Source organism: Enoplosus armatus, chromosome 24 (genome assembly GCF_043641665.1).
Source record: "Enoplosus armatus isolate fEnoArm2 chromosome 24, fEnoArm2.hap1, whole genome shotgun sequence".
Lineage (NCBI taxonomy): Eukaryota > Metazoa > Chordata > Actinopteri > Centrarchiformes > Enoplosidae > Enoplosus > Enoplosus armatus.
In genome coordinates this window covers 1,173,323-1,311,429 of record NC_092203.1, presented here as the reverse complement: position 1 = coordinate 1,311,429, position 138,107 = coordinate 1,173,323, and the positions used below count along the sequence as shown (strand labels likewise).

The window sequence follows — 138,107 nt, the reverse complement described above, 5'->3', positions numbered from 1 at the left end:
TGGGATGGAAACACGGGACATTTTTATGGACACGTGGGGGGGGGGGGGGAATAGGATCGGACAAACGCCATACAGGGGTGTTACAGTGATAAAAGTATGCGACAGCACAGAGACGCAAGGAAAGGGAAAGGTTCCCTTTGTGTTCCTTGTATGTTTGGGAACAGACGGCATCAACGTTTGAGCCACAAAACACACGATTTCTCCTTTTTTGTTTGTTTTTTCAAAGTATTCCAGTAATTGCAGGCTGACTGGATTATCCCTCAGACACACCCCCACACACACACACACACACACACACACACACACCAAGTGGACTATCTAATCTCATCCAGCCCTAAAACTGGAGATGGTTTAGCTTCATTCCCGACGGGTGTGAGATAGAAAGAAATAGTGCAACTTTGAGGGACTATTTTGAGCGGCGGGTTAATCCACAGTTGGTGCTCTAATGGGTGTTTGTTGCAGCGGGACGTGTGCGTGTGGACTGAGTCAAAATAGTGTGTGTGTGTGTGTGTGTTTGTGGTAATGAAGGAACACGTCACCCAGTGCAACGGTGTGGCTCATTGATGTGTTTTTAATGGTGTTCTATGGCGCAGAGGTTATATCAGGCTTTGGATGCACACATAAACCATGTTAATAGGATACATTCATTATTGGTTTTATGGGATTTTTGGACCCCACGAAAAAGTATGGAATACCACCAGATGTATCCTTTAAGTAAGGATGGCAAGGTGCAGTTGTCCTTGTACCAGAGTCTTATTAAAATTTGACTTTTTTTTTCTTTCTTTCCTTTTTTTTTTGACTGAACCGTTATTTTGCAACATAACATTCAATGTTGTTTTTACCATTTACCAGACGCATGAAATATTTACTGGAGTTCTCTGGCTCACTGTGAAACGTGAAGCAGAGTTTTCATTTTTCACCAAAACACCCAAAACAAGGTTGTGTCGAGAAAACACACAGTTCTTCAAACAAAGAGTCGATTTCATCTCCCCTCTAGAAGATCCTTTCCAAAAATGGGATTTGAATATGTTTAGTCAGTCACATTGAAAGCTAATGTCACCTTTTTTTTTTTTGTTTGTTTTATTTTCAAAACCCACGCTCACCGTTACTTCTGTCGTCTTCCCAGGCCAACAACAAACCTGAGCTGGAAGCCGCCATGTTCCTGGACTGGATGCGCCTGGAGCCTCAGTCAATGGTGTGGCTACCCGTCCTGCACCGCGTGGCCGCCGCCGAGACCGCCAAGCACCAGGCCAAGTGTAACATCTGCAAGGAGTGTCCCATCATAGGATTCAGGTCGGAGTCATGCCGTCGCAGCAGTGTGTGTGACAGTGCAAATGTGCCTTAAAGATGTCGCGGTTTTTATAGGTGATGTGTTCCGCACGTCATCCATCTCTCGAGCGGCACATCTGAACCTCTAATCAGAAGAAATGAGCACAATTGGAGCCATTTTGCCATAGAGCATTATATTCTTCATCTCATTACATAGAGGGCAATAAAACACAAAATGAATGTCATTCTCAATCAAGCTCAAATGAGAGCGAGTGAGAATTATGCTCTTGTGCGGTGCAGCACTGAACCTTCAAGTGTCTAACTGCACACTGAGATCTTTGGCTTCTGGGCTTTTAATATATCACTGTCTAGTCTAAAGCATATACCAGCAGCCCATTGGCTATATATATATATATATATATATATGTTCTTTTAAATATCTTCATAGGTCGCCATAATCTGTTTTAATAATATAATTATAAGAGAGATAAGACACTGCTTTTTTTCTTTCTTTTTTTTTATTATAGCGATAATCCAGAAGAGCTTTTCATTTTTAAAGCAGAGTGAGCGTCCTCGTCCCTGTAGTGCTCTTCATTATTTAAACAGTAGGAGGAGAGGAGTGGGACTTTCCATATATTGTTTCATGCGTTGCTCACTGGCCCCCTGGTTGGGCCCCCTGGTTGGGCCCCCTGGTTGGCTCCAGACACCCGGGCCTGGCTGTCTGGATGGCAGTGTCGCTGGGCCCACCACTTTGCTCCAGAATGAGATATCTCAGCGACGACTGAATGGATTGCCACGTCATTTTCGTGGGTCCTCCAAGTTGTCAGTTATCTGGTGAAATATGTGCTCGACTGGCAAAACATTTCGCACAGACCTTCGTCGTTCCCAGACAATTTATCCTCATCACTTTGGTGCCGTCATCACTAATTTGCCAATTAGCAAGCGTTAGCACGCTAAACTAAAATGGTAAGGGGAACATTACACCTGCTCTCAACGTCAGCACGTTAGCGTTGCCGTTTGTGAGCACGTTCACGCGCAGATGTTAGCAGTTAGCTCAAAAGCACCGCCGTGTCCGTGGCACGGCTGTGGACTCTCGTTTAGACCCACCTCACGCCGCCTGGCATGCAACGAACTCGCAAGATCAGCGTTCAAGATGTGTTTGAGCCACGTCATTTCACATCAGACGTTCCCTCTTCACGTCTGTCGCAGTATGGCTCTGCGATGGCACAGCATTGGCAGCTGTAATAACATTTCTAATTGTTTCAGGTCCCCCTCGTGCCTCGTACCAATCTTCTCTTTTTGTGAGTGAAGCGATTTTACAAACAAGTTTGTGCGGATCAGAGCGCGGCGGCTGAATCTGACACTCGTACGCGTTTGTTTTCATTGCGAGCATGTGCGCTCCGTACGCCAAAAGGCCCTTTTGTTGGAGGTTATTATTCCAGTAAAAAAACAAAAACACACATCAGCTTCACCCATTTGATCAGCGAGATGGCTCCGGCTGTGAAATCGCCTCGTGAACCTATTTGTCGTCTTAATCTAATTCAACAGCAGCAGCGGGGCAGTAAAACAGGCCACTTGCACACATGAATGATTGATGATATAATTCTAATGACAGAACTGCAGTCGTATTTGTAACCTTAAAACCACTGGTGAAGCCCAGGAGGGGTTTTTTTTAATTTTATTTTATTAAAGTAAAGGTTGGGACCTGTACAGGGTGGTGTTTCTGCTCTGTTGTTGGTGGGCCCCTTCATGACAAGAGCGGTGATAAATTTTAATGAAGAGGCCCAGGACCAGAGAATAAATATCTCATTTAGGTACTGTGCTGGAGGAATTTCAACTACTCCTACCCTGGAGGAAAACGGAGCCGTAAATTTCCCTCTTCCATTGATTCACTCCCTTTCTTTTTCTATTTCTGCTTCTCCTCCATCCTCCCTTTTGTCTCTTCGCACCCCCACCTTTTGTCCTCTTCCTTCGTCCTCTCGACCTCCCTCCTTCGCTCTCCCTTTCTCTCCCGCAGATATCGGAGTCTGAAACATTTCAACTATGACATTTGCCAAAGCTGCTTCTTCTCCGGCCGCGTCGCCAAGGGACATAAGATGCAGTACCCCATGGTCGAGTACTGCACTCCGGTATGAATATATATGTATTACTGCTCTGCAATGTGTAAATGAAATGTAAATGAAAACGGTGAGGATGTGAATTTTAAGGTGCCAGACTCGCACGCAAATCATTTCCTTCCTCCGGTTCGGAAGTGTAAAGCATCTGAGCAGTCTGTCCGAAGGCTCGCCCCAGTGAATTGAGTATTTCACAGAATGGAGAGCGTGGACGCACTTCTGTGCAGTAAACCCAGCTTCGGGGCAAAAACCGAGAGCTGCCGTGCACCAGGAAGGGAATACGACAGAAAACACTCCGACATAATGAGCATTCCACAGCCAAATCCCACTGCAAACAGTTGAGAAGCAGGCCCGTCCACTGAAGCTGTGTGCATGTTGTCTGACATCTCGTGTAAATAAAGGGTTAACCCGTGCTCTCTTCAGCACAGGCCCGGGGCTAAAAGAAAGACGCCGGAGCCCTGGCTGAGAGTCATAAATCTGCTGCCTCGCTCTTGTAACTGTAACGACACACTAAGACTTGACAATGAGGGCAGCACCTTCGCTCACTCGATGTGTGAATGACGGCAAAAAAAGGGGCTTGAAATAAATGAGCGCTGCGTTCTTAAAGTTGTGTGTGTGTGTGTGTGTTTTTGTGCCCCACTCCCATGGTGTGAACAAAGCCACCTTTGTGTCCCGTCTCTCCGCAGACTACATCAGGGGAGGATGTCAGGGACTTTGCCAAGGTGCTGAAGAACAAGTTCAGGACCAAGCGCTACTTCGCCAAACACCCGCGCATGGGCTACCTGCCCGTCCAGACCATCCTGGAGGGAGACAACATGGAAACGTGAGTCTCACACACACACACACACACAGAGGGGCAAACAGGAAGAGAAGCTAGGTGAGAGACACTCCCACTCATGGGACCCGAATTAGAGAACACTTGGATTGCACACACACATTTAATGTAAACCCATGCATACACACACACACACTAACGCATGTGTTTCTTGTAAGGGGTGTTTGCTGCCTACTCAGCAAGTATACAGCTTGTCTGTCCATGTCAAGTGTGTGTGTTTGATGCGTCTTATTGCTGAGGGTGGTAGTTAGAGGTAGAGGTGACTGTTTTGTTACATAAATTTACGATTTTGAAACATGAATAGAAGGTTGATCCCACTAAAGTGTAAAAACAACCTTTCTTTTAAGCACAAGTTCAATATGAAGCCGACGCCAGCGGCTGCTTAGCTTAGCTTAGCACAAAGTCGGGCTCTGTTCCATGGTGATACCAGTTCCTCTAATGCACACTAATTAGCATGTTATATCATGTTTGTTAAAACCATTACGAAACACAATAACAACTAAGTGTAAAGACAACAATTTGCTGTTCTACCAGGGGTGGTCATGACTGTTTCTTGGTCAGCCAATCAGAATGAGGTATTGCAGCTGTATATGACAGCAGAGAGAAGTGGGGGGGGGGGGGGGGGGGGGGTCGCTGCGGGGATTGGCTTGGACCCCTTCAACTTTTGCTAATAGCCCTCAAGCGTTAATTATGGATGACACCCCAGAAAACACAAACGCCGCCTGTGAACCAGTGCTAAAGGATGCTAATGCTACAGTCGACGGTGACGGTGAACTGCTGTGGGCATGCTCTCATGCTACGAGGAAACACGGCGGTGATGTTGCCGCGAGAGCAACGTTAACACGTCGCTGGAGTGCGACTCGGAAAAGAGAAGAGGACAAGATTTGAACCATAATACTGTGGTTTCGGAGGCCTGAGGGTTGTTTGTTTTGTGTGTGTGTGAGTGGCCGTGCACTTATAACTCATATTTTATCACGCTCTCTTGCTTGTGTCAATCTGATCTCGCGCCCCCTTTTCTCCCTCCTCCCCCTCCTCCCCACCCCACCCCCCCGCTGCCTTCCATACTACAGCTCCCATCATACCTTGCTGTGCAGTGTCCTCCCACTTCCTGTGTCATCATCTCACATTTTTTTGTCTTGCAGTCCTGTCACTCTGATCAACTTCTGGCCCGTAGACCATGCGTGAGTACCTGGCTCACACACACACACACACACACACACTCTCTCACACACACACACACACACTGGACCTGCACATGCACTTCCTGCCAGTCTCATGTTCAAATATGATCTCAAACAGACATGCAAACGTACATGATTTCATTTTCTTCTTTTAATCATATGCACAAATTCTTTCTCACACACACACACACACACACCTCCACTCATTTCTCATTGTGTAGCCATTTTGCTTGTAGCCGTCGTGGGTTGACATCTCACAGTTTCTTGCTGCTGCCTGACCCCCCCCCCCCCCCACACACACACACACACACATCACCCTGCAGATCTGTGATTCAGGATGAGTCACTCCCCTGATTCTGATTCTTACCCAGGCCAGTCAACACCTAAAATGATTCATTAGTAACCTTATTGAGACGGTCTTCACGCTTTATGTGCGGCGTCGAGACTTGCCGAGCCCAGTGGACGCTTCTGTGAGTCTTCGGGCGCTGAGACTGGAAAAAGTGCGCCGATGGTTTCCCACTTCTCTTTCTGGTGTCACGTGTCAGTTCTGAGTGGTACGGCGTTATTGGACATTAGTATGCTGCTGCTGCTGCTGTTCTGCAGGCTTACGGCACTTATACATGTCACGTCACTCTTGTTCCACCGGCGTAAATTGCTTTTCACCTTCATATACACTGATTGTTATTGAAAGAAACTGCTGCGGTATCAGTTTGCCCGATACACAGCGTATCAATGCTGCTCCACTGATGTACACAAACCACTTTACCCATTAGCAACTAGCATTATGTAGCATTTTTAGCCACATTTTTAATATGATCACCGGCTGGACCTGCTACCTGAGCCACCACCGGACTGCCTGCAAGGACTGGTTTTCTTCCAGTATGGCATTGTAGCATTATACTCAGCCTAACTGTCACAGAATGTTTTCTTGTTGGTGATGAAAACAGCACTTTCAATTATTCCCGTAGATCAGTCTTTGTAATATATCAAGGAATTCTTTTTGGAATTAGTCCCTATGACATTGCAATCGTTCCGAGGACATTATTGTTATTATATCGGCAACCTGCAGCACGTGATGTGCACCGCGGGACACGATAGGTGCCGTAAGCCCGTGTAACCAGTAACCAACAGGGGCACACGAGTCAGAATCAGCACATGCCGAAAGATGCGAGCGTCACGTTTTGATGCAGTTTAAACACTAATTAAGAAACAGCTATTTTAAGCCATTATTCCAATCTGTTATTCTGATTTTTGCCATATCACGTTCCGTAAGTAGTGTTTAGTCACCATGGCAACTGTAATAATAATGACGATGTTGTACCATAGTGCTATATAGTAATTTTAAGGGATAATTTCATATTTTTTGGATTATCCTGACAAGTTTCATTATTTGCTCGCCTTCACTTCGCGATGAAGACTCTTCTGTTTGGGCTCTTTAACAGATAAAACGTCCGAACGTCAAGGTGCCCTTGTGGAAGGGGAAGTTTTCTCCGGATTTTAAAGGAGTCAAAGCGCTAATTTGTCGGGGACTAAAACGCCGCAGGAAAAGTTGTTGGGATCCGCAGAGACCCCTGGTTAATGATGTCAAAACACTGATCTTTCCCTCGGCAGACGAGGTGCGACATCTCAGAACCGGCGCGTCCGTTTTTTTTTGTTGTTTTTTTGAAGCGAAGGCAGGTGCGGGTTCCGAGCCGGGGAGCTTATTTACAGAGCATTTCACACCGCCACACATCTGTGTCCCGCGTACTGCCGCTCCCCCTCATAGCCCTCCTGTGGATTCATGTGGCTTGTGCATGTGTGCGTTTGGGATTAATGATTCCCTCCTGGTTGGATTCATTTTTCTTTTTCTTTCTTCTCTCTCTCTCTCTGTCTGTCGCAGGCCCGGATCGTCCCCTCAGCTCTCGCATGACGACACACACACTCGGATCGAGCACTACGCCAACCGGTAACACACTATCTGTATTCAGCAGCAGCCCCCTCGCAGCGTAGACTCACGGTGTTGCGAACGGGACGCGGTGAGGTGAACCTTCCTCGTGCTCCACTTTTTTTTCCCGCATTCCCCCGTTGCCACCCTCGGCCCCTACGAGCGCTGCAGATAATGGCCCCTCCAGAGAGTTTTCCCAGACGCCAGAAACATTTTGATTGATGTGAATTGGAATAATGCATTTTGGAGAAAAATGCTCCAGCACAGCACACTTCCTGCATTGGGATGTCTGTCTTCCCCCGACTGTGTTCGTGCAGCCGCTAGCTCACAGGGGATCGGTTGCCCTAATTCTTTGCTGACGCAGTTCTGGGGGAACTTTCGGTCAACAGTCTCATGTTCACTCCACTTGATAAATCTATAAGCTGATCGTTAAAGAGCTTTGTGCTGTTTTAAACGCCGTTACTCACAAATTAGAGGTGTAGTCTGATTATTCTCATGTAGTGAAAGCCCCCCTACACACCCACCCACCCTTGTTTGAAATTCACAGCAGACTGACGTTAAAATAAACTCCTGTGTAAGTGACAGATGGACGTGGAGCAACTGTTCGCAACCCAGTGAGTCTATTTCAGGAATGTGGTCTCATTAATCTTATCAGATGCTAACACTGAAGATGTGAACCTACCTGACGCCACACACAGTCAGCCCAAAGATTGCCTGTTTTTGCTTGCGTTGCTGGCATGTGGATTAACACAGATGCCGATTGCTGTCATATATCTTCTGTATTTCACGGACGATGGGTTAAAGGTACAGGAAACTTCATTTGGGAATTGCGTATCGTGCGAGGTTACACCAAACGGAAAAATCGCAATTATTTATTCGGACTTTTCCGGTATGGCCGTTCTGATCAGAGGGATCCATAAACGCCATAAACGGTATGTTTTTGAGGCAGACGAGCCGCCAACAGCCAGAAGTGAGAATACATCAGCGCAGCACTCGCAATACTAGCTTAGCTTAGCTTCATGTTGCTAATAAACTGGCAACGGAGTGTATGAATCAAAGCCCGCCGGCGGTAGGTATCCAGTTTAGTGACTGTCAATCACACGTAAAGGCGGCAGGTGAGAACTGTGACAAACCCCTAGCAAAGCATTTAAAAGCCAGAGATAAGCTATTTAGTCACCTTTTCACAATTTTGAGTTTCCTGTACCTTTTTTTTTTAGCGGCTAAAACGCCTCATTCCAGATCAATATTCCAGATATTTCTGGCCGTATATATGTCTGTTTCTGCACGATTGTTGATTATTAAGAGATGGAGAGCGGGGATACCTTGACAAACTACATCAGAGTGTCTTTTGTATCTCGAGGCATCTTTTCTTGAACATGTTATCACTGCCGGGGGGGGGTTAAGACATGGAAGAAAAACGTACATCTAACTCTGAGATGTCAAGATATCCCTTTGCACACAGTAGGAACTGAATCTGTACACATGCTGAGGTGATGCATTGACTTTTTTGGTGAATAAGCGCTCTGCAGTGAGAGGCCAGTGTATGCATATGCTAACGCACCTGAGATGTTGCTTGTAGCATCCAGGGCGCCGGCATGTGCGCTCGAACAAAAAAAAAAAAAAAAAACCTCATCAATACTGGACTCGGAAGCGAGAGGAAAAAGCCCATCGATATTGTTGTCGGCGCCACACTGAGCCAATCAGAGCTTATTCACCAAAACATTTCGCCGCTCCTCTCGGGTTTGCCGTGACCCTAACCGCACCCAGAAACCCACCGCTGAGGGACAAGAAGCAGTCAAATCAATCAAACGATGAGTCAATCAAGCAGTCGATCAATCGGCCATTGAATCAGTCAGTCGAGCGCTGTTTGGCATTCCTCAGCGGAGTCTCAGCCACAGGCTGAGTCTTTGATCCCTGCCGGAGAGTGTTTGACACCACTCATTGTTGCCTCGGGCTAACACACACATATACAAACACACACACACACACACACATGCTGAGTTGTTGTTTTTTTGAGCGCTGATAAAACACCCAAAATCTCTCTACTTTCTCTAATCCAACCGCCAGGAAAGTGATCTAGTGGAGATAGCGACGGAGCAATTTAAATCTTTGGCTTTTTGGCTCCCGGCCGTTTTATCAGGGTATGATCTGTTGGAGAATGCACGGTCTTGTTTACAAGGCCTGTCTTAATAGCCAGACACTGGTTTCTTCACAGATAATACCAAAGTTTGTTTGTTGTTGTTTTTTCCTTTTTAAAGGATCAGTTCAACCATATTACAAAAAAACCCAAAAACATTTCCTCACTTACCTCTACTGCTGTCTAGCCATGTATATAGCTGTTTATCTCCCCGGGCCTCCACCGAAAAACAATGAAGGTGAATGGGGGGGGGGGGGGGCCTTGTGGTCACACCAGATAAATAGCCTAAATTAGCAAACATATGGCTTTTAAATGAGCTGAATCAACTGAGTCAACGTTAGATTTTATTTCGATGCGACAATAGATAGCTACAGCACGTAACCCGTAAATAAGGAGATACGACAATGTTAATTAGTGAGCTTTGGAGGCGTTGGTAGGCGTATTTCTCAGGTTTGGACAGATCCAGGCTAGCTGTTTCCCCCTGTTCCCTCTTTATATGCTAAGCTAGCTCTGCTGGCTGGCTCTAGCTTCATATTTGGCAGACAGTCATGACAGCAAATTTTATGCACTTACTCTCATGTCTGTTTGTAGAGCCAGGGAGTGCTTAGCTTAGCATTAAGATGGTTAGCGTGACTCACTCACTGTGGAAAACACATATTTTTCAGCTTTGGGCAGGGCCAGGCTAGCCGTTCCCCCCCCCCTGTTTCCAGTCTTTATGCTAGGCTAAGCTAATCAGCTCCTGGCTTTAGCTCCACAGACAATGCACAGATGAGTGAGTATCTGTTTTATAGCATATGTTTAGCACATCGTAGTCATAATATTTTAGACGACTCCTCTTCCCACATTACATACAGTGTAACATACAACACATACAGCTTTCAAGGCAATACAAGCCAACATCACATGGGGGGGGCGGGTCTAGCATTTCAGCTGTTAAGGGTAAAATGATAACAACACATGCCAAAACAGAGGAACTCCCAACAGTCTCAGCGACCATTATGTGCTTCACCAAATTCTCCATTATTCCCGCTGCTGTTTGCACACATTTCGCGTAACTTGGAGACACGAGGCCCCCCCCCCCCCCCCCCCCAGACACGCAGCAACATTTTCTACCATTCATTCTGTGAATACCAGCTTCTCCACGGAGTTGGAACTTAGAAAGTTAGATAACCCACGACGGGACACATGAAGCCTTAAGTTGAGTGTTTTCATATCAATCTGCACATTGGTTTACACTTAAACCACAACCACATCAGCAAAATATCTGAATTCTTTGAGGTGGAGGTGGACCCCCACCCCCCACCCCGGAATCTGCTAATTGCTCGACCTTTTGGTTTTGGAGACTGACTGCTCTGTTTCTTCCCCCTCCGCAGGTTAGCGGAAATGGAGAATCGTAATGGCTCTTATCTGAATGACAGTATCTCACCCAATGAGAGCATGTGAGAACCGCTTTTTGTTTGTTTGTTTGTTTGTTTGTTTTGCCAACCTCCTCACTCACTGATTGGCTCTCGTGTGTGTTTATGTATGTGTGTGTGTGTGTGTGTGAGTGAACCGGCTCTGTCTCCTTTGTTTCCATTGGCTGGTTGTGATATATGTCAACGACTATGTTTACATGCGTCAACATTCTTTTTGTTCTCTTATTATGGTGTTATTCTTATTTGCATCAGCATATCCCACGTGTGTGTGTGTGTGTGTGTATATATATATATATATACTGTATATATCTCACATATTGTATTCATATTGTCCTCTGGGATAAGATCCCTGTCTTAAATCCTGCTGTATGTACAGTAGCACAATGGAGCGTGGTCGTTTTAAACAGGAAGTTTCGCACGGGACACAGAGAGAGAGAGAGAGGAGCGGAAGCTGGTCTTAATCCGAATCATTCAAATCAAAACCATCGTCTCGGAACTACAGAGGCCTTACGGTCTGGCCACAGCAGAAAGTGGCGAAACCCCCCCCCCCCCCCCCCCCCGCGCTCCGTCGTGAAATATTTCCAGGCGCTCGTGGATGCTGCTCGCTCCCAGCTGGTGAACTACTGTAGCCCGGCGAGCTACCCGTTAACATGCCAGCAAGCTGGGAACGTGTGCCGTTTACTCCCCGCTGGCATTTTGTTCTCAGGATTGCACGTCACTCGAAACGCCCACATCCTTCAAACTCCACGCCTCCACTTAACGCTTAATACCGATCTCCTGTTACAAATGAAAAGACTCAACCCCCGATGGCATCACTTCTAGCAATATTTATTACTGCGTTACATCAGTGTTAAACCACACACACACACACATACAAAAAAAATCATTTAAAACATCATTTACAACTTTTAAATGACGTATTTCCAACAAGCCACGAAGAATAGTCTCAAAAAAATGTCCATTTTTGGCATGTTTTATATCTTATGTTCAAGTCTGTGTGCGTATATAAGCCTGTAATTAACGTTGCAAAGTTAAAGAACACATCAACGTGGCTTTCCAGATGCAGCTTTGTTGACGAAAACGAGCAGAGAGCACCTACGGGAGGAGAGCAGCTCCGCACTCCTCGAGTCAGCGGGCCGTCTTAAAGGGGATGGGCTGTTTTCAAACAGCTCACATCTGCAGCTCCTTTGGTATTCAAGGCTAGCGCGGTGAATGCAGCAGCATCTGAATACCTGGCCTAATTAGAATCCTCCCGAACGCCGCGGGCCGCCCGCGCGGCCGGTCAGGGGGTTGGCGGAGCGCGGCCAATCGAATCGCTCCGAACTCCAGCGTTGCAAACAAGAGTTCAGAGCGGATGTGATGGAAAGGCGACAGCTCTGGCCCTCTCTCTGTCCCTGCTGTGTTTTGCATTCTCCTTCTTCTGTGGTGCAGTCCTGTTCCACTGCTGCTCTTTCACTCACTTGCTGATTTCCTTTTTCTCCATTTTCCTCTGTGTATGTGTGTGTGTGTGTGTGTGTGTGTGTGTGTGCGCGCATTCGCAGCGATGACGAGCACATGTTGATCCAGCACTACTGCCAATCTCTGAACCAAGGCTCTCCTCTCAGCCAGCCCCGCAGCCCAGCCCAGATCCTCGTCTCCATGGAAACGGAGGAGAAGGGAGAGCTGGAGAGGGTCCTCAATGACCTGGAGCTAGAGAACAGGTCAGTGAACGCACCCCTCTTTCTATTATTTGCTGCTTTTCTAATGGAAAATTAGAAAAGAAATAGATGTCGTGTCTATGTGTGCATGAGATGATGAGTATGTGGAACATAATGGGGAGGGGAGGGGGCCCGAAGGGTCTCGTTCACGAGTGTGTTTCATATTTCACATGTGTATCCGAGCTAGCAGCGGTCGATTAAATCCTCTGCCGCCCGCAGGAAGCTACAATCCGAGTACGACCGCCTGAAGAAGGCCCACGACAGGAAGGGCCTGTCGCCGCTGCCGTCGCCCCCGGAGATGCTCCCGGTGTCGCCGCAGAGCGCGCGCGACGCCGAGCTCATCGCCGAGGCCAAACTGCTGCGGCAGCACAAAGGGCGCCTGGAGGCCCGGATGCAGATACTGGAGGACCACAACAAACAGCTGGAGTCCCAACTGCACAGGCTGAGACAGCTGCTGGAGCAGGTACACACCGGCAGGAGCACAAACTACTGTACATGTGCTGAGTAGATCAACTGCGTCAGCAGTCACCACAATATAGAATAGGAGAAAGTGAGTCCCCCGTCGGTGGAGGGCCGCTGTTGACGGAGAAGATGTTTGACGGAGCGGACGCATGATTTCATTGCTTCTAGTTAAATACTTGTCTCTCTGAGTTAAAAATGGATTTCCGTTGTGCTGCTAACTGAGGGCACTCTCCCATGGCATCATCAGATAGGACACCCCTCTCCATTTTGCTCAAATCAGTTCACCGAATTCACAAATCTTCAAGAAAATCCGGTCATCGAAGGGGCACACGGGGGGGCCTTTAGGCACGCAGCTCAGGTCCGCCTGTGAGTTTAGTAACTCCGCTGCTTCCAGTCCCTCACCAGACTGTGTGCACAATTATTACAAATCTGCTGTGAAGGCAGTGAACCCTCATGTGGTGTAGTGACCAGCAGCTTCCTCCACACTGTCTGACTGCCAGTAACAGCTGACACAGAGGACCAGGCCAACTCCTTGGTCCCGCACACACTTCACTTCCCTTTTGACTCCTCTAATTAAGCTGTGCGGCTGCCAATTTGTTGTGTGTCTAATATGTGTGTGTGTGTGTGTGTGTGTGTGTGTAAGACGGATTCCAAGGTGAACGGCACAGCTCTGTCCTCTCCCTCCACCTCCTCTCAGCGCTCCGACTCCTCCCTCCCTCTGCTCCGCGTGGCCGCCAGCCAGACTACTGACACAATGGGTAAGAGCGCCCCCCCCCCCCCACACACACATTCCAATTAAATCCTTTAATTTGCATCCACCCTTTTTAAAAGCATAAAGGATATAAATAGAGATGTAAGCAGATATGTCTAATTTGGTGTTGGACGCTTCTACAGCAGATGCAGTGTTTAATCAGATTGTGTGTGTGTGTGTGTGTTCAAACACATGAACAATGTGACTGGGCATTATTGTAGCAGCTAGAATTCTGTAAATAGAAAAAAACCCGTCCGTGTCCTTCCTCCTTCCCCAGGTGACGATGAGCTGTCCAGCCCTTCCCAAGATGCATCTGGGCTGGAGGAAGTGATGGAACAGCTCAACAATTCTTTCCCTCACAGCCAGGGTATGGAGCACCAGCGATAAACACCACCAGCTGAAAGAGCAGTATGACACCCGATTTGAAATTCAACACAGAACCCCATAGAGAAAAGAGACGAAAAACCACTGATCGAAACAGTCCATAAAGAAATGCACAGGAAAAAAAATATAACTTTGAATAACTCTTAATAATGAAACTGTGCACGGTGGAACATCAGTAATGCTGGGAGGTTTCCCCCACATCTCAACCTCAGAAGGCTAAAATACAAACTCCCTGCTGTTGGCTCCAATACGAACCTTTTAATGTTTGTCCTCCGCCAGCAACTTCATCGAGCGAAAATAAGAAATAACACTGTGGACGCTGGTCCAATTGACGACTGGGATAAACAAATACAATACAAAAAAATACACTGAATGACCTGATGACTGGCGTAAAGTAAGGAAATCATTTCCCAAAAAAAAGGTTTTATACCGATTGATTTTGGGAGCAAAGATCAGTGTTCTACTTTTTGTTATGAGGAGGGGTTTTTTTTGTCCAATCAAATGCTCACACTGAACCTTCACACACAACGTCTTTTTTTTCCCTCTCTGTTACCGACACGAGGCTGACTATTTTCCTCTTTCTTCCTTCCTTTTCTTCCTTTCCTCTTTTTCTCTCGTGAGCCAGGAGGGAGAAGGGGACACCCATGAGAGGTTAGTGGCTCAACTTTCTCCCACCCCCACCTTCCCATCTCATTTCCCCACCTACTATTACAAAAAGGAGTATTTCCGCCGCATGCAAAGCACCATGTTTTGTACCAGCTTTTTGGGACCTGCCATCGCAATTTGCGTTTCAACCAGAGCCGGTGTAGCAAGTAGAACTGTGCACAAAACATGCAGCAGAGAGAGTGGGGGAACAACGAATATCTGTCCTTCCTTTCCCTTTTTCTGTCCTCTGTCACTCTCTGCTGCTCTGCTCGTCACAGCAGGGAGTAGAGTCGGTGCCGTAACTGTAGCCTGGGATGTGTGTGTGTGTGTGTGTGTGTGTGTGTGTGTGTGTGTGTGTGTGTGTACATAGTGCATCTTTGTGTGCATGTAGATTCGGGACAAGGTCAGTTCACAAGCACCATTTCACGTGATAAGAAACTGTTAAGTTGTCAACATTTTGTTGTTTCTGAGGCCTGAAAAGTGAAGCCAATGTGGAAGTGCCTTAAACCTGCATGCTTTCTAAAGGCCAGCAGGGGGCGACTCCACTAGTCAGATTGTGTAGAAGTCTATAAGAAAGTGACCCTACTTCCCACTTGATTTATTACCTCAGAGTTTATAGTCTCAGTCGCTAGTTTCGAGTCCTCTTTAATACGGCATGATGGTCCCATTTAGAGTCAAATAGACGTCAAAGCAGGGTATGCTTTAGGTGCGGGGCTATCCAATCAGGATAGGGGCTTGAGTCCTCGAGTTGTACTGAAAGACGCTCTAGGAGTCGGCTGTTAATGTTTCGCGGTAAGTACATTTACAAGCTAACTTTGTCAGCAGCGACTTCGCGCGGGGTTGCCAGGTGCAGTCTGGTTGCCGGTGTAGGTAGGCGCGCGCAGTGTCCTCGGGTTCTCAGATCCCCAGCTCCACCCTCTAGTCCAAATATGGTCACTCCTGGTTCCAAAACGCCAAGACGGCGACGGCCAAACTGCCAAACCCGAGGCTTCAGAACAGTAGTCCCCAAACCGATGGGTGACGTCACGGTTACGAATGAAGCTCTATAGGCAATCCAACAATATTTCCTTTCCTTGGTATTACGGCCAAATACATTACCATCAGCCTCAGCTGCACTTTATGTTTTGTTGCTAATTAGCAATCTTAGCATGCTAAAGTTGCCAAGCGCTTTGGATAAGAGCGCTATATTAATGCAGCCGCTTGCCATTTACCTGCTCAACAGCATGTTAGCCTTCAGTCACTGTGAGCACGTTTGCCATGCCAGCGTTAGCATTTAGCTCAAAGCACCACTTTTTTTATTTTATTTTATTTTTTTACACGTGTCCACGTGTGCTTGTGTCGACACGTGCAGCTGTTGGTGAGTGTGTCGTTGTCTAAGCATGTCCTCCTCCTCCTCCTCCTCTCTCCAGGTCCCAGTATTGGCAGTTTGTTCCACATGGCCGACGATCTGGGCCGCGCCATGGAGTCACTGGTCAGCGTGATGACAGACGAGCAGAGCGCCGAACAGCACGAGGCCCTGCGCTTCTGACCCCCCCCACCCCCCCCAACTGCCCTTCTGGCCCGTGTCCCACCCCTCCTCCCTCCCCTCCCTACCTGTCGCATGCTTTTCTAGTCAAAACAACTGGATCGGAAACACAGTTTACAAAGAGATTATATATAACGTCTATTTTTGTGAAGGATTGCGGTTCCAGCTACGACGCGTACAAAACAAAACAAAAGAAAAAACGTTGTAACTTGTAGATTTCAGTAGTTTCTTAAAACGTCCTGAAGTTGTTTTATTATTAACAGAGGCTGGTTTTTAAACTCCTATGCAATTGTATAAAACAAGAGTGGGGTGGAGGGGGGCAAAGAGAGGGACGAGATGCGAATGAGTGTGTTCAGTGTGGTCGAATACTTGCCATCTCTTTGTAATTTGGGGAAAACAGCTAAAGCATTTCAGACATTTGTATCGAGAGAAAAACAAAAAAAAAAAAGAATGATTGTAATCATAAGGGTGCTTTCTAAGAGGAAAATGTCTTTCTATAACAGCGTACACTACTGTCAAGGTAATGCAGGCATCCTGGATCTTTACAGTACGTTGTCTGTGTGTGTGTGTGTGTGTGTGTGTGTGTGTGTGTGCGTGTGTGTGTGTGTGTGGTGGTGCCTAATTTCCACATTGCATTACAGCTTTTTCTTTTTTTTCCCTCTTTCTTCTTCTTTTGGCTTTGGCTGACAAACCTCACGTTTATATTTGAATGATTCATTCGTCCGCTCATCCGTCCATCTATCCGCCCATCCCTCAACTTCGTTAATCCTCCCCTGTTATTAACATCTCTGTGGCAACAGTTTTTTTTTTGTTTTTGTTTTTGTTTTTTTTTTATCCCCGTATTGTTTTTCGACGCAGCGTGCTGTGTGCGCAAACGGACGCTGTCGCAGGCCCGGTTCAGGACCGAGACGAGTCCTCGAAGCCAAAGCTACAGCACAGAATGGGGAAATAATTGGACATAATTGGACATCATTTGGATGCCTTTTTTCCATTAATCAGTCTCCATAATTAGAGGAATTGGGCAGAGTGTAATCTTCATTTTTGTTTGCTCATAGTGGAGTTATCACCCCTATTGATTGATTGATTAATATACAGTATATATATATATAAGTATATAGTATATACAGTATATAAAGTCAGATGCCCTGACTTTTTCTGCCTAGTATGGGGTAAAGCTTTAAAAACACTGGAACCTGAATTTCCCACGATGCAACTTCACATATAGCGTCTTTCACTAGACCCCCTACTGCATAGCGAGCCTTTTGGAACGCTCCCTCCATATCTGTATATACATATGACCTTCATATGTAAAAAAAAAAAATAATTTTAAAGGCCCCCCCCTCCCCCGTGAAGTTTTCCACCAGTGGTGACGCTGCAGAGTGGGTGTTTGGAGTGAAGGAGTCAGCATTCAACAGGTTTATTTAGGCCTCAAGGAAACACAGAAACAGTGTCGTCATGAAGGCCTACTTGTTGTTATCAAAGCTGCCAATATCCAGTATGAAGTATTACCCTCAGTTCTGCGTCGGGCCTTGACGGACCGAGCAAGGATTTCACCTTCAGACGCTTTCTAAGTGTCTTTGCGCACACACAACACGCTGTGGTTTTGGTCCAGTTTATCCCCGTCCGAAGTTCTGTGAGAGGAATGTGTTTTTTTTTTTAGATGAATCTGAGCACCACAAGGCTGCTAGTCGGGATTCCCTTTTCGAGGAATTCTCCCGTCACAGTTTGAGCGGAGAAAAACACCTTGCGTTCTTGAGTTTTAGGGAAGCCCAGCAACGCAAGCTCTACCTCGCGTCGAAGTCCGGTCCGGGAGCAAACCTCCCCGCTGTCCTCAGTCTCCACATCTCAGATTGTCGATTCATGAATTGATTATCGCTGGCCGATTGATTCACGCCAGATACCCTGATGATCGCGCCGTACGTGTTCTGCTGCACTGTACGAGTCTCTGATCTGAATGTTCTATGACGCAAGTATGAAAAATAAAATTTAAAAAAAACTAGCATTTTACGCAAATCAAATGAATCCGTGTGCACTACTGTCATACCTGGGACATACTAGATATTTGTTTTCTGTGTGGAGGCTGGCGTTTATTCTAGCAGAGTGTTGCGTTTTGTCTTTGGTTAAAAGGTTCTTTTGTTTTGTGCTGTGTGAGGTGTTACGATATTAGCATGTGTGACTAAATAAAGTCCATCCTTTTTATTTAATGTGTAACCACTCAGAGAAGCCCGTGGTTGAGCATCGCGGCGTTATACACTTGTGTGGGGTTTCTTTTTTTTTGTGTGTGTGTGGGTGGGGGGGGCGGGGTCATCATATTCTTGCCGCATGATCCGAGAAGGTTTTGTTTTGATCCAGACACTGAATTTGATTGATTTGTTTGTTCGTTTGTTTGTTTCCCCCCCCCCCCCATTTCTAACGTTTGTGTTCCATTTCTCGCATCGTTTTTTCAAAATAACGCGTCAAATACTTCACAACATATCAGATTCCACCAAATATATGCCTTACTACTGTATTATAAAAAAAATGCTTTACTGTATATCAATAAAGCACGCAGTTATGTTCACTTGACTCTCCTCTTTGATTGGCTGTTTGTTGTGTTCATTTTTTTTTTTCAAGATTCAAATAAGCGCAGGGGGAAAGTAAATGCACAAAAAAAACAATTATTTTGAAAAGCTGGTGCAGTTTAGACATTTATGTGCATATAAACTGTGTTATACAGACCAACGCATTTATTGAACTTTTATGTAGACACGGCAAGTACACAGAGCACCATATAAAACTAAATCAAACGCTCAAGACAGAAGAGTCCATTCTTGTTTTTCTAAAACAGAGGAAAACTAAAGCGTTCCCTAAAACTGAACATCAGACGTCAAACCAATTGACCCATAACGTCCTCGTCACTTCTTAAAGTCTTGGTGGCGTTTTTAGATTTTTAGTCCAACCAACTTTCTACAACTTTACACACACACATCCTCCCTGATTTTAGTGGAATGTGTACACTGAGATCAATTTAAAAGACTCGAGGTGGCTATAAAAATGTGACACGTTATCTGCTAGGGCGCCTTCCATCCTTTAAAGCCACGTTACTGTTTGTTTTTTGTTGTTGTTGTTGTTGTTTTTTTGTTCGCCACTTGGGGGCAGTGCAACCTTATAAAAGTGATCCGGCGAATCATGGCTTATTTACACATCCAGCGGTCACGGATCAATATTGGTATTCGTCTGGAGTCATGTTTGTGTCCACATGATGACGTTTGTGAGTCAAAGACAAAGAGGAAATGGTTCTAAATATATTAACTTGTAAACTTTTAATAGAAATGTTTCGTTTGTAGGTCGAGCCCCGAGTCCTCATTTTATTGGACCCCTTTAGGTGAGTATCTGTGCAGAGACTTTCCTCTCGCTATGTTTCAGTATATTGAAGTGTCCCAAGTATTGGCTGCAAGGAATGATGGGTAAAAGCTGAAGGTGATGCAGTCCCAGTCCTTGTGAGTCACTGCACACTTGGACTTTGATCAAAGTTACTTTTGGCCTCTTAAAAGCTTGCAAGTCCTTTTGTGACCCCCCCCCCCCCCCGCTGCGGCTCTACTGGTGTTTCGGCCCAGCGCTCCACACTCCTCTCCACATTCCCATCAGAGTGTGTCGGAACGACCTCATCCTGTAGGCGTACAGGATCGGGTTGAGTGCGGAGTTGGCGTGTGAAAGCAAAATGGCCGCTAGTGTGAGCGTCATGGGCACCTCGCACTGTGGGCAGAGCAGCAGGATGCAGTTAATGAGGTGGATGGGCATCCAGCACACCATGAAGAGGAACAGGACCAGGAAGAGGGAGGTGGCCTTGCGCAGCTCCTGGCTGGTGCGAATGCTGGATTTGGCCTTGTTGGACTCCCCTGGGCGTGGGTCGGCGGGGGCGCAGCTGGAGCAGGAAGATCCAGCTGAGGCGACCCAGAGCCCCGGCTTTGTAAAGGCAGCGGTGGTCTCGGTATCAATAACGGACCCGATGCCAGCTTCTTCCCCAGCCCTCAGTCCGGCCTTGCATTTTCCCGAAGGCCTGGTTCCTTTTCCCGTCCCCGTGTCTGCCCCACCACCAGCGCCTCCCGCGGCGGCCGAGCTCCCGGCGTCCCCCGTCCCAGTGCTCCCGCTGGCAGCGGCTCTCGCGTCCTCTGCGCCCCCCCTGGCCACGGCGATGCGTCTGAGCTGGCGGCGGACGGTGAGGAAGATGTGGCCGTAGATGATGAACATGGCCACCAGCGGCACCAGGAGGCAGCAGAAGAAGTTGAAGTACACCATGTAGCTCATGTCCACCACACATGTGAAGATGCAGTAGCTGGAACCACAGGGAGGTGTATATTTCCTGCTGTCATTCATTCATTCATTCATCTTTCCATTTTGATGCCCCCTGTTTTCGTTCATTCTCTTATTCATTCAGTCATCTTTCCCGTCATACATGCTGTACAGTGTACGGTACATAACATGCATATTTTTCTTTCTTTCATTCATTCATCTTCCTGGAAATTTTACGTTCATTCAATAATCAATATAATTGTAGAAGTCATTTTGCTGCCCTAATCCATCCATTCATCCATCCATCCATTCATTCATTTAATTTCCCTGCAATCTTGTCATTCATTCATCTTTCCATTTTGCTCTTCTTAGTTTTTTTTTTTTTTACCTTCATTCATTTTAATAACCCTGTCTTCTGTTCACCCATTCATCCTCTTCTTCAGTCGTTTTTCCATCCATTCATATATGTCATGCACACGCCATTCATTCCTTCATTTGTGGATTCATTTTCACCTGAAAGCTTCCCATTCATTCATTCATTTCTCCATTTGTGCATGCACGCATTCATTTTCCTTCAATCTCCCCCATCATTTTTTTTTTTTTTTAATTCATTCAGTCATCTCTCCATTTCGCCGTCCATACACACATCCAATTTTCATTCACTCTCTCATTCGTCAAACTTTCCTGCAATCTTCCCACTTAACTTTCCCATTTCGTGTCACACAGACGTCCCGCTTCCATTCATTCATTCATTCATTCAGCTCATTGCATTTTCCTGAGAGATTTCCATTCATTCATGTAGTCATGCCATTTTCCTGACTTTGATTCATTCAGTCATTTACCCCCCCTGTAATTCGTTCATGAAATTTCCTTGCCTTTCCCCCGTTCATTCATTCATTCATTCATTCATTCTTTTATTCATTCCATGCATTTCCCTTTTTCTTGTCACCATTCACTCTTTTATTTGCCCACTCACCCTCCCTCCCTCCCCTCCCTCTTACTCAGAGTCTGCTGGCTGTCTTCGCCAGTCCATGAGCGGCACCGAGCCGGAGACGGCTCCCAGGCCCCAGGTGACCAGCAGGGCCAGTCGGGCGTTCGCGGGGCTCATGACGCGCTGGTACCGGAAGGGCAGGAGGATGGCCATGTAGCGCTCTGCCGCTACTGCTAACATACTCAGGATGGAGCTCTGGAAGAGAAAGGACCGGACACGGGCCGTGTAAAGACACCGTTCCAACACACTCTTGATTGGAATGTGGACCACTGAAGTCCATTTACCATCATAAATTAAATGTATTAACAATGAAACACACGTTTCAGCTCCCCTCCCCGCCCTAATAATTTTCATACAGTCCCTAAATCAAATTGTACACCAAAGAGCCGGTCAAAGTGACGAGGCTTTTGGCTTCACCAAGTGGCTCCAGCTTTTACACCTTGCTGACATTGACCGGTTTAGTACGGGTGGTGCTCTTGCCCTGCAGGAATCCCACCTGCAGTCGATCGCCAGGTAAACGCTCCTACCTGCGTGAGCACCATCAGGATGCTGAGCAGCACCAGGCAGAGGGGCAAGTCATGGCGAGGTCGACCCAGGTCTGTCAACACTGCGCAGGGAATGGCCACCAAGCCCACCAGGATGTCCGCCACTGCCAATGATACCTTCACACACACACACACATGCATACAGACTGAAACACACTTTTGGTCCTTTAGATATCTCAACCCGCAGAATTGTAGATTACAACAGGAGTCCCAAATTTCATAAAGGGATTAAACAGACTTTGCGGAAACAGACATCCCCACCAGGAAGTAGTTGGTGACCGTGCGAAGTTTCTTGTTCCGGGCGACGGCCAGACAAACCAGGAAGTTGCCTGTGATGGCCAGCGCGGCGATGATGAGCTCAGTGGCGATGTAAAGCCCTTTGAAACTGGGCTGGTACTCATACGGCATCTCTGCCGTGCAGCTGCCAGGAGTGGCGTTCATCATGAGGAGGGGGTCCACACTCGTGGAAAACCTGGAAATAAGTAAAGCACTCATTGCATACTTACAACCAGAGCTCATATGTGTTTTCAGCCTAATGCGTCTCAGTCAACATGAGTGCTTATAAATGCACTGTAATTCAAATAAAGCCGCTGTTGTATCTGTCTCCCAGGGGAACAATGGCCGCGTGGAAGACATGTGTGTTCTTTCCACCGCGCTCCCGTTTTCATTTTGGAATCGGCGTTATTTGTCCCCTGCTTCCGAGAAAGACGCCGGTCACGCAGGCCGAATTCAGCTGAGGAGGAGAAGAGATACGGAAGGAGAGAAGAACAGTGGTTGTCATGAAGCCGGGGGCCCCCGTGGCCTTTGTGCCGACCAACTGAGCGGTGAAAATTGTTCCTGATAAGGGACGAAGACAATGACACGCAGACACACCAAAAACACAGGCCCAAGTGTTCACTGTTTACACACACTGATAGGGATTCAAACCTGCTGCCTGGTGCTGTGCACAGGATTAAGTGAACTAAAGAGACTCCACAAAACAATTAATTAGGGACTGTCCACAAATGATTTGGGCTTCAGCCGCTGCGACGTTTTTGGCTCCGTTCATTGGTGGAACAACAGAGGGGGGGGGGGGGGGGTGAATCTGAAGCTATTTGGATCAGTTCATCGTTTCCATCCGTTTTATCAAGCGGAGCAAAAAAAAAAAACATTGGCTCGTTTCTCCCGTGTTTTATTTCATTTAATGTAGAATATCTTACGGTTTTGGAGACATTTTAAGACGTCACCTTGGCATTAGTACCGGTGTTGGGCGTCGTTAACTATTTTGTGGACTTTATCGTTTAATAAATAAAAAAATAATAATCGACAGATTCATTCATAAAAAAAAAAAAACTATTATTAGTTGCAGCTTTAATTATAATTATATATAATGATTAGAGATCAACTTTATGTACTGTACATGTTAACTCCCATGATACAGATAATGATGTCACAGTTCTGTTATAATGCAGATTAAATAGAAGGTGACTTTAGCAAAAAAGAAAAAAAAACAAACAAAAGCGGTCCACCTTTTCTGACCCCGCCTCCCCTCTAATCACTTTTTGCACAGTCCCTTAGAGATTATGACAAAAACAGGCACAAACTGCGTAAGTGTTTTGTTTTTGGTGGATGAAGCGGTGCAGGTCTGGACGTGTACTCACCGGGCGCTAGGCTTCAGGTGCAGTCATCACGCGGTTTGGATAGGTCCGGACCATCCGGGACACCAAAACCGTGTGAGGCTGGCGGAGCAGAGGGGATGAGAGTTCACTGATGTGCCGAGAGGAAACTGGGAAAGAAACAGGAGGAGCATCGACTGCTGGGATGAAACCATCCCCTCCTCCACTTTGTCCACCCCCCCCCCCCCCTCTCTCTCCCTCTCTTCTTTCTGTTCCCCCTCTTTCTTGCACGGGAGATTAAAAAGATAACGCACAGAATACGTCAAAGCACGGGTCCGTTGAATGGACAGCAGCAGTTGCCACGCTGGCTCTGGACCCGGGTGAAATGGAAAAGCAGATATGCTTTGACGTAAATCTTGACAAAAACAAACAGGTCATATTGAATCTGAACTCATGCGCGCTCGAGCCGCACTCCCACATTGTAGAACTCTTTGTGATATTTCAGCGGGGAACAATGGACGAGGGAGCAACAAACACAATGGGAATGAGTGTACTGAAAAAGTGGCCGTGACACAATGGTTTATAACATAACTATTATCCGCAATGTGTGCTTAAAGTGTCATGCTCAAAGCAGGACAATGTGTTACACAATTATATATTACATTATTAGATTGTTATGACTGATGCATTTATGTGTAAGTAGAATTTTACTGGCGTAGTTCATTTTAAATAATAAGCCCAACAATTTGCACTTTATTTATACTGTACATGCTATAGTATACTGCTGGGCAGCGTTATGCAAGCTTATTATTATGTCCTATATGCAAGATCTTAATTGAGATCAACTAAAACTGTAGGGAAGTACGAAGGAAATAAATACTCAAATAAAGTCCTTCAAATTTGTGCAGCACTTGATGCTAAATAAGCAGCTTTGTGAAAGGACGCAAACTAATATATTGTATGATTCACGAGATGGGAAGATGAAATATGAGTGTTTATAACTAAATGACCAATTAACCACAAGGTCCCCCTCCAGACATGTTTTAAGGCATTAAAACGAAAAAATGAATACATGCCATAGTTTATTTTCCTCCACATTCTCTTTATACCTCCCGATATTAAGCCAGATTATAGATATTTTAGATTCATATATGTTTGATGTTCCAATAAATGTGTCTTCATTTGGTAAGGCTGAGCTCAAGACCCCAGAACAGTACGCTGTGTGCTTTCTTTTCAGTCACCACTAGATGGCGCCCAAACAGTGTCTATCTCATTGGTTGGCTCTTATTTTGATAACGCCAACCCGGAAGTGTTTTTGGGGGTTTTTTTTTTTGACAGTGACTGCAGGTCAACGTGCCGGCGACTGCAGTTCACCTGAGGTCCACCAGTCAAGCGTGGAGCGTGTCTTCTTCTCTCCTCAGTTTACATCCCGCGAATGAAGTTACTGCTGGGAGCGTTGATGTGACGCAGTTTCCCTGAGGACGCGTCGGTCAGCGTCAGCCGGGTGGACACGGACGCACTTGGCGGACAGACATGTCTGGCTTCAGCGCCGAGCTGATAGACTACCTGGAGGGTAGGATAACTTTTGAGGAGTTTGACAAGCGGAGAGATGAGCGGAAAACCAAGGTATATCACAAATGGCGGTTGAAACATGGTAGCTGGGTATCTTGGCGAGTTAGCTAAACCGGCTCGGAGGCAAAGCTAAGTTAGCGCCGGTTAGCTAACGCGGCTAGCTACCTTTGCATTCTGCTATTTACTACTACGTTCTTATTGCACTGTTAGCTCTGAACATTGTCCATTCTTACTTAGGTGACATGAAGTTAACATTTCCTTTCCTCTCCCAGGAGTCGGAGGTGTCACCTGAAGATGTGGAGGGGGATGCTCAGCCCTCCACCTCCGCACAAATCCCGGGGAACGTCGGTAAGACTGCCGCCTGTTGGGGTTTTTAAATATGCATTGGCGCTAACGTGTGATGGCTGGACAGTAAGAGGGACACTGTTTGAGTTAATTATATCAATAAAAAACAAACAAATATAAACTTGTTCTTGACTTATACTAATACACACACTAATAACCCTCCTCTCCTGTCCTGTCAGAGGAGGGAGTCAGCCCGGGGGTCCAGCTGGCCTTCGCCTCCATGCTGGGAGAGATGCCACAACCTCCGTCTTCAGAGGAGGAGGAGGAGGAGGAGGACAGCTTGAGCTATGTCGACGATGAAGATGATGAGGATTACAAGGTGGAGGAAGAGGAGAAGGCAGAGGTGGCGGAGACGGAGAAAAAGCAGAGGCGAGGGGGGAGAGGACTAGGAGGAGGAGGTGGAGGAGGAGGGGGAAGGAAGAGGAGGAGGAAGAAGAAGAAAGAGGAGGAGGAGGAGGATGAAGAAGAGGAGGATCTGGCGGTGGGGGACGTGTTCGCGCTGGAGATGGAGCTGAACCGAGAAAACAAGAAGATGATGAGGGTGAGGAGGAGGGAAGGGTGTGATGATGGTGTGTTTTCCCGGTGTATTAGGTTACGACTTTTTTTGTGCGCGCGTGTGTGTTCAGGAGCGGCGTCATCGCAGCAAGCTGCCCCGAGCTCTGAGAGGCTTGATGGGAGAAGCCAACATCCGCTACGCCAGAGGAGAGAAAGAGGACGCCATCCTGATGTGCATGGAGATCATAAGACAGGGTAGGAAACAACTTAGGTCTTCATTTTTTACGTTTATATCTCCGAGACGGACAAACAAGGCTAGCTGTAGCACAAGAATGAATGTTTTCAAAATCGTCAGCGCCAAAAATTCCAGTTTCAAATCTAAACGGATTCTCTTCCAGCTCCTCTGGCCTATGAGCCGTTCTCCACGCTGGCTATGATCTACGAGGATGACGAAGACATGGACAAGGCGCTGCAGTTCGGCTTGATCGCCGCCCACCTGAACCCCTCGGACTGCGAGGAGTGGATCCGACTGGCAGATATGTCCCTGGAGCAGGACAACATCAGACAGGCCATTCTCTGCTACACAAAGGGTCCGTCTTGATCAGATTTTTAAAAAAAAACGACAATGCAGCTGTAATATATCAGAAATATATATTTAAGTACAATTTAAGGTACAAACTCCACCCAACCATCCCTATCCCACACACACACACGCTGGGGTGTGATCACACACCTAAAATAAATACACATTCAACAGGAAAAAATAGGGAAAAACATAACAAACAAACAAACAAACATAGGCAGGCAGGTACGTACTGGGATTAATCGGAGGGCAAGCGGTGTCGCGCATTAAAATGGGTTACAAAGGGCTGCCATGTGTGAAAAAATAAATCTTTTATTGTCTCAAGTTTGAGAAAGAACGTGACATCTTTAAGCCATTGGGATGTAGAAAGACTCTTGGCAGAGTTCCAGTGTAACAGTATGACACGTCTGGCTGTGAGAGACGCAGCTCTTCCTGTTTTAGTTAGATTTATTTGATTATTTATTTCTGTCGAGGTTTCTTACACGTGAAGAGAGTATTTGTCGTTGAGAAAACAATCTGCAGATTATTAACCAGCAGATATTAATGTACTCCATTCCCTCTCGTCCCCCAGCCATCAAGTACGACCCCACCAACGTGCGCTACCTGTGGGAGCGCTCCAGCCTCCACATGCGCCTGGGCGAGCACAAACACTGCATGGACGGTTACCGCAGGATCCTGTCGCTGCTGCCGCTGGAAGACGGAGAGCACTTCATGCAGCTCTCCAAGGACATGGCCAAGTACAGGACGCACACACAGAAACCGGGTCCACGCTTTCATGCACAGAGGCAGTTGCACCGGGCCTAACGCTGTGTTTCATCTATCTGTGTGTGTCCTGTGTAGGAGTTACTACGAGAGTAATGACTTGACCTCAGCTCTAGGCGTTATAGAGGATGCTCTGGCGCGACACCCCAGCCTGGTCAGCGATGACTTCATCAACATGGCAGCTGAGCTCTATATCTCCAACCGCCAGTACAACAAGGCCCTGGAGGTGCACCTCTTTGTGTGTGTGTGTGTGTGTGTGTGTGTGTGTGTGTGTGTGTGTGTGTGTGTGTGTGTGTGTGTGCGCGCACTGAAGCAAAAGCTTGCTTGTGAGCAAATGAAAGGTGTGTTATTGTCTCAACGATATACTTTTGCCTGCGTGGCTTTTTCCCCAGGTCTTGGTCCAGTTTGCAGGCGTGACTTTGGTCCGAGCCGAATCCAAATCGGACTCCACGGAAGCGGCGCAAGAGGAGAAAGCGGCAAACCAGACGACTGAGGAGCAGGAGAAGAAGAACGAAGGAGGCCCAAAGTCGAAGACCGCGGAGGAAAGCGGTGAGTCACCGTTTGTAAAATATAAATATTTATACAGTATAATAACATATTGTTGTTAAAATGAGTCATCCCACTTCTGCATTTTCATGAGGAGCTAATATGAGGGAAAAGTAACATGGAATATCACGGAAATAACTGTTTAACTGTTTTTTTAAATATTCCAGCCCTCCTGGACCTACATCACGAAGTGGGTTTGCCAGCTAGCTTTGGGCTCAACTAAAGTTTGGATCACCATCACCGGTCGTTCTGAGGATTAGATCAAAACCTGTCGAGTCAATGGACAGAAGTACCGAGTTTACATTAAAGTGACAAATAACGAAGAGCAATAAAGGCTTCAGCTACATGATACCAGTTATCATGGATCCACCATGTAATCTAAAGGGATCCAGACTAGGGCTGTATTGGAAACCGCCTGCTGTGCTAGCAGTACGTGCTGATTTGGCCCAAAGTGTAGCATGTAGTGTGCAGTATGTCCATAAATCTCCAGTATGCAATCGGACCGGTCTCCCTCGCATGCTGTGTCCCACAATGCAAAGCACTGGCGGTGGGTGGTTTGCCATTAACGCTACCTAAACTTTCACCTATTTCACGTCAGCAGTCCGCCAAAATCTTCTTTCTGAACACATTTGTGGCGAGAAAAAAAAAAGCAACCCAGTTACTGAATCTTCACTCAATATTCAATCCACAAGGTTTGTATCGTACCTGGCGTGATTATTACTTCCTCTCTCCAAAACCTTGAAACTGGCTAAGCCTCGTGGGTCGTATGTAGTCGACGGTTTCCAATACAGCCCAAGTTAAACTTGCTCCATGATACATGCACTCTAGTGTTACTGAAGTAGCTAAAGTAACCGTAGCTAGCTTGTTGATGTTGGCCGTCTTTCTCTCTCATTTCTCATTCACAGAGGGGCTGAAAATACTCTGAGGATAATAAATTGTACATTTATTATTGCCCTGAGGAGCGTAATGTTTTTTTAAGGCCCTGTTTTTAGAAGCAGTTGTCTTTTATTAAACCCAAGAGACGAGCACCGACACTAAAGCGCTGCTGCTCATTCATTAGATCGTGATGAGCTAATTCCTTTAGAAAGCCCAACCCCGGGAGGACGAGTCGACAGTTTTGAACAGAAGGAAGCAAAAAGAAGATTTTGTCCTGCGCCCAGTGTGTCTATGCTGCATTGTCTGTCTGTCAAATAATGTGTCGGCACCAATTAACCCAGTCAAATTTATTCCACCCCGACTGTACAGAGTGGAGAAAACAAATCTTTCATCCCTGTCCTGTATGTGTGCACTCAAACTTCAACTCATTTATTTTCAACCTGGAGTCACACGATTTTCCAAGGTCCACAATTGTGTTGTGTTGAAAAGTAGCTCAGACTAATAATCTTTTTCTGTCACAACTCCCACACTCCTCTCCATCACCAAAGAAACTACCTTCGGAACATAGTAACGCTGATTGTGTGTGTGTGTGTGTGTGTGTGTGTGTGTGTGTGTGTGTGTGTGTGTGTGTTTGTGTCTCCAGGTGAAATTAAGGATGTGCAGGTACCAGACAGTGTCCCAGTGGACCTGAGAGCCAAGCTAATGGTCTGCCTCATACACCTGCATGTCTACACACCCGTGGAGGTAAGTAGGTAGTCTTTAACCAGGTCTGACTCAAACAACCAATCAGGGTTAGCGAGCAAGTTAACTGGCCTATCACATTGACTCTGTACAAACAAGGGCTTCTACAGAATCCCTGATTTCCCTGATTGGTTGTTTGATTCAGACTGGATCCAGTTTAAAAAAAAAAAAAAAAAAAAACTAAATACAAAGGGGCACAGGCAGGGTGCTTTTACTTTTTGGAGAGAAAATGGCAATAAACATGTGTCTCCATCACTCTGTACCCACCCCACTCATAGGGACTAGTGTCAACGCTGATGGAGCAGAGTCCAGAGGAGATTGGCGACTTGTACCTGGATGTAGGCGAAGCCTACCTGGAGGAGGGCGAGTACATGTCTGCTCTGCCTCTGCTGTCCGCCCTCGTCATATCCGAGAAGTACAACCTGGCTGTCGTCTGGCTCCGACACGCAGGTCGGACCAACAGCAAACCTTTTAAAGTGATTTCCGATATTTTAAAGGCTAAGGTGAAGTAAACATTCAGGGCGCTTTTAAAGTCAAAAAGAAAACTGAATTATCCACATTTATCCTTTTTCATGAAGAGGAAAACTATTTTTGGACATTAGTGGCAGCAGCTTCTAAGCTTCAAGCCTCTTGGCCTTTCCCATCGCAGCAGTTGGCTGACAATTCAAGGCGGCTGTTGCTAGGAGACACGCTGTCAGCCGCCGCGGCGTGCCACTGACAGCAGAACACGGCAGCCCTGCGAACGTTAATGCAAGACGCCGATTTGAGATGTTGTGCTGAAGCTAGCAAATTCGGCTAGCTTAGCTTCTAGTATTTTGTCCATTTACATCAGTGAGGGTAGGCTAAATAACAAACGCCTCTCTGTATAACACCATTTATTGCGGGACTATGCAGTTAAGGTGTATGATTTGAAACGACCCACACTGTCGCATATGAACACCTTCATCACTTCCTTCCCTCGCAGAGTGCCTGAAGGCGCTGGGCCACATGGAGGCGGCGGTCGAAAGCTACACCAAGGTGGTGGAGATGGCTCCACAGCACCTGGAGGCCCGCCTCTCCCTGGCCACCCTGCAGCAGCAGCTGGGCCGGCCGGAGTGCGCCCTCAAGGCCCTGGAGTCCATGTACGACAGCGACACACTGGCACAGGACTCGTCGGCCGCACAAAAGGCAAGTTCCATGGCCAATTTGGAATAGTGTGGAATTTCTCGGGGTGTTTTCCAGACTGGAAAGGTTTTTTTTAATTTGCTGTTGTCGTTGTTGTCATGTTCCAGGAATATACAACATTTTCCAGTTTCTTTCTCGCCACAAATCCCACTTATAGACATGCTTATGGAAGCCCATTTCCAGCAAGCAAACGAAACAAAATGGCCATGATAAAAAAAAAAAGAATACTCATAATAAGCCCAAATTATGAGATACTACTTGAAAATTAGTAAACCCGCATTTTTGGTTTACTAAACCTACCAATGTCCAATTAGCTGTGTATGTCATACTTTACAGTGCCTGAATTGGACCAAAAAAGGTGCCAGTACCCTAATTCAGCAGTTGCAGTTACCCAGCTTTTTGCCATTTCTTAATCCATTTTATCAAGAGACGCAGTTGCGACCAAACCAACAAGCAGTAGCCAATCAGAGGCATAGTAGGGGCGGGTCTGCGTCGAGTGTTTAGGGTGCGTCCACGGACTCACCAGGAGCTCACGTGGACAAAAATCAGAAGGCCCCAGGTACTGAGTACCAGCCCATTTCAGGCACTGATACTTTGTACTTACTATCTTAAGTTTGACAATGTTTTTTATTTTACATCCATGTTTTTCTTTTCCTGTCCGGAATGGGCTTCCATACTTTCTTCATGCTGAACACTTCAAAGCCTTCTTGTTGAGCTCTCCTAGTGTATGAAAGGGTGTTTTGCGTATGCGTTTGTACTCATGCCTCTATATGTGTTGTGGTTGTAGGAATTAAAGCTGCTGCTGCATCGCTCCACGCTGCTGAAGACTCAGGGACAGACCCAGGACTACCTGGACGCTATGATCACCATGATCTCCATGCTACTTAAGGTAACACCCCCGCATCTCTACAACAGAGCCACGTTCATGGGAAATAAAGGTTGAAATACACCAACATTTTCCTTTTTAAAGCATGTGGGGGGAAAAAAAACACAACAACAAATAAATAAAAACTCCCTGTGTCTGACAAATGATTAAAATAATGTGTGTGTGTGTGTGTGTGTTCTAGGTGGCCATGCAGCGAGCTCAGGTGTGTGTGCGCTCTGTAACCGTGTCCGGCGAGAATCACCTGAGGCTGGTGAAGGCCAAAGCCGTTTTGCCAGAGATTGCAGACCATGAAGCCGCCTATCTGGACAACACAGGTATGGATAAACATATATGTGTGTGTGTGTGTGTGTGTGTGTGTGTGTGTGTCAGTCGTCATACCTGGTTGCCTGGCTGATTCCTGCATGCGTTTTATGCTGGTGCGTCCCAGGCAAAACCAACGTCCTGTCTAAAGAGGACTGGTGGCAGCTGCTGGTGAGCTGCGTGCTAACGCTGTGCGAGGTGCGGCGCTACGAGGAGGCGGAGCTGCTGGTGGAGTCGGCCATGGAGTTCTACTCCTTCTACGACAACAAGCCCCGGCGGAGGGAGATGGAGTTCTTCGGCCTGTCTGCCACCATCCTCGACCACAACTACTACAAGGCCTACAACTACATCAGGTAGAACGCGTTTCCTGACGTGTGCGGCTTTGTTGTCGTGAAAAGTCAAATGTAAAATGTGTCTTCTGCCTGTTTTTCTCCCAACAGATTGATGCTGATGGAGAACGTGGATCTGCCTCAGCTTTGGAATATCTTCAACCAGGTGCGCGTTTTGTCTTTGTGTGCAAAAAAAAAAAAAAAAGTGTGTCTTTTCACAAAGCAACACAAGCTCAGTGACAAAAACACACTGACACGCTGTTCCTGTGCGTGTGCTTTCTCCCCCCCCCCTGCAGCTGACGATAACCTCCCAGCACCAGCGTCACCATCGCTTCTGTCTGCGGCTGCTGTTAAAACACCCCGACAACCACGCCTTGTGCGTCCTCTGCGGACACAACGCCATGGTGTCGGGGAGCTTCAAACACGCTCTGGGTAACAAAACCGACACATCCGTTCTGCACTCAGGCTTAGCCGCAAAAGCACAGAATGGTTTGAAAAAATGCAAAAGATAAAGGCAGCAAAGTTTAGAGGACTCTTTTTTTTGTTTCATTTGCCAGCAGTATGGACAAAACAGACGGCGTTTTAAAGGGTTTAAATTAACCTGCGTTCATAAACCTGATGTAACTGCAACGGGGATTTACAGCTAACATGGCTAATGCTAACATAGCGGACATCACTCTTCCGCATCTTTTATTTATTTGGCTTTAATCGTCCATAGCATAGTTTGCGAGGTCGCAGGAAAGGACGGGAATAAAGAACAGAAAATGGAGTTTATTCAAATATTTTTTTCCCCCCACGGCATTCACCCAAACGTTTTTCAAACCAACCTGTGGTTGCGTCCTCAGGCCAGTACGTTCAGGCCTTCCAGACCCACCCCGACAACCCGCTCCACAGCCTGTGCGTGGGTCTCACCTTCTTCCACATGGCGTCCCAGAAGTACGTAGCCAAACGACACACGCTGGTGCTGCAGGTACGCCATTTATGCACCCCTTTTTTATTTATTTATTTATTTATTTTAAGCTTTACAATTACGCAGCCTAGTTTGTTCTTAAATATATGTGTGTGTGTGTGTGTGTGTGTGTGTGTGTGTTTTTCAGGGTTTCTCTTTCCTGTGGCGGTACGTGGAGCTGCGTGGAGAGTGCCAGGAGAGCATGTACAACCTGGGCAGAGCGCTGCACCAGATGGGCCTCACACATTTGGCCATACATTACTACCAGAAGGCCCTCACGCTGCCTGCACAGAAACTGGAGGTGCGTATACACGCATAACACACAATCCTCTTCTTTCTCGCCAGTTTTTGTGCACGGACAATCCTCCAGTCCACCTCCCAGTAACGCGCTGTCCTCTCCTTGCCTACCCCCCTTTCTCTCCTCGTCCTCCCACCGCTCGCCCCCTCCCTGCAGGGCATCCCTGACGACCAGGTGGACCTGAGAAGGGAGATCGCCTTCAACCTCTCCCTCATCTACCAGGCCAGCGGGAACATGGAGGTGGCCCGCCAGCTCATCAACGCGCACTGCGTCGTTTGAAAGCGCACACCGACGCCGCACCGTCCGGGGCCAGCATTTTTCCGAGTTTTGAGTGTCGAGACCCGGATGATAAAAATGATTTATTCACGAATAAACAGACGCAGAAATAAATGTCCAGCTGACCAATCGTGCTTTACAAGTGAGGTTAGCACCGCCTACCTCATTAACACAAAGTAGAAATGTACGAACAATCAATCGACATTTATTTGTCTACTGTATTGTGCATTTATTTGTTATTCCATTTATTTATACTTATTTCTGTATTTATTTGCATTTCTGTCTCTGCAAAACCTATGGACGTATATCACATCTTTGACACCATTGTCGCAGACACAGTAAATATCTGAGACTCAAGTAGTAATTGATCACTTTCTCAGACGTTGTTTTCCTCCAGGTTTTCTTGTGTGGGATTGAATTTGGTTTGTGATATTTGTACATGTGCGCACGGTGCTAATGCTGTTGTAAAAACTTACCAATGATATGTTTATATTTTTTTAAAAAGTCATAAAAAAAAATGTTGCCTTGGACATGTCTCTCTTTATTTATTTATTTATTTATTTGTTTTAACAGTAATGTGACAAAAAGATGGACGGACAGACTTTTTTTCTTTTGTTGTCGCTGGGATTAAGGCGGTGGGATTATTTGCCAAATCCCTCCCTCACTCCTGCGCTAACCGTCTGCTTCCATCATGTTTCCACCCGGTGTCACTGCACTCCATCTAGGCCAGGGGCGGGACAAGCTTTCTGGTGGAAGGGTGGGGGTGGGGGGTGTCAAGTCACAGACTGAATACTATAACCAGTAATATTGTTCATAAACAACAGTATAGAAACTGCCAAAAGTATGCCTACCAAATCATTAAGGAAAATCAGAGCATTTAAGCCCTGTATAATGATCTACACCAGTGGTTCCCAACCACTTTAGCGAGGATACAACGTCTGCCGGAGACCGCCTCTTCACGCGTTGCATTTGTTTGTCCCGAGTTGAACCAAAGAGTGACTTTTTTTTGTTGTATTTAAATTATCCGGTAATCACAAAGCAGAAGATTACAGGAAAGTCTGAAAAATGTAATGGGATTTGGTGTAGCAGTTATACGTTATATATCACTGATCAGTCATCCTCATATGTTCTCCAGTTGGAATAATGTCAAGTAAATAAATCAGACCTCCTGGGAGCCCTCTAGCGACCCCTTGAAGGTCCCCGAACCTCAGTTGGGGAACCCGTGTTCTACAAAGGGGGTGGTGGGAGGTGTTAGATCAGTTATTTTGATGCGGAGCTCGGTCAGTATGGACTCCCACAACAAGGCCCTGGCGTTTCAAAACAACCCCCCTCCCCCCCCAAAAAAGAAAAAAAGTTCCTAACCAGCTCCACTAACGCAAATATGTTGCGGTGATGACATTGCGGTCGGTTGTGTGTCGGTCCCGCGCGGCAGAGCGCAGGCAAAACGGGAATAAAGTGCGTGAAGCGGCGGAAACGGCGAGGCGGATGTGAAGTAGACCAGCCAAATAAATAAGATATGAACGCGTCTCTCTGCCCAACCTGGCAACATCACGGAGAAGTGGTCGACGCCGTGGACCAGACGGAGAAGAGATGGCAACCATGATTTAAATTAAGAAAAAAGACGACAACAACAACAGCAACAACAACAAAAAGAGAACATTTTCAAAAAGGGGAGGTTTTCGCTTTGACCGGAGGTGGGACTACCGAGAGGCAGCGGTGCTGCGCCCGGGCTTCTGGAGCGCCGGATCCCGCTTGCAAGCCGATGAAGGGTCGGCGGTGCCCGGGCCGTATGGAGGTCTCCGTCGTCCATGATTGAGCGACTTCTGCGGGGATTTGCTCGGCATGCAGGCGCGGTTGTGAACGACGTTTAAATCATCGCCGTCGCAGAAGGTAAGAGGGGTGCCTCGGATGTATGGATGGGGTTTTTTTTTTTTTTCGTACGCCGGGAGGAGGAGGAGGAGGAGGAGGGGGGGGGGGTTGCTTTGATGTGGATCTGACAAGCCTGATCTGGCGTTGATTGACGTTTTCTACACGCGCAAATGTATTTCATCACAATCCCACCCCCCCCCCACCCCCCTTTTCACTCATCAATCTGTCCGCTGATCTGCAAACGGCTGCCTCCGGCCGGGCTGCTATTTGTGAGCCGATGAAGTCATGCGCACAGTGACAAATCCAGGAACACAGGGCCTTAATGGAAACATCAACAAACTATTGCCTTTTGTCCTGCAGCGTCATGTGTTGCTGTCTTAAGGCGACCAGGGGAAGAGGCAGACCCCCCTCTCACACACACACACACACACATACACACACACACACACACACACACACAGTTTGAGAATGTGAGCAAATCAGATCAGAGCTGCTGGTGTGCTCACACAATCAGATCAATCCCAGAATAACAGGAAAAGCTCACCCCCCCCCCCCCCCCCTGTTCCCTCCTTTTGTGACGGCCTCTCCTGCGGGGCTCTGACCCTGACCGTGACCTGTGGGGGTGGGTTAGGGTTTAGGGTCGACATTCAGCAGGACCGTTGATTGGGCAGGTCGTCTGCGCGCTGCCACTGAGGATGTGGCTTTCTTTAGCATGCAGATGTGGGTTCCAGCGTCTTGCTCAAAGACCCCGTCAGCAGGGCAGGACCTGGGTCCAGCTGAAGCAGGATCTACGTACTCCGCTGCACCTTGGCATTGTGCTCCAATACAGGGGAGATCCTCAAGTTTATGAAGCCTATTTCTGACTACTCGGCCTATCGACCTGACATTTGATGCCTCTCTCTTTTACCATTAAATCCCCTGATCTACACCGAAAGACCCCTTTTTCCTTATTTGCTCTCTTGTGGTTGACGTTGAAGCTGCAATAGCCCATTCTTATGAATAATATATCATCTAACTAGCAATACAACAGATGCAGTGGTTTATTATTACACTTCCATAGACATGGAGGGGGGGGGGGGGGGTTCTAACGGGCTGACTCATTTCAAAATGGCAACCCAAAGGGATGAGGTTTTGGTATCGGAAGCGTACTGGTTTCCGTCTGTAGCCCTTTTAAAAGTCGCCTCTTGCCGCCGTTCGGAGCGAAAGAGGCCCTGATCGCATTTTCGGGAAATACGCTCACGCTTGCTTCCTTGCTGAGTGTTAGATGAGAAGATCGATACCACTCTCGTGTCTCTGTATATGTTCAATATTCAGCCACCTACAGCAGCCGGTTAGCTTAGCTTAGCATAAAGACTGGAAGCAGCTAGCCTGGCCCTGTCCGAAGGCAACGGAATCTGCCTGCCAGCACCTCTGAATCTCACGGAATGTAAAAGTTTTATCTTGTTATATCCATCAGTAATTTGTGGTTTTACAGAGGGGGGGGGGGGGTTATTTACGTGCCAGACTATTTCATCTGATTCCCAGCAAGAAAACAAATAAGCGTATTTAACATAAACCCTTAACCATGACCTTTCCTTTAACCCCTAACCAGGAGCTTTTCTTTGGGCTCGCAGGGAATCAAAGGTCTTCAGTTAGTCGCACACAAGGTTAGAAGTACAAGACACACACACACACACACACACACACACACACACACACACACACAAACTGGCACAGAGGAATGTGAGGGGTGTGTTGGGGACAGGAAGCTGTCGCCTCTGACGGGACAGCCTCATTGTTCTCCAATCACCCTACAGCTATTCCAGGACTCGGCGTGTTGGTGTGTGTGTGTGTGTGTGTGTGTGTGTGTGTGTGTGTGAGATAGCGGTCCTATTTCTATACCAGATTTATACGAGGACATTCATCTTAATAGACCTTCAATTTGTCATCCAGCAGAAGCAGTTCGGGTCTGGCTCCACTTTGTGATTATAATTAGGCTGAGAAGTTTTTTTTTTTTAAAATATATTTGCTCTTTCTAAATCTTGCCCAGTGCAGCTTCCAGGCTCTGACACTTGCATAATTCAGCAAGGTAGCCTTTTTTTTTTTTCTTCCCCCCCCCCCCCCCCCCCCCGTGCAGGCCTGCCCCACCTAGATGAACATCAGCAGCATTTCGATTTTCAGTGGCGAAGTCGGAAGGGATGAAAAGCCCCCATCCCGTTCCGATCCCACAAACCATTTCAGTTTTTCAGGAAACCCTCGCCGATGTGCTCGCTCCTCTACCCATCGTTTCTTTGTCTCAGCGGAGGATGAAAGTGGTGTTTGTGCCTTACTTCCAGCGCGTACAGTGTGTGTGTGTGTGTGTGTGTGTGTGTGTGTGTGTGTGTGTGTGTGTGTGTGTGTGTGTGTGTGTGTGTGTGTGTGTGTTGTTGGCTGATTGATGCGTATTAATGTCAGAGCCTGGGTGTATATTTAGTCACAAAGTGTCACCACTTATAAATAACCTGCAGACTTGAAGCTGCTGCTGGAGGAGAAGACGGGTGGTGGGGTGGGGGTGAGGGGGTTGAAAACATGGAGAGATTTTTCATTGATGATTTAAAAGAAAAACAAGAACGTATTTGATTTCAAGTCATGTTTGACAGTTAAAGCTGCAGTGTTTCCTTTTTAAAGCTGCTCCAATCAATGTTTTTATGTAAACGATGGATCGATTGACTACGTGTAATGTCGAAGGTGTCGCGGAAAACCTTTTTTTTTAATTCTCACCACAGTTTTCCCCGTTTTAGCGTCTTTTTAGCGAATTGTTTTTGTTTTTGTTTTTTTACGGCCTGGAACTTCACTGTTTTTGGTTCAGCAGCAGCAGGCAACCCCCGACAACCGACAGACAAAGTTAGCGGCTAGCCGGTGAACAAAGTGGAGCACTCAGACAGTTGGTGGAGACCAAAACAGAAGCTAATGATGCTAATGCTGCTGCGTGCCTGCTGGATGTGTAAATAGCCAATTCTCTGCCAAGTAGTTAGCCATAAGAACTTTACAAGTCAGTGTCTATGTTGTGTTTACAGCTTGTTTACAGCTTGTTTACAGCTGGCTTGGACAAAGAAAACAACAGAATTAATGCTAGTTAATCAGCTATTAATCAATTAGCAGGTGATAGGTTGGGCTTAGACGCAGTTTTTGACATGTGTGTGTGTGTGTGGGGGGGGGGGGGATACATTACATTACAGCTTACAGTGTCACACACCTAAATCAGAACCCTGCTCAGATGACCACACACACACACACACACACACACACACTTAAAGTCTGAGAGGCGGCGGGGCAGTAGGGCAGTGATGAGTCAGCTCTGTGATCCAGTCTACACACCCCATCAATCCACTCGCCGTCTCCTCTTGTCTGTCTGTGTGTGTGTGTGTGTGTGTGTGTGTGTGTGTGTGTGTGTGTGTGTGTGTGTGTGTGAGAGTATTTGTGTCAAGGGATGAGTGAGTGTGTGTGCAACTTTACCTGTGTGTGTGCGCTGATAGCACGGCGCCAGTGCCCCCCCCCCCCCCTCTCCCCACCAACCACCTCCTCCTACCGAGTCGCTGTTTGCCGAGGCGGAAGTACAACATGGCATCAATGCAAACTCAAGAGGCTGGTGTGGAAACGGGCGTTGCGTTCGCTTCCCCTCAGACAGCAGATCTTCACAGATGTCATGTTGTGGCGTATGAGCCATCACGAGCTCCTAACATGGGGTTTCACTGCCTCTGACAACCAGGCGCTGCCTTCCGTGCCGTCCATCATCCGATCCAGCTGTAATTTCATTCCATTTAAAGACCTCTGCAGCGTGATTGCATTAGGAATATCTATCTGTTGTGTTGTGTCACGCTGATGTGGAACAGGAATGGATTTGTATCAGTGATTCATATTCATTGCGAGTGCACCAAAATGAGGCTACCTTTTCACTTTTATCCCAACATCCAGTGGGAATCTAACCCTAGCAAGCTATGCTACCTAGCTTGGAAATGTCGAGTGAAAGCATATGAAAAATATTATAGAAAACCATTCCTTCCTTCTGTAACATCAACTGATCTAAAATTCATATCACTTGTGGGAATGCAACGTCAGCAAGCTATGCTAGCCAGCGTCGAAGCTAGTTAGCCTTGGTTGCTAGCGGAGTGGTACGAAAAGTATTAATCGGTGTTAATAGAAAACCGTTCCTGCCTCGTGTAACATGTTAATCGGTATAAAGATTCACATTCGAGTCCAGTGGTGAGTAACATTCAGTTGGAATCAGAATCTAATGTTGGCAAGCTACGCTAACTAGCTAGTTAGCCGTGTTCGCAAATGTCCAAAATCCCAAAGATATTCAATTTAAAATAAGTAAGACAAGGAAAAGCAGCGAATCCTCTCAGTTGAGAGGCTATTTTTGCTTTGGAAAAAGAACGACCGACGCCGTTGATCAATGATCAAATCAGTGGGCAGTTACTTCTGCGGGCTCAGCTTTCGGTCGCAGCGGGGGAATGAACGTGGAGCTCGGCACCGGCTGACACTTGAAGGAGTTTGGCGTTTTTTAAAGCGGTTGGTGCGGCCGGTGCCAGAGTTTTATGTGCATGCCTGATGTGGAATGCTCAGCTGTAAGACTAAGGTCAAAGGTCGTCTCATTGAGTGTGTGTGTGTGTGTGAAGAGGGGAGGAGAGAGGGGGTGTCGTTGGAGAGACGGAGGGGAGGAGGTTTTTGTTACAGGTCAGGTATTAATAGCTCGGCCTTTAAGTGTGACCTTGAATGCCAAATGTAAATTAAATCGGAGCAACAGAGAGGCTGCAAGTCAAAGTATGTAAAGATGGACGGCATCTCGATCACCCAACCCCCCCCCCCCCCCCCTCCCGGTGGCTGGCTGCATTATAGGTCATAAGCCTCCATGTTAGCGGATGGGACATGGGCCAAACTAAGGTTTCTGCAGCGGGAGGAAGCGGCGATGCGGCGGCCATCTTTATTTATGTACAGTCCACGCTGTGTGCAGTCACTCCGTTACCGTGGCAATGACTTGTTGCCATCGGTCAGTGACATGTGAACGTATAGTCATTAAAATAATAAAGGTTATTCAGACTTATATGGTGCTTTTTGTTCACAGTGTTATAAAATGTAGTACAGCACAGTAGAAGTAGTAGTACAGTTCATTTTGCTAAAAATACTTATGTACTTTTACTTCCTAATACTTCCTCCACTACTGGTGGAACTTTTTTTTTTTTTTTTTTAATGAAAAAAGTTTGAGTACCTCTGGCTTAATGAAACGATGCTGTCAGTTGCATGATGGGAAATGTAGGACCCAGGTGCGCAATGTGTTTGGACGGCTGTCGGATGGAAACGTCGCTGCAGAGGCAGCGGGGGCTCCAGCTGAGATTGAAGCTGTGTGGTAATACAGCGGATTAGAGAAGGCATTCTGTCAACAGTAAATCCCCCCCCCCCCACCACCACCCCCCCATTCTCTGTTTTAATCCCGCTGCTGGATCAAGGACACTTACCTACCGAGAGCTTCACATGCATGTGTGTACGTGTGCATATCTGATTCAAGTATGGTGGGGGGGGGCACAACTGAACTGTCATCACAAGCCAGCTTTATTTATTAACATTTATTAACCAGAGGATTCACAGTAATCACTGAGTCTGTCTGGCTCCTCCTTCAGTACTACGGACAGCGCTTAACGGTGCCGGTCCAGAATCTTGTTTCGGGCTGATTAGCAGCAGGTGAGGGGCTGCAGGCAGGATTAATTAGTCCATAATTATTAATAGGCCTATTATTATCCTAGTGTCATTGATTGATTCGTAGTAATAGCTTTAGTTTTCTGTTGTTTTAGCTCATAATGTCACAGTAGCATTTCATGGACAGATCATACAGCTGTATAGTCAGTGAATACGTGCACACACACACACACACACGCACGCACGCACGTATATACACACATGTGGGACTTTTAGAAAATAATCACACGAACGCACGTCTCGTCCTCCGTGACCCATTTCACCCCCCCCCCCCCCAATGACAAGAGGCAGCTGTGTGTGTGTGTGATTGTGTGTGTGTGTGTGTGTGTGTGTGTGTGTGTGTGTGTGTGGCAGCTATTTGGGCACAAGTGGCTTTCAACCCTGCCAGCAGCACCATGCTCAGCACTGGCCTCTGCCCTGTCCAGATGTGTGGGCGTGAATGTGTGTGTGTGTGTGTGTGTGTGTGTGTGTGTGTGTGTGTGTGTGTGTGTGTGTGTGTGTGTGTGTGTGTGTGTGTGTGGGAGCCTGGTTTAGTAAGTGTTTTATTGTAGTATTTTGCATCATTGTGGGTTTGCTGGTGTAAAAAAAAAAACCAGAATGAATTTAGAGGATGTCCCATCGTAAAACCTTGGAAGCTGCTTTGGAATCAACGTCGAATTAATATTTCAAGTACCTCAACGCGAGGGCACACACCCTTCTCATTGTCGAATAAACCTAATAATGGCACTGGCCGGGGGAGGGCTTTTGCAGCTTCGCCTAAACTATTTGCCGCTCGAGAAGAGATGCACGGAGAAACTGTGAGTCACCGTATGTCTGTCTGTAGCTACACATGTTTACCGGTCACGTCTCATTTCACGCTGCGAGAGGACTATTTCCTGTCCGCGTTTTTTTTTTACATTTTTTTTTATTTTTTATAATGCCTTGCAGTTCCTGTGAGGAAGAGTTTCCATAGTGTTGCATGTTCTCCATGGACTCTGTTTTTCCTCTGTGACTCAAAGGGACTCGTCTCCGCGTTGACTTTCTGAAAAGAAAAACATCGAAAATACAAAAAAAAAAAACATATTTCTAATATCTATATATGGAAAACACTGATGCGATGCCGTATTCACATTTTGTTGCCGCATGTTCCACGTTGCTCTGCTCAATATGATGATGAATGATGATGATGATGATTTGTCATGCAAAGCAAACCTGGGACGTGACAGGGACAGACCCCCCCCCCCCCCCCCCCCGTATGAGGCCATTTGATGTGATGTTAAAATGCTGTTAAAATGAAAAACAACACAATTTCATGGTAGTTTTTATTAACCTTGCTGACTCTGAATTTAAGCGCCGTGGCTGACCCGCCACCGGCTAATGTTGCTAATGTTTTCAAGCCAAAAAAACGCAGATCATTTCATGGTTCCAGGTTTTTGAAAGTCACAATTTGTTGCCTTTCCTGGTCTCACATTGAAGTCAATTGAATCTCTTTTGATTTTGGACTCTTTTTGGACAGAAGCAAAGTCCTTTTAATTTGGGCATTTACAGTCTTCCGTAATACATCCTGCGTCTCGTCTCCTCTCTCCTCCTCTTCAATCATTTATTTGGGTCTATCTCCCTCATGCTCTCTCTCTCTCTCTCTTTCGCCTGCAGTGCTCTGCATACCTCTCTCGCCCTTTCTCGCTCTCCAGTGTAGAAACCTGGGGGGGGGGGTACGGTATTGCCAGTATGCGAGTGCACATCCGCTCGGCCTCGTCATGGCGAGAAGGATGGAAAGAAGGGAGAGGGAGAGGAAGGAGCGGCAGCTGATCAGTAGATCGGACGTGGCCGTGGCGGAAGAGACGCAGTTCGGCGTAATCGCCTCCTCACCATGGCAACCACAGTGTGTGAGAGAGAAAGAGAGAGAGAGAGCAAGAAGCTGAGGGGAAATGAACAGTGTGTGTGTGTGTGTGTGTGTGTGCGTTTTGTAAAGGTCGACAGGATATGAATTGAACCTGTTAACCTCTGAAGTCTTTACAAAGTCATTGTGTGGCTGACGTAAAGGCCTATCTTCGTGTTGTTAAGTCATTGTAGGTGGGCTGTTGGGGGTTGTTTCCAGACGGGCGAGCATTTTGTAGATTTGGGAGATCGTTGTGTAAATGTGACGTGAAGCGTTCTTTTGTAAAGGAAAAGGAATAGGCTCTTGTTCACCGTCTTGCTGAGAGTTGGACGAGAAGATCGACGCCACTCTCATGGGTGCGCATTATCTATGGCTAGAGCTGGGTTAGCTTAGCTTGGCTTAGCTTAGCGTGAAGCCTGAAAGCAGATAGGCGTGTCCCTCCCAAAGTTGAAAAATGCACATCATAGACCAGTGATGCTCTGGCCCGCAATAGGGTGCCGGGTGCCGTCGACCATTTTCTAAATTCCCAATGAAAATAAAATGATTCACACTGGGATTTTTTTTTTTTTTATGTTCATACCAATTAGTAAATGTTCAATAATGTCCCTTGGCTGTTACTCGGGAAGTTTCATATTAGCCTATCAGCGCCCTGAAGCAGTGAACCTTGATTTCTCCAAGCAGGGGGCCGTAGGAGAGGTTTGCCTTCAAGGCTTTCTGACAGAAAGGCTTTCTGACAGTAGAAAGGCTTTCTGCCAGAAAGGCAGGACAGACAGAAGCCCCCCTCGCATTAGTAACGCAACCATTTTTTTTACAGGTATAAGTAATGAAATGAATGATGGCTGAGCTACTGCACGCAAAATATTACCACAAAATACTGACCATCATCCCTCTTCTTGCCCCCCTTGTCTTCCTCTTTCCCCTATCACCTTTCTTACTTCCTCTCTCTCTCGCTCTCTCTCTTCTATAGGTCTCCAACCTCCATTCACCCCTCTCCTCCCCGTGGATCATAGGAACGCCCCGTCATCACCCCCTTCTCCCCGGACAGACCAGCGGAAGGGTCCCCCCCCCACCCCCCCCTCTCCCACCGGATCGCCTTTCATCCCCAATTCCCTTGACTCTCTGCCCATCTCCCGCCTCCGTCACTTTTCCTTTTGTCATAGTGATTCATGAAGCACTGTAGTGCCCTCAAGCAAGGCGCCGCTCTGCTGTGTTCGTCAAAATGGGCCGGTGGCCTCGGGCGTTAAGAGGGATATATACGTACTGGGATGTACATGACTGATCTGAGAGAGAGAAAACGGCAAAAAAAAAAAGAGAGCGAGAGGGAAGGTTCAACTATGGTTCAAACCGCCTCGTAACACCTTGGATGAAGACTCGTGGAACCTGGGAACCCTGAAGTGCCTTGCCCAAGGGAACACCAGCAGGGCCAAAGAAATGTACAGCAAGGAAACCAAAACCCTGCGTTTTTTTTAAAAATCCATCTGTACCTCCATACCTCCACCCTTTTCTCCATTTTTCCTGACTTCATCTTTCCAGCCACTCGTTGCCTCTTCAGTTTGGTCTGGTGGTGGCTAAAGGGCCTTCGTGTCTCCTTCCTTCCTTTCTTCTTCCCTGACTCCCCCCCCCCCCCTCCCTCTCCTGGTTTTCATTCTTTGGCTTGCCCACCTGGCCTCCACCATTCGCCCCTCCCTCGCAACGGCTGTCCTCCCCCCTCGCCCCCGCCCCCAGTCATCCTCCCCCTCCCTCTCCGCCTCCTCTGCCCCATCCTCCTCGCCCCCCCACCACCACCACCATCACCACCACCACCATCCCCACCCTCAGTCCCACTCCCACCATCACCACCACAACCATCACCACCCCCAGCTCCCCTCCTCTCCCCCTCGCTTCTTGCCCCCTCCCATCGCTGCCTCCTCCTCCTCGGCGGCGACCATGGCGATGGCTGCCACCGCCTCCTCCTCCCCCTCGTCCCCGTCGTCCGCCGCGTCGGCCAACGGCAGCGCCCGAGAGCACCTGCTGGCGGTGCGTCGGCGCACCCCGCACTCCCGGCCGTACACGATTGGGCCCGACAACCTCCACAGCCTGTCGGCGCAGGGTGCAGTCGGAGCCTCCGCCTCCGCTATGTCGCCAGGGAACCAGCCAGAAATGGCCGGGGTGGGGCTCCAGCGGGCCAATAGCGACACAGACCTGGTGACGTCAGACAGCCGCTCATCGCTCACGGCGTCTACGTACCAGCTGACTCTGGGCCACAGCCACCTGGTCATCTCCTGGGACATCAAGGAGGAAGTGGATGCCACCGACTGGATCGGCCTGTACCACATCGGTGAGCAAACTCAATCTCACCTCCCCCTCCGCTGAAGTGTGGAACAGTCTGCTTCAGGAGGGGGACTTCAGCAACTGTGTTTTGAATTTCATGGAAGACTTTGCTGTGACACAACATGGGCTGCACTGTTGTGTCTTTGTGTTGTATTTTCAGCCATAGTGGAGGTCCTGGGGCAGGGTTAAATTATTTTGTTTTACTTTTTTGACAATTGTGATGATTCGCCATCAAACGACGACTGCCCGCTGTCAGATATGTCGTCAGCCGTCGCTAGCTGCCTGATTAGCATTAGCGCCGCGAGTCGGTTGAAAGGCTTTTATTTTATTTTTTTTTCGACACCGCTCCCCTCCTAACTCTTAGTATGCTGTGTACTTTGTGCATTTTTGAGAAATCCAAAGTTCAGGAGACCTGCCGTACTTGGTTCCACTAGCTAAGCTGTGATTGGACGATGGCTGCTTGGGGGAGGGGTCAAGCGGACAGTCAATTGATTAAATGGACCAATCGTCTCAATATTTTTACCTTACCTTTTCCGCACGTCTGCTGCCCCCCCCCCCCCCCCCCCCTGTTTTGTCTGGTGGGGTAATAAGAACGCGCTGTGGGATAGCGAAGAGGTTTGCGACTTGAAACTCATCTCGTCAGGGTTAGGGCATTACATCAGCGCCGCCGCTGCTGCATTAACTGGCTAATGGATTGTGTGTGTGTGTGTGTGTGTGTGTGTGAGAGAGAGGCAGTGGGTTTATCCCGATGAAAAGTGATGCTGACTCAGCGTCAATAGCATTAAAGAGCAGTATGTTCTGTCTCACATTACCCTCTCTCTCTTTCTCACACACACACACACACACACACACACACACACACACACACACACACACACACACCATTTTCAAGTGTGTCCTCCTCGTCCTGGCGTGGTGACAGAGGGTGTCAAGCATTAACCTGTCCGTCCCAAAACAAAGTCTATGTGAACGTGTGACATTTTCAAGATTCAAAATATGCCATCTCCTCAACAGATCTTAAGGGACTCTTGACACTTTATCAGCATCCACACGTTTTCTTTTCATTTCACTATTTGCTGTTTACTGCGAGAGGCTGAAATAAAACACAATAATAATAAATAATACGATAAAAAGAAGTCATTAAGTGTATCTGGAGCTGAACCCGTACTAGGGACTACAAGTCAGGATATTTCTGCCTCTGCTTTTTTTTTTATATAAATTTTTTTATATATATATTTGACCGTTTTTTTTAATAAAAGTCCACTAATTTCATTGCTGCAGCGTCCCTTAAAAGGACATTAGTGAAATAATTAAACGTAATAAAAGGACACGTCGGGGTTTTCTTTGAACCAAAAGCTTCCAGGTTGGTGTGTAATAATAATATGTAATAATAATCATAATAATAATCATGTCTTATAAAGTATGATTTACACCCCATCCCTGGAATTTTGAGGCTCTATGAAGCTGAACTTGCATTAGGGCCAACTTGACACATTGAACTTGACGGCAGTTAATCATTAAAAAAAAAAAAAAAACACATATAAATATGATGTAACTGTTTAATCTCTTTTATTTTTTTTATATATGATAAATCTCCAAAGGGAAGGCTGAAATAAGGTATAGATATAGAAAATAAGATCTCTAAATATGTAGGCTATTCTCCCCTCAGTAAAGAAAAAAACACACAAACGCTACAACACCCTTTTTCTGGCCGCCCTAATAATTTTCGTACGGTCCCTCAAATGCTGGTGCTCTGCAGGCTCAGGTGTGAAAGGGCAGCTTTCGGCAGCCAGTGGATCACACGCCGTCTTTACAAAAGGCTTTCTCAAACCACAGGTGACCGACTGTGTGTGTGTGTGTGTGTGTGTGTGTGTGTGTGTGTGTGTGTGTGTGAGAGGGAAAGAGTGGACAATCCTTCATCCGAGACAGAGAGCTGGAGAAAGTCGCTGAAAGGTGAGCTCTGCAGCTCCTCGGTGGTATCGACCCAGGCAGAGGGATTTCTGGGGTTTTTCTTTTTTTTTTTTTACTCCTCAGGGCCGAGCCCTGTTTCCAGCCTGGCTGTCAGCCATCGACCCCCCCCCCCCCCCCCCCCCTCCTGGCCCCCCCTCCTGGCCCCCCCTCCTGGAGCCGCCTGAGCTCTGTAACCTCACCGTGCTGTCTGACCTGTGTGTGTGGATGATTGCAGGGTTGTCACGTCAAGACAGGTGTGGCCGTGTGTGTGAGGTGATGGTGACCTGGTGTGACAGGGGGTGTATATATATATGTGTGTGTGTGTGTATGTGTGTGTGTGTGTGCGCGGACATCAGCATTGATCCATCAGGACGCGGGCCATTTGTCACAGGACGTAAACATAAATGTTTGATGGCTGAACGGGGACCGACGGGGATGTGGTTTATGTTTCTCAGCGCAACACCTCTCATCAGAACTTTTAGATTTTTGTTTTCCCCTCCCATTAGTTGTCTCACGACCCCTCAGCTTTGTCTTGTGACCCTTTTTGGAGGGGGCCCGACCCCTAGGTTGGGGACCACTGGACTAAACGGTATATATGAAGTAGCTCAGTCCTGTCCCCCCCCCCCAAAGGAAGAGATTTTGAATGTAAATGTGTGTGTGTGTGTGTGTGTGTGTGTGTGTGTTTCACAGATGAGACGTGTGTGGCCAACGTGTGGGACTCGAAGAATCGCGGCGTGAACGGGACCCAGAGAGGCCAGATCGTGTGGAGGCTCGAGCCGGGACCCTACTTCATGGAGCGTGAGTGGACTTCACGGGTCCCCGTGTTTGCCTCAGTCGCATTTTACGCCTCGCTTTTATCGGACGAATGTCCCGAAATGTCGCGGTCACGAAAGAGTGCACGCCCCGATGATGTCGTAGTGACGCCATGCGATCTGTCTGTGTCCCCTCCGCAGCGGAGACAAAGATCTGCTTCAAATACTATCACGGTGTAAGTGGAGCATTGAGAGCAACGACGCCTTGCATCACCGTCAAGAACCCTGGAGTACCGGTATGTTAGTGTGTGTGTGTGTGTGTGTGTGTGTGTGTGTGTGTGTGTGTGTGTGTGTGTTCCATCGACATGTCCCTCAGGTCCCTACAGTCATTCCTCCGCCTTGAATCTTTCCCCCGTCATCTCTTATTTTCCCCACGTAGGAGACATAAAGTAGATCACCTGTTCTCCGTGGAGACCCGCACACCGGGTTTATCTGCATATGCAGCGCCATCATGGCAGTTTCAAACAATGTCACGTGGCTGAGTCAAATGGTCTGCTTTTTTTTAATTTGCACACACATTGTCATCATGAGATTGAGCTATTTATTTTATCGGAGCATCGCGCGACTTCGTTTAGCCCCTCTATGCTACTAGCATGGCATGGGATTTTTATCCGCGGGATTCCACTCTTGAAGATGAGCGTTGAACGGAATCGCTAGAAGTAAAAAGCTAACGTCTCTTAAGCTTGTGTTCACCACAGTCCTTATTCCGGGCATCTAACCAAAAACCCCATTCAAAAAAAAAAAAAAAAAAATCCATTGACTTCCAGACGAGGGAACCGGAAGCGTAAAAATTGCGAACTTCTTTTCGGGTTTTTGCATTCCTGCAGCACAAAACGGCAGCGCCACGCTCAAAGACGCTAGCTGGATGGCAGGGCTGGGGTCAGAGCCCGGTGGCGGACGCCGCTGAACTCTCGGCGGCACAAGCTGAGGCGAGGAGACGTTTGCTCCAGTTGAGTCAGAAAAATGAAAAGCAGTCAGCTTGAATCAGAACTCTCAGACCATTATTCCCGTCCCTCTCTGATGATTCCTCCTTTTAACTTTTCATCAAACTCGCATGTTTTTTTGTTTTTTTTTTCTCTCCAGGAGTGAAGTCAGTTCACTCAAAACAAACGAAAAAAGAAAATGGGAATGGTAAGGGGGTCCACTCATGCTGCTCTCCTATTGGCTGTTTTTCTCATCAGGTGGGCAGCGGAGGCCAAGTGGAGGACCAATCGGGCACTGAGCACTGTCGGAAACTCGTCAGCTTCACCCTATCAGGTGAGAGGAACGATTCAGTGGACTTGTCGTGTATTTGTGGGCCAGTGAAAAATGAACGTGCGCGCCGACGACTGTGTGCTTTCCGCTCCAGACATCCGGGCGGTGGGCCTGAAGAAGGGCATGTTCTTCAACCCGGACCCCTATCTGAAGATGTCTATCCAGCCCGGCAAGAGGAGCGGCCTCCCCAAGTTCACCCACCACGGCCAGGAGAGACGCTCCTCCATCATAGCCAACACCATTAACCCTGTGTGGCACGGGGAGGTCAGCACAAACACACACACCTGCAAAAATGCACACACCACGGCTTCTTCTTCTTCTTCTTATTATTATTATTATTAGTGTTCATGCACAATGTGCTGCCCTGATATATATTAGAAATGGGTGAAAATGAAACGGCACGTTTTGCGATTGATCTTCCCGTAGAAGTACACCTTCGTGGCTCTGATGACTGACGTGTTGGAGATCGAGGTGAAGGATAAGTTTGCCAAGAGCCGTCCCATCATCAAGCGGTTTCTGGGTCAGCTGATCATCCCCGTGCAGAGGCTTCTGGAGGGGCCGACGGCTGAGTGAGTGCACGCACACACACACACGCACACACACACACACACACACACATGTACCTGTGTGGATGAGCGCTCGGACAGGAAGGGGGGAGAACGGGTGTTTCTTCCTCTCCGCCGTGACTCCATGTTTCCGGTAGCGTTTTGAGGCTTGCATTGAATTTGGAGCTAGGACGCCACATCCTGAGCTGCTGTCGGTAGGGACATGGCTAACGCCTGTGTGTGTGTGTGTGTGTGTGTGCGCGCGCAGCGATCAGCCAGTCAGCTACAGCCTGTGTCGCCGCCTCCCTACGGACCACGTGAGCGGGCAGCTTCTGTTCAGAGTGGACATCACCTCCACTGGACAAGAAGGTGTGTGTACACAATGCTTTTTTTTACTTTACCACATGACCCCCCCCCCCCCCCCGTCTGTGCTTATCCCCAACCTCAATCTTCTTTCATCCCTCCCCCTCGTCCATCCTGTCTTTTTTTTTTTTTTTGTCCCAGAAGCCTCCCCAGACGCTGTGGGAAGCCTCTTGGGTGGCGCGGTGAACGGCGACCCCGGCAGTCCCTCCGACGACGAAGACCTCCCTCACCCGTCCTCGTCCTCGCGCGTCACGTGCGGGCCGTCTCCCACGGGCTCCGACGAGGGCTCCCTGTTGGTCAACGGTGCCTGTTACTATGGCGACGACAGCGTGTGGCGGGAGCCCGGGCATTTGGGAGAGGAGGACCTGCTCCCCGTGGCTCTGGGCGGCCACACCCACCGGCAGGTGTCGCTCAACGACTACCTGGACGCCATCGAGTCTCCCAGGAGCCCCGGGGACCGGCCTCTGGCGGGGCCTTCGCCGAAACTCCGCTCCAGCTTTCCAACGGACACGCGGCTCAATGCCATGCTGCACATAGACTCAGATGAGGATGAGGAGACGGCAGGGCAGCACAGGGAGCAATCCCAGGAGACGAGGACACAGCAGGGAACAGACTTAGCCTTATCGAGGGGATTGGCTACATCTGAGTCTCAACAGGGCGACGAGGGTTCAGTAGGGGAGCCACAGGGGCAGACTGGAGATGGGACTGCAACAGAGGCAGGTTCCTCTGCCGGTGCTCAGCCTGGAACGGAGCCTGCGGGGGCCGAACCTGGATCTGCAGAAGGTGCGGCCGGGGTCCAAACACTGGCGGGAACGTCGGCCGCCGCCGAGACCGCAGCTGGGACCGGAGAGGCTGCCGGAGCATCAGCCGAGGCCGCGCACGTCCCCGGGGAGACTTCCGCAGCCTCCGGCTCATCTCAGGCGCCGGGGGCCGAGGCAGCTGCGGCAACCGGGCCGGGGCAGTCTGTGGTGGAGTGTACCTGTCAGGAGCAGAGCGGCAGGGCGGGCGCAAACCAGGAAGTACCCTGCAATCCATCACTTGGTCCACTTTCACCCATTCAGGTGAGCAGCTGTACTTCAGGTGACTCAAAAGCTTGAGGTCTTGGATGCCAGGTGGGAGGAGCTTTTTTTTTACTCCCCTCTCTTATTTTCCTCTCGGTAGGAGGTGGAGACGAGAAAAGAAGTGGCTCCGAAGGCGGAGGAGGAAGGGGCGGAGTCATCGAGCAGTGAGGCGAACGGGCCGGTTGCAGCAGCAGCAGCTGCTGCTCCTGCCGGCAGCAACATCGCTGACCAGGGAGGAGGGACTCCTGAAAACGGTAGGTGTTACCATACAATAATCTCCTGATGTAATATGGCCGCGCTTTTATCTGCCTCCTTGTTGAATTACATCCACAATGTTAACTACAGGAGCGAGAGCCGGCGGCGGGAACAGGCAGGACGAGCAGGAGGGAGGGGAGGTGTGGAGGAGGAGGCGGTCCATGCAGGCCTCCGGAGGCGTGGCCCAAAACCAGGAGGCCAGAGGGGCGCAGAACGGGACAGCGGGGGCGGAGAGAGAGACGGGTGAGCTGCGGGCCTCGCTTAGGTTGGACTTAGATTTTAGCGATATGAGGCATTTGAAGACACCCCAAAGAAGTGAGCTAAAATTCCGCCACAGGCGCTGGAGCGTTATCCGGGTCGGAGCAGGTTTTTCTGCTGGATTACGGGGGGGGGGGTGGACAGTCGGGCCTGTTTAAACCTTTTGACAAGTGTTAGATGACGGCGGGTGAAGTCGAACCAGCCGCAGGACCCGATCTCGGCCCCCGAGAAAGAGACTTTTCTGCCTTTTTCTTGTGTTTTTAAAGTGATGCCAGAATGTTTCACCGTTTGTGCGCGTGTGTGTGTGTGTGTGTGTGTGCGCGCGTGTGTGCGTGTGTGTGTGTGTGCGTGTGTGTGTAGGTGCCACAGCTCAGGCCAATGGCCACCAGTCTGTTCGCTCCCTGCCATCTGTCCGCCATGACATCAGTCGATACCAGAGAGTGGACGAGCCGCTGCCACCTAGTGAGTGTGTCGTGTGTGTGTGTGTGTGTGTGTGTGTGTGTGTGTGTGTGTACTACAATAAATTATCATTTAAATTAAGTCACCTATCCTGAGCTTTGTCCGGAACAGGAGCGCTCAACTTTAATCCCCCATTTAGAAGCCATGCACAAGTAGTTAATAACACAAGTGTTTAACATGATGACGTGTAACTGCACACAATGAGCAAATCCTTCCAGTGTTATAAAGCGTGTTTTTTTGACTGCAATTGCGCCATTAGCGACAGTAAATACATGTAATTCACTGAAGTCGATGTGGAGTTGTGTCAGTCGTCCGTTAGCTGTTGCTACGCCAGCGACAGATTCACAGACACAGGTGGGGGTTTTGGTTGTTGTCGAACCGCGTTCCACATTCCGCGCCCCTCCGCGCTGCACTCACGGCCAAAAGAAACGCATTTTATTTCGCAGCCCAAAGTCGGAAAGAGGCAGCATAATCAAGCTTTGTTGCTGCCTAAAGGGATCCATTATTCGTCTCTTCAGAGGGTGTTCATTCCTTTACACCTTTTTGCTGAAATTCTCCCCATTACTGAAACCTCCGTGGCATCGCTGTTGTGTGTGTGTGTGCGCGCGCGCGTGCATGTGTGTGTGTGTGTGTGTGTGTGTGTGTGTGCGCGTGTTTTCTTACTTCTCTCAATGTGTGTTTGTGTGAACCAGACTGGGAGGCCCGCATCGACAGCCACGGCCGGATCTTTTACGTGGACCACGTGAACCGGACCACGACCTGGCAGCGTCCCACCGCTCCGCCGGCTCCGCAGACCCTCCAGAGGTCCGACTCCATACAGCAGATGGAGCAGCTCAACCGCAGGTCGGCGCCAACAAGTTGAGAGAAAAAAAAAAATGGAGTTGAGTGTTGCGCTTGCTTTAACTGTCACCGTGGTGATTAACACACACACACGCACGCGCCTTTCCAGGTACCAAAGCATACGCAGGACGATAACCAATGACGGCAGGCCGGAGGAGCAGCCAGCCAACGAGCTGCCGCCGGACGAGACCGACATGCACCCCTCCATCCCAGGTGATCCCTCTCACTGCACTGCATTCTGGTCTATGTAGTCCGTGAAGCATGTCCTGGGGCCTTGATTTGTGTATTTTCTTCCGTGTGTGTGTGTGTGTGTGTTGCAGAGCTGCGTAGGGACAACAGTGCGGCTCAGTCCGGTTCCAGGTCTCGCCTTACCCTGCTGCTTCAGTCCCCCAGCGCGAAGTTCCTCACCAGCCCCGACTTCTTCACTGTGCTGCATTCCAACCCTGTACGGACGCTCGACCAATCCACCCCCCCTTTTCCCCTTTTCCTCCGTCTCATAGATCGCCTGCTATTTGTTTCAGGAAATTGCAAGGCCTTCCGCTTCAACCTCTTGCTGACCACGCACTCATTAAGGGACTGTATGAAAATTATTAGGGAGGACCCCAGATGTATATATTTTTAAGTCTTGTAAGATTTGTTGTAATAATAATAATAATAACACCTAACCCTCCCCCTTACTTTTTCACTTTCTCCCCTACTTTCTTGCCAGTAGTTAGAAGAGAGGATCGATGCCGCCCTCATATCCGCGTGTTTTTAAATATGAAGCTACAGCCGGCGTAGCTTAGCATAAAGACCGGAGGCAGGGGGAGTCGGCTAGCCTGGCTCTGTCCAAACGTAACAAAATCCGCCTGCCAGGACCTCCAAAGCTCACTTGAGAGTTAGCGTGCTAACATTTGCTAACTAGCACTGAACACACACAGGTCATAAACCCGACGTTGACCTGATGGTGGCGCTAGAGGAAACTTCATGGGCTCACCAAAGTTACTGCAGTTCATCCTGATGGGAACATGACTGTCTGTAGGAAGGGTGGGGTGGTGGAGGCAAGCTATGAATATAACGCTGGAGAGGGTGTTGCTTTTTCAACCCCTCCTCCGCACACCAATCATTTTCATACAGTCCCTTACTCACTAATAGGAAAGCACATACATGATAATGGTGATGGATAGTGATTACATAGTACCACAGTGGGACAATTTCGCTTAACAAAACTTCTCTCCTTTCTCTGGTGGGTGTGTCCCCCCCCCCCCCCCCCCCTGCTCTCAGAGTGCCTACCGTATGTTCACCACCAACACGTGTCTGAAGCATATGATCAGTAAGGTTCGTCGGGATGCTCACCACTTTGAGCGCTACCAGCACAACAGGGACCTGGTGGCTTTCCTCAACATGTTCGCCAACAAACAGCTGGAGCTGCCCAGAGGCTGGGAGATGAAGCACGATCACACCGGCAAGGTGAGGGCTCCACGCTTCTGCTCATTTCCACCTCCATATTTTCATTTTGTGACTCCACCCGAGTAGCTTTTCATGATTCGCGGTTCAGAAAAGTCCCGATGAAACAAGCCGTTTGAGCTGCGGCCTCTTTAAAACTGACATTTTATTATTTTATTGTGCGTATTTATTAGTTTGAATATTTATTGATTTATGTCAGTTTTTATTCCAGCATTTATTTATGTATATTTGTGTGTGTATGTGTGTAGAAGTACTTGAAATTTACTGTCGAAGAATGCAGGAAAAAAAAGAAATGTGTACTGTTTAGTCCACCGTAAACTGGACACGTGTGTGTGTGTGTGTGTGTGTGTGTGTGTGTGTGTGTGTGTGTGTGTGTGTGTGTGTGTGTGTGTGTGTGTGTGTGCGTATACATATGCAGCCTTTCTTCGTGGACCATAACTGCCGTGCCACCACCTTCATTGACCCCCGGCTGCCTCTCCAGAGCTCTCGCCCCCCACCAAGCCTCCTGGCTCACCGCCAACACCTGACCCGCCAACGCAGCCACAGTGCCGGCGAGGTCAGCCCACGACGACTGGTGAGACACGCACACACACACACACACACGGCACATAATAACAAAGCTCTTCCTCTGAAACAAGAAGGGGGGGGGGGGTTAAAAATAAATAAATAAATAAATAAAACATCCCCCTCCCCCTCTCTCTTTAGGTGGGTGAAGACCCTCGTCACGCCGGCCCACCCGTACTGCCGCGGCCTTCCAGCACCTTTGCCTCTGCCAACAGGGGGCAGTGCCAAGATGTTGTGCCAGTGGGTCAGTATATGCGCACACACACACACACACACACACACACACACACACACACAACCCCCTCAGAAAAATACCAACTTTGACCCGCGTGAACGTGTCTGCTCTCCTTCTAGCTTACAACGACAAGATTGTGGCGTTTCTTCGGCAGCCAAACATCTTTGAGATCTTGCAGGAGAGACAGCCCGACTTCAACCGGAACCACTCACTCAGGTACACACACACACACACACACACACACACGGTGTTTACTGAATATGTATAGCTTCCACGTGAAGCCACAGCCACCAGCGTCTGTCTCGAGGTGTAATGTTGCTACGACAACAGGGAGAAGGTGCAGCTGATCCGCACGGACGGAGGCTCGGGATTGGCCAGGCTGTCGGGTGACGCCGACGTCGTCATGCTGCTGAGGTGAGACCCGCGGCCTTCCTCCCTCCCTCCCTCCCTCCCTCCCTCGTTTCTCTCCTTGTTTCAACTTAATTCACTTACGCCCGTTCAGTTGATTCAATTTCTTCCTCGCTCTGTCACCTCCTCCTCCTCCTCCTCTTCCTCCCCCCTCCCCCTGCAGTCTGTTTGAAGATGAAGTAATGTCCTACGTGCCTCCTCACGCCTTACTTCACCCCAGCTACTGTCAGTCACCTCGAGGATCCCCTGTCTCCTCCCCACAGAACTCGCCTGGTAAGACTCACACATTACATGCATTGTATTGGAAATTGGCATATAGATATGACTATGTGTTGGAATGCACCCCCTTCATCAGCTGTAGCTAGCTTACTAATAAAGCAAACGGTCAGTTTTTTCAGATGGCGTAACATTTCCACTCATATTATCAGATGAGATTATTATTATTATTAGTAGTAGTAGTAGTAGTATTATTATTCCCAAATCGGCAGAAAACATCAGTCCCCTTCAAGCTCCAGGAAGCCTCGTTCCATCATCACTACCCACAGACGAATGCCTTCATTTGTCAAAGGGCATTCTGGGAAATGCAGTTAAATGGAAAGAGAGACGAGGAAGGGTAAATACGAGCACGTAATGACAAAATACCCCCCCCCCCCCCCCGGGATGCACAGACCTTCGCCAGCGCAGCTTGATGTCTTTCCTTTCACACTGTCGTTCTGCCTGTAGGTACTCAGAGAGCTAACGCCAGAGCCCCAGCACCCTACAAGAGAGACTTTGAGGCCAAACTGCGCAACTTCTACAGGAAACTGGAAACGAAAGGCTACGGCCAAGGACCAGGGAAGCTAAAGTAGGTGGAGTGTGTGTGTGTGTGTGTGAATAGAGCAACCTTTCTGTTTCTTTGTATTTACACGTGTGTGTGTGTTTGTGTGTGTGTGCGCGTGACAGGTTGATCATCCGTCGCGACCACCTGCTGGAGGACGCCTTCAACCAGATCATGTGCTATTCCCGCAAAGACCTGCAGCGCAGCAAGCTCTACGTCAGCTTCGTCGGGGAGGAGGGGTGAGTGTGCGCGTGACGCCCACCACACGTGCCTGTGCATGGACGAGCATAGCGTATTTATGATGCGTTGATGTTTTCTTTTTCCATCAAAAAAGAGAAAGAAAAGAAAAGAAAAAAAGTAGACTCTTCTCCTTTTGGTGGTTTGCGCAAACCTGCAAAAGCGTCCCGTCATTAAACATAAATCAACATTTTAAACATATTACCTGGGCATATAAACCGCGTTCTACTAAAGACTCAAAAATGATCAGCTTCTGCTCTGGCATAGAACTACAACTGATACGGCCCAATCATCAAATCCATCCATCAATAATTTGAACAAGGAGCGCACACATGTCTAAAGACATATCAGACATGGCAGTTATGCTCATAGTAATTGTAGCAGGTACAAAACAATGAGCACGGTGTTTCTGTAACTTAACAACTAACAGTGTTGTATTGGGCCAGTGTCTCAATGAGATAACCTGTTTAAATAAAGGTTAAAAAAAAAAAAAGACTAAATCTACCGGACATCAAGAAAGAAAGAAAGAAAGAAGAGGACAAAGAATGTTTTAGAGGTGGAGGAAGAAGCGATTGACAGGTGTAGAGAGGATAAATCTGTGTGTGTGTGTGTGTGTGTTGTTGCTCTAGCTAGCGGGAGCTAACTTGCTACATTTGGTAGCAGAGTCAGGGGGCATGTGATTGGCTGAAAGATGAGAAGGCAGGGATTATTTCACAAATTGTTGGACATTTATATATTTTTTACACAATTTATTTATTCATTTCAGAATGTTTTTTAATTATGTAATATTGCAATATATAACACTTTGGGTTTCCATAATTATCAATGTCAAACACTCAGTGAAAAAAAAAACCCCACAACCACCAGTAATGTTTAGCATAATTTATATTTATTTTCTCTTAATAAATGTATTTGTTTTACGTCCAAAAAAGATCATGACTCGTGGGACGCAATTTATAAATCGTTTTTATAAATCGACCGTTACAGTGTGTGTGTGTGTGTGTGTTGCAGGTTGGACTACAGTGGGCCTTCCAGAGAGTTCTTCTTCTTGGTCTCCAGGGAGCTGTTCAACCCGTATTATGGTCTGTTCGAGTACTCCGCCAACGACACCTACACCGTCCAGATCAGCCCCATGTCCGCCTTCGTAGACAATCACCACGAATGGTGAGGTTTCCCTGTATACACACACACACACCCACCCACATCTGCTAGCCCCTTACCCTATCCTAAAATGTCCTCACAAGCTCCAAAACTCAAATTGGTTCTCACAAAGATAGCTGTACAAGTACACACACACACGAGACAATAGTGAAGATCTGATATGATAAGTAGTGTCCTGATTACTTTCATGCGTGTGTGTGTGTGTGTGTGTGTGTGTGTTTCAGGTTTCGGTTCAGTGGTCGCATTCTGGGTTTGGCTCTGATCCATCAGTACCTGCTGGATGCCTTCTTTACCAGACCCTTCTATAAAGGCCTGCTGCGCATGTACGTACCGTAACGTGATCATTCTGGCTGTACATACACACTCGGAGGCGCGCACACTCACTCTGGTCTCCCACCATGTAGTCCCTGTGACCTGAGCGACCTGGAGTATCTGGACGAGGAGTTTCACCAGTCCCTTCAGTGGATGAAGGACAACGACATAGAGGACATGCTGGACCTCACCTTCACCGTCAACGAAGAAGTCTTCGGACAGGTTAGACTCCAAAATGGATTTTATGTGGCAATACAGAGAGAGAAAGGACAAAAAAAGAGGGGAAAAAAACGACAAATATAAATTTTGTGTGTGTGTGTGTGTTCGCTTAGATAACAGAAAGGGAACTGAAGACCGGCGGAGCCAACATCCCCGTCTCCGAGAAGAACAAGAAGGAATACATCGAGCGCATGGTGAAGTGGAGGATAGAGAGAGGGGTGGTGCAGCAGACTGAAAGCCTGGTCAGAGGCTTCTACGAGGTGACGCAACTCTCACCCAACGTCGCCTCGACACCTTTATGCCTCCTCCCAATGCGATTTCTCTTTGTCAAAGCGTGACATGTTCGTCTGCGTGTCTCTCCCAGGTGGTGGATGCCAGGCTGGTGTCGGTGTTTGATGCCAGGGAGCTGGAGCTGGTGATCGCCGGCACGGCTGAGATCGACCTGTCGGACTGGAGGAACAACACGGAGTACAGAGGAGGTATGGGAAGGAAAGGAGGACGAGTGGGCTGTTAATCTGACCGAAGGAAAGTCTTTCATTTTACGTGCGTGATTTGTGAACCCACCGATGGCCCCCCTGTCCTAACAGCTAAAGTGTGTGCTGATGCTCCCTCCTGAGGGGCTGGAATTCAAGGTTAGGGCCGCAATAAGCCAGAACCCTAATGGTCTGGTGCGATCCGAGGTTGGAGGTCATTATACCTACTACTGCAGAAAGGGAACCGACAGCCAAGCCTGGCATTGTGTAGACTACTTCCTTCTATGCACACGCACACACACCCCATAACCAGATACCCATGCAGATCATTCGTCAGCCAGGTTGACACTCCGACACGGATCCTCCTCCTCCCACCCCCCCCCACCTGTAAACAAGTGCTCGTCCCTGTTGTGTTCTTTGCTGCTGCGATGGCCTCCTTTTCCCTCTGACTCCTGGGAGTCTCGTCCCATCATAGATGCCAGACCTCAGACAGCTCTGGGTTCAGTTGAGACAGAAATGTTTTCCGGTTGAAGGCCCCCCCCGCGCCCTCGTTATTTGCCATCATCGCAACGCATGACGTGACGTGTTTTTTCTTAGGTTACCACGACAACCACATTGTGATCCGGTGGTTCTGGGCAGCAGTGGAGAGGTTCAACAATGAACAGAGACTACGGCTCCTGCAGGTAGGCGTGTGTGTGTGTGTGTTAAAGAGACAGGGTTGTTTTATTATTCAACTTTTGAGCTAAAGTGCCACAGTGATATTTGCCACCTCTGCCCCCCCCCCCCCCCCCCCCCCCATCCCTCCTTCAGTTTGTGACTGGGACATCCAGCATTCCCTACGAGGGCTTTGCTTCACTGCGAGGCAGCAACGGACCCCGCAGGTTCTGTGTGGAGAAGTGGGGGAAGGTCACCTCGCTGCCCAGGTAAGCACAGGACGCCACCGCAGCTTCACCCTCAACGTTTTCACACGTTACAAGGGGGGGGGGGGGGGGGTGATACCACTTTTTCACATACATAAATACACGTTTGGCTCCGAGTGCTGCCTAAACGCGGGTGTCCTACACTCAATACGGTGCCTGAACGCATCCTTTCTGGACACCGATGGAGCTCTGACGCTAACCAGTGTCTTGTGGTCTCCCTCCAGAGCTCATACCTGTTTCAACCGGCTGGACCTGCCGCCGTACCCGTCCTTCTCGATGCTGTATGAGAAGATGCTGACGGCAGTGGAGGAGACCAGCACCTTCGGGCTGGAATGAGAACCCCCCCGTCCGTCCGTCATCATGACAGAAGCTGGACAAGGACTCAAAACGCTGGATGTAAAGTCCAACCTATGGTTTGTGTTTAATTTATAATGGGATATATTTTATAACGGGGGCTGCTCAGACCTTTGAACCATGAAGCTGCACTCTGACCTTCTTGAGATGGCCCGTGTACAGAGGTAAAACGCTTATTTCGCACCTACTTAGTAACGCACGCTTTCACCCGCGTGATGTGATGAATGAAGACCCACACTGCCTTTGGGACCAGAATCGTAACTGCCAGGATTTGACGTACACATCAAAGAAGAAGCAACCACTGCCTTCACTGCAAAAGCTGAGGGGACTCAGCCTCTTTTTATTCCGGTTTGGATGGACCTCGGAGGGTTTTAAGGCCCGTCCGGAGCTTCAGTGACGCCCCTCAATGTACTACAGTGTCTCCTTGTGGCCTGTCGTAGTGACTGCACTCGTGCAGATGGTGCATTTGTTTCTCAAAGCCTTTCCGAGGGCCGCCTCGAGGTAACTTTTGGTAAAGTTTGTGGGATTTTCCAGTGAACTTCTACAGCTGATTTTGGCGTCCAGACAGAAGCTTTGGTATTGTTATTACAGTATTTTCATCTACCAGAAAGAAAAAAAAAAAAAAAAAAAAAAAGTGATTTTCTAATGACGTGGCCGGTGACATGTTGTGATTTGAATGTAAGTAACTTTATGATGTAGATCATGTGGGGAGTGATTTTTGTACCAGATCTGGATCACTCACTTGAGGTAATTAACCATGTAACCATATCCCATTTACTTTGATAGTATTAGGGTTGATTTGAAACTAGCTTTGATCCAGGTCTACTTTCTAAAGTTTGCAGTCGACACTCAAGAGGTGTGGATTGAAATGAAATTGTATGTCCGAATAGACGCGGATCTAGAAACTTTTACATGGGGTGGCAAGAGGTTTAGCAGGGTGGCATGGGAGGGCGAAGGGTGGGGGGTGGGGGGGGTTCCCTGCATGGTCCCAGGTGTTCATCTTAAGACATGACTTGAAACATGAATTTACTAGTCTACAGCCATGCTAGCAGCTCTTTGAGGCTGTACCCGCCATCGCGTTAGCGTGCTAACATTTGCTCATTAGCATTAAACACAGCAGTGCAGCCGGGGCAGTATTTCGTGCAGGCATTTGGTTGTAAACCAAAGTATTGGACAGTAAAACTTCGGCCTGATGGCGGCCCTAGATGAAAAGTCAGAGGATCACCAAAGTTATGGCAATTCATCCTGAGGGGGACACATTTTGAATAATTGGCAGTCCATCCAATATTTGCGGGAATATAAAGGGATGAATGCATCAGCTCAGTTGCAGCAAGCATTTTAACTTTTTAGCTAACGCTATGACAACGGACACGGTCTGATTAGAGAGCGTTATCAATTATGTTTATGCTTATATCGGTTATTTTCTCCGCATTTCTTGCCTGTTTTCAGTGCTTGGGACAGCTTCGGGACTTACTGGTGACCGACGATTACATTATTTTACAGTTTTAGGGGAACAAGTAGGGGTGGTAGCCCCCCCCCCCCCATGCCTCCCTCTAGATCCGCCTCTGTCACGCACACCCAAATCAGAACCGAAAGATTTCGGTTCTACCACGGCTGCTGATGTATTATGTGCTCAAAGAGGAGGACCCTGAGACATTCAGTAATATATCAACTGGCAAAAAAAATGATACATTTTCTTTATATTGTTATTCACCTTACACACTATGACTAGAAGCTCCAATTGACGGAGCCATCTTCTCTTTTCTTTGCTCTTTCTGCACTCGTGATTGTTGACCACATCGGCTGCACGGCTGAATTTGATTACACATGCTGTAGTTCTCTTTTTTCTGACCCGGAAGAGTTGAACTCTGACACCGTTTGATAGTTCTTTGTCACCGTTTCGATATTGAAATGAATTGTCTCAACTCAATGTCGATGTTTGTTCACATGGAGAGCTCAAAGCAGGCACACCGTAAACAGTAAAAAAACAAAAAAACAAACAAAAAAAAAAAAACATAATGTCCCCATGATAGAAAAGCATGAACATTTTGTATAAAATCCATTTTGAAGGAGCTTACAGTGAATCTTTTCTCTTTTTGTACATGTCGAGACTTGTTACCGTCCTCATCGCTCACCCCCCCCACCCCCCCACTATGAATGTAAGCGCGCCTTGAATCGCCACACTGAAATACAAATGTCCACGTGCAGGCCTACAACAGCTACGAGAAAATCGCTGAGTTCCTGAGCTAACGCAAACCCTTCTGAACGCCTCATTTTGTACACACGGCAAAATCTAGACCGCTGTGGAAGCCCGTTTCCGCCAAGAAAAATAAAAAAAGAATGCATGAAAAGTTAGGCCTGATTTAAAAAAAAAAATTTAAAAAATAGAAATATGAGCTACATAAATCATAATTACCATATCTTGATTTTTACGTTGTATTTAAAATTAATTAAATTAATTAGTCTCGGTCAAATTTCAGTACCTGAGTTTTACTTGCTATCTCATAATTTTGACTTTTCATACTTAGTATTATCTTAGTATTAGACTATGTCTCATCATGAGTATTTCTAGTTTCATCTTGCGTAACTGATTTTTTTCTATTTTTATTTATTTTTTCCTTTTCCTGGCGGAAATGGGCTTCCATAAGACCAAAGTCGCTTCAGACTGCTACAGACTCCTTTTTTAATGTGTTGTTAATGGGCCACAAACGTTAAAACCTACACAGCGCATCTTATGCAAAGTGAGGGAGGGCTCATTTCAAACGGACCGTGGTGTTTTCAATTTTTTAAACCAATTTTGATAAAGTCCTGGACCTACTGCTTTCCTTGTTTACACGTTTAGAGAATGTACTCTAATCCAGAATACGAACTAACATTGTTTCTGTATGAAGTCAACAAATTTTCATGCGCGAATTCACTTTAATTCAGATGAGGTCAAATAAATCCATTCGCACTATGACAATAATTCTATTCTTTCCCTCACTGAATGCACTGCCCTGTCTGTCTAACCAGAATGTACCAAAGTTATGAGCCTAAACCGGCTGCCTCGCATCTAACAACCAACCACTCTTTCTGTACAGTCCACCTCACTTTTAAATATGAATGTTTGTCAGCACTCCTCTCCCGAAATAAAATGTCATCTCTCTCTCTATGCAAGCTTTTTCTTCTTCTTTCCGCGTCACTTTGACTGTAATTGAACAAACGGAGCAGGATAATAAATGGAAATGAATATTTGTGTCCCGTCTTTGTCTATTGGACCATGTGTTATATTTCCAGGTGTAATGGTTATTCCTGTAAAACAGTGTGACATCGGGTAATTGTCTTGAATCAAAGTTTGAATCAAAGGGGGAAGCATTACTTAGATCTGACGGGCGTATGGAAGGCGAATAATGACTTAAGTGTCAGTAAATAAAAAATAAATGCATAAATAAGTAAAAGTTGGTTCTTCTAAAACGGAGAAGAAAAGTGTGACCATTTAACATACATGTCGGTCTCAACTTAAGACTACTGTAGGAAGTTTCATTTTATTTAGTTTCGCTGGGGGAAAGTACAGCTGAACCAAGACGCACCCTTTAAATCTTGATTGTGCCTTCAACTGGGCCACGTCGAGCATCTCGTAGTCCAGGTGGAGTCTCACTTGTTGCAGCCGTCCCAGTTGCAGCAGTTGACCCTCAGACCCTGAGTGATCGCCAGGTTCAGACACTCGGCCATCTTGAAGCAGGACTTGTGGAAAGTGTTCTCTGTGGAGAAAATGGTATGACAAATGAACAATCTGACACAACGGAAGAGGGCAGAAAATTAGAAAACATTCCTGCATAACCGTGTGCGAAATTCAATCAAACTGCCTTTTAGAATTCTCATTTCTACGTGTTTGTTACATCGCTGTATAATGTATTACTGTTTCGTAAGAAAGTTACAAAATGATTTACAAGGAAAATACTAAGCAAAGTTTGAAATGTTGGGTACATTCCATATTATCTTTGATTTTTGTATATTTCATAATGTTAGCCGTTTACTTTTAATCCAAAATGTTGTACAATTAATTCAAATGCAGTGCCAGTGAAAATGCTTTCTCTTGGTTTGCCTTTTGACGTGACATGGGTTCATGATTGACAGGGGGGGGGGGGGGGGGGGGGGGGGGGGTCGTAACCGAACTGAGGAGAATGACCAAATGGCCGCCATACTCACCATGAGGGGCCGGGTAGGTCACTTTGGCGCAGGTGTCCATCTCTGGAGGACAGGTCTCCAAAGTCTCCACGCAGTCTCCAGAGTCAGGGGCCTCGCGGACACAGCGGTGACACTGCAGGGCCTCACCTAGGATAAACCGAGACAAACAGGTTGCAGAATTCTTTGGCCTCCCGTAAATACACTTCGACAAGTCAGTATTTACCGTAGGCGACGGCCACCAGGAGCAGGAGAGCGAGAGCAAAGACCTTCATTTTTCTACCCTTCCGCTGACGTCTGCAGGGGGAAGAAATGAAATGCACGGTTAAATGAAATTACCTTTTCGAGGCCGACCTCCTACAAGCCCGTCAGTTGTGTTTCTTTAAATTGCTATTCATGTTGTACGCGTAGTCTTGGTCGACGGCGCGGCACGTACCTTCTGAACCCGTGCAGGTTGCCCGTGCACCTCTCCGCCGCCTCCCCTCTCCTTTTATACCGCTTCACACATCAGCCTGGCACGACACCGATAATGGCCACGGCTGTGGGAAAGGGCCCATGTGGCTGGAAATATTGCAATGTAGGATTTGTTTCGTGAACGTCCCCTTCCACGACATATCAGTAGTAGTGTTCTGTTTGAGCAAACAAGTTGTTTTTTTTTTTATTGGAACTTTGACTGTTGCATTCGCAGATAACAAACGATCCGACTTGTTTGGAAGTCTCGAACCGTGAGAAAACCCCAAATGCTGGCGATGCCGTCAGGAGGGCACCCGAGGGCCATTGCTTGTGTGCGTGTGAGTGGCTTTGATATATATATATATAAGATTCTGAAACACATTTTCACGGTCTTAGTTGTGGAGACATTTCACTAAAAGCCAAAAATGTCAAGCTCATGGTGGCGCTAGAGGAGACGTCAGAAGGCTCAGTGGTGTTAAGGTGTTAGATGCCTCTTCGGAAGCTTTGAAGACATGGGTTCGAGTCCCCGAGGGACTTGATTAACTCAGAAGTCTGACACTCAAAACCGCTCAGAGAGAAGTGCTAAACAAAAAAAAAAATGGCTGAAATTTCAGGTGGCTTATTATATTTTCAGCATCATATTTGAAGGGTTTTTGCAACACACATTTGTATGTATATATATATATATATATAGCAGCCACACACACCCCCACTTCCTGTTTGACAGACAGCCAATTTCACCGAGGATGAGTCTGCCTACAGGTGGGAGATCGACCATCTGATGACCTGGTGCAGCAGCAACAACAACCTGGCGCGCACCCCCTACTGGACACTTTATTTTGTCACTGCACTGTTTGTTATCTAGCTTATCTCATCCTTTTACCTTTATATTTTTACATGTTTGTTGTCAGCACCATCAGACCACGGCAAATTCCTTGTAATGTATATTACTTGGCAATAAACTCCTTCTGAAATGCAAGGCCCTTCGTGCCATTAAGATGTGTTCTCCGGGCGCTTTTATTTCTTCACTTCGGGGTGTTGGACTTTAAAATTCACTCACGAGTTTCATAAGAGTTGAACCCACAACCTCAGTCCTTCTAATCCCTCTCCTAAGAGACTAAGCTATTTGACTTGAGACACTTGAATGCTCTCTGTTCGAGCTTTTCACTTTTTCCTTCAGACTTCCGACTTACTGACATAATGTACAAGTTAATGAAAGAACTACACGTTCAGTCTTATTTCTCTATCCGTTCAAATTGATTGAAATGCAGTCGCACTCACCCAAATGTTTGTAGCATGTGCTCCCATCCAGGTCACCTCCAGGTGAAGTGGCCGACTGCCAAACAGGAAGTGGAGGAATCCAAGTCAATTTATACCGGGGGGGGGGCCGCCCTGTACTAAGTGGGGTGGAGTACAGAGGGGGCTGATCGGTTGTTGTCAGACTTACAAAAGAAGCTTCAAAACCTGCAAAAATACAGACATCCAATGGATTTTTATAACTGTTATGAAATGTTTTGATCTGAGAATAAATGCCTGAGCTGAAGCAGCAGAGATATACACGAAGAAGAAAGAGAAGGACGCTAGGTTCAGTTTGGTGCTTCTTTCCAATCCCCTTTAAATGAAAGACTTCAAATGGACTGATCCCAACCTGAGGAGGGATAAACGAGATAAAATGAAACAATCCCACAATCTAAACATTGTAAAGCGCCTTCTGTTGTGTTTTTAGTGTTTCCTGGGTCCTCTGCAGGACCACGACTTTACATGCAAACCATCACAATTCGTGTGACACATACACAACAGTGACAAGAAACAGGAGCGTTACAGCGTGAAGTGAGAGGAAGTGATGCAATATTTTAGTTTTTTAGAGTGGTAGTAGTGAGATTTTGTGTCCATGCATCATTCCAAGTTGTTTTAGTGATAATATTATATTTGTTATATATTATATTGACATGTTTTTCAGGGCTGCATTATCTTGGATGGTTTGAGCAAAAGCGTACACATATTTAGTGGAAGCAGAATTTATTTCGAATTTTTCTGTTATTGAGTGCGATTCCTTTGACAGAATTCAGACTTTGTGAGTCTTGAACCTCAATCTAAAAAAAAGTAAAAGTACAAAACAAACTCTTTTACTTGTACTTATACCTCATAGTGACCGACGAGAACACAACTATACAACTATACACCTGTATGTATTTACACTCATTTATCCTCATAACATAAACACATACAAACACACCAAAGTGTTTGGGGGAAGATGCATTCCACCATGTTGTGATGAAGACATGAGGAAAGTTTTTTTTTTTTTTTTTTTTAAACCAGGGCACAAAACCTGCTACGTCCTGTTTTCAGCTTTTCAGAATAAAACCAATGCTTTAAAAGTAAATGGCCATTACCTCACCAGCCGCAGCTGAATTTACTACTACTTCCAACAAAGCTGATGACAAAACACAGAAGGACAAATGAAGTAAAAAGTATTTCCCCCACTCAAAGTACACACAGTAATATAATACAAAACCCGACAACATCTACCGCCGCCAGGAGCTTTTACACTGGAGGGGTGGTGTTTAAGGGGACTTAAGTTTCATCTGAGGGATTTTGTTTTCCCACTGTGCAGTTTATTACCTGGGTTGTTTTAACTTAGCTGTTCCCTATGTGAACTTCCTTTCTGACCTTTCTGATTTAAGACCTTTTCTTCTGTCAAGTGTAAAACTTACTTCTCTCTCCCCTCAGAGCGTCCCGTCCAGGTTCTTCTCTGCGCCCCGTCTTTGGGGACTGAGTTGACTTCACGGGCCTCCGACAGGAAGCGAACCGCCTCAGCGTGTCCTGAAACACACACACACACACACATCATACATAGGCTCCACAAACACACTGATAACACAGATGACTTCCTCACAGTGCTCCACCTTCAGCAGCTGCCACATGCAGGGCCTGGTCCTGGAGTCCTGGTCCCCCTGCTCCATATCCACGGAGGACGACGGCAACCTGGACGAATGACAGACAAACATTGACTCAAGGAACGCAATGACAAAAAAAAAAGAATCAACCAGGGGACAAGAGAACAAAGGCAACAGATGGACGAGACCCTCCTGATGCTAAAGAACACTAGATTTGAGAAAAACCCAAAAAGAAGAAGAAGAAGAAGAAGAAGAAGAAGTTCTCTGTAGTTCAGCCTTTATATGAATCCACATTTTCTCCTACTCATTCGGTAGTGGAAGCTGGAGTGGAAACTCCAGCAGAACAACACCAGAGAGGTCTGGAGTGGAATGAGGACCATCACGAAGGCAGCGTGGACCGAGCCAACGAACTGAATCTGTTTTTCAACAGATTTGACTCTGTGGGCCCTGCTCCTGATGAGACTCAACTCCAGCAAGGCTGCGGGCCCTGATGGTGTCAGTCCCAGGGTGCTTAAAGCCTGTGCTATGTGGAGTACTTCACCACGTCTTCAACATGAGCCTGAGTCTTCAGAGGGTCCCCGTGCTGTGGAAGACGTCCTGCCTCGTTCCTGTGCCGAAGACGTCCCAGTCCCGGTGGCTCCAAGGACTACAGACCCGTGGCTCTGACCTGGGCCCGACTTGGAGTGGAGGATGCCATCAACTACCTGCTCACCCGCGTCCACGCCCACCTGGATAAGCCGGCGAGCACCGTGAGAGTCGTGTTCTTTGACTTCTCCAGTGCGTTCAACACCATCCGTCCGGCTCTACTGGGTGAGAAGCTGACGGAGATGCAGGTGGATGCCCCCCTCCTCGTGTCCTGGATTGTCAACTACCTGACTGGCAGACCACAGTATGTGCGCCTGCAACACCGGGGCCCCGCCGGGGACTGTCCTCTCTCCCTCCCTCTTCACCGTCTACACCACGGACTTCAGCTGCTGCACAGAGACCTGCCGTCTTCAGAAGGTTTCTGATGACTCAGCAATAGTTGGGATGCATCAGTGAGGGTGACGAGGAGGAGTACAGGGCTGCGATGGTGCGAGCAGAACCACCTGCAGCTCAACGTGACAAAGACAAAGGAACTGACTGTGGATCTGAGGAGGACCGAGGCGCCGATGACCCCTGTTTCCATCCAGGGGGGTCAGTGTGGACATTGTAGAGGATTACAAGTACCTGGGAGTTCACATAGACAATAAACTGGACTGGGTAAAGAACACTAATGCTCTCTACAGGAAGGGCCAGAGCCGTCTCTACTTTCTGAGGCGGCTGAGGTCCTTCAACATCTGCCGGACTATGCTGAGGATGTTTTATGAGTCTGACACTCAGAAGAAACAGACTGGAAACCTGGACCTACTTCACCTGTTCATATACTACCTCATTATTTATTCTTTAAATGTGCCGTACACAACAGTGCAATACATACATATATATATATATATATATATATATATATATACACAGTGCTTAACAAATGTATTCGACCACCTGTGATAAAAATGAGAAAACACAAATATTTTAGAAATCTGTCAAAAACTTGTTTCAAACTAAAAATTGTATTGTTATTTATTAGGCAAATAACAAACTGGAACAACTAAATAGTCCTTATTCACATATATTAACCAGAAATCTTAATATTCTGTACGACCTCCTTTGGCCCTGATAACAGCTTGCATTCTTGCAACCACAAAACAAATGTTTCTGTTCAGGAATGCAAGTAAATAACTGTAATTTGGCATCTCAATCAAAAAATAATAATGTGCTTCACTATTTTTTCCTGCTTTTTTTTTTGTAAAACAGTAAATTTGAGAATTCATGGATAACAATAACAATAATTATATTTTAGCATTAAAGATATCATTTGGATTAAAGAGCTTGGCTTGCACATACTGGTGGATTAACCATTACAGAGACATCAAATATTTTGGTCATCAGCAATACTGTTCATTTAGGGCAGCGGTGGCAAACACCTTACACTGGGTGGGGGTCTAATACATTTGTTAAGCACTGTATGTATATGCACATGCATTAGTATTGTATATATCTTTGTACTTTTATTTTCACTTAAATATTGTAAATGTGTATATTTTTATTTTCTATTTCTTCTTTTTGTATTTTGTACATACTTTAGCTCTAAATTTATGCCACTTTCTAATCTTGAATGGGAGCGCCGGTACTGTACAATTACAGTTACCTTCCACCAGGTGGCGCCGTGGATTAAACTCCGACGCACAAGGTCACGCAGCATCCTCCCACTGCGGGAGGGTGTCTCACGGACTGTCCGGCAAATGTCTCACGGACTGTTAAAGTGACATTTTAGAGTAAAAACAAACCACAACAAGAGGAAAAAATAAAGAGCCTATCAGTATAGAAGGAGGACATCACGTGGTCTCTGTTTAAAGACTCTGACAGGAGGAGGATGGAGAAGAAGAAGAAGAGGAAGAAGATGGGACTCACCCCCTGGTCTCCTCCCTCCCTGCCTGCCTGCGAGGACCCAGTCTCAGGTTGTCACAGTTGTGAAAGTCACGGAGGGGTAACCAGGTCCTGGAAGAGGAGACAAACCGCCGTTTAACAAAACACGTCATGTCCACGGGGGGACAGACAAGTTGCTGTTGGTCGTGGTGAGTTGATACACAAAACGTATGGCCTGAGACATCCCAAAAGACAAGGCCTCCGGGAAGTAAGTCACCAAACTCCAGCGGCACACTGACTACATTTAAGCATTAAACCTGTTGCTCACTGACTACTTGATGCTTGATGACACTAACTGTAGAGGCTTTCCCTCCACCAACACCATCATTTGCTATATTTTGCATTAAAGCACTGAAACCACGACCCCTTAACTGCAGCCTGCTGCAAAGTAAAGATTTTATGGGGGGTTTTTTTTTTTGTCCTATATGATAGTAAACTGAATATCTGAGGGTTCTGGGAACGGACTGCGAATGCATCTTACGGTGATAAACAATATAACAGAGATTTGTCACTTCTTTTGGACATTTTACAGACAAAGTAATGAAAATAATGGTCAGCTGCAGCCCTGATGTTAACATTAGTTCATGCATTTCATTTGTTACTGACTTTGTGTGAACTGGAGTGACTGAAGACCCCATTTGGGCAGGATTAACACTTTTAAGGGGAGGTGGGGGATAAAATATTGACTGAAATGACAGGATGTGGTCCGCATCAGACACTCAGCAGGACAGAGCAGAACATCTCCACAGGGGGGCGCCAGAGAGTCGAAGGGAGGCAGGAAACTGTATTAAAAGTATGACTTTGTTTGTGGAGACAATTAAAACGCGCTTACATTCCCTGCATCAATCAGACTGAGCTTTTTTTATTTATATTATATTATATATTTTTTTCTACGAATAAAAACTCAGCAACTCTGGAGTCGTTTTGAAGTCGTGGGTTCGTGGGTTGATAGAGGACTCCTTTAAAGGCTTTGAGTTTGTGAGTTTGATCCTTGGATAATCTCGTGAATTCTGAGAAGCTCTGGCTGAATTTTAAAGGCCAACACCCAAAGTGAAGAAAGAAAAGCACAGAAACTGGGGGTTATGGGAAACAAACACTGGCTGAAATATATTTTATATGCATTATAGTATTAAAAATGTGTGTGTGTTTTGTTTTTTTGCAAGACATTCATAGCATAGTAGCAGAAATTACATTTGGTAAAGCTGACTAGGGCCAGATTATACACCAAGTTTACACAAACATACAAATACAAAATAAAGACCAATCTGGTCTAAAGAGAGGAAAATTCTTTTGGCAGTTTTAGTTTGTGTTAACTTTCAATTCCAACATCAGGAAAAATGTACTTAAAACTTCATTTGATTGACTTTTACTCAAATCTACAGGCAAAGTGTATGAACGAATGAGATGTCTGCTTATTATGTGCATTATGTTCTGCAACAAGTTAGCTAAATTAGCATGCTTTAGTCCAACAGTTGAAAATGAGCCCGGGGCCTCTGAGGCTAAGTGTGTTAGCTTCAGCTGGACAAGTGGGACTAAAACATGCTAATTTAGCTAACAGTTGAAAATGAGCCCAGGGCCTCCGAGGCTAAGTGTGTTAGCTTCAGCTGGACAAGTGGGACTAAAACATGCTAATTTAGCTAACAGTTGAAAATGAGCCCAGGGCCGCTGAGGCTAAGTGTGTTAGCTTCAGCTGGACAAGTGGGACTAAAACATGCCAATTTAGCTAACAGTTGAAAATGAGCCCAGGGCCTCCGAGGCTAAGTGTGTTAGCTTCAGCTGGACAAGTGGGACTAAAACGTGCTAATTTAGCTAACAGTTGAAAATAAGCCCAGGGCCGCTGAGGCTAAGTGTGTTAGCTTTAGCTGGACAAGTGGGACGAAAACATCTGAATAAAAGAACTACACATTCAATCTTATTTGTTTATACATTTAAATTGATATCAAATGGCACTCACCCAAATGTTTGTCAAGCATGTGCTCCTTGTCACCTCCAGGTAAGAGGTAAGATGGCCGACTGTCAAACAGGAAGTGAGAGAATCCAATTTGAGGTATACAAGGGGGAACCCAGACTGTACCTAAGTGGGTGGGGTGCAGAGGGGGGTGTTTGGTCAGTTGCTGTTGTTTCCAGTTTTAGTGAAATCTAATTTAATATAATTAAATTTTTTTTTTTTTTTTTTAATGCTAACATGTCAGTAAACAGTCATAAGTGTAAAGTGGCGGGGGCCAATGGCCAAGAGGGGGAACGTGGACTTTCAGACAAAGCGGGGGCCTGCACTTTATGATGGGTTTCTCAATGTTACTCCTGATATGTATTTACATTGTCTTATTTCCCTGCTGTGTGTGTGTGTGTGTGTGTGTGTACAGTCATCATCTTAACAACAGTGGGCTTTCATTCACCATTTGTTTATTGTTTGCACACATTGATATTACAGTATATTACCATTATATCATACATATATAAGACTAAGATCCACAACATATCAAAAGTAAAGGATGAAAAAAAAAAAAAGTTAAGAAAATAAGATCACTAAGTATCAATAAATCAGCATGGAAACCAAATCATTTCTCTCACAGAGAAATATTGTTCACTGTCACCATGACAACAGTTACAGTACAAAGATCCATAGATTAGACAGGGCTGTAATCGATCAGCAGAGTTGAGGAGAAACAGTGTTATAGGAATCAAATAAACAGAAATTGTACTTGGTTGAAATTACTGTCAAAATGAAAGATATCATTAAAAAAAAAAAAAAAAAAAAAAAAAAAAGTGGAGAGAGAATTTGGTTGTGCAACATTTTTATGCCTCTGAAACAACAGCTGATCCCAGTTGTACAAGGATGGTAATTTGAACACGTTTGTGAATCTGAATTGTAGAACATATGTAGCCTTCCAATAAAAACCGAACATAAATATTAAAGTGGTTTGCTGAGGACGTCGGTCAATTATAATGTACTGAAGGAGGATTGGGGCCCATGCTGAATTTTAAAAACTGATCCGAGAATGAATCTGAGAATCCTGAGATTTAAGACAGATTAAAAAAAAAAAGTCAAGGATTAAAGTAAAAAAAAAAAAAAAGAAATCTCAGAGGAGTTATGGATTTCATAACCATGAGGTTACATTTCTCATGCCTCGTGCGATCATCCATTACAGCAGAGCGGTGTTCAACGAGCCGAGTTTGGACTCGCTTTTAATCTATGGCAGAATGGGCACACTGGCACTTCGATGGCTAATCACATGATCACTTGGGGGGGGGGGGGGGGGGGACGGGGGACGAATAAGGCACGAGCATGCACACACGCACACTCACAGGCACACACACACACACATACATATTGCTGTTGTCAAATTTGAAAAATTGGTAGAAACTGCCTTCTTCTCTTATTTTTGTTGTTTTTTCAATGAGGTTTTGAATGTGTTTGAGAGAATGGTTGTACACTTCTCATTATGCCAAATAATTTCTTATAATAATAAAAAAAAAAAATTAAAAAAATCACAAAAATTGGTGTTACCATGTTTTCACGTGACAACAGTAATACACACACACACACACCCATACACACAAATCTCAACTGACAGGAGGTCTAGGTTTACATTTTATACATTTTTTTAACTATATATTTAAACCCCAACAGTTAAGACATATTTTGTCGATTCAAATTTGCTGGGTCCAGCTGAGTTAGCATTTACACACAAACACACACACACACACACCCATATATACACCAATAGCATGTCAACAACTATGGCATTGGCATGACTGGGAGTTACAACAGGTAAACATTTGAGATATTTTTTTTTTTTTTTTTTGCTTTCAGCTTCAGTCAAACTAAATCTCTAAATCTTTCGGTGCTCTTCAGTCACATCATATTACGAATCATAGCAACACTACAACACTAATATTTACCTACTGCTAACATTTTGGCCGTTGACAGAATCAAAGACAGCTGATTCAACAGCGGCCGGGAGTCTTCGTGACGAGAGGGAAGGACACGCGACTGATCAGGGGTCACAAAGGTCAAACAGGTCGCTCTGCTGTGTTCCTGTGACTTCCAGACTTCCAGCCAATGATTTTTCTCCTCAAGCGGTATCTGAATTACAGTGGTTGAAGATGCTACATTAGTAGAAATATTTAGCAGACTGCTGGTCCGTGCCTACAGTGGAATTAAAGTGCATCTCTCTTAAATACGGTGGCGACAGAGAATACTGGATTCTGAGGGTGTGCTTTAATGTCAAGATAGATCATACAACTTGGTCAAACTCCATTAGTGGCGCGGCATCAACCAAAATAGAAGTCAACGAAAGACATAAATAAAACTTGCCCAATGATAAAATGGCCTACTGGTGGAGGGAGAACAGGCTGGTTTTGGTGAGGTTGCAGAAAAAAGAAAGATATATATATACATACACATACAAAAATAAAATAAAACTTATAAAAACCTTTCAAACCTTTTAAGAACATCAACCCTCAGTCCACAAAAAGAAAAACTTGGCTAGGCCCGTGGCAGGTCTGCATCTGCACTGAAGCGCTTCATCAATAAGAAATATTAACAATATAGGCGACATGGTACAGTCCCTCTACTAGAAAGCCCATTGGACGCTCTCATTTCCCGTTTGGCAGTTTGGACCCATGACCATGAAAAAAACAAACATTTCATTGATAAGAGAAAAAACTGCAAAGTGGAACGGCTGGAATTAATATGCATAACATGACATGACCCGTACGTACCCGTACACCTCAGTACTTTTTTTCCACATTTAAAGCCTACCAGTAAAAAGAAACACTGGTAAGACTTTTATTGTGAAAAAAGTTACTGTTTTTTGTTTTTCTCCATCACTGAAACATTTTTTTTTTTTTTTTTGCAGGGGAATTCATTAGCGGATGAAAATTGTACAGCATGACTGCGTTGTTGTACTGTGCTGTGAAAGTGTACAGCATTGAGCTTGCATCAACAGGCAATGGGAAATTCAAAAAACAAAGACCTGGTTCTCTCTGCCACTGAGGTAACATAAAGGCCCCCGGGCAACTACTGACAAGCTCGACTGTTTGTGCATCTGCTTGTGTTTTCTGTTGTACTACTGAATATTAGAGTTGTGTCAGCTGTTTATCCCGTACCATAAAAAAAAACATGACATGTCTCACACACACACACACACACACACACACACTTATATAATATAACGACAACGGAATTTAGTCAATTAGAATGCTGTGACATGGGAGAAAGTCTGGAAATCCCGGGATAATATTAATAATACAACATTGAAGTCAAATATATAGTAAGGAGAGAGCCCTAAGGAATCGTACAGAAACTATCAGGGTATAGTACAGTATATCATAGAGCAGTGGGCCGGATCCAGGTCCGCGGGGTCCTCGCTAAACACTTAATGATCTGCCGGTGGAACATCACACACAGCCGCTATTCTACTGGTTACTTTAAATGACAGCGTTTCATAGGATTGTCCGCAACATTTGGTACCGAGTTCCGCCGTTTGTTAAGTTAACCTGAGACTTTCGTGGAGATTTTCGCGTCATCCCTCCTCTCTCTCTCTCTCTTTCCTTTGGGATCCTAATCCTAGAGGGCGGGGAGTGGGGGTAGGGGGGGCGGGCGGGCGTTTGGCAACTGCACTGCTTCGTTATCTGTAGCTCTTATTCAAATGTGTATTATCACCCTGCTCTCTCTGCGTCTTTCTGTGGAAGCTAGAGGCCAGTTTTTTTTGGGTTTTTTTTGGCACGACATAGAAAACAGCCGAGAGACAGACTGACTACAGCACAGCACAGATACACAGAGAGAAAGACTGGGGACGTCGAACGTTCAAACTGCTATTAATCTCCCTACAGAGGTAAAAGACGACAGCCAGGCCTTACTTAAATGCGGGTATAAACACATGCAGTTAGGACCGGACCTTTTTTTTTTTTTTTTTTTTTTTTTTTTGAGGTGGTGGTGGTGGTGGAGGAGTCAGAGATGTGCTATGCGACAGAACTGCAGGGGCACTCAACCAACCACCCCGATGACGTCACGGTGATGTCATCGGGCGTTATCTCAGCTTGGGGCTCGGAGACGACAAATTCAGAACAGAGAAAGGCTTGCGCTACAAACGGGGAGTTTTGGCGTTTTAACGACCAAGCAGGGAGGGTCTGATGAAAGACTCTATTAAGCTGCATTATGGGAAATGTAGGACCCATTTTTTATTTATTTTTTTGGGAGCTTAACCAAAAGGGACTAAATGTAAGGATATCTTATTGTGACAAATGTTTTTTGAAATCTGTCTCTTGTGAGCTGCCCTACTTTATGGAACAAAGCAATAATAAATCACGGGGGGGGGGGGGGGGGTTGGGGGCAAAAGACTAAATGCTGTAGGAGAATGGGGTTGGGGTTGTGTCTGACTGGAAGAGAAACTGCAGGGCGGGATTTAGGTAAAGACCAGATGCTGCTGGTCCAGCAGGGTTCTGGTGAAGTTGTTGATTGGCCCGATGGCGCTGAGTGACATGGCGTTGTCCCGCCCCCAGAGCAGGTTCGGACCAAACACCACAGCCAGGTTACTGTTGGTCATCTTATTCACGTCGCTGTTGGCTGATACCTAAAACACACATACAGAGAGGGGACCACTGTCGGACTGGTTCTGGACAAGGTCATTAGCGGGAAGTGTGGCGTGCGGCGGCTGTACCTGTGCCAGGAATGTGATGAGGTATCGCAGCGATGCATAGCTTTCCTCTGGCAGCGACTCCACCAGTGTCTTCATAACTGTCACCTGGCTGTCACTGGATACGGCTGGAACACACCCACAACACAAAACAACCATCATTCAGGATGTAGATGATGCAGATTTACGTGGGCTGCTGGGAGAAATCAGGTTACACCGGAACTAGTTCTACCCCAGAGAAGAATGAGAGTTCGAGAAATCCTAATAACAACAACAACAACAGTTTTAGAAAATGGCGGCGATTGTGCGCGCGTACAGGCGAAGTTGACGATGTCGTTGTAGAGCTGGTAGGTCAGCAGAGGCTCGGGGAGTTCCCTCAGGAACGTCTTCAGAATCACAGCAGCCAAGTGGACGTCTTCTATCTCTCTGAAATCCACCACCGCACCTGCAAAACACACAAACACACGCATGCAATAAGACACGACAACTTATTATTATTATTAACCCATTATAATTTACAAACGACCACTAAACCTGGTCATTTGCAGATTTGCTGGTCTTAAAATCGCATTTGTCAACATCTTTTCACCTGACCACATCATGAAGAATATATATATTTTTTTAGTGACAATAAATAGCTTGTGTCAACACACCTAAGTACATACATGTGGCATGAACACATTCACACTTCCTGTGCAGACAGGAAGTTAAAGAGACAAAAAAAAAGGGTTGCTTGGAGCCTGCTCATCCATACCTGAGTTGTATTTGAGCTGGACCTCCTTCACCAGAGTCACATTGGCAGACCGTCTGAAGATCCCCTCGATCTCCAAACCTGACACACACACACACACACACACACACGCGAGGTTACTGAGAGAACAACATCGGTGCGTTACGTTTCTGTTTCTACCGCGACAACCAAAGTGTTACCTTGCTCTGAAAGGAAGGTAATGGTGTCTCTCATCACGACAGGAACTGGATCACCGTCTGGACTCCTTTGTCTGAGCCTGACACACACACACACACAAATACATAGTGGTTAGGATAACAAGCTTAGACCAAAAGGTTTTCAATATGCCTTTAACATTTCGGCTTAGTGACTCACAGTTCGAGCGGCACCCCAAACACCTGGTTGGGGAGGGGAGGGCTGCGAGGAGGAGACATGGGAGGCTGGGCGGTCGGCTTGACGGACGCTCTCAACTTGTTGTCGTACCTGGCGCAGAAACAAGAGAGCGTGTGGATCACGCGTCAGAGTGCGCACTGAAAGCGGCAGAAAGCAGTGGAACGCGGCAGGAAACCAAATGCAAATGTCCACCGTGCGTCACTTTCAAAGTGGAGCCTTACTCTTTGACACGGGCGGGGATGAGCAGCTGCTCACACTTCACCACGTCCTCCAGCTCACTTAGATAGCTCACGTAGTTGATCTTCCTGCCGAACTTAAAACTACAAAGAGAGAGAGAGAGAGAGAGAGAGAGACGGAGAGGATCAGCTTCATCATCGGCTGCGTTCACATTCTGCGAGCAGTTGCTGCAAACGTGTTCGACAGGAAATGGATCTGCGGCTAATGGAAGGCATGCTAACTTTAGCTTTGACTGTTAGCCTGAGCACTGCGACACCACCTTCTCCCGTCGTCGCTCCGGGATAGGGGGGGGGGGGCAAACACGCTCCGTGATTGGCTTTAAAGATAATCAAAAACAAGGCAATCGTCTTGGGTGGGGCCAAGTCCAGGATGCGAGGAAGGGGGAAAGGGGGGGGGGGTCTTGTTTTGGTGGGACATTTGCACGAGGGGAGTGCAGACTAGGGGTAAACCTGAACAACCCCCCCCACCCACCCACCCAGTATGTTCCAAAAGACACACATTGCCAGTTTTTGTTGTAGTTCTCTATAGCTGCCACTAGATGCTGCTAGAGCCTTGAGTCTTAGTGACTTCATCAGCCATTTTTACTTAAAGTTGCCCCAAATCACGATGAAATAGGAGCGTTCTTAATTTGTATGCATTGCTTTGAGGCTTGGAGTAGATGCAGGTAGATCTGGTGGTTTCTTGCAAACCACCGGATAGAAAAAGGTCGCAGAAAAAGGAACAGAGGTACTCAACCGCCACCGCAAACAGAGTGCCGCTGTGCCATTTCCACGTTTTGTTGGTTTAGTCGCCCTATCAGTGCAAACATGCCAGTTCCAACAGCAACTCCTGCATTGAAGCCGTTTTAAATAGGCAAATGCCCCCAAAAGTTGATCTTAAAAAAACGGATCTACTTTCTCTTTGTATCCATACTCAAAACGAGGCTTGGTATCGGTGTTGTCTCCACTTAAAAAAAAAAAAAAGATATTGAAGAGAGTTCTGCGATAAAACAGCCAAACCTACTGTCTGGATTTATGATCTTTATGTACAAAAGCTTGTGTGTTTCATAACGATTGTGTCTTGAAAACCTAATGTCAGAAATGTCACATGTGATCATTCAATTATAGCTAAATGGAGGTTATTTGAGGTAATTTGACTTAAAAAAAAAAACCTGATGATTGGTTTGAAGAGGATCAGCAGGGTCTTGATGAACATGGTGGGGTGGACGATGTACAGAGCCTTGATGTTCTTCTTGTACCTGAAAGGACAAACAGGTGTATCATGGGTATATTGAATTCTTTTCTCACATTAGTAACTCGTCCGTATAAGGACGGTTATGGAGCTTACTTTCTGTCAAACTCCCGGTATGCGTCCCGTAGCCAGCTGAGGGAGGGTTTGTTTTCGCTGGTCAGCCCATGGTGGAAATAGATCAGGGTGTAGTCGCTTTCAACGTACTGATCCAGTGTTCCTTTAAGATACCTGCAAAAAAACAGAAGTCATCGTCATCCCCGCCAAAGTCAGATGCTTAATAAATGCAGAAATGCCTGTTGCAGAAAAGCGGAAGTGCAAGAGAAAAGGGGGAGCAATCGGTATCATTTAAAGTCAGAGAAAAAAGGTGAACCACCGATTCATCAGATATGTAGGTTTCAGTTCTTCTCTGGTGCCCCTGGAGGGACGCATTTCAGGACTCTCACTTGAGGGCCTCAAACTGGCCTCCTCCTCTGCTGGGGCTCAGATCAGTAACTTAAAGCCTCTCCTTCAATCATTGGGACTCACATGAGAAGCTTGTGATGGTCCAGTTGGTGCTGTGGGGGCATCCTGCAGGCATTAAACACTATCACCTTCCTGCCAAAGTTATCATCACCTAGAGACACACAGACAGGCAGGCAGGGGTTCAACATATATCAAAGTAATACATGATGTTAATAATTAAAAAAACAACAACAACATCATGACACTGACCTGCCACTTCAATGATCTGATGCCTGGCAATGTCATAGAAGGGATGGTCCCAGGGCAGGTGGGGGGAGCCAGCGTCGAAGCGCTGGGAGATGTCTGTCTCTGAAACACACACACACACACACACACACAAAAACAAAATTAGCATGTTTTACTATTTCTAAACCTGGGCCCTTATTTTATAAATTTTATATTTTTGGAATTGAAACACATACGGAAATATCTATGCAAGAGAACTCACAAAGTCTAGATGGACCATAGGTCCCCTCTTACCTGACTTGCTGAGCGTGGACTCATCGGCGGGCCACTGCTGGTCCTCTATCGTGGCCAGCTTCAGCTGTCCCAGCTGTGCGGTCGCAGGGTCTTCGCCCAAATCTACCAGCAGATCCGAAGACATCACGCACACTGTAGAACGGCGCTACACGCGCGCGCACACGCACACACACACACACACACACTCGCGCACACAAACTGCGCGATGATGTCTCAGATCCACACACAAGGCTGCGACGTCCTGCAAGAGACGGAGAGACACCTCGGGTCAGCGGAATTGGAAACGTTCCAACTAGTGCTGAGACTACCGACAGATACCGGCTCCGGCTTCTCAAATGTCGGCTGCTTTTCCGTTTCATGTCGTCGCACAGGAAATAGAATATCTTAGCGTTTTGGGACTATTAGTGGGACAAAACAAAGAATTTGACAACGTCACCTGGGACAAGACAAAACAAACAACTGAGGAGGACATTAAAAGGATGATCCTGGCATTTCTTCATCGTTTTATTTCAAATCCCATGAAAAGCCCAAAAACATTATGAATTGAATCGAAAGCGTCTCGATCGCCCCCTGGTGGCTGGCTGCTGTATAGGTCATAAGCCCCGCCCCCTCCACCAAAAAAAAAAAAAATCAAAGTCCACGTCAAATACATTTTGGTTTCTGTCATACTGCGGCTACTACTCCTGATGAGCCCCCACTAAAAACAGCTGAGAACAGGACTAGAATAGCAGAGTAGAAAGGAATGTGAGAGAACTGCATACCCCCCCCCCCCCCCACAGAGAAATGTAAGCTGCTGAAAATGTTACATAAACACAGAGCTTTTTTAAATTTGTCAGACCAAGCTGAAAAGAGAGTCAGGCCGGGGAGGGGGGGGGGGGGCAATCAGGAGAGAATGGAGGCATTAGAAACACCGGGAAATAACCTGAAGGTCAATGCGTGTTTATGACACTACTTTGCTTAATGGTTTACGGCGAAGAAAAAGAGCAGCAAAGAAAGCGGGGGTGGGGGTGGGGGGGGGGGGGGTATCACGGCAGGGCATGTCTGATCAAAGAAATTTTTTGAAGTACTTCTTATCTTTTTTCTGATAAGATAGGTTTGAAATTTGATGCTATAAAAACAGGGGTGAAACGTCATGATTGACAGCTGAGATTGACTGTGGCGTGCTCGGGCGGGACCTTCGATACCGAGGCTGATGATGATGATGATGATGATGATGATGATGATGATGATACAGCCCTCTCTGTTCTGGCCTGCTGAGATGTACTGTACGACTCAGTGAGCTCGAGCCAACAGCATAATGTAACTGCTTCAAATGAACGACTGCTCGTCTCTTCCTCTTACATATTAACTCCCCCCCCCCCCGTTTTCTATACGCACACTTCCTCTTATCTCCCAACCCCCACTTATTTACCCTGCTTTCTCGCTCTCACTCCCTCACACACACACACACACACACACACACACACACACACACAGAGTCTCTGTTCTCTCTCTACTGTGTGATGTTATGCTGGCTGACAGCATGTTGCTTTAAATAAATATTGCTACTAACCAACAAGACACAGTCCGCCTATTGCTGCTGACCAACCACACACACACACACACACACACACACACACACACGAAAAAAACAACTGTTAGCACACAGTCGGCCTGTTTTTCAGTAACCAAGAAGCTGTCAGGGAGGATTCTGGGGAGGATTTTCTTCGCTTTGTGGGTTCCTGAACACAACCCCATCGTGCTCATATGTACTATGAAGCAGGATCTGGATCAGTTAACATTGCCATGTTAACTGATGCTGCGCACCTAACCGGCTCCGGGGCAGGTTACGTTCGAGATAACAGATCAAGGCATATATAAAAAGTGCCACCTACGGGCCGATGAATTCTCTCAGAAAATGGCATCGCCAATCACAGAAGATCACACACACACACACACACACACACACACACACACACACACACACACACACCTATGCCTATGAGTACTATGTCATATAAGGGGATTCTTCTCTGACTTAGCCTATTAGCTACAATCTTCCCATCTTATTGCGATTCTTTTGACAGATATCGTCGATATGAGTCGCGGTTTGAGTGGGAATGGTTGCAATTCATTTTCACTGGAAAAGAAAAACTATTAAAATGATGATCATGATGTGATTTTTGCTGGGGTCTGTACCAAACAAGCGCCACAGTGCTTCATTTATAAATGGTATGCTGTGACACATTTTACTAATCTCCAATTTCAGTTTCCCTGGAGACAATGAGGCTTCCTCCAGTATTTACTGCAGTGGAGCAGAGCAGCATCCGGCGCTCTGGCCAGCACCGCCCACAGCCACAACACCTGTCTGCAGGTGTCATTGTTTGTTGTTCATGTGTCAATACAGCCCTGCGCACACACACACACAGCCACTGTGTACATATGAGCAGTTTACAGAAGGATCCACTTGTAACAGTACCCTGCCCCCTTCATTCTTCCTCTCTATCACAGCACTGCAGAGCAGCAGAGGAAAGCAGCTTAGTCAAAATGTCCTCCAGGGGGTTGGGAAGTGGTTCCCGGGAGGGGGGGGGGGCAAAGCAGGAAAACCATACTGCGGACGAGAACCTCAGAATCGTTCCGTTCCTCATACCACGGAGATTAAAAACAAGCAAGAGATGCAGCCCGGGTCCTGTTCAATGCACTGCTGTTACCACAGATCCTTCCAGTCTTTATGCCATTGCTGCTTCAATAGGCAGGATGCCCCTAGATGTTCCGTTTCACTCCTTCCTGACTGCCAGTGGCGGTAAACAAAGTGGATTTGACTCCCGGTGCTCCGCGAAGGTCGAGAGCTCACATAAACAAAGTCGCGTTCTCTGCAGGTTAATTGACTCCATGTTTTTTGGGGGGGGGGTTTTTTGTTCTGCATTTTGCTTGTAGGTCCGAGGGAGGCTGTGTTGTTTGGGGTTCGTCATCCTGCCTCTGCAATTTGTTGCCCTCTGAGGCTGTGGGTGACGACCTCTCATTCCTCTCCTCCGTTCCTATCTGGAGGTTTTTAGGCATGCGGGCCTGCTCGTGTCCCCCAGGTGGCCACCAAGGATATGGTTCTCCACACTACTACTCCTTGGCAGTTTCAGGTGATGACGGACCCGTTGCAGCAGGACAAGGGGGCTGTCACACTGTCCCCCACGCTGCATGTGGTCCATCAGCGTAAGACCCCCCCCCCCTCTTTCAGTTAAATAATTGTACATATTATCATCTTTATATCTCATTGTCAATTTTATATTTTATATCTATGCCTCTTGACTTGCAGTACTTGCTTCATCTAGCATCTTTACTCACTATTTGTACTGTTGCAAATTCCTTTTTTTTTTAAGGCTAATTCCAGTGTATTTTAGACTCAATTATTCTTCTGTGGGAGTGTTTCGCAATAATTGAAAATGAGATGAATACAGAAAAAGGAGAAGAAAAGAAAAAGAAAAACAGGAAGTTCCAGTTTTTGTTTTTCTTTCTTCTTCTTCTTCTTCTCTCTTATTTTTTAATGAGCAGTGCGGGGGATTTTCTCCGCTTATGACTTCAGTATTTCTGTATTAAAATCATGTCTACAGCCCTGAGAGGGACGAATCAAAAGATTCAATGTCACACCTGCTTTTAGGGGGTATGGGTATCGCTTCGCTTTTCAATTTGAAGAAAAGCCCGTTTCGTATGTAATTGTGTTAGGCGAAAAAAAAAAATATGGAAAGGGCAAGAAAGCAAGGACACATTAAATCGACGGATATTTAAGTGGAGTTTGGCGAAGCGCTCTCAACTGTACAGGAGGCAGCGTCGGAGCTAACGATCTCGCTATTGATATGTCCGCTGATAAAAGCAACAAGTGAGCGATCAGGTAGCTGAGTTCCTTTACTTTTACCCACGGCGTCAGCTAAAGAAAAGCACTGAAATCATCTTAGCTTTAATAGCGCTAACGTACGCCGGCTAACTTAGCAACCTTAGCTGATAAATTTTTCAAAGCTAAAACACATTAGCGAACTGTCTTAGCATGCTGGTGTGGTTCATTTAGCGGTGTGTCGGCATGCGGATACACAGACACGTTATGTGAACGGTCCCCCTTCTGTGTGGAAAATTCATTCGTGAAGACAAAAGACTCAAGTCACGCGTAGCTAAACCATATCACCGCAGTATAACAAATCAATGTTACCACAACAAATTAGCCCCCTGATACTGTACGACTAAGAGCAACACGACCGCGAACGCCTCACGCGGTCGTTATGCTTCTACCTTGATTGTTGAGTTTCATATAATATCACCCAAGTTACAGCACAGTGAAATGTTAATTTACCGTAAAGGTGTAGATGCTTTGTAATCACCCGACGGGCTTTGTGGCGTCTGTAGTCGCCGTAGACTTGGTCAGCGCTGCTGTTGACAGTAACAATCTGCGTCAACACCTCTTCCGGTTTATTATTTTCAAAGTAAACGTACGCCCCTCTGCTTATGTTGCGCTGCGCCTGTCAAAATAATAGCACTCATACGATGTGTGCGCCCTCTCGTGGTCTTATAGGGGAATTACAGGTGATTGTTCAAGATAACTAGCATGTTGACGTGCGGACATTAACATTTTAAACAATATATCCTGTTATAGTGATTTTCTATTTTTATTTTTTTTTTCATACACATAACAATTTTGATATGTTCGAGTTATTTTTTCTTTTTTAAATGTGACTTAGTGTAAAAAAATCATCTTTTTAGTGCTCTCCGGTGGACAAACTATGTAATGACACTATTTCTAAATCACCTCAAACTTATTTTGGTATTTCTGTCCTGCAGTGTCTTATTGCGTGTCACCGGATATGTACACATATTTCATATAGCTGCAATAAACTGATATGTATCGGCCCAGCTGATTCATCAACCTAGCTATGAGTGAATTACTGTCAACAGAAACCTGCTTTTATCTTTAACTACAAAGAGTAAAAACGCAAAACTACACTGACGGAACAACCAGAGGGACAATTTTGTGTGCGGAAGTGCGACTGCGATAAGAAACCAGGGCTGCAACAGTTCCTGCAACAACACGGTCAGTTTATACAATGCAGTTTGACTCTGACTTATCATTAAGTCTGTAAATACACAAGCTGTCCCATGTTAAATGAACGGACGGTCATAATTTAAAGTGCGTCACAATGCCGAGGAGTGCGACAGACAGGGACGTTTCAAGAGAAAGTTCGTCAGAGGATATGGGACGTGCAGAATTTCTTTCTGGGAGACCCGGGGTCACAAACACGTCAGGAGAAGGACCCGGCGGGAGTGAGGGACGGCCGTTCGCCAGCCGGAACGGCCCCAAACCGTGGCCCGTCGTCGTGCTCTCGGTAATGGGCTCCGCCGTGGCTGTGGCCGCTGTTGGTTGTTTCTGCTCCTTCGTCTACCCGATACTCAAAGGTAACCGAGCTCGCGCGTCTGCGCGTGTGTGTCTCTCGCGCACACGATGCTACGGACACTGCGACTTTTTTTTACTTTATTTAGTTTGTGTTAGCTAAAATTACCCCATACATTTCGACACTTCCTGGCAATTACGGGTGCAATTTCACAGGAAACATTTTATCATCTTATGTTGTTATATTGTGGGTTCATAACCATTGCTGAATATGTACAAAACAGTCACGAAATAAACTACAATCTGAAGTAAATCCAAACTTGGGCACTGGTTGGCTCATTGTGAGACTTTTACCATAATATACACTGTGTAAAATATCATTTTTTTTTTTTACAGTTTTACCACATTTTCTTTGACAACTTCAAACTTCACTTAAGGTCCACTTACTGTACCAGTTTAGCATACTTACCCTGTGGTTTATGAAGGCCGTGACATGAGGTTGACAGATCCAGCAAAGACGCTAGTAAAGTGGACCTTAAGTGAGGATTATTTTGGCTAAGCTATACTGTAACCGTTAAAAGCTAGAAATAATGACACGTGTATGCTTCCATCAGAAATAAAGCATACACTTGTATTAAAACCCACCTTTACGGCTTTGTGCTGCTGATTGATTGGGACTGTTTCAGAGCTGCGAGCAGAGAGAGTGAGAGGAGAGGATGGGACTGAACAGAGGATGTTGGGTGAGCATCACTAGCCGTTCATTTTGTCCCAGATTCATCTTTTTATTTATCATCTTCGTGTGGGTCTGCAGCACTTATACCCTTAAGTTTCCCCAACCCTAATATAACTTGTGTGATTACGTAAGCTTTGTGTGCGCGCGCAGGTTTCTGGAGTATCCTGGTGCTGTCAGTATTAGTTGGATGCATCTGCTGTGTCTTCTCGTGGACCCTCACCTACCTTGACTCGTACGAGCCTGGCATGGCGTTCCCAACGCCGCTGACACTGGCCCCCATCAGGTAACACACTGGCTTACACCAGTATATCCGACTAGCGTCCTACCTTACAGCAAATATGAGGCATCAATCCAGTCAGTGTGGTCCAACGCAACCTTTGACCTCACGGCCAGACTGCAGGCGGTGGCGTCAACATGTTAAACATGGGAATCGGTGTGTGTGTGTGTGTGTTTTTTTCTCCTAGGGGTTTCCACATGGGTTACGGTGTCGCTGTCCTTAATGGCGTCATGGCCATGCTCACCGTCATCTGGAGCCTCACCTGACACACAAACACCCACAACCCTCAGCAGAAACACTCGGAGGCATCTGTGAAGAGCTTCACAATTAAATTCGAACACAAGTTTGTAATGGTCATTATGTTTATAGGAACCAAGAAGACACACAGTTGAGTCGTGTCGTCTTTTTATACGGCGTGAAGAGGGCTGTGGTTGTGTACGACTCAGTAGTGCATTCTGCAGACCACTCTGGGTGTTTTGCATCCAAACAATTACACTGCGTGCAAAAGGACAAAAATCGGCCCCTTATGAAGTGGAACTCTGTCAAGAAGAGGCGTCTACACGGGATGCACTTTTTTCAGCGAAGTCAAGTCTTTTTCCTTCATTTTTTTTTTACGCACATAATTAACAACACAGAAACAGAAGACCGGCAGGATCACGTATATTTTCACCTCGAGGTACAAAAATGTCCTCCCAGAAGAACACAAGACACTTTATGTACTGCTGTTTCTGAAATTAGATTTGTCTCACTGTCCCCAGAATCTTTTACTACTCTGGTTTAAGCAATACTGAATCTGCTACATGATCTCTGTCATTAAAAAGGGAACTTTTTTTTTTATGTGGAAATAAAGTGATATTGCCACCAGAACAGTTTGGACTGTCTGAAGTTATTATATACGACAAATACACTAAATCTGAAGGGTGTTGAATTGGGTTGAAACCTGTTCCGAGATGCAGGTTTACCGAGTTATCTGGGTAAGTGGCGGAGTTTAAAAAAAGCCAGACCTGCTCTGGCTTTTTGGAAGTTAGCTCAGTAAACCTGCCTCTTGGAACCCCCCCAGGGTATAATTCAGCCTTGAAATTCGACCTAGTTGGGAAAAAACAAAGGCTTGCTGAATGTTGAACCAGTTGATCGGATTGCTACAAAAAAAGGACTCATTGTTTTGAAATGCTAAACACAGTACGCTAGCTGTGTCTTCAAGTTTTAGAAGTTACTATATTGTATTATATTAAGTTATCATTGTAACGAAATATAATACACTATTTACATATCTACTTGATTGACAGTTTGCGACGATAGGCTGACATAAAATTTGGTTCATTCATCTCATCTAGCGCCGTCATCAGGCCAAAACTAATGGCATTCCCATCGGCCTAAGCTGTACTTTGTGTTTGGTGCCAGTTAGCAAATATTAGCATGTCAACATGCTACACTTAAGCATGTTTACATTGTGACTGTGCGCATGTTAGCGCGCTGACGTTAGCGTTTAACCGCGTGCCTAAGTACAGCCTCAGAGAGCCGCTGGCGTGGCTGTGAACTCCTGAAGAGAAAAAACGTCAATAGTAAATGTTATATCTGTTTATTACAGATATGGTTACAAAACAACAAAATAAACACTGAAAATACCCTCATACAACACAAAAGACATGATTATTAGGCAAAAAAATGTTGATTTCTTTGTTAAAGTTATTGCATATAGACAGTAACTTGGAACTTTTCAAGTGCTACACAAGTTTGGGGGGGGGGGCTAACGCAAACATTTACTCAGTCAGAGTGTTCATACCACCTTCACAAAAAAAAGGTAACAAAACTGCGCACACAGGATTTCCTGTATGACCAAGTCTGAACAGAAATCCGGAGTGAACGCGTTCACACGAAGCCTAGCTCTCGTACAATGCTCCGGAAGACTCGGGCCTCCAGACTCCAGCCGCGACATCTAAAGAAATGAATGCACTGCACGGAAAGGCACCCTGTTTCACACGAGGCCGAACGCGTCGAATCCGCTCGCCAATCGTCCTCTGCACGGAGAGAAACGTGTCTCGACGGCGGTGACAATTGTGCATTTCATCCAGCTTGGATAAAAGTAACAATTCTATTCAGCATTCTACGTATATATATATATATATTTCCAGCTTTGAAGTTCATTAACCTAATAACAGTTTTGCAAACATCATTTATTCATCAATCGTCACAAACGTCAACGTGAAAACGTGACGACCTAGAACGCTCCGATCGACAGTCACGCCGTGTGTATTATATCATATATTTCAGTGGATAACATTTGGCCAGTAGAAAAGATTGTACTCTGCTCAGCAAGTTACAATTACATACCATATCTTGGAAGACACCGTTTTCCACTGCAGGTATTTCTAGTTCACACACACACACACACACACACACACACACACACACACACAGCGAAAGTGAGCGATGAAGTTACACCACTGGTTGGTCATTGGTCGCAAATGGATTCACACCATTTCTTTTTTTGGCTCAAAAGGTAGCTCAACCATGTCATGTGATGTGCTACTTCGGCACACTTTCAAAAGGACATGTGTGTATATATATATATATATATATTACTTTCACATTATAGACACTACCAGTGACCGTCTTGTGTGACAGTTTGGCCACAATATAGCACGGAGACCATACACATATCCAGCCATCTACTAGGTTTGGGCCTAGCCCTGTTGACCTTTTTAGGCACTTCCTCCAAATCCAGCAACGGATCGTTTAGCAGTGATGAACACCTTTGTACAGATATAAGCAGCCTAACAATGTAACACTTCAAGCTTCAGGAGCATTGAGACAGATATTGATAAGCCTGATAGCGATACTCCTTATCAGTATTAATACTTATCAGTGATAGTACAATGAATATTAATAACACAAACACGTTTTTTGGCTGGTGTTACACACAGAAGTACTAGTGCTAATAAAAAAAAAAAAGGTACCATTCAAAGTGTTTTAGTGCTTGTTACATCAAGTCTAAGGCATCAACTTCAGTGAGCTGGGAAAATGGACAGAAATGGAATTCTGAACATTTGTAAAATTGTGCGTCGCGGTTACCAGGTCTTTTCCGTTCATTGTGTTCACACTGAACCGAACGGTTATATCTTTCAGTTCGTTTTCGCTCGCTGCTTTGGTTATTCTGGTCATTTGCTGGCTCGGTGCTGTCATCTGGTGTTGTCAGTCATGAGAGCCGTCACCAGCAGCAGCAGCAGCAGCAGTAGGCAGCAGGCAGCTGTTTTCAGTAAACCAACTGTAACAAACCCACTGCAGGTTGTCTTGCCCAGCATTATTTGGAAGTACGTAAACAGCGTTAGTCGTCCACTATACCTCTTGTTCCATGTGTGCCGGATGTGCAAATCTTTGCACATTCGCCACGACAAGAATATAACAATAACATGTTAGTGCTGTCAGCTAGTAATACAGTGATTTAAGAAGCGTAGGCAAAGCCACAGTGAGTAGCCTTAAGTGATTATAGTTTTAGATTCTGCCTTCTACTGCAATAAAGAAACTCTGTGGCTGAGGAGAACACTGAAGCTCGCCTCGTGGAGTCACTGTGCTCACCTACCTATCAATGTCTATCATTATGTGCCATCAGCAGGTGCAGGCATCACCGACTGGAGGGGAGTCCGACTCGGTGTCTATCGGGCTGTTGGCCAGGGCCTCCTGCTCGGAGCGCCTCCTGGAGACCAGCTTGCAAAGCCCAGCGAGGAGGAAGACGGCGGAGATGACGGCGAAGTAGCCGCCGTAGATGAGGAACTGGGAGGGGGGGGACAAGAACATCAATCACACCGACACGGCGGGAGGTGGATGAACAGCATAGGTGCCTCTGTGTGTGTGTGTGTGTCGTCGTAGGCAGCCAAGGCTCCCTCACCTGAGCGAAGACATCGAGGCCGAGGCCAGCCGAGTCCACCACCACCACAGTGAGCAGAGTCTGCAGCAGCAGAGCCATGAAGGTGTTCACGCCAAACACCAGGGCGTACCGCTGCATGTTGAGGCTGGCTGCGATCTGGTATCTGATGAGTCAAGAGGGCAGACACGTTTGGATCTATAAGTACAGTGTCTTCTCCTCGATTTATGCGGGAGTTTGCCAATGGGCAGCAATAAGAAAGCTGAAATAATAAACAGAGGATTGAGAGCCAGAAATAAAAGACAAACAGAGCGAGAACACAATAATCCCCCTCACGATCCTGCAACCCTGCTATTTGTTTAAGCTCAGGTTAGGTTTTCGTTGGTGGCGGGGGTTCCCACACTTTGCAAACCCAAAACATATTAAACCCGGAGATGAATGCGCTTCTTCTTGTGGAACAGCCCCCTCGGTGTTTAGACGTTATAAGTCAATGGTTGCTGCAATCTGGACTAAAGTTACACAAGTTTCCCTTTTCTCCCTCTTCCCTTCTCTCTTTACAGGTGTCTGTCAACATTGAAACGCTCTCTAAAATAAAGGTTTGCAAAAACAAACGCTTCCTCCAAAGCATTTCTGTCCTTTCTATCACTTTTATATCATATTACAATACGACAGAAACAGTTACACAAGCATACAAATGGCATACAGTACTGACTTAAGACTATTCTATTACTGCATCAACTGCATCCTGTCCACTTAACGGTCAAATAAAACTTCAATTCTCTCTGCTTTCTGTGCTTCTACATGCACTTTAGATGCTGAATTTAAATTTGTAAACACTTGGACTGACCCAATAAAAACTACAAACAACAACCTGACCCTTTTATGAATCGAGTTCAATATGCAGCGGCTGGTTCGTGAGCGGGAAGGAAAATAACTCCATGCTGCCTCTTTGTACTCACGTAGCCACGGTGATGAGCAGCATGTACGTGGCTCTGAAGAGGACGTACGAGCCGTAGCACAGCCAGATGTTCCTCAGCGTGTCCATGACAAACACGCACACGGCCATCAGCAGGGAGAGGACACACAGAGCCAGCTCCCCCCACACAGTCCAGCACACGGGCAGGTAGCCCACCAGCAGAGCGGCCAGAGCCCCTGTGGACCAGCAGAAGTGTTTGTTTCATCTGTATGCAAAACCTGCTGGCCAGTCTGAAGGCTTTGGGTTTACACTTACGGGGAGAGTAACTTTCAACTCATGAGATGCAGTCAAGACAAAGATAGTAAGTAAACCTTGAAACAGCGGCAAATTGTCTAAACCTAAAAAATGCAATGTGGCAGCCATTTGCGGCACCCTCACCTAGCAGTGTGGACAGTGTCTCTACGTAGCCGTTGTAGATTTCATAGTCTTGGGATGGACGAACGTTCTCCCACAGCGCTTGAGCGTAGTTGATGACCTGGAAGTAGCCACAGGTGGCCAGAGCCCACCACAGCGACCAGGCCAGCAGGGGGCGACATCTGTAGCACTGCAGGAAGTCGTCAAACAGCATCCGCAACACGTCCAGGAGACCGTTTTTATGGCTCCCTGCCTCAGAGGACCTGGATATCTGCGTGGAGAGTGGGGCAGGTCAAACATGGCCATGTGACTGTATTCATAAGAGATTAATCCATACCACGACCCTGGTGCCACCTGAACACATCGGCTTGCCACTCACCGTGGCGACGCCCCGCGAGTTCAGGGGCACTTTGCTCTCTGAATCCTCGGCCTTCTCCATCAGGGCTGTGCTGCTGCTGCGCGGCCTCTCGACCGCCGCTCCTGGACTCATGTGGAAGAACAAGCTCCTCTTGGGCATGGGCAGAAACCAGGGAGCAACGAAGGCCACGGCGGCCGACGCCAGAGTGATGGCGACGAGGTGGAGCAGTGGAACTTTGGCCACGGAGAGCAGCAGCTGGCCCGTCAGCGATCCGGCAGCTGATCCGAACAGGGTGATGCTGCGGCAGTAACCCGTCACTCTCTGGTAGTGCGCCGGCTCCACCACGCTGTAGATGTAGGAGTAGTAGGCCACGTCCGAGGCCGTGGCCAGCCCAAAGACAAACTCCAGGAGCTGCATGGCCAGCAAGCCCTGCGCCTTCAGCAGCATTACATAGGTAACTACTAAGCTGGTGGCCTGCAGGACCAACACGGGCTTATAACAGAGGTAGTCAGTGGCCAGGAAGATGGGGAACAGCAACACCAGGTAGGAATACGTCCATATTGGATAGAGTTCATTGACGACCTGCAGATAACAGATGAAGACTCATTATGACTGACCTCAAACAGTCAGTGCAATCTGTTGATCAAGTGCATTTAGTGTCCAGATTTCAGTTTCCACTTGTAAGCCGAAAAGCAAAAGACGGGACACCGGGCAGTAATTTGCTACCTCAGTATGGTCTAGTATGGCCAGATTCATCATTGCTTCCGTTTTTGAAAGGTTCTAGGGCCGCTTATAACGTGATGGAGGTAATTATTTTCGGATTAACCAGAAATTCCTAAAGGATCCGGCCATTTTTCCAGGAGGGATTATTCCGTCTGGGGGCGAGCATGGCTGGGCTTGTTGTTGGGGCCCGACAACACAAAAGCGCTGAGCCGTCGGAAGACAGCCAGCCCTGTTGTTGTGAAGCAATCCTCAACACGCACACACACACACACACACACACAGTGCTTTCTATAGGGCTGGCCGCTATAACAGTAGAAATATGGAGCTCAATATGGATTTGGGTATGTCATGCGTTTGGCGGATGCGTGAAGAAATGGAGACAAGGAGACAAGCAGCCCTCGTGGTGGCGTAACAAGGAAATAACGCAAACATCCCTTCCAGAACACGCCGTCAACAGTTTTTCACGGGGGACGTTCTGTTTTCTTCTTCTGGTACAAAGAAGTCCTCCAGGTGGAAAGAGAGCGTGCACATGTGGGAGTTGAAAGGATTCATTTAAAGTCAATTAAAAGTGTAAGTTGTGTTTTTGTTACTTTACTTGAGCAGCAAGTGATGGGAAGCTCTCCACATGTTTAGACTTTCAGCCCGGTGTTATGACCCAGCCGGTTTTCAAACTGACTGCCCCCCCCCCCCCCTCCTCCTCCTCCTCCTCCTCCTCCTCCCACCCCCCCACACGCGTGCACGCGCTGTGCTCACGTGACGAATTTGGCGACAGAGGTAGGCCACTGCCGCTGCTGTGTTCGTTCGGCGAACACAACGCTTCGCACGCGCACGGGAAGCAGTTAATTAGACAACCAGCTGGGACGTAACACCGGTGTACGGAGCTTCCCTCTCGTAGCCACCAAGAAGAGTGATACGCTGTCAGCGTTAGTGCATGTATAGACTGTAAATGACTTGTAACATTTGTCTTATCGCGAGAAGAGACGTGTGTTTCAAAAAATTTTGACTCCCCGTTTATTTTGATTTTAAACACTGGCTTCTTTCACGTAACACATGTGAAACGGTTATTGCATAAGACGCACGAGCTGGTTGTCATTCTGCTGCTGAGGAAATTGACACATAGCTATGGGAAGCGGAAAGTAAATAATAATTCCGCTCGAATGTTGATAACGTCAAAAGTTAAACCGTAGCGCAAGGTCTCGTAACGTTAAGCAGTCGGTGCTAAACCGCGCAGTAGCCTTTATAGCCCTTTTAGCAAAGGTAACTCACCTGAGTCTCTGTCAAGTTCTTGTCTGGTCCCATAAGGTAGGCGGTGAGGAAAGGCTCCGACGGCCGGAGGTTGGAGAAGAAGCCGTAGACGCAGAGGAGGAGAGTCGGGTAGAGAACAGACATGCTGGACTCACACAGCATGACCTCCACACCAGCACGCGAACCGCTCACTGATCGGCGCTCTGCTTCTTCTCTGGCGGTGGTTAGGTACACGAACTGGCGTCAAACGGCCAGTCCGTATGCACACTACCGCCACCAGCTGGTCTGAATGTGGAACAGCAGCGGAGGAGAGGGGGAAAAAAAGATGCTCTCAGAAAGTAAAAGATTTTTTTTTTGTTTGGTAATTTCCCTCCCAAAAAAGTCCAATAAGGTCATGTTAAAATATTAATATGTTAAAATAATGTTTTCTAATTTATGTACCTTTATGTATAAATGTAAATAACCTATGCTTTCACCACTCCCAAATAAATCAATAAAGACACAAATAGCATTCTGTTTACAATATTTGGGAAACTCTTTATTGATAAATGTACATTGCTTTAAAATATGTTTACCAGTGAGCAAGTTACATCTGGAGACTGGACCAACAGGCAGTACAGACTGAATATTTTATCCAAGCGACAGACAACAAGGAAAGCAGAGCAAGGATTACTGAAGCAGGTACTTTATTTAGTTGTGTAAGTACTGTCAGAAACATGTTACTGTCATGAGCCAAATATAGTTTATAATTCACATTCTTATAAACAGAAACAGACCAGAAATTAATTTATTGAAGTACACCGTGACAATAAAATCATTCGATTTGTTTTTGTTTTGTTGCGAAAATGCTGCACAATAAAGGTCAAAGCCAGCCTTCACGTAACTCTTGGACACAGCAGGTAGTGATGGTGGAGAGCCATGGGCGAATGAAAGGGCCTGACCATCGACACATTCAGAGAAAGAAGTCTTAAGACAAACCGGCAAGAGCCAAATCCACAGATGGGAAAGAGCCAGATATCGTTTCTCAGGAGTTGGTGGAGCCAGTGAATATTGGACTTACATTCATCAGGAGCAAACAAACAAACAAACAAACAAACAAAAAAAGAATGCTAACGTTGGTCTGTGTTTGCTGGATGTGGTAATAGGCGACTGTTTGCCAACATGTTAGCGACGACAACTTTATTAGGTGATACAATATCAGTGTTGAGTTTACAGCTTGTTCTGAGTGGCCTACCCCCCCCCCCCCCCCCACCCCACCCCACAAAAAAAATCACTGAATGCAGCTTTAATTGTTGTGTCGGATACTGAAGCCAGGCCCTAAACTGTTAAACTGAAGATAACTGTTTCGATGTGTGCACCTGGAACCGTCTCATCCAGGCCTGTCTCACCAGAACCCATCTGATGCTTACTAACTCAAAGGGGCTGACGCTTTGTGCAACCGGGGGGGGGTTGGTTCATTTGCCGAGATGGGACTGAAGCGGTCGGAAGCAGTGTGGAATGGGGTGAGTTTCAGCGACAGCATCGAAATCTTCTCATCAAGAACTTTGTGAGAGCTCACCACATTGTGGTCAAAACATTAAAACCCGTAGAGAAACAAGAGGAACGGTCCAACTTTTGGGACTTTTGAAGGCTCGTCTGCAGTCTTACCCAGAGTCGTGGTGAGATATGGCATGGATGCAGCAAAGCCCAGCTCAGCACAAAAGGCCGGAAGGAGGGGGGAAACTACCAGCCGGCTTTGACGAAAGCGAGCGAATCGAACGGTTGTTGTTACGAATACATCAAGAGATTTCCGTTTTTTCCACAACTAAAAAGGTACGACGGGAAAATAAGACGGCTCCGAGTTTGATGAAAGTCGGGTTTTTCATGCCATAGCTGGGCTCGCCGCAGTTAGCCAGAACGTAACCATCTCTGCACTGGACGCGCACAGATCGAACCGATACTGACCTTCTTAACCGACTCTGGGTTTTCATGGAAAACAAGCCTGTTTTCCCCAAAACGTTGCGCTGTTCCTTTATCACACTGTTTTGTCACATACCTACAAATACACACCCCCCCCCCCCCAAAATGTCCTGCACCTGCGCAAAGTGTCTCAGAGTAACACACAAAACATTCCACAAAAATCAGGTTGTAATCAGACCACGACCGGGTATAATCTCAACACGGAGGCAGAGAGGCCGGTTTTATGGAGCTACATGGTGAAGTGTCTCGTGTAGTCGTACTCTATTGTGGGAATGACCGCCTGGACAAACTTGAGGAAAATCAGCAGGTACCTGAAAGCGCCAGTTAAGGAGAACACGGGAGGAGCGTGGAGGGAGGCTATAACAGACCCATACCATAACAATGTAGCGCTAGAGGAGAGGATGAATGATACAGGGTTCATCCTGGACATAAGGATATATTGATATATATATACTGTATGTTGTGGTATAGTACATTTTCTGGAACGACTATGAATATAGTCATATAGCTCCCCTCCCTAAAAACCCACATTCTTCTGATTGGCTGGCCAAGTTCCGGAAGTCCTTTGGAAGACTTTCCAAAGGCAAACTGTAAACCTAATGATACACATACACAGACATAAACATAAGCATCTGGTCTGTGCCTGGAGCAGAGATACCATATAAGGACATCCGTGCCCGTCTGACACCAGATGGACACGGCGGTTGACCACCATGAAAGGATACATATGCACTCCCAGCTCTCCTCCCCCTTCTGCCACAGTCTCGATGATCTTTTTCATCACTTCAGCATGTCTGAAAGGAAAGGTTGGAGCAGGGGGGTCTGTGAAAACGACTAAAATTACGTTTTTAAAACACAGTCACACCATCAAACGCCCCTATACTTCAAGAAGTCATGTATTCATACAGGCTGTCTTTCTCACCTGCAGGGGTGAACGGAGCACATGGCAGGTGGCGGGAGGTGGGGGTGGTTCTCGATGGTGACCGTCTTCTTCACGTGGTCCTGGCTGATGTCCTCGTACATCTGTTCCACGGTCAGCGGTTGCCTGTCCTGGAGGGGGGTGGGGGTGGGTGGTGAGCCAATGGTGAGTTTGGCTCGGAGTAATTCTCAATCTCAAATATCACTCCACATTATTATCAAAACTGAAATCTGAGAGGTACAGGTACGCACTTCGTCATATCCAAACAGCCAGAGTCGAGGGGTCTGGTAGTATTTATCGTACGTGATGTACAGGTCATATGTTCTAGTCTGAAGGATGGCGTCTTCACTCCCAGGCTCCGCTTTGGCTTTAGTTTCTACCATTTTGCTGGTGTCCAGGGTCGCCTGGAAAAAAAAAAAAGAGGACAAGGAGTGTAAGGCGGCAGTCTGATTGACGATAACTGATATTGCACCACGCAGTGAATGATACGCTGCAACCCTTCGCGCCGTCTACCTCGTCCGTTTCCAACAGGCCGCTCTCCTCGTATTCTGGAAAGACAGCAATTGAGGTTAACGCGAGTTAAAGCGCGGGCCGTTTGAAGGAAACAAAAAAAAAACGATGGCAGGACATGGGGGAGACGTGAACTACCTTCCATATCCGCTGCCTCGCCGTCTTCATCGTCGTCTTCATCGTCGCCATCACAAGAGGCTGCAGATGTGGCGTTCATGTTCTTGTCCTGGAGTGAATTCAAATTGAAAACGACTCAGTTGCAACAAAAACGGCCACACTCTACGATCCACGTAGTGAACATCAAAAGTGCACTATTTGCCTTGATTTTTAATGACCTTGAGGAGTGAGGTGAAGACCCATTAACACACACAGCCCGTATTCAGACACTGCGCCTTTAAACGAGCCGTAGGGTCCTCCGTAAGGTTGTGATGTCACAACTATACAGTCGCCGCACTCAGCCACGCCCCCAAGTTATTTGATAATATGGGACCTTTAAAAGCCACAATGTGTACAATTTCCAACTTTGGCGGTGGCATAAAAAAAAAAAAAACAATGGGGCGGAGAGCAAAGGACTCCAATCTTTTCATGTAATCTTAGCTGCTTTAAGTATACCAAACTATACTCTAACTTCACATTGTGTTCCAATCAGAACCGACACAAAACCAAAAAAAAAATATATATATATATATATGGAGCTTACCTTATTATTGTCCAGTGAAATTTCTCGTACAGCATCTGTGACTCCTAACACACCTGCAGAAACACAACTCAGATCGTCTTTGCAAACTCTGTACACCATGATGCGTATTAAAAGGTCTACAACTATTAATAGTTGTCTTCATTTTTATTTTAAATAAATATCTTGCATCAAAAAAAAAACTATGTGGAAATGATCTTAATCATTATCTCATATCATTTTAATCTTGATGATTTGAGAAGAATGATTTGTGTAACACAACACTTAAAGAAACTCGAGCAAATACGGACCGTACACATTCGCTGCATATCAATCCAACCCACATTGGTGGGTGAACTACGAGCAGCCGCGCTCGGGATGTACGCGCTTGCATGTACCTGAGTTATGGTAAGTGTCCACCCAGCCCCCGTCTCCGTCGTCCTCCTCTATGATGGCCTCCAGCTCATCGGAGTACTCCATCTGTTTACAGCGCTTGTAACAGGGAACTGCAAGACCGCGAATACACAGGGAGGCGGGGGTTAAACACGACCCAGAGGAAGTGAAACAAGGCACAGATCGCGCTGGTGACCCAAGTTAGCTGGCAATGATAAAATATGGTAACAATGGTCGTTGTCAGGGCGGAGATTATTATTATTTCAAGTTGTTTTGATTGAATCTTATACAGATTTTCATCTTGAATACCAATAATAAATCAATTTCTTAAAAACTGATTTTAGGATTTTAGTTTACTTCATTTACATTCCCTCTCAAAAATGAGGCAGTGGAGAGACGTGTATATGCAACAAACACAAATTGTGGATGCGACAAAGCGAGTTAGGATGGGTGAGTAGACTGAAACACATAAATGACCAGCAGTCCCCACTTTAAATCCACCTCCTCACCATTGCGTGTCAGGAGAAACTGTTTATCCTGGGGCAAATACGGCTTCACCTTCACTTCCTCCCCACTGGCCCTGAGGAGAAGAGAGGGGGAAATCACAAACATACCAAAAAAACAAAACACATTATTTCATAGCAGGTCATGTCTTTTGTGCTCACTATACTTTTACCAAAAGCACTGGTCCAAAATGCCCTCGGGTTTTATAAACCACCCTTCTCCGTTTGCTTTTTGTATTGCTTTAAAAGAGGAACACAAGCTGAATGACTGAAATGGAAAGTGACAATCACATAAAAATTTTTTAAAAAACATTCCAACAACAATGACCATAAAGTACCTAAAGATATACAAATACATGTTGGCCATACGAGATACAGCACAACTCGAGGACAAGCAAAATTATTTCTTTTATTGCCATTTCAGTTTTTGAAAATGCGCCAGAAGGTGACACAGACGGTAAATAGTGTGATGCAACTTGGGTTTCTTCAACTGGAATATTCCACCAGCAGCACCCACAGTACTGACATTACTACCTACTTTCTACCCTCAGGCCCCTGCCCAAATTACACACATATATTATTATTATTTTTAACTTTTGCCTCATAGGAAATGGAATGGAATATATGAGGAATTCATGTTATCTGTGATTCATGCTCCAAGCAAGACACCCACCATTTCCATGTGGGGCAGTGGTGAACCAAGTGATCTCCGGCTGCTACAAACTAAAAAAAAAAAAGAGGGGGGGGGGGGGGGGGTTGAAGTATGAGCCACACTAACATATAGGCTTGTTTGTTGTTTACATAAGGCAATATAATAACACACATCATCCACATGTACACACGGGCCTTCATGAAGTTTGCTCTCACCTCCTCTGGTGTGATGACTCCAGTCTCTTTGAATTTCGATTCCTGGGATCAACAAGGAAACCAAAATTGTATGTTAGACTTGAAGTGATAAGTTGAGGTATAACCTCCGGCTGCGTTGTTTACCAAAACTGTACGAAGGTGACGTTATTAATGAAGGCTGGGTATTCCATGTAGGTCTATTAACTTGTAACGCTATCTAATTAAGGACACTTAGTTAACACTAACAAAACAGAACACGGTGACGCATGTTGCTGTGAGCTACGGGACACAACACTTAGCATCTGTTCGAGTGTTTATGACAGCTCGTACAGTAGCCGCCACCTATCAACAAGCTAGCTCGTGGAAATGAATGCAAGTTTACCTTCAACACTGGTGTGAGAAACTCGGCCACTCCGAGGGCCGTGCCTTTCACCGTGTTTATGACGTTCTGCATCTTGTAGGGCTCCTTTCCTCGGGGATACGACGCGGGGCTTCTCCTGGAGAGAAAAAAAAAACCCGTCCTGTCCGAAATGATTATTATTTGGACATCGCTACTCAGGCAGGAGAGTGCCAGCAGGAACGAATCACATGACACGTTCGACAACACTTCCGGTGTCGGAGTCTCGCGAGAAGTGCGGAGGGGTGTGTGTGTGTGTGTGTGACGTGAGCGCCCAGCAGTGTGGGTAATAGCGTCTGACGTCTGTGGGTGATTTTCAGAGGGTATGTTGCCACTTGTGCTAGCGCCGTGTTAATGCGCGAGGCTAGCGGCTAGGCTAAGCTAGCAGTGCGTGTGCTGCTTCGGCGCGAGGTTCCAACTATGTGGAGGCGCTCCGCGAGGTCCGTGTTGCGGAGGGCAAGCGTCCTCCGCGGGGTTTTCGCGGCTCGGCCAGTCGACACTGTCAAAGTCAGATGCAGTGGGTCCCATAGCTGTGTCTCAGGGAAGACGTGGGTGAGACCCAGCGGGTTCGACACGGGTTTAAAGGCTTTCAACAGCCTGACCAAACAGAAAGAGCCTCTCATTCTGGCACGAGAGGGAGTAGCTACCTGGTACGGAATGACGCTGTGTGATTAATGTACGTGTTATTCACTTCCGGCCGCAATAATAACCTCACACAGTATTGCGCATGTGTTGCAGGTACAGCTGCGGACCCACTGTGTACGACCATGCCCACCTGGGCCATGCATGGTACTGATGTAAACACTGTATGTACAAGTCAAAGATTGTGAAATGTGTCTGAGATAAATGGCTTTACGCTTTACCCCCCCCCCCCCCCTCCTCCCCAGCTCTTATGTCAGGTTCGATATCCTGCAGAGGATTCTGGCCAGGCTTTTCGGGATCACTGTCATCCACGCGATGGTCATCACTGACATTGATGACAAAATAATCAAAAGAAGCTGGGAGGTAAGATCACCAGAGTGTGTTTAAAAAAAAAACCCCAGTCATTCTCACGGCTGCGGAAGCATGTTTATTCAGAGCATGTGTGTGTGTGTTCCCTTTGCTTTATAGGAAAATGTTTCCCCAACCGTCATAGCCACAATGTATGAGGAGGAGTTCAAGAGGGATATGCTGTCATTAAAGGTGTGTGATTAGGTCACAGGTCATGTTTTGTTATATTACAATAAGTATGTATATTCTATCCCAGCATTCACTGCAAGAATTATGTTTATCTTTGTGCTCTCCCGTTGTGTTTTTTGAGGTGATTCCTCCTGCAGTGTACATACGGGTCACTGAGAATGTGCCTCGCATTGTCGCGTTCATCGAGCGCATCATCAAAAATGGACACGCTTATGCCACAAAAGAAGGTGACTGTCTCTCTCTGTCTCTCTCTCGCTCGCGCACGCAATAAATGACCAAGCGGCCAATCACATTTTGTGGAACGCCTTTCGTTGCAGGCGACGTGTATTTTGACATCCAGTCCATTGGCGAGCGTTATGGCAAGTTTGTGGGAGCTGTGGATTCTCAGGGAGAGCCTGGTAAGTTTTAGCCTCAACTCCACAACGCAGGACGACACAATATAATACAATTGTCAGTCAGAGTTCTTGCCCGAGTTTTAGTATACCATTAAAAGCTCGGAAATGTACACACCGAGTACGCTGGCACTGCTCGTCCTGTATCAGGCGGGCTTGCATGCTGGCTTTACTAACGGACAACAACCTGTTCTCCAGGCAGCGCAAATAAACGAGACTCGAGGGATTTCGCTCTCTGGAAGCGGTCCAAACCTCAGGAACCGTCCTGGGAGTCCCCGTGGGGCAGAGGAAGGCCTGGCTGGCATATCGAATGCTCGACCGTTGCCAGGTTTGGATCCACAGCAGCCTGTCTTGCGCTGTATGTTAGCCCGTCCTTTGGGCCCCTCCGAGGATGCAGGATCAACGGAGCCAAGGCCCTCGATGCACGAAGCATACTCTTATGAGTTTAAGCTAGGTGTACTTTATAAACTGGCAGCTGGAGTGTGTATCAGCCTATTTCCAAAGTACTAGCTTAAGTAAAATGTTTATGTCAGATAGAATGAGTAATTTATTTTTTCATCTATCAAGTATAAGGTTGTTTTTGCAGTTGTAAAAGGTCCCTATGGTGTTTTTGGATTTGGCATTTATTGGCAGATTTGTCAGCTAATCACTAGACTGCTCAATAATGCCATCGCATGCGCTTCAGACTCTCTCAGTCGATAAGTGTTGCCGTCTCTGTGGTGGTGGTTTCAGCTCGGTGTTCGGGAGTCAGCTGGACATCCACTCGGGAGGGATTGACCTGGCCTTTCCTCACCACGAGAATGAGGTCGCGCAGAGTGAGGCCTACCATCAGTGCGGACAGTGGGCAAACTACTTCCTCCACTCGGGTAAACCCCCCCCCCCCCGGCATGTTTTCACTTTCTTCTAAATGTCTAATAAATGGCGTTAGAAGTGTGTAGGAATTGTGTGAATTTACATCTAAATATACCATCCTTAGAATGAAATGTAAGCAAAATAAGCTCTGTTAAGGATCCATTTTCACCAGTGTGTATGGTAATGGTAATGGGTTTGTTATTGTTTTTTTAGGGCACTTGCACCTAAAAGGCAGCGCAGAGAAAATGTCTAAATCTTTAAAGAACTATGTCACCATCAAGGTAAGGTCACCGCGAATCCATCACCACTCACCGAGTAGCTGTTTTGCGAGAACCAAAGGATCCCTGCGTCTTCCATGTTGTATCCTGACGTTTGTGAAAGTTAAGTCATTCTTTGTCTTCCATCAGGATTTCCTGCGGTCTCACTCCGCCAACGAATTCCGGATGTTTTGTCTCTTGACCAAATACAGATCAGGTGGGGTCACTCATCAGGCACATCTGGAATTGAATAAAAAATAAAATCATTAAAAAAACATTTTGAATCCCTATAAAAAAGTAAATGTATTCATAATTTTAACGACATTTTAGAAATTCAAATTATTTGCACACATTTCACCATAACCATATTGATTTTTTGTAACTGCACAATGTAAAAGCAGAATTAATTTGTTATTTTACTAATTGCGTTTTTTTTTTAATGTATAAGATAATGGATGTAATTGAATGTAATTAAGGAATGGGGGAAAAAAGCAGCTGATTATCCCATTGGCACACTCCAGCCTCCGTATCCCCCCCGCAGTATTTGAGCATGATGACCACCGTGTCTTCTTTGACACGTTAATTGCAGAAAGTTTAGTTTTCAGTGGCGAACAGAAGAACATTCATGCCTTTTTGTGGCGTCTCCACAGCTATAGACTACAGTGACAGCAGCATGTCGGAGGCACGGACCTCCGTGGGAACCGTCTCCACCTTCATCCATGATGCCCAGGCCTACATGAAGGGCCAGCTGCAGTGTTCACCTGTGCAGGAAGCTCTGCTCTGGGAGAGGTGGGCGCTTCCTCCGCCGTCCGACGTTCCGATTCGTGGCCTTCGTCCCATTTTGTTTCGGTCCTGATCGGGAGGACGTGGTGTTCTTTGTCTTCCCTCAGGTTGGCCGAGACTAAGTCCAGCGTGGCGAAAGCGCTGTCCGATGACTTTGACACCCCGAGGGCCATCAGTGCCGTGATGAATCTGGTTTATCACGGAAACTGCCAACTCCAGCCTGTTTGCAAGGTAAACTTGCTGGTCAATCACTGTTGCTTACAAGAAGCCTCACCAGTAGTGGAACAAAGATGTAATCCTTGTCCTGAAGGGGGTCATTGTCTAACTATTGATTAACTAATTACCGTCCGGAGGGGAGGGTCTGTGGAAACAAGCAGAAGCAGTTGAAAAGATTTAGAAATTTTGATTTCAGTCAGATGGAAAACAGTTTATCGCACAATAGTGAGCGACTGAAGTAAAACACTGAACCCCTGTGTGTGTGTGTGTGTGTGTGTGTGTGTGTGTGTGTGTGTGTGTGTGTGTGTGTGTGTGTGTGTGTGTGGTATCTCTGTTCAGTCTGACGGAGTGGCTCGCAGCCCTGCAGTGTTTGGAGCGATGGTCAGCTACATCAGGGACATCTTGGATGTGTTTGGGATCGATCTGCTGCACAGTAAGGTCAGAGCTCAGGGATTGAGACAAAATAAACCAGCGTGTGTGTGTGTGTGTGTGTGTGTGTGTTCATGGTAATGAAGGAACTATTTGTTGCTCACACATTGCTTCGCCTCTGCTGTGCTGGCGCCACGCGCAGGAGGCTGACACGGCGGGCAGTCACGGCAATCTGGAGGGCGTCGTGGAGCAGCTGGCCTGTTTCAGAAGCGAAGTTCGAGCGTTCGCGCTCGCCCGGCAGGACGGTCCCACCGACAAACCTGGGCTTCACCCCGAGAGGATCCCCCTCCTCAAAGCCTGTGACGCCCTCAGAACTGACCTGGCGCCCTTGGGTGTGCTGATAAAGGTATGCTGGTATTTTACACAGTCTGAATGCAGAAAAATGCAGCATTTACTCTGCTGGAAAGTATAATAATTTTACATGGAGATCGTACTGATCATATTCTTCATGTTTTCAGGATAGAGGAGCCAACTCGACATGGGAGATCACTCAGGGAAAACAGAGACAGAGTGTCCAGGATAAAGACCAGGAGGCATCCAGCTGAAATCCACCTCTGCCTCTGAGACTGACTCTAGCTTGTGGACTCAATTTAACTTCATCAACTGAAAGACTTTATAAAAATAAGAACAATCCTGATTTCGTAACAGCCGAAACTTGGTCAAATGCCTGATGTGCTTGTCTCACAGCGTTTCAAGTCTCATATTCCTTGTTTCGTAAATCAGATGGTAGATTATGTAATAAAAATCTGTCTATTTAAGTGCTGCAATATGTTTTGTGTTCATTTTATGTTTACTGTGTGTCTTTTAGCACCAAACAAAACAAACTATTTATAATCCGAATCTTTGTTTGGTTTAGGGATTGGAGGGCAACGAGGCCTTAAAATCCATCTGCCATTGGAAGAAAGTTGTGATTCAATAATCGAGCCATTAAAGCTACAATGGAATAAAGTCTCTTTGACATGAGTTCCTTTTTTTTTTTTGTGCTTTACAAAACAAAAAATAATAACTTCCATTTTATTCATTTCTCTTATCCCTCGTACATTAAGAGAAAAACAACAGAACAACAAAACAGAAACAAACAGATTCAGAAAATAGCTTACCATAACATAACATAAGCTCATGAAAGTGAAACGAGAGCTTATCTGGTTTCACACCAACAGATACCGTAGGTACATCACTGGCCGCCGCCGCCGCCGCCGTTATAAGTCTGCGCGTCCGCCATATTGGAGCGGTCATGACGCAATACAGCGCGTCGTGAGAGATGCGCAGACTTTCACTGCAATTACAATATATAATTCTGAGCCGATTCTCGCGATGTTTGGTTCGTTATAAACGTGAGTTTAGTGAGTTACTCCGAAAAAAACTTAGATTTCTATGTCTATTATATTGTTATAAAGCTGCCTGGTTGGCTGTTATTGTATTAATAACACAAACAGTGTCAGAAGTAATTAAAGCTCAAATATTTTACGTCATTAACTTTAGACACTGACACATACAATACGATACGATAATGTAATGCGTCAAGTGTTTGAAACCAATGTTCAGATATACAATGCAGTCAGGTGTAAACATAAAATAATGGGGCTCTAGAACAACTAGGGAAGGGTCAAAGTAGTTCCCTGCATTTGTCGAGTAGACCATACTCGGCCGTTGACCGTCCCAATATGGCGACCGCGCAGACGCACGTCAGACCGCGAACGCGCGCGGTGTCCCGTTTCTATATGTATGCCTACACTGGTACCCAGTTCTTCTACACCCGCTCTGTCTCGGAAGCTTTTCGACCGCTCTGCGCAGGAACTAGGCCACGACTCTTCAAGGTTTGAGAGGCTGTTGAGGAGTATGCCTCGCAAAAAGTGTTTTTTCGGCTGTGAAGGAAAGTTGCATTATTTTGCCCTTCCCAAAGAAATAGGCACCAGACAACAGTGGCTGCAGTTTCTTTCTTCGGGCGAAAAACGGCCGCATGCCACATTGCACGTTTGTTCACGCCACTTCACAGAGGACTGTTTCACCAACAGAACCCAGTACGACGCCGGGTTCGCGGCTAGGCTGGTGCTAATAGACGGGTCGGTTCCGTCTGTAGCGCGCCGTGTTGAGGAGTCAGAAGTGCAGCCTGTAAGTAACATCACTGGAGCGTTTGTCTTGTATTGATAAGTGGACGTAAATGGCTCGTGAATACGGTTTCAGTGCAGCTAATGGGCGTATATATGTAGCTAAAGTTGGTAACGGCGATTTGTTAACTGCGCTATCTTGCTAACAGGGAACAATGGGGGAGGAACGAAAAGTAGAAAACAGCACTTCGTGCATTCTATCGCCTGCGTTGTTTTGTCATGTAGGAATGAAAGGATTTAAAGAGGACCTGTTGTGCTTTTCCTTATTTTCTGTCATACACACGGTGTTACAGTGTCATTCGCGTTAAACGTTGCCAAATAATGAGGTAAACGTGTGTAAAAGTAATCCCTTGTGGGCCAAAAGCTCAGGCTTCAGACGCTCCGTTTCCTTCTCCGTGTCTACTTCCTTTTATGTCTTACGTAAGACAGAACAGTTGGTCATCTGCTCGGGGCACAGCAGTGACAGCAAGCCCGCGAAGAAGAAGAAAGGGGGAAAACGCACGCCCACGAAGAAGAAGAAAAAAGAATAGTTAGCTGTGCGTCTTAGCAGTCCACTAATACATGTTTTAGCGCCTTATTTCACCTGTAAACACTATTACTCGTTAATAACTGACGCCATACTTTTCCCAGAGCACACCACAACATCTCCCCATCACCGATGTTAAGTACAGAGACAAGGGGTGCCAAACGGACCCTCAGCCCACAGTCTCCGTCGCAACGCAGTTCTGCCATGAGATGAAATCCACGGCCACGCAGTTGTCCTACTGCACACTGAAGCCACACGTGAGAAGCAAAGGTGTGTATGTCACATGGATACAATACATGTGTGTTAGTTACTGCTGGGTTACACTCCTTCATAAACCAGAAAGGTGTGTTGGCTTGTTTCTAATCAGGCACACAGGTTACACTCTGCTGCGGCACGGACACCACCCAACAAGACACAGGGTTTCAGCCGTCCTTCACACCTGTAAAGGGTGCCAGACCAGCAAAGAGACCCCACCTTGAAGAGGGGGGTGATGAGGAAATCATTTATGAAATCCCACAGCCGCACAACTCCACATCAGAGCCTGGGGACTCTTTGACAGAGTCGTCTGAAATTAGGTAAGGTGCTATGGCTACTTACATTTTTGCCTGTGGGTATAAATGTCTTCACTGAGGAACTGCTAATGTTTGTTTGTTTGTTTGTCCTTTCCTGATAGTGAGGTGGAGTCCCCATCTGATTACAATGATCCTAAATACATTGTGTTTGAGAGCTATCTCAGAGACTTCTTCCAGACCTGTCCAGTGTGCAAGCAGGACTGCGAGCTGCAGCGTCAGAGACTGGGGACTTTTGTGTCCTTTAATCAGCGATGCCCCAACTGCCAGTATACCAGAATATGTCAAATATGTTGTTGGAGAGCGTGATTGACATTCAGCTTGCACAGGTGAGCCTCCATTTACATGGGCAGAAAGTCAACGAGACGTGTGTGTGCACTTGACTATTTATAATGTGTATACGTACATGTAATAAGTAAGTATTTTTTCTCATCAGGCTGTACCTGGCTGTTCCCAAAGTCCAAGTAGGGTCCAAGAAGCCTATTAAGATGGAGCCCGCGTTCAGTAAGTCAAAAATAGAGCTTTTATTCTAAATCATAAAGTATGTAAATGTAACATTTGGCTATAACATCATGTCATACTAATTCTAATTTATATACTAAAAGGAGGAATTTCACACCTCTGTGTAATTTAAAGTGCTATAAACTTAACTGACAGTTATAAAAAATAATAATAAGTCTATCCACAATGTTAACATCATATTTTGCAGAATATGTGAGTGATCTGATGAGGCTTCTTTTTTTGGAGGACCCCGCCACATACATCAAACAAAATCCCCATCCCAGAGGGATCCCTCTGTGTGTGTCGCAGTGCGAGGGACCCTCAAAGGAGGAGGTCATCACCAGGCACGTGTCACGTCTCAGTCGTGGGAGCAGCCGGAACCAGACTTTTTTTTAAAATTATTATTATTATGAATATAGTGTGCACTTTTATTGCTTTTAAATAAAACACTTTATTTTTCGGAGTTGAGTGATTTATCGTTTTGAAATGGGGGGACCATCTGTTTGCACATATAGGGGGGAAAGGTTGATTGATTTCAGTATCTTCCACCTTAAATCTCAGTGTACCATCTTAATGATATTTAAGCTGTTATTTTAAGGTAAAATTGCTGCATAATGTTTTAACACTAGCCCCACACCAGGTCCCGTGCTGATCCTACAGGACTATAACGCTGCCACATATTTAAAGTGTCTAATCGAATGCATATTTAAAAGGAACAGTTCTGACATTTTGGGAAATATCACCATATATACCATAGTATGTTATATAAACATAGTACATTGAAAGGCAAATGTGAGAAGCTAGATCTGGCAGCATACTCTGCCCACACTGCATCTTGTGGATGGACGGAACTAGAGGGTAGAAAGACGTAGGTGGTGGACGCCTGACGTAATCACCATAGGAGTCACAGTGAACAAGACCAAACTCACAAGATGGGACAAAAATAGGAATCTAAAACTTTTTTTTTTTCCCCCCAAGTTTTACTGATGTTTCACAACAATGCTGAGTCACTGCTTGTCATGTTGATGAGGGTAGTTACAGTTCGTTAATCTCAACTTCTAGCTGAATCAAACAGAAGCCTGACACCAAGTGGTGTATAAAGGCCACTGAACCCTGATGTCACTATGCAGTGACATCACGCGGCGCCAAACGGCAGCTAGTAGCAGAAGAGCAGTCCGGTATGTGCTGAGTGAGAGTTACTATTTTCCCATTGTCCATCAGGCGGCGCTGCGGCTCTCTGGCATCAGGTTGATCAGAGAGTTGCTGGCCTGGGCCAGCTCCGTGATGGACACCCGGCCCCTCTGTCGGATGAAATGAGCCACTGAGTCCAGCTCCTCTGGAGTGATGGAGATGAACTTCCCTCTGTCGTCGATCACTCCTGCGGGAAACATCAAAATACAGCATGTGATTATAAAAAGGTAGCATGTAAAGGATGGAGGTAGATAGGGCTGCAACTATTGATTATTTTTAATATCTACAAATCTGGATTATTTCAATGAACTTATTTAAAAATAAATCTAAAGCCCAAAGTGTAGCGCTGAAATCATTTAGGGGGCTGAGACGCGGGAACATCTTATCCTCAGAGTAAGAGCTTGTGGAATCTGTGTGCAGTCTGGGGAGCGTCATCCATAACCAGCCCTGGCCACGCTAACCTGTGAGGGTGCCTTCAGCCAGCAGGTCCTGCAGCCTGCTGATGGCGTCCTGCGTCCTCATCCCAAAATGAGAAGCCAAGTCCTCCAGGAGAACCACCTTAGTGCTCTGCAGAGGGGGACAGAGGGGACGCCGTTTAATACGCCGTATTTAGACACTTCAGTACCGGTTGGAGTGTGTGTGTGTGTGTGTGTGTGTGTGTGTGTGTGTGTGTCAGCTCTCACCTTGATGTGCTGGATGAATTCTTGCAGCAGGTTGCGTGACTGAGAGTAAACAACGCAGACGCTTTATTATATTTGAAATATATTACAGTGACATATTACAGAGAAAATGGAAAACAGCAGAGAAGTGACCTGGTCCTCAGAGAGCTGCTCCTCCTCTCCCTGTTCTTCTATGACGAAGGAGGCTTTGAGTTTTAAGTACTCCTCTTCCTCCCGTCTCTCCTGGTCCTCTTTGGCCCGTTTCTCTTCCTCCTCCTGAATGAACACCAGCAAAGGGTCTCAGCATCTCCTCGTGCAAACAAACACACACAAAAAAACAAAAACAGAGAGGAAACTGCTGAGAGGAGCGCGAGACCTGTTTCTGTTCCAGAAGTCGCTCTCGCTCCTCCTCCTGCCGTCTCTCCTGCTCCCTGAGCTCCTGCATCCTCTTCCTCTCCTCCCTCTCTTCCATCTCCACCTGGACATACACAAACCAGCGCAATGCAAAAAAATGAAAAAAGACATCAGAGGGTCTGCTTTGAGTCTACATCGTTGTCCACACCGCTCACCTCTCTCTGGGCTTTCTTGGCCTGCTTCTCCTCCAGCTTCCTCTGCTTCTTGGCTCCGACCTTTGCCGCCGGCTGGAAGTTCTGCTGCTCCACCTCTTCCTCCTCCTCCTCCTCCACCGCGCGCTCCTCCTCTGAAAGCAATGGCAAAACGTGTGCAAAACGTAAGCATGACCCCTGACAGCAGTCTAGTATGAGCAGCTCAAACACAAAGTTATAACTGACAGCGTTTACCATATTCCACGGCTTCTCTCTGCGGCCGTCTGTTCGCCATCACCGCCGCAAAGTTCCTCCTCCTGCGCGGCATGCCGGCTCCTCGCTCCTCTGCCGCCCGCTGAGGGGGCCCCGCCGCCTGGATGACATCCCTCCGCTGCTCCACATCAGCTGGGCATGCAGAGGGCACACAACATATCATACTGCTGCCTATGAAACACACTTTACATATGTGACAACTGCATAGAGAACAGGAGAACAGCACTGGTGTCAGATCAGTACATGACATTGGGCACTGAGACTGGAATGAGACTAGTTATCCTTACCACAATAAAATGATCCTAAATCAATTCATATAATTAGAAGACATAAAAAAAAAAAAAAAAACTGTGGCAGGAGAATACATTGAGTTTAGGTATCATATGCAAAAAGATATAAAATACAGCCTGCATACTTTTAATGCAGGAATAAAGTAAACAACGTTTTAAAAATAGCTCAGAAATAGAAAGATAGGCAGCAAGTATCACCAAAGGAGATTCGGCAACTTTTTTGTGTCCCCAGTAACTTTGCTTTTAGTGTGCGGATGAAATTGAACGGCTGGGCTTCAACGACAAATGAGGAGACAACGCAGGTTCATATGGCCCACTGCAGCCCCCGTAGTTTGTGACAGCCGCGAGCTGACGTCGCCATAAAAATAGTAGCTAGCTAGCTAGCTAGCGAACCACAGCTGGAAAGTGTTCCGCTGGACTCGCCGCGGTTTCTTCTCGCTGCTTAAACATTTACTGTAACGTCAAAGAAAATTCGAAAATGTCGAGAAGTGAAGAAGAAGTCGAGAGTGAATGCGCAAACACGCACGTCAAGCTTGACACACACTGACGTCGGCTCACCGGCGGGCCAACCTGAACTTAGCTCTCCTACCTTCCTGCGCTTTCCCCCGCACCTTCAGCGCAAACAAAATGAGGACAATGAGGACAGCAGCAGCTACCAGATACAGCGCTACGTCCATAGCTGTCCTGAAATTGCACTTTCACTAAATACGAATTATAGTCCACGTCTGTTTAAGTCTTCAGCTCATTGGAACACTTTGGACAGCGAAGGACCCTCCTCCTTCTTCTTCTTCTTCTTCTTCTTCTTCTTCTCCTTCTTCTTCGTGTTTAATGGCGGATCGCAAACCAACATGTATAGCTGCATACCGCCACCTACTGTAGTGGAGTATGTATAAGGACAACATTAAATGACCAGAATAATAATTATAATCATACTATAATAATAATAATAATTTGATACATATACACACATGCATATATATATATATATATATATATATATGACTACTACTAGTTGGCAGCCAGTTTATAGGTGAATTACTGCCACATGCTGGTTGGTGTAGACAGGTACTTTAGGAGGATAAGCTGAAAAGTAAGAAATCTCTTTCTTTTCCACTTAAAACTGCACCACGAGGACGCCACAAGCGTTCCCAAACGCAAGCGTGGATGCAAAACATATGCAAAGCACGCAGCCTGCCTTGAGGAGGTAGAATTCTAAGTAGCATTCTGAAGCAGAAGGTGTTTAAAATGATCAAAAGCAATGCACATCTTTGCAGATTTGAGATGTCTTTCAGCAGGCGGAGCAGTTTGTCAGGCTTCCAGGTGACATGCAGTGCAGCTTGACACTCACTAGGTGGCAGACACGCTGCCTCTGCAGGCATCACCTCAACTGCTGACAACCCAATATGTATGTGTGTGTGTGTGTGTGTGTGTGTGTGTCCTCTCACATCCTCTCTCTCTCACACAGACACACACACACACACACTCAGGCACAGGCCTCATTCATCAAGTCGGAAGGAAGGTCACATTCACAGCACTGCGCTCTCCGTAATGAATCCCACCTGAAAGCATCTTCCGCTTCTCCACGGGGATTATACTAAATCTAAACGCCGAAACGGCAGCGATAATGCAAATGCAACAAAGCTGCGGCCGTAAAAACTGAAAGCCGCCTCGTTCTCGTCAAACACGGGGACCAGGGTCAGAGATTCGGTGGCCCCCGGGGCCTAAGCAAGCGTGGGCGAATCCCCGGAATCGGGAGCCTTTTCAATCATTTATGTAGAGGCCGGTTTAAACCTTAGAATCAAGTGCATTAAAGCTAAGCGAAGGCGGGGCCGGATTAACCTGCTGCAGGGCCCCTACGAATCCCCTATTAAAAGTCCTCCTGCTCTCTGTGCGATGCATGCGGTTCGTCTTGTGCTAGATCACCACCTGGCCCCAGATTTGTTGCTGATTTGTTGTTGTTGGCAGGGCCCCGAGAGCAGGTAATACGGCAGTGATGGGAAAATCCTACTTAAGTAAAAGTACATAAGTATTAACAACAAAATGTACTGAAAGCATCAAAAGTGAAAGTACTTGTTCTGCAGTAAAACGGCCCCTGTGAGTGTTATGTCATTATATACGACATTATTAGATATTTTTTTTAAAACTAAAATATTACATATTTTTAGACTCATAGGCATCTGAAACATGCCAAGGACTTGTGGGGCCTTGTTGGTACTCCAGCCTTTATCAAAAGGAACTGTCATGACTCAACAGTGAAACATGTTTTCATGTGACAGGAAGAAGTATTTTTATTTCAGTAATGTAAAATGTTCTGACAAATAAGCTCATGGTTCTTGTTGTTTTGTGGGGCCCCTCGGTCAGCCGGGGCCGCAGGGAAGGGTCCACCAAAAGTGGTTCTTGACTTGACTTAAAGCACCTCATGGGCTTCATCAGCAAGTTGAAGGCGGCTCGGCTGTCGCTGACGTCGGCGCGGCGACTGACCAGTTTGCTGATAAACGGGGGTTGAAAGTTCCGGGAAGTGGACCTCGAGTTAAAGGGCCACCTCGCTAATTTTACACGTGAAGCTCAGTTTACTTGTCATGAGGACGGAGTCCCACTCGGGCCGGTGAGAACAGTTTCCCGAGGCTGTGGGTGGGATCTGTCAGGTCTGGGGGGAAAAAAAACAAAAAACAATAAATTACCCAGATGATGTCATGGTGATGTCATCAGGGTCATCTCAGCTTGGCTTGAGACCTCAAATTTATAATACAAATGTCAGGAGGTCTGTTTCTTTTTTTGATCTCACGAGCGCCCTGGCGTCATGAAAGTGCAATACTGAATCACCAAGAAGATAAGAAGGGCCCCTTCGGTTGCCGGTGTGAACCCCGCCGTGAACCCGTTCCCCACTCGTGCAGCCGGAGCCGGAGAGAGTGTCCTCCCCTGTCAGCAGTTTTCTCGGCGAGGCGGGAGCGGCCGCGGAGGGCAGGAACTGGAGGGAAGAGCGCGGACGAAAAAGTGGGGACGGGCTAATCATTTAATCCCCTCTCCCGGAGAAGGATGCGATGGTCCGACCGGGGGTGACGGTACTTTTCCGTCATCGGTGACATCTGGAGGACACAGCCTCATTCTGGAGGCGCCCACTGCAATCTGACACTCTGTCTCTCTCTCTGTGTGTGTGTGTGTGTGTGTGTGTGTGTGTGTGTACATATATTCCGTCTTGTATGTGGAAATGTCCTGTTGCGAGTAATAACACTTTTCATGCTGGTATATATAAAAAAAAGACCTCTGTGTCTGTGTGTGTGTGTGTGTGTGTGTGTGTGTGTGTGTGTGGCTGCAGGATCTTTACTCCAATGACAGTGCAGCATGTCCTCAGACTTACTGTCTTGAGCCGACACGTGCCAGTATGATGAGAAGCTGTGGAGGGAAAAAAAAGATGAATTTCATACAGTGTGTGTGTGTGTGTGTGTGTTTGTGTGTGTGTGTGTACGGACGAGCATGATTGAATTTGGCCAATGAGCTGATTCTTATTATAATCAGCCTGTCAGATGCTATTTTATGGTATGCAGAGAATGCATGCACGGCTGAGACGGTCTAAAGTTGAAGGTGAGCATTCGAAGGACACTACACTTGCCGCAGTCCTTATTTCCTGGTTCACCACTCAGGTGATCTACAGGGGGGAGGGGGGTGGAGACTACTGCAGCTCATCTCGTGGGACGGCCTTGCAGGGGAAAACTGCAATATGCAGCGGAGAAGCAGTCGTGGGAACATGACCGACGTCCCCTTTGCTTCCATGTCAAACCTCCAGAGGTCAGTGTGACCCTCAGTCCCACGTGGAGGCAGCAGAGCCAAGGACTGGCTGTGCAGGTGTCGTAGTAGTAGTAGTAGTAGTGTGGATGTAGTCATGCAGACGCAAAGAGGAAGTAGTTGTAAGGAGGTGAGGGGAGGCGGGGGGAGGGGTGGGGCAGGAAGAGGAAGAGGGGGAAGAGCTGCAATGCAATGCTCTGCAGGGGACAAGGTGACTCCTCTTGCAGGACACGTCTGTCCATGAGTGAAACCTGAACAAATTCCACCAGGTTCGCCTGGTTAATTACCCCGTTCACCCAGCGAAACCCAAAGCGACTACGCTAGCGCTTCACAAGTCACAAGTTGTATTGGCATGTCACGATGTGATTGGCTGTCAGGTTTTCTAACGAGCGACAGTAACTCAAGACGGTGCTGCATCTCGATATGATTTACCACACGTGGACGTAGGTCACCCATCGGTTTGTGGACTACCTTTTTTTTTTTTTTTTTGTGGCCACGTCAGGGCGGGAGGGCGGCGCTGGGGACCTGAGGACCTGGGTCTCAAACCCCGGGGCCAGTGTTTCTTTTCTAAACAGAATCCAGGCATCTATTTGGGGCAATTCAAAGTGCTTTAGGTACTGCATTAAAACCACAGAAATGAGCAAGTGCGGTGCGGATAATGTTGAGCGTGTTAGGCTCAGCTCAAGGCAGTGGGAGGGGGGGGTGGCATAAAAGTTGGAATAAAATGTAATAAAAGCCCCCCCCCCCCCCCCCCCCCCCATGTTTTCCAGAAGACTACAACATGAAAAGCAGTAGAAAACAAAAACCTATTGTCTGCCTCTGGTGTCTGGTTAGATGACGTGCAAAGGAAAACCACGGCCGAAGATGAAAGCCAAGGGTTTAAACGCGGTGCGACGGAGAAATATTTCGAGTATGGTTCTTCGAAGCCTCGCCACAAACATGCGGCCCGCAGCAGATTAGTCAAGAGAGCATGCTGGGAACAACTCGCCTTCCCTCTCTGCACACGTGAAGCGCTGGCGGGCCGCTGCATGCTCCGGCCCTGGAGAAGGACGTCTGTGACCCCAATGCGCAGCTCACGGTGTATTACATGGGACATCAGAAGCAATGTGATTGTGCAGGATCTGCTGCTTTTTGTCCATAAAGCGCAAGCACTGACATTGGGTCAGTCGGTCCCTTTAGCACGACGACTGATCCCACCACATGCTGCCATTTTCAACAGGGAGACAGGTGAAGGGCAGGCCAGAGGGGGATTGCCCTCCTCTAAAAACACACTCTGTTGACACTGTGCGCAACTGACTGGTGATCCGTGACGATGAGTTTGTTTGGGGGGGTTTTTTTTGCCGTCACAACAGAAGCTTGATGACTCTCGCTACTCTGATTCGTCTACGACCCGTCCGTTCTGCCAGGGCCACTGGTCTGAGGTCGTTTTCAAGACTTCTGGGTACCTGGACTGGGCATGACGTCTTTCATGGTGATTGGGGGGGGACCTTTTCAAGCACAGCTTCGTGCTGCCAAGTCTATTTTTTATTGTAATGAACAATAGTGAGTCCAGGATTGAGCAGGGCCTCCTGATTTACACCGCAACGCTCCCTTATCAGTCCAGCGGAGAGTCTGTTAATGGTTGTGTGCGTTATACGGCTGCAGGATCGGTTCGGCTGTGACAGGGTGGTGCCGTGTCACTTTCACCTTCTTGCGCTTCAAGGACATCATGGCTTCACAGTGTTTCCTTTGTCTCTCATGTCCGGCCAAATGCTGCTGCTCTACCTGTCAACGGGTGTTAATATGAGGTCCTCGCTGCTCCTCCGAGGCTCTGTGGTTGTTTGCCGCGGAGGACTGGGATCACTCTGCTTTACTCATACCTGTGTCAGATGGAGGGGAAACACTCAAGGTTAGGACTCCATAACCCACCCATGGTCCCACCCAGTAAAAAGCAATGGGTAAACCTTCCGGCCTACCAAGGCACACTTGTTTTCGGGTGGGTGGGGGGGGGGGTTGTCGTCTTGCAGTTTGCGATTTGGATTCAAACACTAAGTACTTCCTTTACCCTTCAGTCTGTCACCGCCCACCAGTCTTCGGAGTGAAGTGGTCAAGGTCCAGGTTGTGGTTAAATGAGTCTTTGTTTTATCATTATTAGCCGTATGAGTATCATTCTATATCATCTGTGTCATCTATAAAACGTCCAAAAGATCAAACGGGTACATTCAATACAATAATACAATGGCAGAGACACAGAGAAAAAGCACCGAAAGGATCAGGTAAAGGGAGACCTCAAACACTATGAGGACAAGGTTTTGAGATGCTGCTGTTCCGGTCTACAAATAGCTCCAGCGCTAGCTGCTGCTAAAACCGCAATCATCTGGCTCCGGGTGAGCAAACAGGGCAGATTCCACAATGCTGAAGTGTTCCCTTCAGAGAGGAGATTCCTCTTTGAAACAGCTCTGAGCTGAGATTGAACACTGGGCCTTTACCTCGACGAGACCAGTTTCATAACCTTTATAGTGCTAAATTGCTCCCAGTTCAAAGAGCCGGAGTCTAATTCTGTACATCAGGTTATCTATCTGGCTCAAATATTAACCATTGCATGAATTATTGGAAGGAATGAGCGCTAAACTTTGTACTGGGGTAAAGCAGCAGCTAAATATGAGTGAGATGCGGATTAATTTGTAACTAGCGCAAGGTTTCGCAAGGGGCCCTATATTTCACCACAGCATCAGGAGAGTGGCCGGTCAGGACGTGTGATCTGCATCGAACAGGTTTAGGGCATGCTGGCGGCTCAGACGGGAGAGCAAAACAATGAAAGTTTAATAGGGAGGGTGTGCGTTACACAGTCGACACCGGCAGCTGGCCATATACACCTTCTGCTTTAACTGTACTGGCGCAAGCAATTGGCAGATGGCAGTTAGCTAAAAATGTCTCACTTTATAAGACAATAATCTCAGGTTCTGTTTGCTTTGTGGTTTATTTGAATGGCCATCACGCGGGCAAACTCACTTCCGCATTCCACTTTGCACACACTTGACTTCCCGCTGTTCACACTGCGTCCCGTTTATTTCCAAATGTGCACATTGGCGACAGTGAAGGAGCCCGATGAAACGTAAGTAGCCCTATCCAGTTCCCACCTTCGCTCTGTCGTGACATCACGTCCTGCCTTCAGGGGATTGGGTGACATGAGTCCTACAAAGAAAAAAAAAAAAGCATTCACTTGAGGGAAGTGTATCGGCAACGGGGCGTCACAAATGCGGGCAAATCAGTAACACAGAAAGAGATCGCACACGTTTTGCTATTCAGCGACATCACCGAATAGCAAGACTACCACACTGGACTTGTGTTATTCTAGATTTTTCTTTCTGTCAACAGGACTCAAACCAACCAATGAGCGAAACATTCATTTCCTAACAACCCCTGGCTGCTGTAGTTTTTAGTAACAGGAGGAAATAGTTAATTTGTTGGGGTACTATTTTCAGCGGTGGATTAATCCACGTTTGGTGTCACCAGACTTATCCTAATGCATAAGTCAGATTCAGGATTTACATAATTATCCAATAATTATTTTGTTGCCCCTCTAGCAGCAGGCTGTCAGTCACCCAACACTTCGCAGCGAGTGTAAACCTAGGATGGTTACTCATGAGCCCCCGCAGGATGGTTTCTAATGGTTTCGATGACCCCTGACCTTTAATTTAGCACCGTCATCAGATCAAACACTTTGACAAGGCATTCAAAACTGTACTTTCGGGACACACTGCCGGGTCATTGGTTGTTCAGGCTGTTGATGTCTTATATTCATGTTCAGTCAGTGGTCTTTTCAGTCCATAAACACACCAGATATCTGTCATCTCCGCTGTACTTTGAACATACATGAAAGCTACAGATTGACCGGTGGACTTAAACACCCAATTATCATTAATGGTCTTCCTGAAATGATACCGTTTGTATTTCATTGTTCACAAAAGTACAACTACTTGTTTTCTTTTTGGTTCACTTCACTTTTGAATTGTGAGGTTCCAGCAGTTGGGAACCAGGTTGAACAACAAGTTAAATTCTTTTCACAACTTTGACACATTAACCAGCGCCGTTGAGAGAGGACATTAAACTTTCCATAATGATCTCTGTCAATTATTGACCTCTGGGGTATTATGGTTTGGCCTTGGGTTGTGACCGACAAAAGGTACTTCAGACATTCTATACGGCTAAAGTTAAAGGGAAGCACAGAGGGGTTTTGCTATCGACATGGTCCCAAGTTTATCTTAAACGAGGAGAGGCAGGAAAAATATTACTACCGTGCGCCCTTTATCCTCAGTCTGAACTCACACAACACACAGAAAGAAACAAATGTAGTTCTCATTGACAGACCTTTCTGTTAAACCTTCACAATCCGTCCCCCCATCTTGTCCACGCGCACACATGACTGACGGGACCGAATAAGACTCATTGTGTTCCAGTCTGGGACAGTCGGCAGATAAAATCATACAGTGTGTGATATGTAAAGATTCGTAAGGTCTTTAGATCCAGTTGCTGCCAGTTGTTCTCATGAGGATGTTTCAAACATGTTAGCGTGACGTTAGCATCCTTCTGCTAAAGTTCCCTCACCTCCAGTCTCCTCTCTGTACACTCCATCCAAGATCCCACCCAAACTACTTTTTTCCTCTTACATTACAAATACAATATCTTAAGAAGGTATTCACAATCTGTCACACCAAAGTTGGGAGATTAAAGGGAATTTAACCACATTTAACCCCAACCCTGATCAGCCACGAATCAAGTTTTTCATCTATATATCTATCTCTATGCCAACTGAACAAACTATACTTAAATAAAACATTGTAACACTGTAGTTTATTTTGACTCAATCCCACATACACCATCCTGCTGCCCCAAATACTCACTAGGGCACCAAATGTGGATTAATCCGCCTCTGAAAATAGTCCCAAACAAATTCACTATTTCCTCCTGTTTGAGTAACGTTTGATAAAAGCTACAGCGACCAGCTGTTTTGGGAAACTGTTTTGACTCCTAAAAATGAAACCATATATTTCTATCTTTCTACTATCTCAGTAGAAACCAGTGGCCTTGGGGCTGGAAGGCACAAACAGGGTAGGGAAGTCGGAGAGGATTAAGAGACGGACTAACACGTTATTGTCATTGTCATTTTGGATTTGTTGATGATATGAAAAATATAGTATAGTAGTGATAATATCAGACGGATGCTGTAATGGCATTGCTAAAAGAAAGGTGTACTGTAATCTACAACATAATATGCTGTTTTTAATGTCACAAATTACGTCTATCCCACTCTTTCTTTAGGTTATGTTGGCTGGAAACAAACCACAGCCAGTGAATCCAGCTCCTACACTCCTGCTGAAATGCCACGCACCAATATCCAGCAACAAAAAACGTACTATGGCATTCCTGTGTTTCCCCTATAAACAGCTACAGAGTACACATACTGCCATCAGAGTGCACGATGTGGTCAAGGTCAGGAGCTTTGTTTGTGGACACAGATACAGGCGGAAATAAGCCTGAAACATGATCCTGCGGTATTCTGTCTATATTCTAAATCTAAGTTATATAAGTATAAAGATGTAACCAGGATTTTGTAAGCATTCAGCAACAGCTTGGGTCTCACAGTATCGGACACTCGCTGGCAGTGCAGTTGTTCAATGCTAACAAAATCACCAATTTTCTACTCCAGTAGAATGGAGTCTAATGGGACAGGAGGACGGATTTCAGCTCTATATAACTCAGTGTAAATATATTTAGGTGATACAAAATTGGAGTCAAATTTAACTGAGCTTGAGCCCAGATACTTTATTCATTTTGGTAAAAAAACAAACGAAAAAAAAAAAAACCCAAACATATTTTCTTTGATGAATATCAGTCTCATGTCTATGCTTGGAGCAGTTGACAGGACGTGACCTAGCTTAGCATAAAGACTGGGAGCAGGGGGAAACAGCTAGCCTGGCTCTGCCCAAAGTTACAAAACACTCCTGTTACTTATGAACACCTCTAAAGCTCACTGATTAACTCGTTGTATCTTGGTTGTTAAATCCGTATTCAAACAGAACGGAACAAGTATCCCTCCGCCAGATGCGATCGGCGAGCACACGTTTTGGTCTTCACAGTGAATCAACCAAACAAGTGACAAACTTTAGACAGAGCCAGGCTAGCTGCTTAAATCTTTAACCTTGGCTCGGCTTATGCTAGGCTAGGCTAACCGCGTTCTTGACTCCAGCTCTGCACTTATGCCGCGTTCACGTCATGCCTTGAATGATGGACTTCCACTGACATACGGCATTTCCTGGCATATCGATCATACTGAAGCTACATCAACCATGTGTTGCGGGAGCGACAGTAATCAGGCTAAACTCCTTCATTCACTTGTGAAACTGAGAGGAAGCCAACAGGAAATGGAATGTTATAATCCACAGCTCTTGAATTAATTAGTAATTAACTTCTTTGACCCCACCAGACACAGCAGCGGGTCGTTTTTTTTTTTTTTTTACAACCTCCTGTGACGTGGACAAGCTGCATTCAAACGTACCTATTTCGCATTCTGGAGGAGGTGGGAAAGTATCCCACATGCAACCACTGCAGTAGAGTCCCTCCATGAGATCCAGCGTTGAAGATATTAAATTAAGAGGAAAGCCAGCAGGAAACGGAGCGCAATAACCCACAGCGCTTGACTTAATTAGGAATTGTCTCATTTTCAGTTTGTGCATGTGCCATAGGCCATCACAAAGCATTATGGGTTGGCTCTGCTTATCGGTGCTACAGAAGCTCAGCCGAAGACAATTGTCTTCACTTACAGTTTCAACTCAACCAGCTACAAGCCTCCACCTTACTACAGATCATGGAAGCAACACATTATTGCTAACCATTTTTTTTTAAAACCCATAATAGTGATTTTCAAATGGGCTTTCCTGCCCTCCGGGCAGCCATTGGTTTCCATTCTCCATGTGGTACAAAAACCAACACACAGAGACTTGAGACTTCCTATGTCTCCTTTTATTGTTGCATTACTTTTCGAACACACGCAGACACGTGGTTTCACTTCAGTGCAATGATTGCGTGTCTGTTTGCAAATTTCGGAAAAAACCCCAAAAACAGTTGTAGTGCAGCTCCTCGGTTCAGACGACAGAAAGCTGCGGGGGTTGGGGGGCGGTTTCAGACAAGCACATGCGTAACCTTTTGAAAAGCTGGGGCTGCATTCTCCAGGAAGCAGCAGGTTGTTTCATTAGAATGAAGAAAAATTACACGAGATTCCAGAAGATTTTCAAAATGATGCGCATGGGGGAGCTTTATTAACTTGGCTGGTGTTTTCTTGTATTAAGCCAAACGTATTGTAGGACTTAATAGAAATCTAAGTGACTGGGAATTACTTTGTATATGCATTCATGGCCCCAATTCAATACTGCTGTAGCTGTTTTGTAATACAGCTGTGCTTTTTTTTTTTACTGCTAATCGGAAATGCTAGCATGCTAACACACTTAAACGAAGCGATGCATGGTACATATTATGCCAACTAACAGATCAGCATGTTTGCACAGTCATTGTGAGCATGTTAGCATGCTGACATTAGCACTGTACCGTACCTAAGCAGCCTCACAGAGCTGCTAGCGTAACTGTAGACTGTTTTTAAAGGGTCATTCTCATGTTTTGGGAAATAAAGAAAGACGGAAAGATATCCGTTTCATCCTTAACCGTAAACCCTGCGTATGTAGTACAGAAATAAGTCTGGCATGGCTTTAGCCCAGCACCTTTGGCAACAATTAGCTTAAAACTCTGCCACATGTGAAAAGGCAACAAACACCTCTGTTTAAAGCTAAATTTGACAAAAACATTTCCCAGAATGTCTTTCAGGAGTTACCCCATGAATTGTTCTAAGTGGGTTAAAACATGAAAAAAAAACAAAAAAACAACCCACTATGGCCCTTTAATGTCAACTCTCACAGCTCCCCCAGATGTCCAGTTGCTTCCAGGAAGAAGACACTGCAGAACTCCTCAGACAGGATGTTCATGAGCTGCCACCCAGTTTCATCAGTGTTACACGCCCACGTCAATGATGGACACCGCCAAAGTAGGTGAAAATGTTGGTGAGAGTGGATCAGACATCGAAACTTGCATTTGTGTAGGCCTCAAACAGGAAGACTCACTTTCACCTTGAGTCCACCCTCCCCCCAGCACACACACCTTTCACAGAGCACATGTTTATTGTGTACACAAGCTGACAAAAGCCTGGAGCTGTCTAGGCGTGGTCGCTGTCAGACACCGGGCTGTATCATTAGAAAGATGGCAGGCTTCATGCCTGCCTCTGTGACTCCAGCCTGATGGTTACCCTCGCATTAGCTCCGTCACATAAACAAAGGAAACGAGCATTGTAGTCGTGCAAATTATGACCAATTTCGGATCAGGAAAAGTACACAGTAGCAGCATTGGTTCTCAGCAATTATTAGAGCTTGTCTCGTCATGTTTGGAGCAGCAGATAGGTGGGATTCACCACTATATTTTTTCTTTTTGTCAACAAATCTCATGAAAAGGCCCAACGCAACAATGTGGTAGTCTATCTCTCAATACATTATGACTCATTGGTTCCTACTGAAGACATACATCTTTAAAAAACAGGTTTAAAACAGCTGGCAACTGTAGTCATCAAATTAACAAAACCAACAGGAGGAAATAGTGTATTTGTTGGGGTCTATTTTCAACGGCGGATTAATCCACATTTGTTGCTCTGGCGAGTATTATAGTTCTCTAAGGCTCTGTGGCACAGAGGAATAAGATATATCAGGCTTTGGCACACAGACAATACTTAGTTAGTAGGATACATTCATTGTTGGTTTGAGTCTCCAGGCAAACTTGATTATAGCTCTTCCGAAAGTTCAAACTGGCGCACACTTTTGGGACCATCTCTTCCCAAGGGCAGTCATTGGTTGTACGCGTGGAAAGTAGGTTTCGGCACTCACTTTGAATCACACTGAGGCCTTTAAGTTGTTGAAAGGTTTGCGGTAAGTGCTGACTCCTTGTGACTCTAACACTTGGCGAGATGTTCCGGAACCTCAGCCGCATGAGGGGCCCTCCTCGGAGCCTTTACATGGACACGGGTGTCTAGAAACTTGAACTTGATACCTTGGTCGATGTTGATGTGTCGAAACCGTCAATACCGAAGCGGTGCACTTTGGTCAACGTGTTTTGGCCAAAGCGTCACCCATGTACCAGGACCGCATATCAGGTGTACTGCGCAAGTTGTTGTTCAAAATATTCCATGTACAAGTTAGCTACAGTCAGGGAGATGGGCGCCCCGTATGGCTGCTCTTTAGTTTCCTTGTACAGATTCCCTGAAGGTCACATTTGTGCTAGTAACATTTTTGTCAAACTGCTGTTTCCAAGGTCAATAATGCCCCTTCAAGCTCAACCTATATATATATATATATATATATATATATATATATATATATATATATATATATATATATATATATATTCTTAATATCCACACTTTGTTGGAACTCTGCTATGTTTTTTCATCCATATATCTGCACCTGAAGTGATGCTCCCTAGGCGATGGATAAAGTTCAGTTCCTTTATGCAACAGTTTCTTTACTTACTTATGTTTGGTTAGGGTTAGGAAGGGGGGGGGGGTCAAGTAGTGTCAAGACATGTGTGCAGATGGGATTGATCGTGAGCAGGAGGTCAGGTGCGTCTTTCCTTCGGGATGGAGTTACATAGAGCTGGACGACACCAGCGGTGTGTGACTCCCCTTGTCCTTGGGGTGATATTTAAAGGTCAAAACCCTCATGTGCGCAATCACACCTATACATACACACACGCACACACACACACACACACACACATGTTTACATTCAAACAAATGTACACAGCTCAAGAAACCCAGATGGCAGCACATTGCTGGGCGATTTCACGCATGCATGCATGAGCACACACATTACACACAGGCTCTCACAGCCAGACAAGAATGTGAAGTTGAAGGATGTACACATGTCTGTATAGTCGGCATGCGTGTGTGTGTCTAAGTATACTGGGTGGGGAGGGGGGGGGGGGGGGCAGGTTGGTCAGGCAGTGGTTTGTATAGTAATTTCTTGCAAATCAAATCTTAAACCGTTTTCAAGATTGATTTGGACGAGGACCTTAGAACGTAGTCATTTAGTATGAATTAAAAGCCTCTTGTTTTTCGAGCTTAGACAGAAAATTGGGCTATCATGTGGCCCCCCTGGCACCGGCAGCAGAAATGCCCTTGGAGCCGGCTTTAGAGAGGGGTTATAGGATGTGGAAGGCAGGATATATATACGGGTTTCAACTATGTGTATACTTGGCAAAGCTGTGTAACTAGAGCTTATTATCCCTGTGGTGCGAGGAGGGTGGCTGTGAAGAGGAGGTCCACCGCGCACAACAACGCAGGACACCCACCGAGTTAAACTGGGAACAGATTCGGCTAAATGAACTCCGAATTCTGTCAGTGAAAAAGGGGAGGGTGGGAGGGGAGGGTGGGGGGAATTATTGCATTGTTTTGCGCCGTAATGAGTGTTTTAGAGTGGCCGGCTCCTTTCAGAATTGTAGGTTGGCGCACTGTAATCTGGCATTCTGCGCGCGCCTCGCCGTAATTGTTGGCATGCAGCGACTTAACCTGAACAGTCATGCCGAATGACGCGTCTTTAGCTGCACAAGGGCCGCAGAAGGGCTCACGCTTACAAGAACTTGCATTTGCGGTCTCTATTCGTGACGGGTGGCTGATGGATCGCTGGGATAGGGCCCAGAATTTATGACGGACACAACAGCTCCAATCGGCCCCCAGGTTCACTGTGCTATTTGGCTTGTAAGTTAGGGACTTAATAGTGACGCCACGGTGGGTTAATCCGGCCTTGATAGATAGATAGATAGATAGATAGATAGATAGATAGATAGATGCCTCTCAAATAACCTTTGTGTTATGTGTGTGTGTATGTAGTATGTAAACGCGTGTGTGCATACACTTTGTGTGGCGCATTGTGAACTACCTGTGAAAGACCTGGAACTCAGGAGCACGGTACCTGAAGACAATGAGTAACTTTCTGCCTACACAGACATATCTGCAAAGCTCAGGCAAGATATGTACAGTGCTAGATGTCTGCCTCTATAGGCTTTCTGTCCGTCTTCCTGACGTCAGGGCTACGCACGGCTTCTCCGCTCCCTAATTGGCCCGCGCTGCTCCGCCCTCCTTCTAGGTAACTTGCCGAGAGTTTCGGGCGGAGCCGAGGAGGGGGACGGTTTATATTGGGGGAGCCTTCCAGCGGACCGAGCTGGGTGCCTCTGCGACTGGTCGGGACTAGGCTATCACACGGAGGGCGTCTGAGGAACGACAGAAGAAGAAGAAGAAGAAGAAGAAGGAGGAACGCCTTCACACGGGGAATAAATCAAACATGCCTTCAAATAAAGACGACAGCGGGTGGAAGAAGTTTGTGTGGGACTCGGAGAAAGGGGAGCTGCTCGGTCGCACCGGGGGCAGTTGGTGTGAGTATGTCCGCTCTCTGCCCGGGTATTCGTGGTTGACACGGTTAGCGCGCGCTCATGCGCTCGTGCGCGCGCGCGCCCCGGTCTCCTCGTGTTTCTTACCACCTGTTTGATTTTGGCTTTGCTGCATTCCGTTAACAAACCGGCAAACGCCGCTGCAACTCCGTATATCCAGCGGCAAGTTTCACCTAACGTCTGTGCCCGCTACGTTTGACCCGACAGCAACCCCCCCCGCCCCCCCCCCCCCCCCGCCAAAAAAAAAAATAAGAAAGGAGTTGGCTGTAGTTTTATTAAATAGCTTGGTGACGGTTAGAAGAACGTGTGGAAGTCCTCTGCATTCACAGAGCGTAGACGCTGCGGTGCGGTCTGCGGTGCAAAGCGAGCCAATGATTGGACCTCCAGTTGTTGTGACCTTTTTGTTGTTGGGGGGGGGGGGGGGGCGGTGCGGGTGGACGGGGACGTCAAGTTGTCTTTTTATTTATTTATTTATTTATTTTGAAGCACAGTTTTTGGAATGGGCAGTCAAAGGGTTAAAAATGCATCACGGTCCAAGGTGAGTCAAGGTGATAAGGCGGGGGGGGGGGGGGGGGGGGCTGCTCGGAAATGGGAGGGAGGACTATCGATCCGTGTCGGGTTCCTCTGATCAGATGTCACTGTAATCCAGCGAACAATACAACTGATTAACTTGTTCGACCTTTCTTCTCCCGTACACCCCCCCCCCCCCCTCCTTCCCCTCCTCCCCTCCTCCGGCAGCGGCGGTGTGCGCATGTCCTTGTTCCTCCTGCTCAATGTCACACAGCTGCTCGGTCCCGTCTAGACACTAACTAACACCTGGGTGACAAAAAAGCGATGTTTCAGTGACAGCATGTCTGCTCAGCGTAGAGATCCGAGATCTAGAGGGGGGGGGGGGACAGCGGGGCCCGGCTGCTGCAGGAGCTTCAGCTGAGCGTGAGGCTGATGCGTGGAGCTCAGGGGGGGGGGGGGGGGGGGGGCTCATGGTTGTTTTTTTTTTCCCTGAGGTCATCCGAAAATGCTGATGCATCTGAGGAAGCGTGACATGCGCAGTGACGTGTTGGAAAGGTTGTGATGAAAGGACATGGGGCCTGATATGTGGGACCACCTTTTTTTTTTTTTTTTTAAACAAATGAGTTTGAATCTGTTTCTTTGTTTTTTTTTTTTAACCAGGTAGAATGAGTGGAATGTAAACTGTCCCTTTTTTCTTTTCTTTTTCTTTTTTTTTTTTTTAATGCTGTGGCTCATCTGTAACTGAGATAAGGTGCTGCAGATATCTAGGAATGTCAGGTTTACAATGCCCCAGAGGACGCGAGCTTTGACCAAGCGTCTTGCTTGGTATTGTATTAAACTGGTTCGGGCTGCGGTGACCTTTTTTTTTTTTTTTTTTTTTTTTTTTTGACATTGCTTCATGCAGCAAAAAAAAAAAAAAAAGACAGACTGCATGAATGTATAGCTTGCTGAGCTGCAAGGTTAAATCATTGCTTCACAGTGCAGGCACGAGTTACCTGTAATTCTGCAGCATCCTCCACAAACAAAAAAAGATTTACACAGCAAGGAACAAACAGTGGATGATTACTACCACAGGCTTCACAGTTGAATGTCTGTAAATTTGTGTAAAAAAAAAAAAAAAAAAAAAAAGAAGAAGAAAAGACAAGGGCTGCCACTGTTGTTTGATTTATGAATGGTGGCTTTGTAGTTCCTTGCATCCATGGTGGAGACACAAGCTCTTGTTAGCATGTTCGTGTCTGACAGACATCCGGTGGGGGGGGGGACGACTTCATGTCGAAGAGACTCTTGAGTTTTAGGGGACAATGTTGTTGGTTTTTTTTTATACAATATTGCTGATGATTTTAATGGTCATTTGACGTCCCGTCCCAAGCAGCATCGGCAGCCCCCATGTTTGTTTCGGCTCAACTATTCGAGCTCTGCCAAGCCACTGATACAAAATACTGGATTAGATTTAGGTCCGGAAACCCCCCACCCCCCCCCCCTCCGTCGCTCCAGGTGGCTTCCCCTGTAGCGTCATGTTTTGGGTCCTCGTCCCGTATTTTGCACATTGCTACCACCACCAGCCTTCAGCCAAAAAAGTCCCAATTCAATTATTATGGTCTCATGAGACCATAAAACCGCCATCCACTTTGCCCCAGCCTCCGACGTGCCTTCTGGCCAGCTGAGGTGTCATGTGAGGGCTTTTCTCTTCAACCGCGCGTTTATCGCGATGGTGGAGCGCATGTAAACAGTACAGTGACAGTGTACAGGCGTATAGATGGCCTTCAGGAGGATGGCTCGTGGCTAAATACAGTCTGTTTGTCCACCTTAGCCACACACACACACTGTTTCTCCAGCGCTTTATCTGAAACAACTGGTAGGCAGTCAGACATTTGTTGTCACTTTCTAAATGTTGATTCCAAGCCATATGTGAATATATGTGTCTCTCCATGCAGCTGCACTGACGCAATTCCTTCTTTCTCCGCAGTCAAGATCCTGCTGTTCTATATCATTTTCTACGGCTGCCTGGCCGGGATCTTCATCGGCACCATCCAAGCCTTGCTGCTCACCCTGAGCGACTACAAGCCCACCTGGCAGGACAGAGTCGCACCCCCTGGTAAGAGGCGCTGCCACACTTTCCCTGCGAGCTAGGATGCCAGCTGCCTCTTGAGTCTAAAGGTTGTGTGTGTGTGTGTGTGTGTGTGTGTGTGTGTGTGTAGACACTCCAAAAACAGCAGAATAAACACACTGCTTAGTAACCGTTTAAATAAATACAGTAGCTAATGGGGGTCGTGTTGTGCTTGGAAGAGAGGATCTGGCAGCTGAACCTTCCTGAATGGGTCTCTGGGTCCCTGAGTTTTTGTTATTTCAGAGGAGACATGATGCTCATGGTGCTTGCTTAGTGGATCAGAGGCCGCCTGCTCTGATGTTTTTGAGATGGCGAGATTGTTTTTCATGGTGAACACGTTCTGGTCAAGTGACTGTATTATTATTATTATTATTATTATTATTATGTATGACGTCGAGTTCCAAACAAGGGTTTGGAACGTGGGATTGTCATATCTGTCTTTGGAGACAAATAAACACAGTGGCGCTTCTTATTTTTGGCGGCTCACAGAAATCGATTTGACCCCACCAAAAGATATATTAAATATATTTCTTTTCTTTTCAATTTGAAAAAAAAAAAAAAAAAGTCTGCCTGAATGATGCATTCATGTACAGCCAGATTCATTCGTCTTTTCTCCGTTACTTGTTAGCTTGTGATGAAGAAGAATGAATGAACATTTTAAGCTGTAATGTATAAAAATTGGACGTATTACAAATTCACATTGATTTCTGAAACCACACCAACGTACAAACACGGTCCTCCAAATCTGGTAATAACTGCAGTGCTACAAGCGTCGACACACATGTTCAGTGTCGGCCTCAGGTGACACGGCCGCATGTAATCTTCACATCGCGGTCCCACTGCACCGCCCGTGCTGACGGCAGGACTCCCAGGTGTACACACCGCAGCCTGGTTTCCATGGCGGGGGCTGGGCGCGGCAGCTGGGGCTTTACCGGGCCGAACTGGGCATGTGCGGAATACAGCTGACTGTCTGACTTGCTGTTTGAGTCTCTTTTCGGAGCTCCGTGGTCAACCCAGTAGTAGGTTAAACAAGAGGTGTGTCGCAAGGAAAACTACTGTCGGTGACCTGATCTCTGGTCAGCTGATAAGAGTTTTGTTTTGTTTTTTTCCTAAACATGTAGCTCATAGATTAAGTTAAATCAACGCGCATCATGAGGTTTTTTTTTTTATTTTATTTTTTAAAGAAGCACTCATACCAGAGTCACCCGAGATCTTGTCGGTTTCATCCGAGTCCAGCACAGAGACGCCGCGGGTCCGGACCGCATTCAGCCTGTTCAGCTCATTTTAGCACAAAGACTGGAAGTGGGAGGAAACCGTATCTGTATCCTGGATGCACAGACGTGACATTGATATCGATCGTCTCGTCTGAATCTGCAGAAGTGGGCAAAAACTGTTCCTGAATGCGTCACAGGAACTCTTTTTTTTTTTTTTTTTTTTTAAACGTCTCAACTCAGAGATCATTCTCTGGGATCAGGACCCTCGCGTTAAGATACAGTATTACTGCTGATAACCAGCGGCTGATCTGTTTTCCCCGGCAGGCCTTACGCACACCCCACGCTCCGACAAATCTGAAGTGGCCTTCAACCTCAACGACGTGGAGACGTACCTGCCTTACACCAAGGCCTTGAAGGACTTCCTGGCCAAGTATGATGAGGAAAACCAGAGGGACCAGATGAAGTTCGAGGACTGTGGAGGTAGGTCTTTTTTTTTTTACTGACGTCTTCGTACTTCCCTTTTTTTGTGCCTCATATAAACATCAGATGCAGATATTCTAGAGATCTTGTGCATCATTTTATACCTTCCCCAAACCTCCAGACTATCCATAGCAAATTTGGGCTCAATAAGAGGTCAAAGATGTCTATATATATATCTATTCTGGGCAAACATTTGTGTCATTGTAACACTGCAGACATCTTGGCTGAGCTCCTAATCTGCAACTTGATAGCGGACAGAATGTAATATTTATCAAGCACAGGAAGGCCCGGGCTTCAATAGCGAGTCCTAGCCCGCGTTTTAACTCTTCGCTCCCTACCGCTCCCAGATGAGCCCGCAGAGTACAAGAACCGGGGCGACTTGGAGAGCGACGTGGGCATCAGGAAGGCCTGCCGCTTCTCCAGGAGCTTGCTGGGACCCTGCTCCGGCATCGAGGACCGCGAGTTCGGTTTCAAGGAGGGCAAGCCCTGCCTGATCGTGAAGCTCAACCGGATCGTGAACTTCCGCCCGAGGGTAATGCATGTGAACGTTGTTACCCGTGGCGTAGCGGATTTCTACTGAAGCATTTGGGTCCAGTCCACCTCCTAACTTGTCTTCTTTGTTCAGCCTCCTTCCTCTAATGAAAGTATCCCTGAAGACGCTCAACCCAAGGTGCAGCCCAACATCATCCCGATCTACTGCACCAACAAGGTTCCCCCTTCTTCTTTTTTTTTTTTTTTGTTGTTGTCCCAGTTCTTTGAAAACACATTTGCAGTGTGCTCTGTAGTTTGTTTGTTTTTTCCATTTCATTCCATACATTTTGTCTCCTTTTCTTCTCCCTCCCAGAAAGAGGAGGACGCCGGCAAGATCGGGGACATCAAGTACTACGGCATCAACGGCGGCTTCCCCATGCAGTATTACCCTTACTACGGCAAGCTGCTGCACCCCCAGTACCTGCAGCCGCTGGTGGCGCTGCAGTTCACCAACCTGACCCTGAACACCGAACTGCGCATCGAGTGCAAAGTGTTCGGAGACAACATCGACTACAGCGACAAGGACCGCTACCAGGGGCGCTTCGACATCAAGCTTACAGTAAACAGTTTATGACCGTCGCCAGGACCATAGCACTTTCCCTGACCCCCCCCCCCCCCCCCCATCCCCTTTGTCCTTAACTAAATACCAATCTAATGTAGGAGACGATAAGTGAGGGGGGGTTAGGCTGTAGCGGTTGTCAATCACAACTAGTCTTGAATGAATAAATGAAAGGAGGGGGGGAAAAAAAAAAACCCAACCTGATAAGGGACCGATGTGTAATCTGTCTGCTTTCATCACTAGCTTCTACACTTCTGTCTAGCGTTAGGACATAATTTTAGAGGGAAAAAAAAAAAAAAGTAGTCAAAAATATTTATTCTGCTGTAAACGAGACTCTTCCACAAGCCATGGGACATTGTTCATCGACGGCTGTAAACGTTTTAATTCCACCCCCACCCCCCCACCCCCCCTCTTCTTGCGTATCGCTGCCTCGTGTGGTTTCAGTAGATATTTTTGGAGTTTGCAGTAGTCTGGCAAAATCGGGTCCTTCCAAAAAAAAAAAACAACAAAAAAAAACAAAACCCCACGTTGTTCCTCCATTTTCTTTCTTCTTCTTTTTTTATTTTTTTTCTTCTGTGAGCAAGCTTTAGCAGTTCTAGGCATATATGTGTGTGTGTGTGTGTGTGTGTGTGTGTGTGCGTGTGTGTGTGTGTGTGTGACATAAAGCACACACTCCCACTTACTTGATGATTGACATGGTACACTCTTCTGATCTGTGTAAGGAAAAGGCTGCACTCCAGGGAACTTCTTTCCTCTCTTTCTATTAGTCTTTTACGTCTGATCATGGGAGACTCTTTATACTTTGCCTTTCTTCTTCTTCTTCTTCTCTTTTGTGCTTTTTTTGTTAAATCACTTAAAACGTGTGAAGGAGTTTTATTACTTTTGTTTCATGCCTTTTTACTTTATGATTTGATTTTTTTTTTTGCCTTGAATTGTGTGTCCAGCCTGTTAGACACTTTGGCCCGCTTTATGGGCGGACGGTGCTAACTCCTTTTAGTTTTTAAGATTTTTTTTTTTTTTTCGCTGGATTCATCACAGCATTGTGGTGTAACTCTCCTGAATGTTTAGCCATTGAACATGGTGGAAGAATTTTCTATTTATGCAGCTGTACATTATTTTTTTTTTTTGGTTTCTTTGCAAAATATTGTGATGTATAAATGCAATACCAAAGTGACGAGTTCAAGAGAGTCTTTATCAGAAGCAATGCAGTACTCTGGGGGGGGATTTTTTTTTTTTTTTTTTTTTTTTTTTTATAAAGGATCTCATCATGTTGAGTGCTAAAGTCAATGTCTCGCCTTGCAACCTTTTCAATGGTTAACCCTTGATTTGTGTTTTGGCCATGAATGTAGTTAGGTGTAGAATGAACAGATAACGGGCGACCTGATGTTCATGCATTTCAATAATAATAATAATAATAATAATAAAAAAAGAAGAAGATAAAGAGTTCTTCCTGAGCTCACTGGCTTTAGGTGACGTTTGCTTTAATATTCCATAGGATCTCGCGTTGATGTAAAACACTTGAACTTGAACTTTTAACATCAGTCAGCTTTCCATCAGTTCATCCACCTTGTCATTTAATCAAAGATAGAAACCAATAAAATCATAATGGGACCTTTTTTTTCTCTCTTGGTTTTTCTTTTGCTTGTCATATTGGGACATTTCACAGCGTACACTGGGGGCGGAAGACCCAGGGAGCAGAGCTGTGTCTGCAATGTCTCCCTGTACACAGTGTTTGACTGTAAATTCCTACAGTGGAACAAAAAAAAATATATATATGGTTGTATCCGTGACATGTACACACTAGACAAAACATTTACCAGAAACAAAAACTCACCAGAGCGAGACTTCCGTGGATCCGAGGATCGTACTCCTTAGGGATCCTTCCCAGAAATGTTCCAGCACGTTTTGTACCTGTTAGTCATTTAGACCACAAAAATATGTAAACAGAAAAAAGGGCCCAGGTTTAAAAAAAAAACAAAAAAAAACCCCAGAATTATTATTTCATATTTCTGAACATTTGAGCCCAGCCTGAAACAACCACCAAGGTCTCGGCAGCCCCAGCAGCAGCAGCAGCAGCTGACATTCTGGATTACTTGCAACCTTCATAGACAGAATCTCTAAACGCAATGAAGACTCATGTCAGTGATGCTAGTCAACTAAAGATGTAAATCTGTTCTTGGGTCCAGTCACAACCTTTAGTATTTTGTAGTCGGATCTAAGGTGGACCAGAAACCATAGACCCCGGGACCCGGGTGGGGTCAGGTCAAGATGGAGAGCCTGCCCAACTTCGAAACTAAACTTCAAAAAGTAACTTTGAAGCTGCATTTTGGCACAGTGCTGCACAATGAGTTACCTGACGCCCCTTTTATTTTCTGTATACTGGTCTATATGAGGTCCACATCATCCATCTCTTTCCCGTCCTTTCCCAGCATGCAGGTCCTCCATTAAACCTGCCACAGGTTCAAGCATCAGGTATGTGACATGAACATTTAAAGACAGTATATACTCCTTTTTATTTATCGACCACTGAGCTAGATCAACAACAAAAAAACAAACATGTTTCCCGCAACTTTGAAGCTACTTAATGAGGAGTTTAAAGATACAGCTCGGTGAAACTCCACGGTTGAGTTTCAAAAAGTTTGGCAATGAGCTGGGGAGAATTTATAGGACTGGGAGGAGGTGGTGGGAACGTGCGGGATCGAGCAAATGAATGGTACAGCGGCTCCAGCCCGACAGCGGTACTGCATCTCCAAGCAGCCCTGCAGGATCCAGTGACCAACGGAGACTCGTGCTGCAGCAGTAATCCAGATAAATAAACTCTTTTCCCAACTCGTGGGACAGGCGTTGACCCCCTCACCCTCTTCTTGTTTGACCTCAGAGATGAATGAATGAAACCGTTGTCGGCTCGGGCGGAGGAGCGGAGTGATGGGACGGGTTCCTGTTACCGGTCAGTCGTTCAGTCGTTCAGCCCTTCAGCGCGCGGGCGGGGGGGTGGGGGGGCCTGCGGGATCGGTTGCAGGCACGCGGCTCTGTAATTACAGGAGGTAGCCGCTGTGTAGTAGCTAACAGAGGGATGTTGTTTCAGGCACCGCCGGGAGAGCAGGTATTAAGTCCCCCCACCCCCACCCACCAGGAGCCACAGGGGCCAACAGAGCCACCCAGGAGTTGGTATGAGACCAAACCAGAGATTACTAAGCTCCTTTCACCACCAGATCCCTGTTTCCTATTTGAAATGTCAAGATTCTGGATCAATTTTAGGATCATTTCCCACTATGACGCAGTGTTCCCAATGGCTGCAATGAGTTGTATTCAAAGCACGGGCACCCATGAGACCACTAGAGTATCATTGGATGAACCAGGTGTGTCTGTAGGGAGGGACGTTGAGGTTAGACGCAAAGGGACTTCACCCACCTTCACGCTAATCTTGAAGACACGCTTGGTTGACGACTTGGTCCTGGTTTTGAGAGGCGGCGCAGGGGATGCCGATCGTGACCAGTCTGCACCACCTTTGGTTGGCCCGGGGGTCTCCAGTTTCCTTCACAGTCATACATACACACACACACACACACACAGAGAGGGAGAAGAAATCAATGAAAAGCAAGGACACTAACATCACCCTTACCCTTCAGTGTCCCACCAGGATCATCAAATCCCCCAGTTCCATTTCCTAGTGTCTCTCTAGAAGACTGAAGATGAATTGTGTCCAATTGGGTCATCCTTTCCCCCTACATACAACTCTGCTTCTGATAGGTCCACTAACCTGGCACTCCACCAAAAGATCCACCGAAAGATCATCAGGATGTTGTTTGTTCGACCCAGCCCCCCGAGTACTCGGCAGGGACGTAAACACATTGAATGCCTCGTACTTTATTCCTGTACGGGCGCATTCCTTCAATGTAAAGATTTATAAAACTCCCTCTCCCTTTATCAGTTCCATCTGAGTAGGAGTAGGAGTGCTACAGACATGGGTGAACCTTCATTTTTTGCGGACTGGCCGACAGAACTGAACTCTACTTCACATCTTTGAGCATACAATCACAATGTTTAAATAAATACTGTTTAATAAACCCCTGGTGGCGTCTCGAACTGCGTTCACAATACTTATAACGTCTGTATGTATGTCCAAAATCATAAAACACCCCTGTCGTGGGAGGGGGAAACAGTCAGAGAGGCAAGATTTAAGCGCAGTGAAACAATGGTGGAGATTATATTAATCTTCTGGCAGGATGGGGAATATAAAACTGAGCGTCATCTGCATAAAAATGTTTTTACATTCATTTCATTGGATGATGTGATGGAGGTTCTATTTTCTTTCAGCATGGATGTTTCCCAAACAATCTTTATTTTCTCTTTGTATATGCAGGGCCCTCTGGCCTGTTGGGCCCCTGGATGCGGATCCCAACACACCCTGCTGGTAGATCCACCAACGCCTCAGCTCACACCTGCGCAGCAAACGCCAACAAACAAGCCCCATGGCAACAAGCCAGGCCCGCCACAAATGTAAACAGGAGTCAGCCCCATCACCCACTCTGTGGGGAGGCTCCAGCCTGGCGATGACATCACAGCCCTAGTGCCCAGGGGGTAAAGGAAATGAAAAGCACTGAAGGAACCACGCATGTGCGGCGCTGCGGCGGACGCGTCTAACGTCAGCAGGGTCACGCCCCGCAGTCCGACAGGGAAGGGGGGCAGGGAGGGGTCTGACCCCTATCTCGCTCGCACACTGTCGACCACCGCAAGGTCGCCTCCGCTGATTGCACTTGTTATCATCGGCTTCGGCGTGGCGCGATGACGTCATATGGGGGGGGGGGGGGGACGCTACGGCCGACCATAAATCCAGCTTTCGTTCATTACTTATGTCTCGGCGGAGGGGCTGGGGTGGACATTTATTTTGAGGGTAGGATGCCACGTTTCATTTCATCAGGGAAGAGGAGAAGAGTGATGCTGCACAACTTATGTATACAAAGGTGCATCCCAGCCCTTCCCCCAATACATAAGTAATGAACTAACTCTGACCACAAGAGGGCAGCAGTGCTGCATCACATGTATTAAATGACACGACTCTGGCAGGAGTGGAGAAAGGACCTGACCCAAAAGCCCAAACCCAACAAGTCATTATTTGTGCTGTGTCATGGTGTGGCTGCTTCGCATTTACCAAGTATTTGTATTAGGTGGTCATCAGTTAATTGTAATTAATTAAAAAAAAAAAGAAAAGAAAAATCACTGCAGGATGTGAATAATTCAAAATTCAACGACCTTATTGTTTATTTATTTCGTTTCCTGACCATTTCTGAGCAGCGGACGCTCTGTGGTTCTTACCGGAAGCCAGACTGACTGTCACGTCATATCTTGCGGCACAACTTGTTGTCCCCGTTTACCTTTAGCGTTTCCACTTGGTCAGCTGTTCGAGTGCTCATGGTGAGCACCCGAATGCACCATTAGTTTGGCTCGCTGTGAGGCGGGCCCCGTCTGAGAGAGGCGGGGCGGTGCAGGAGCCTCCGTGACACGGTGACCCTCAGGGAAGGCAGAGCAAGGGCCGCCGCTGGGGCTGTGGTGAATTTAATTGGTGTGTCGGATCAGCGCTGCCTGTCAGCAGCTTGTTAACACATCAGCGGCGCCTGGGAATTGACAACACATCGGTGTCGCGGTTTGATCTGCTGATGTGGGCCTCCAGCATTCACTACTGATCCTGGTTTTACACCACAGCTGACTGTTGAATCACTGCAAAATAACAGATTTTTTAAACTAATTCTTATTCCATTTTAGTGCCACAG

At 46.5% G+C, this 138,107-nt stretch overlaps 13 protein-coding genes across 15 annotated transcripts in view; 7 read left to right on the top strand and 6 right to left on the bottom strand.

The window, feature by feature from the left end:
* The window catches only part of LOC139306716 (dystrophin-like), a 49,270-nt gene extending 32,964 nt beyond the window's left edge, over positions 1–16,306 (top strand). The window contains exons 16-27 of one of the 2 annotated variants that reach the window (XM_070930666.1): positions 1,127–1,293; positions 3,287–3,398; positions 4,070–4,206; positions 5,361–5,399; positions 7,279–7,344; positions 10,834–10,899; positions 12,417–12,579; positions 12,796–13,035; positions 13,678–13,792; positions 14,063–14,152; positions 14,795–14,820; positions 16,224–16,306. In XM_070930666.1, coding sequence (XP_070786767.1) covers positions 1,127–1,293; positions 3,287–3,398; positions 4,070–4,206; positions 5,361–5,399; positions 7,279–7,344; positions 10,834–10,899; positions 12,417–12,579; positions 12,796–13,035; positions 13,678–13,792; positions 14,063–14,152; positions 14,795–14,817 — 1,218 coding nt within the window. In that variant the 3' untranslated portion in view covers positions 14,818–14,820; positions 16,224–16,306. Of the gene's footprint in view, positions 1–1,126; positions 1,294–3,286; positions 3,399–4,069; positions 4,211–5,360; positions 5,400–7,278; positions 7,345–10,833; positions 10,900–12,416; positions 12,580–12,795; positions 13,036–13,677; positions 13,793–14,062; positions 14,153–14,794; positions 14,821–16,223 lie in introns of those variants that run through there. The other variant, XM_070930667.1, reaches the window with a different exon arrangement.
* A 3,609-nt stretch (positions 16,307–19,915) lies between these two features.
* Positions 19,916–22,613, bottom strand: LOC139306717 (adenosine receptor A1-like). The gene is made up of 4 exons (XM_070930668.1): positions 22,409–22,613; positions 22,130–22,264; positions 21,613–21,797; positions 19,916–20,654 (listed from the first exon to the last, which is right to left on the bottom strand). The coding sequence occupies exons 1-4, from the start codon at positions 22,589–22,591 to the stop codon at positions 19,916–19,918; spliced, it is 1,242 nt and encodes a 413-aa protein (XP_070786769.1). The 5' UTR covers positions 22,592–22,613.
* Positions 22,614–25,275: 2,662 nt separating this feature from the next.
* gtf3c3 (general transcription factor IIIC, polypeptide 3) lies at positions 25,276–34,365 on the top strand. Its single transcript, XM_070930729.1, has 19 exons — positions 25,276–25,368; positions 25,587–25,662; positions 25,839–26,200; positions 26,286–26,409; positions 26,553–26,744; positions 27,309–27,474; positions 27,578–27,725; positions 27,892–28,048; positions 29,565–29,665; positions 29,941–30,112; positions 30,627–30,829; positions 31,614–31,715; positions 31,894–32,026; positions 32,140–32,365; positions 32,453–32,507; positions 32,638–32,773; positions 33,187–33,311; positions 33,439–33,591; positions 33,745–34,365. The coding sequence occupies exons 1-19, from the start codon at positions 25,276–25,278 to the stop codon at positions 33,865–33,867; spliced, it is 2,847 nt and encodes a 948-aa protein (XP_070786830.1). The 3' UTR covers positions 33,868–34,365.
* A 10,864-nt stretch (positions 34,366–45,229) lies between these two features.
* hecw2b (HECT, C2 and WW domain containing E3 ubiquitin protein ligase 2b) lies at positions 45,230–60,538 on the top strand. Its single transcript, XM_070930434.1, has 30 exons — positions 45,230–45,620; positions 48,254–48,361; positions 48,517–48,611; positions 49,557–49,632; positions 49,724–49,893; positions 50,056–50,198; positions 50,443–50,543; positions 50,679–51,598; positions 51,699–51,852; positions 51,944–52,096; positions 52,472–52,573; positions 53,263–53,413; positions 53,520–53,623; positions 53,731–53,855; positions 54,674–54,859; positions 55,275–55,430; positions 55,562–55,664; positions 55,775–55,871; positions 55,986–56,069; positions 56,227–56,336; positions 56,787–56,907; positions 57,006–57,119; positions 58,129–58,281; positions 58,503–58,601; positions 58,683–58,812; positions 58,923–59,069; positions 59,174–59,288; positions 59,880–59,965; positions 60,093–60,205; positions 60,427–60,538. The coding sequence occupies exons 1-30, from the start codon at positions 45,230–45,232 to the stop codon at positions 60,536–60,538; spliced, it is 4,719 nt and encodes a 1,572-aa protein (XP_070786535.1).
* Positions 60,539–64,079: 3,541 nt separating this feature from the next.
* Positions 64,080–65,205, bottom strand: LOC139306930 (CD59B glycoprotein-like). Its single transcript, XM_070930895.1, has 4 exons — positions 65,157–65,205; positions 64,947–65,017; positions 64,745–64,870; positions 64,080–64,296 (listed from the first exon to the last, which is right to left on the bottom strand). Exons 2-4 carry the CDS (start codon positions 64,993–64,995, stop codon positions 64,190–64,192), a joined length of 282 nt encoding a protein of 93 aa, XP_070786996.1. The 5' UTR covers positions 64,996–65,017; positions 65,157–65,205; the 3' UTR covers positions 64,080–64,189.
* A 10,528-nt stretch (positions 65,206–75,733) lies between these two features.
* On the bottom strand, positions 75,734–85,129 carry arhgap1 (Rho GTPase activating protein 1). Its single transcript, XM_070930690.1, has 13 exons — positions 85,103–85,129; positions 80,788–81,028; positions 80,518–80,616; positions 80,332–80,419; positions 79,903–80,034; positions 79,727–79,813; positions 78,561–78,659; positions 78,322–78,429; positions 78,147–78,223; positions 77,971–78,048; positions 77,533–77,661; positions 77,241–77,344; positions 75,734–77,153 (listed from the first exon to the last, which is right to left on the bottom strand). Exons 2-13 carry the CDS (start codon positions 80,909–80,911, stop codon positions 76,986–76,988), a joined length of 1,293 nt encoding a protein of 430 aa, XP_070786791.1. The 5' UTR covers positions 80,912–81,028; positions 85,103–85,129; the 3' UTR covers positions 75,734–76,985.
* Positions 85,130–85,805: 676 nt separating this feature from the next.
* Positions 85,806–88,011, top strand: arl6ip6 (ADP-ribosylation factor-like 6 interacting protein 6). The gene is made up of 4 exons (XM_070930741.1): positions 85,806–86,199; positions 86,821–86,874; positions 87,018–87,150; positions 87,332–88,011. The coding sequence occupies exons 1-4, from the start codon at positions 85,944–85,946 to the stop codon at positions 87,408–87,410; spliced, it is 522 nt and encodes a 173-aa protein (XP_070786842.1). The 5' UTR covers positions 85,806–85,943; the 3' UTR covers positions 87,411–88,011.
* A 2,739-nt stretch (positions 88,012–90,750) lies between these two features.
* slc19a2 (solute carrier family 19 member 2) lies at positions 90,751–94,832 on the bottom strand. The gene is made up of 6 exons (XM_070930743.1): positions 94,684–94,832; positions 92,716–93,276; positions 92,361–92,607; positions 91,966–92,158; positions 91,031–91,172; positions 90,751–90,915 (listed from the first exon to the last, which is right to left on the bottom strand). The coding sequence occupies exons 1-6, from the start codon at positions 94,822–94,824 to the stop codon at positions 90,751–90,753; spliced, it is 1,449 nt and encodes a 482-aa protein (XP_070786844.1). The 5' UTR covers positions 94,825–94,832.
* Positions 94,833–96,727: 1,895 nt separating this feature from the next.
* atg3 (autophagy related 3) lies at positions 96,728–101,161 on the bottom strand. 2 transcript variants are annotated; one of them, XM_070930412.1, is made up of 12 exons: positions 100,851–101,161; positions 100,490–100,531; positions 100,296–100,345; positions 99,629–99,699; positions 99,125–99,232; positions 98,751–98,803; positions 98,189–98,270; positions 98,054–98,088; positions 97,792–97,944; positions 97,544–97,671; positions 97,347–97,415; positions 96,728–96,932 (listed from the first exon to the last, which is right to left on the bottom strand). In XM_070930412.1, exons 1-12 carry the CDS (start codon positions 100,920–100,922, stop codon positions 96,851–96,853), a joined length of 945 nt encoding a protein of 314 aa, XP_070786513.1. In that variant the 5' UTR covers positions 100,923–101,161; the 3' UTR covers positions 96,728–96,850. The 2 variants fall into 2 exon arrangements, with proteins under 2 accessions (XP_070786513.1, XP_070786512.1); XM_070930411.1 differs by having other exon boundaries at positions 98,189–98,276; positions 100,851–101,159.
* cars2 (cysteinyl-tRNA synthetase 2, mitochondrial) lies at positions 101,161–105,922 on the top strand. The gene is made up of 15 exons (XM_070930410.1): positions 101,161–101,515; positions 101,604–101,654; positions 101,753–101,870; positions 101,976–102,047; positions 102,166–102,271; positions 102,362–102,442; positions 102,635–102,764; positions 103,169–103,302; positions 103,502–103,569; positions 103,696–103,762; positions 104,196–104,334; positions 104,436–104,559; positions 104,884–104,982; positions 105,116–105,319; positions 105,432–105,922. The coding sequence occupies exons 1-15, from the start codon at positions 101,286–101,288 to the stop codon at positions 105,516–105,518; spliced, it is 1,710 nt and encodes a 569-aa protein (XP_070786511.1). The 5' UTR covers positions 101,161–101,285; the 3' UTR covers positions 105,519–105,922.
* A 776-nt stretch (positions 105,923–106,698) lies between these two features.
* On the top strand, positions 106,699–109,103 carry LOC139306973 (uncharacterized). Its single transcript, XM_070930935.1, has 6 exons — positions 106,699–107,085; positions 107,712–107,877; positions 107,975–108,182; positions 108,281–108,505; positions 108,613–108,680; positions 108,886–109,103. Exons 1-4 carry the CDS (start codon positions 106,699–106,701, stop codon positions 108,483–108,485), a joined length of 966 nt encoding a protein of 321 aa, XP_070787036.1. The 3' UTR covers positions 108,486–108,505; positions 108,613–108,680; positions 108,886–109,103.
* On the bottom strand, positions 109,104–112,380 carry LOC139306687 (DDRGK domain-containing protein 1-like). The gene is made up of 8 exons (XM_070930634.1): positions 112,225–112,380; positions 111,328–111,477; positions 111,097–111,227; positions 110,904–111,005; positions 110,681–110,803; positions 110,552–110,590; positions 110,330–110,435; positions 109,104–110,055 (listed from the first exon to the last, which is right to left on the bottom strand). The coding sequence occupies exons 1-8, from the start codon at positions 112,310–112,312 to the stop codon at positions 109,895–109,897; spliced, it is 900 nt and encodes a 299-aa protein (XP_070786735.1). The 5' UTR covers positions 112,313–112,380; the 3' UTR covers positions 109,104–109,894.
* Positions 112,381–126,726: 14,346 nt separating this feature from the next.
* atp1b1b (ATPase Na+/K+ transporting subunit beta 1b) lies at positions 126,727–133,952 on the top strand. Its single transcript, XM_070930567.1, has 6 exons — positions 126,727–126,920; positions 129,412–129,540; positions 131,091–131,246; positions 131,594–131,778; positions 131,872–131,955; positions 132,091–133,952. Exons 1-6 carry the CDS (start codon positions 126,830–126,832, stop codon positions 132,349–132,351), a joined length of 906 nt encoding a protein of 301 aa, XP_070786668.1. The 5' UTR covers positions 126,727–126,829; the 3' UTR covers positions 132,352–133,952.
* Positions 133,953–138,107: the final 4,155 nt, after the last annotated feature.

Excerpts from the sequence above, each read along its gene's own strand:
- LOC139306717 (XM_070930668.1), bottom strand. The coding sequence starts at position 22,591 with ATGATGAACGCCACTCCTGGCAGCTGCACGGCAGAGATGCCGTATGAG. Across the intron at positions 21,798-22,129 it reads TCCTGATGGTGCTCACGCAG|AGCTCCATCCTGAGTATGTT; the intron begins GTAGGAGCGTTT and ends TTTCTCTTCCAG. Across the intron at positions 20,655-21,612 it reads AGACAGCCAGCAGACTCTGA|CTACTGCATCTTCACATGTG; the intron begins GTAAGAGGGAGG and ends CTGTGGTTCCAG.
- gtf3c3 (XM_070930729.1), top strand. The coding sequence starts at position 25,276 with ATGTCTGGCTTCAGCGCCGAGCTGATAGACTACCTGGAGGGTAGGATA. Across the intron at positions 26,745-27,308 it reads CATTCTCTGCTACACAAAGG|CCATCAAGTACGACCCCACC; the intron begins GTCCGTCTTGAT and ends CTCGTCCCCCAG. Across the intron at positions 32,508-32,637 it reads TTTGGAATATCTTCAACCAG|CTGACGATAACCTCCCAGCA; the intron begins GTGCGCGTTTTG and ends CCCCCCCTGCAG.
- hecw2b (XM_070930434.1), top strand. The coding sequence starts at position 45,230 with ATGGCGATGGCTGCCACCGCCTCCTCCTCCCCCTCGTCCCCGTCGTCC. Across the intron at positions 49,894-50,055 it reads ACCCTGTGTGGCACGGGGAG|AAGTACACCTTCGTGGCTCT; the intron begins GTCAGCACAAAC and ends ATCTTCCCGTAG. Across the intron at positions 56,337-56,786 it reads CTCCCCACAGAACTCGCCTG|GTACTCAGAGAGCTAACGCC; the intron begins GTAAGACTCACA and ends TTCTGCCTGTAG.
- LOC139306930 (XM_070930895.1), bottom strand. The coding sequence starts at position 64,995 with ATGAAGGTCTTTGCTCTCGCTCTCCTGCTCCTGGTGGCCGTCGCCTAC. Across the intron at positions 64,871-64,946 it reads CCTGGTGGCCGTCGCCTACG|GTGAGGCCCTGCAGTGTCAC; the intron begins GTAAATACTGAC and ends GGTTTATCCTAG. Across the intron at positions 64,297-64,744 it reads GACCTACCCGGCCCCTCATG|AGAACACTTTCCACAAGTCC; the intron begins GTGAGTATGGCG and ends TTTTCTCCACAG.
- arhgap1 (XM_070930690.1), bottom strand. The coding sequence starts at position 80,911 with ATGTCTTCGGATCTGCTGGTAGATTTGGGCGAAGACCCTGCGACCGCA. Across the intron at positions 80,617-80,787 it reads GTCCACGCTCAGCAAGTCAG|AGACAGACATCTCCCAGCGC; the intron begins GTAAGAGGGGAC and ends TGTGTGTTTCAG. Across the intron at positions 78,430-78,560 it reads ATCCCCGCCCGTGTCAAAGA|GTACGACAACAAGTTGAGAG; the intron begins GTAAGGCTCCAC and ends TTTCTGCGCCAG.
- arl6ip6 (XM_070930741.1), top strand. The coding sequence starts at position 85,944 with ATGCCGAGGAGTGCGACAGACAGGGACGTTTCAAGAGAAAGTTCGTCA. Across the intron at positions 86,200-86,820 it reads CGTCTACCCGATACTCAAAG|AGCTGCGAGCAGAGAGAGTG; the intron begins GTAACCGAGCTC and ends GGACTGTTTCAG. Across the intron at positions 87,151-87,331 it reads CTGACACTGGCCCCCATCAG|GGGTTTCCACATGGGTTACG; the intron begins GTAACACACTGG and ends TTTTTCTCCTAG.
- slc19a2 (XM_070930743.1), bottom strand. The coding sequence starts at position 94,824 with ATGCTGTGTGAGTCCAGCATGTCTGTTCTCTACCCGACTCTCCTCCTC. Across the intron at positions 92,608-92,715 it reads ACTCGCGGGGCGTCGCCACG|ATATCCAGGTCCTCTGAGGC; the intron begins GTGAGTGGCAAG and ends CTCTCCACGCAG. Across the intron at positions 92,159-92,360 it reads GACACTGTCCACACTGCTAG|GGGCTCTGGCCGCTCTGCTG; the intron begins GTGAGGGTGCCG and ends GCTGGTCCACAG.
- atg3 (XM_070930411.1), bottom strand. The coding sequence starts at position 100,922 with ATGCAGAACGTCATAAACACGGTGAAAGGCACGGCCCTCGGAGTGGCC. Across the intron at positions 100,346-100,489 it reads GAGTCATCACACCAGAGGAG|TTTGTAGCAGCCGGAGATCA; the intron begins GTGAGAGCAAAC and ends TTTTTTTTTTAG. Across the intron at positions 97,945-98,053 it reads GCCTGTTGGAAACGGACGAG|GCGACCCTGGACACCAGCAA; the intron begins GTAGACGGCGCG and ends TTTTTTTTCCAG.
- cars2 (XM_070930410.1), top strand. The coding sequence starts at position 101,286 with ATGTGGAGGCGCTCCGCGAGGTCCGTGTTGCGGAGGGCAAGCGTCCTC. Across the intron at positions 101,516-101,603 it reads CGAGAGGGAGTAGCTACCTG|GTACAGCTGCGGACCCACTG; the intron begins GTACGGAATGAC and ends CATGTGTTGCAG. Across the intron at positions 103,763-104,195 it reads CTTGACCAAATACAGATCAG|CTATAGACTACAGTGACAGC; the intron begins GTGGGGTCACTC and ends GCGTCTCCACAG.
- LOC139306973 (XM_070930935.1), top strand. The coding sequence starts at position 106,699 with ATGCCTACACTGGTACCCAGTTCTTCTACACCCGCTCTGTCTCGGAAG. Across the intron at positions 107,086-107,711 it reads AGGAGTCAGAAGTGCAGCCT|AGCACACCACAACATCTCCC; the intron begins GTAAGTAACATC and ends TACTTTTCCCAG. Across the intron at positions 108,183-108,280 it reads ACAGAGTCGTCTGAAATTAG|TGAGGTGGAGTCCCCATCTG; the intron begins GTAAGGTGCTAT and ends CTTTCCTGATAG.
- LOC139306687 (XM_070930634.1), bottom strand. The coding sequence starts at position 112,312 with ATGGACGTAGCGCTGTATCTGGTAGCTGCTGCTGTCCTCATTGTCCTC. Across the intron at positions 111,006-111,096 it reads CCAAGAAAGCCCAGAGAGAG|GTGGAGATGGAAGAGAGGGA; the intron begins GTGAGCGGTGTG and ends GTGTATGTCCAG. Across the intron at positions 110,591-110,680 it reads AGCAGCTCTCTGAGGACCAG|TCACGCAACCTGCTGCAAGA; the intron begins GTCACTTCTCTG and ends GTTTACTCTCAG.
- atp1b1b (XM_070930567.1), top strand. The coding sequence starts at position 126,830 with ATGCCTTCAAATAAAGACGACAGCGGGTGGAAGAAGTTTGTGTGGGAC. Across the intron at positions 129,541-131,090 it reads GGACAGAGTCGCACCCCCTG|GCCTTACGCACACCCCACGC; the intron begins GTAAGAGGCGCT and ends TTTCCCCGGCAG. Across the intron at positions 131,956-132,090 it reads CGATCTACTGCACCAACAAG|AAAGAGGAGGACGCCGGCAA; the intron begins GTTCCCCCTTCT and ends TCTCCCTCCCAG.